Here is a 142,921-nt window from a genome sequence, read left to right as displayed (position 1 = left end):
CTTCCCCCACACCTGCAAAACAGGAAAGCTGGCGATGGCATTGGTGGGGTGGTATTGAGCATTAAGGGGCTCTTGGATGGGTAAGTGACCCGATACAAGCACTCTTCCCTGCCGGCACAGGCTCTTCTCTCTCAGCCCCGAAGACCTCGCCAGCCCCACCCCGGCAACCACCCCCACAACTCCTCTCACGGCAGGTCTCAGCTTACACATCAGCAGGCCTCCCCCAACGCCATCAGGACCCCCGCTGCTCTCCTTCAGGGGATTCACCACATTTTCTAAGCACACATTCAGCTCCTCGTGGCCTGTCCGGCTGCCCCCCACTGTGAGCTCATGGTAACACGCAGGGACCATGTCTGCCTGGACTAGTGATGCTCTGTGACAGCTCAGCACACAGCAGAGGTCAGGGTGAAGTCCCAGAACTGTGCCAGGCACTGGAGACGTATCACCAACGGTGGCTTTTACAGCATTAATGGAACGGTCCTGTTTTCGGTCCAGGAATCTGTCCCTTTGCCCCTCTGCTGTACGGGACTCCCGCTTCTCAACCTCGAAACATGCTCTCTGGCTCAGCTCTCACCAGCTCCACAACGCGCGCTGCTCTTTCCTGCCTCCCGCCCTCCTCAGGCCCTAGGGAGGCTACTCTTTCCTGCCTCCCGCCCTCCTCAGGGCCACGGGCATCTCCTTATCACCCGCCACCAGCCTCCCACAGCTGCCTCTGCTGGCGACAAGTGGTTTATTGCTAAACTCAGCCTTCACGGCATATGGATAAGGTGCATTTAGACTTCAGTGGTAGGGATGGGCCACCCCACTCTAGTCACCCCCCCCAATAACACACACACACACACACACACACACACACACACACACACACACACACACGCCACGCGGTGGGAAGGCACCCAGCACGCTCCACACTGGCTCAGAGTCCAGGCAGATCCAATGCGGTCCCGCTCTTGGCAGGCTGAGGGGAACACAAGGGAGCTAGAGGGTTCACCACCTCCCTCCCTCCCTGCTGCTTCTATTCCTGATCAACCTGCTTGATAAATAACCTTTTAAAAGAAATCCTTAGAGTGTATCTTATGTGAAAAAGGAAGACACAAGATGACTTATATCAGTATTTCCTAAATGCACCTCATCCCAAGAATAAACCAGAAATGTTAAGTAGTTCTGCTACAACTCTTGGGTTGAAAATGCAAAATGTTCCAACACAGTTGATATATTAGAGTGTGACTTGAGAATAATGCAAATTTCGCCCATGAGAAACAGAAGGGCGAAAGTGAATGCAGAAACCTCTTAGCTGAGCAGACCCACTGCGGAATCCAGAAAGCCCACGCCTTGCAAGTCTACCAGCCAGCCAGCGCAGTTCACCAGCGTGCTGCCCGCACCTGGCTTCCCACTTCCTGACTTCAGGTAATTCCCTTAACCCCTCCCACAGTGCGAGCCGCCACCCCCCTGACACCTACTTCCCCAAGCGCTCCGCTCCAGGTCTTTTCAAGGCAGAGTGCCGTACTTACGCATTTCTCAACCACTGAACCTGTGCAAAACTGTGGTCCCACTGTTATTAGTTTTCTATCTTTTTATTTTTGGGGTGTCATTAATGAAGTTTTTTTGGGCATTGTGTCCCTAACCCTTTTTTCCCGATCAGCTCTGGGGTTTTTAATCGTGCAAGTTTACATAGCATGACGGTTTTTAGGAACACACACATCAGAGCCCTCCCAAGGCCTAGAGACCTGCAGGATCAGAATCTCTACGGAGGGATCTGAGGACAAGGATCCAAGATCATTAATAAGGATTTAGGTGTTTCCTATGCTCGAGGACGTTTGGGAATTCCTGGCATGTCAGTGTGGTCCCAACACTAATTTTTTTCAAAACAATGAAAAGCTAACATTAAAAACAAAACAAAACAAAACATTTAACACCTGAACGTGACAGCACTGTGGGCCTTACAAATTTTAAGCAGACACATAGTGCTCTTATAACAGAAAAGAAGCTGTTTCGCCTCTTACAGATGGTGCAGCCTTTCCATAAACACTATCACGTGGGACACCCCAGCACCCCTTCCACGCATGTAGGGGAGGATTTCTATTCACCCTTTTCTATGGAGAGGAAACCCACTGTTTGGAGAAGTTAAGTAACTTCCCAAAGGTCTCTGGCTTCTAGTGGCTAAGTGTGGACTCAGACCTGGGGCTGCTCTTCCCAGCCCATCACACTGACCCCAAGCCCCCAGCCCTGCCCTCACCTCCTTCTGGGCCACCTGGAAGGGGATGGCCTTGCGCATGTGCTTCCTGGTGATGCCGCTCCAGCGGGTGCGGTAGTCCGCGACGGGCATCTCTGGCTGGATGTACTTGTCGTAGAGGACCTCGCCGTGGTAGCTCACCACGGAGCAGCGGGCCAACTCACTCACCCGCCCTTGGGGTCCCGTGCCCACCATCTCACAGTCGATAGCCACGCACTTGCTGGGCAAGGGCCCAGCAGATGCTCTGGGGGTGGGCTTTCTGCTGCATGGGGCACCTCCAGATTCAGCCCTTGGATGCTGCCTCACACTGCTGGCGTCTTCGGTGCCTGGGGAGGATCCTGGCTCCGGGGGTGTGCTTCGCAACCCATGCTCCTGCAGCAAGGCCTTCCGGGCCATGAACCGCTGGTGCTGTCGGCTCTTCCTCTTGTGTTTCCTCCGAAGCACATCCTTGGCATTCAGGCTGGCCAGGGAAGGGCACTGGCACTGGGCAGACTCAGGAGCTTCCCGGGCCACCATCCCAATCAGCTCACCACTCAGGGCAAGGGAGGTCTGGGAGGTAATCTGTCTACGGGGCAGCAGCCTGGGGAGAGAACACATAGGGCAGAGGGCCTGGGTGAGGAGTGTCCCAGGCCAGCCCTGCCCCTCCATCTCTCTTCCTCCCTCCCTGCAGTGCTCTACTTCCAGGCTGTCCCAGAGCCCTACACTTTGTCTCAGCAACCCAGATGGAGTCAAGGACCTATTTTAATAATAATTGCACTCATACAATTGATTCCACCTGCAAAACCACTGTTTTAAGTACTTTACATGGAATCACTCAATCTTCCCAACAATTTGAACAAAGTATTATTATCCTCATATTACAGGTACAAAAACTGAGGCATAGAGGTTAAGTAACTTGCCCGATTAATACATAGACAAAGGCTGATGTGAACCCAGAATCCATGATCTCAACCTCCAAGCCATAGCTTACCTCCAATACCATTAGCATTAAGACATTTTAGAGTTATGGCTATGAGAAAATAAAGGTTACAGAAACGGCATATATACGATATCCTATTTTAAAAAAACAAAAACAAAAACTTTATGAAATGTGAACACAAGACCCACAGCAAAACCTGGAGAAAATATTTCACAGGAAGCCCACAATAGTTGTATTTTTGGTATGTGTTAACTAAAATGATGTACTCTATTAAATGACTTTCTTCTAATTCACTCATCACAACACTGTCTACATTTAAATACAGTTGGAGATTTAGTTTAATCACTGAAGCCTACAGGCACTGGTGTGCTGGTAAACCAGCTCAACTCTAAAAGAGAAACAGAAAAAGCCCTCCTATATTGCTGCAGATTCCTGTGATAACTCCCACAAGCTCTCCATCCCTGAAAGCTGGGTTGTAAAGAGATGCTGTCACACACCACTGCCACAGGAAATATTTGTTGTTCACATGGGTTTGCAAATCCCATGCAATAAGGCTGGCATCTTCCCAATAGTGAAGGATGTAGCCTGGAAATCCTCATCTTGTTTGCTGTGCTAAGTCAGCCAGTATGTTTTGAACACACTAGAAAACCAGCGCTTTGCAGTAGACAGAGCAGGGGCTAACTCAGCTCTGTATAAGTTACCTAACCACTGAGCTTCAGGTTCTTTGCATGTAAAATGGCCCTACTACCCTTCCCGTGTGAAGAGGAAAAGGCAGAATCCATGTGTGCTAGGATCTGCATATATTTTTTTAAATTATTATGCTTTATTTTTTTTAATTCCATTGAAGTATAGTTTATTTACAATGTTGTTAATTTCTGCTATATAGCAAAGGGACTCAGTTACACGTATATATACATTCTTTTTCACAGTCTTTTCCATTATGGTTTATCACAGGATATTGAATATAGTTCCCTGTGCTATATACACTAGGACCTTGTTTATCCATCCTATACAAAATAGTCTGCATCTACTAATCCCAAACTCCCAATCCTTCCCTCCCCCACCCTATTATTATTAAGAATACTAATTATTACAGTCATATGGTTCATTAATCTGTCTTTAGTCAAGACTATATACCTTGATGTAGCCTTTAAAAATCTTTATAGGTGACCAATTTTAGTTACATCTGTATTCATGAAAATGCTATTTCCTAGTACATCTGGATAAAATTTAGCTGCTCATCCTTCACTTCTGAATCAAGTATTCTTAATACGAACAAAGGGATTTTCTGTGGAGTCAGCAGTGTCATGTCCCAAGTTTCCCTTGGTTAGTGTATGTTTGGATTGTGGCCAAATCCCCATTAAACTGCATATCTGCATATATTATATGCTCCCTGCATATATATATATATATATATTTTTTTTTTTAAAGGACTTTGTCTTTTTATTGTTTGCCTTTTATTTATTTATTTATTTTGGCTGAGCAGCATGTGGGATCTCAGTTCCCCAACCAGCGATCAAACCCGTACACCCTGCATTGGAAGCACAGAGTCTTAACCACTGGACTGCCAGGCAAGTCCCTTTTGCCTTTTTAATAATTTGCTTTTTTATTTTATTCATTCATTCATTCACTAATTTTTGGTCACACGGCTTGCGGGACCTTGGTTCCCCAACCAGGGATTGAAACCGGGCCACCCATCCATCCATTCATTCATTTATGGCCACCCGGCTTGAGGGATCTTAGTTCCCCAACCAGGGATTGAACCCAGGCCACGGCAGTAAAAGCGCCGAGTCCTAACCAACAGACCACTGCGGAAGTCCCTCCTGGCATGTATTATATGCTCCCTTTCCCCCACAGGTGAAGACTCCTGCTCATGGTTGGTAACCAGTTCTTCCCAGGCCAGAGCTGCCTCAGCCTGGACTCCCAACCCACAGGCCTTCTTCTTGCCTCCCTTCCCACTACATACCCCCTACCCTTTCCTACATCCTCCAGGAAGCCCTTCTGGAACAATCCTCCAGGTTGCACAAGCCAATGTCACACTGAGGCCTCTGGGGTCCCAACTGTGGCAAGAGCTGGGCAGAGAGTTACAAAGAAAGATCCTGGACTCTGAGAGTTGAGTCTCACTGCAGAGGCAGAAACGGAGAAGGCATGTGAAGGGCTGCGTGAGAAGTGCCAGGGAAGCGAGACAGGCTGAAGAGGTTAAGTCTGCGTGAGCGTGGAGCAGTAGCCCTCCAGGTAGAAGAAGGGAGAGGAATCAGTGGCCATGTTAGGGGCAAGGCCTGAAAAAAGTACCCCAGGGCTGAGGAAGAGGGGCCCATCGTCAGCCTGATACCATTTGGGCGTAAGGCACAAGGTAGGCCTGGCTGGAGGAACTGCCCCCGTCTGCTTTTTACCACTCCACCTTCTGCCTGCACTCTGGGAAGCCCATTACCCTCTGGTGGCTTTTCCTACCCCGAGGTGGTGTCCCTATACTGGTCTCGGCAGGTCAAGCGAGGGAGCCCCAAAGGCACCTAGGGAGGCCACTGAAATATGGCACAGTAGCCCTGACCCCAGACAATTACAGTCTAACTGGGGAGCAAAGAAGTTCACCCCTCTCTGCTCTGGCAGCACAGTCAGAATTTACTGCACTCTTCAAAGTCAATAGTTACATACAGCCTACCTCAGAGCACTCTGAAGGCAGGTAGAGAGCTTTGTTTGTCTCTGTCCCTTCCCCTACAGCCAGCCCGGGACCTGGCATGGAGCGGATCCTCTCCAGAAGCTGACACCAGGCCTGCTATCTGCCAGACTGTGGGGACTACAGAGCTGGAAGTGACCACATCCTCAGGGAACTCTGGTTTGGTCGGAAGAGAGATAGTCAGAAACTTACAAAAGCGTGCTCAGGATGGGAGCAATGGACAAAGGACCCATGCCTGAGTCACTGGGCCAGGTATTTAAAAAGCAGAAGTGCTAGGTTAGAAAAGCCCTGGCAGTGCAGGGGGCACTTTGAAGGGTTTCAGAAAGGTCTACCAGGGAGCCAGGGAAGGGAAGGGCATCCAGACAGAAAAAAACACAAAGTCCAGGAGGCAAAGCGCATCCATTGTGGGAAAGCAGGGAGTTTGGTGCAGCAATTGGAAAGCAAGGAGGTAAGGGGAGAGGAGATGGGTGCAGTGTGGACAGTGAGAAAGAACTGTTCCTGGAGAGTGGTAAAAGTTTGGGCTTAATCCAGAGGTGGATGGGAACCAATCTCCCTAGAGTTTTAGCGCGAGGGGATCACAACTGCCATATAGGAAGAGACCTGGAGAACATACGAATCTGAACAATAGCAGCAGAGGCTAAGAGAAATGGGAGGGGAGATGAACTGCCATTTGGTGATGGCTGGGCCAGGGGGAGGCACAGTGACCCACCCTGACTCATCCTCCCTCTGCTTGCTTATCCCTTCCCCAAGAGGTCTTCTCCTTTTTAAAAGGGCTCTTAACTGTAATCAACTTCCTCATATTGACAAGTCACATTATTAAGGCTGACAAATACAGAACCTCAATTTGTCTCAGCCCAGTAATGGGGAGGCCTAAGAAGACAGAGACCCACTAATAACTGACTTTTGTAGGGGAGGAAGGCCCTTTCCCTTCTCTGAGACGGCTAAGGACCCTACAGGTCAGGACCTGAGGCCAGGACAAGGGTCAGTGGCCTCCCTAACACTGTTGGCAAGGTTTCAAAGAAGCCAGAAAATAGGATCCCTGAGAAAAAAGGTCTCTGTGGCCCTGGCCCTGTGTTGCAAGAGATGAAAGAAGTTCTCTACATGCCCTGACCTAGCTGACACGTCAGAACCAACAATTAATCATCAAGGGGACACCTTCCTCACCTGGGCTCTCACATGGAGCTCAGGAGAAGTTTTGCTCAAATAAAAGTATTTCAGTGAGGCAAACAAATCTCTCTCCAGCCCGGAACCAGCACTTTGAATCAGCAGCCACCAGGCCTTTGGGCAAAGGCCCAAAGGAACCTCAAAGTCAGAATTCCCAGTGGCCTCAAGGCCACCAACCTGCTGGCTGACCAGGAATGTGGGCAGTTCTAGACCCTGCTCTGGCCCTAAAGAGCTAGATCAACTGGACCAAGGCACTGTCTCCTAACTTAAAACGAGGGTTTATGAAATCCAGCACTGAACTAGGTTAGGGGCTTCCCCAACCTAGTCTGTTTAAACGGCTGATTTCCAGGCCTACTCCCCACACCTTCGTAACTGCCATTTGGGGAAACAGGGCCTGGAATCTGTATTTCAAAGAGTGCGCGGCCCCACCCCCTTGCCATGATACTTATAATCGCCCGAATTTGAGGAAAGCTGGCTCGATAAGATCCTCTGTGCTACTAAAAAGTTCAGGAGACGAGAACAGTCAGAGGAAAGCCCTGCACGATCTCCTCCGGCGCCGGCGTTCCAAGGAGTGACGTGTGGGAGGCCCGGCCTCACCCAGGGAAGGACTGAGGCATTGGTCACTGGTCGCGGCGGCCGGGCAGACGCCCACCAGGCCAAGCCCCATCGCCCAGCGCCGCCCACTCAGGCCCGAGACCCCCGAGCAGGGCGGGATGGGGGGCCAGGCGGCGCCCGTGGCCAGGCCTGCACTTCGGGGAGCCCAGGAGCCGGGTCGGCCCGGCCGGGCGTCCCCCGCCACAAGCCTGGGGCGGACACACCGCGCGGGGCCCTACGTCCGGGGACACGTCGCGCCAGCCTACCCGACCCCGCGATCCCCAGCATGGTCCCCGAGATCACCTGAAAGCCCAGCGCGTCTTCTCACGCCAGCACTTGGCGTCCAAGGAACCTGCAGCTCCAACAAGCCCGAGCAAGCCCTGCTCCGGCCGCCATCCTGTTGGCTTGCTGAACCGCAGCGCCCGCCTAAGACCTCTTCTGATTGGCCGGGAGTCTGGCTCGCTGCGGTTGGCGCTTAGGAGCGTAAGGGGCGGGGACTCCTAGAGGAGTGTGGTTTGTGCCCAAGGCTGGCCCAGCCCGCGGGAAATTTTAAAGCGGTTGGAGGGGAAGGTGGCCTCCTATCGCCCGCTTCTGCTCCCACTTTTGTCCAATCCATCCCGCTCCCTGGGTCGGGATGTGGGCTCCTATGAACTCCGTGCCGCTAACGGCAGGCTGACTTACAGAGTACACACCCACATTTGCAGAATAGGAATAACCCCTACCTCCTCGGGTGTCGAGGGTTTCGGTGAAATAATATACACGATGGCCACTAACAATAAGATTTTTAAACGTCAGGTTTGCTCCTTCGGCGCTACTTTTTCATTTATCCTTTTGCGATACTTCACTCATAAGTAATAAGTTCCTACTATGGGCTCGGCATTGGGATACACAGTATAAGAACAATCGCTGGGGACTCTACTTGCTCATGGTTTGGCGCAGTAACAGAGGTTAACAGATAACAGTGCAACGTGAATAATAAAAACAATAACAATGAGTTTGCATTTATTGTGTGATCATTAACAGTGTGCCAGGCAATACACCCCTTTAATCTGACGAACACTTTGAGATGTGTACTATTATTTCTGTTTTACGATTAAGGAAATTGACATTTCAAGAAATTAAGGGAAAACAGCGAGGGTCCAAACAAAGACCAACGTAGTCAGATTCCTTCTAGCTCCATTGTGCAAGCAGCAATGGCATCGCAAATGTACCCAGAAGGCCAGGGGTACATGTTCCAAAAATTGGCTATTTCTGACCAGGCTACAGATTTGAGGGAAGCAGGACAAAGGAGAGGGCCACTAGAGGGATAAGGCTTTCTACTCAGATTCCTGAAGGCTTGGGGGAGCTGGAAGGAATCCAATCCAGAGCTGGTTCACCAGCGGATTTGCGTTTGGGGAAGCTCACTCTGGGTGCAGAAGGAAAGGAATGGACTCGGCCTGGAGAAAGAGGCGTGGGTGTTGGGGTGATTGTGGACATTCAGGTGAGATAAGATTCTGGTGGCCAGAGTGGTAGGTAGAGAGGATAAAGAACTTGGGACAGATTCCAGAGCTCTTTCGGAGGCAACATTGAGAGGACAGAGAGCAGAAGGGAAGGGGATGCAGAGTAGCTGTTTTCAGACATGGAGACTCTGTCAGAGGCAACTTTCGGGGCAAGGAGGATATTAAGAGAGTCAGTAACCAGATCCTCAACTCCCATGGGACTAGACCTGGGAATGGACCTGGAGTCCTTGGAGTCCAGCTTCCCTCCCCCTTTTTATAATCAGCTGTCTCCCACTTTACAAAGGAAAGTCACACACACACATTCTAAATCTTGCTCTGTGGCATTACCCTGGGAAATAAAAGTAGTCTTGGGGAAGATGAAAAATAATGATAGGGATTGAGTAGGATAATCAAATAGTCAGCATAGAAACCCCATTAGGGGATTGTAGACAGGGAACTTTAGGAGGCTTTGGGAGACCACAATAAGATTAATGATCACTCCAGAAAGCAGGTTTACTTAACCGCAAAACCAAGCAGGCTTGCCTAGCCACAAAACCATGTGACAGAAGCATGAGACATTCCCTAAAACAATAAAACAATGATGGCATGAGACCCACATCCTGCCCAGTGAGCTCAGTATGGAAAGGTGCTCATTGTACAGAGACCTGAAATATTTTTTAAAGTCCTGGCTTGACCATGTAGGGACAAAAAACTCACCTGCCCAACCTGGACGAGGAGTTGATGATGGAAGCATGACGTCTACTCAAGAATGAAGAAGAAAGTGGTCTTTTCCCCCTCCCCATTATTCCTTTGATTATAAAGCTAAGTTCCCACTAAGTTCTTAGGCATGGCACCCTCTTGCCTGCCCACTTGTAAGCCTCACAAGCATCCCATTCTAATAAATCACTTCTTATCTATCACTTTGCCTCTGCCTCTCGCTGAATTCTTTCTGTGCTGAGACATAAAGGACCAGGCTTTTTGGAGCTCGCCCGAAATGACACCTATCAGTTTCAATAAGACTGTTCTAAATATGGGTTATTATTAAGGACTGGGCAAGAAACACTTCTACAAGTCTGGTGGGTTTCTGATTCCTTGCTTTCACTATGATCCAAGGAGGATTTAATCATGTTGCCAGCTAATGGGTCGTTAAAAAAATTTTTTTGAGGCTAGATAATTAACAGGAATGAAAAGAACTGACATTGCCAGAAAAAGTCCTTCCACTTCTATCTTCTTTTTATGTGAACAATGTTTTTATCAGTGTTTACATCCATAAAAACAGAACAGAAGGTCCAACTCTTTCCCATTCTTGCAAAAAGTGATATTCATCCCCAGATTTATAAACTTAATGAAAAATAACTGGCTCCATCTATCTCCTAAAGAGACATGTTTTCAATGGCATTTCTAATTAAAACTCACTTTTTATGTGTAAAGATTATTGCTCATATAATGAAATGCTGTATATTTATCATTTGCTCACATGTAATAGAAATAATAGCAACAATGTCTCAATCCAGAAAGAAAAAAAATAACACGTAGAACCTCATGGGTCACATGGCATTTTTCTAGAGTTAACAAGTTCAAATTGATATACATACTTTTGTGACATTGAAGTATGATCAGGTTCTCCAGAAAATATTGCCAAGCATGAAAATAGATTATGCTAGGATAAATCTCCATAGTGGAAGTTGAATGGAAGTGTAAGTTGAAGAAGAAAAAAGAATGTTGCATGTAATAAAAAGGAAATCCAGATTTAGTAAGGAGAGGCTTTATTTGAAAGGATTAGGGGTGTGGGTGTTTGGGAGGAGATATTTAATGCAATAGAGAAAATGCTCTGCTAGTTCTGAAGGGTAGGCAAAAAGGGTTTTCCTTTATAGGGAGGAGTAAAGGGGGCTAGAAAGAACAGGATATGGAGGTGGCATTGACCAGATCCCAGATCCTATTAGGTTAGTAGATTGATATTAGATATTAGATATGGAGATTGTTTTACCCTGAGGCCAGTCTATTCCCCGGAGGGGTCATTAAGCAGGGATTGTAAACTGGCTCTGGCTGAGGGTGGGCCATAGTTCAGGGACCTAGGGGAAGAAAAGAAGCTTAACCAAAGTTTGGTTAATGAGCGTTTTATTCCAATTGATCCATGGGTCCAGCAGTTCAGCTAATCATCAATGAGGCAAAGAATGGGAATTTGGAGTGTCCGAGCCAGGACTCGTCATAGGTAAACAATGAGGGAATCCTGGAGTCTTATCACAGTCATATGGGGCAGGGTGTTTCTTTGCAGTAACTAGTTTCTGGAACGCAAAAGGATGGGAAAAATTTCTTCACCATTGCTGCTTTCCAGGAGCATAGGACTCAGATAAAATTTAACATTGACGGTACGAGTTTTTTCATGTATTTTAAAAATGGTTAATGTTAGTATCAAATTGCTCTGATAGATATATATGTGTCCACTACATTCATTTACAGACACATTTTTTAAAAAGATGTCAATATTTATGATACATCATTTGTAACTACCAAAACTTACAATAGAAAATATTATCCAAGCAAAAAAGTTGAAGGTCCACAAGTATACAATATGGATGGACTAATACTGGCATCTTGACGGTGAACAGCAGTACCTCCAACCCCAACCTTTAGGAACTTCACCTTCCCATTCCTGAAATGAAACTATCTCCTCCTTCCACAAAGACTGGGGCTTCTCTATAACAGACCCTTTTGAGTTAGGGCGTGGTGGGGGAAAGTCCATGATCCAAGCCCTGCCCCCAGGGACCACACCCTATCCCCCCCCCCAACCTTGTCAATCCAGAAGCACTTGAGATAAGAAACAAACAACGGCAACAATAACAACAAATCTTTCCAAACAAAACTGAGCCAGATAAGAATCTGGGCTGAGATCTTGTTCTCAAGTTTCCAAGAATGCAAGGGCAGATGTGGCTTCAAAACGCAAGGTTTTATGCCACACTCGAAGCACCATTCTGCCTTCCTTGCATGCCTGTTTTGAGGACCATTTGGGATGCTACAGGGATTCCCATGTTGCTGGACCAGGTGCAGACCTGAAGGCGGGTGTCGATCTGGCCATTTTTTGTAGCAGCGATTCTCTAAGTGTGGTCCTAAACCAGCAGCCTAGGCATCACTTGGAAATTTGTTGGACCCACTGACTCAGAAATTCAGGGGTGGGTGGGGCCCAGCAATCTGTGTTTTAACAAGCAGATTAACAGTTTCCTCATGCATGCTCAAGTTTAAAATCCGATGTGTTAGAGGGTAAGAAGCGGACACAACCTGGGAGCCAATGTAAATAACTTATTTTATTCAAGCACATTCCCGCTCTACTAGCACTCTTGATCCAACAGTGACTTTGAACCTACCTGGACACAGCCTGTCATCAAGACAGTTATGGTATTTTATACCTTCTCCCAACTCCTGAGGTTTTCCAGGATTTTCAGAACCATGTCAAGTCTCACATGACTGCCTTTTTGTGGAAAACTAGCAAGATTTGATCCAGGGCAATTTTATTCTCCACCGTTAACTTTTTCCATTCTACACTACAATTTCATCACATATACAATTAACCTGTAATTATTTCTCAATCTTGGCTGAACATTAGAATTGCCTGCGGAGCTTTAAAAAATATTGACACTTGGATGACAACCCAAGATTCTGATGTAACAGGTCTGCAATGTGACCTGAATATGGTGATTTTGAAAGCTTATCAGGTGATGCTAGCTCGCAGCCAAGATCAAGACTGGGCGCTAAGGCGCAGCTACCTACAAGATCCATCAGAGGGCGCTGCCTCCCCGCTCATCCCTGGAAACGCGCGCGCAGATCTGGCTGCTGGCTGCATAAACCCAGGCGATGCAGTTAAAGTAAGGGGAATCCAGATGCTTGACCCTTGGATCACCAACCATTTTGAGTTCTGAGACTCCTAGAAAGTTACCTTAAGAAGTAGTAAGTTGTCTATTTTGCCGAGTGACTTAGAGGTAAATCATACAACCTAAGTCTTGGTTTCTGCATTTTTAAAACGGAGAAGTGCGGGGAAAGGAAGAGAAGGAGAGGGGTGGGGGTGGGGACACTAGGTCTATAATCATTCTTTAAATATATATTGAGCCTCCTGAAGTGGACAAGATACTGATCTGGGGAGGGGAAGGATAAACGTTTAAATGGGATAAAACTTCTATGCGATGTGGGAGACTAATAGAGAGATGGTGGTTCTCATTTGTTGCTACTTCAGGGAAGGGGACTTGTGGGTACCCCAGATCCTGGAAAAGAAAAACTATGAAAGAGGAGGCAAAAGAGACTACTCTTGAGTCTTTACATATGCCGTTATATATTATTGGCACTTCTCTTGATTAATTAACATATAACCTAGCAAGATGTGATCAATTCCATTTTACAATTAAAGAATCTGAGGCTCAGAGATGTTAAGTGACTGCCTCAAAGTCACACAGCTAGGAAGTGGTGCAGCCAGGATTGGAACTGGGGTGTGTCTGACTTTGAAGCCAGGACTCCCTCCCCACCCCCCAGGGAGTGCCTTGCTCCCTCTATTTTGCACCTTGCTACATATCAACAGGGGCACTCTTGTCCATCTCTCAAATCAGGAGTGCACCCCACTACCCTCTCCAGATGCTTGTTTCACTGAGGCAGGATCTCTCTCCCTTATGTCTCCATAGAAGCCCTGGATACTGAGGACTGCCTGGGAGAGATTTGACTCCCCTCCTCCCCTGTTCCCCACCTCTGCCCCCTTCTGTCCAATCCAGGCTCCTTTCTTCCAGTGAAGGGCAGGCACCTGCTGAGTGACACCAATTTGCAGCCTTCTCAAGTGTGAATGAGATTTCTAATAGGACTGGCTGCCCACTGGTTTCAGGCAGGATTGGAGTAAAGAGAATTTAAGAGGCAGGAAATGGAGAAGGAGAGAGCCAGTTTGGAGGAGCTGAGACACTGACAGCAGCAGCCTCTGGGTGGAAGTGAAGGGCTGATTGGTTCAGAGAGGTTAAGTGTCTTGCCAAAGGTCACACAGCTGGCAAGTGGCAGAGGCAGGGTGAGCTCAACAATGGTTGCATTTTTAGGGTTCCCTAAAGGAGTACAACTCCCAACCCAATTTAAATTGGTAAGATGTGTTAGTGTTCTAAAACAAACAAACAAACACTTTCCCAGTCTTTTTTTTTTTTTTGCCTCCCGAGGCTGCTGATCAACACTTCCGTTCTCTGGCCCAAGGGCCCCAGGAGTGCCTTCTTCTCCAGGGTGGAGGAGGAGGGTGGGAATATACTTAGAAAGGACTGGGGAGGGCACTTGAGTTTGCTGCTTGAAAAATTTGTCCCACTGAGAGTCTCACCACTGGAACTTGGTGACCATCTGAGGGTAAGGTGCCCCCAACACGGAGGCATGGACAAAGGATGGGAAATGGTTTGTATGATCACTGCTTCTGCGATAGTGGGGGACTGGTTTCCAGGCTCAGTTGGGGGACTGGGCTTTCTCACCTCAGTTTTCCCTTGGTGACACCTCTGGGCCCAACAGCACGGAGGCAGATTCTGGGGCCAAGAAGAAGTTCTATATGCACAAGTCCACTCTCTCCTCCCTGGGGTAGGCAAGGTGAGGTGCGGGCCGGCCAGGGTCAGGCATGTCCTCCAGGTGGCTGCCAGGACACCAACATCGCAGGCACCCTGGTCATAAGTACATGCCCCTTTGTGCCTGCACACGCCCTGGCTCTCTCCTGCCAGAGCCAACCAGACGCCTGGGCCCCTGCTGCGGGGGGGATTCTCTCTCCCTGCCCTTGTCAGTGGTGTGGAAGCAGCTCGCCGCTCCTGGAGGACTGAGACCCTGTCCATCCCTCCCACCCTCATGCTTCCCCGCAGCCCACCACACACACACACACACACACACACACACACTCTCTCTCTCTCTCTCTCTCTCTCTCTCTCTCTCTCTCTCTCTCTCTCTCTCTCTCTCTCACACACACACACACACACACACACACTCACACACACACACACACACTGTAGTCTGTCCTTGTTTCTGGAAGAGTCCGCCTGAGGTGTGCTGCCCAAGGGGTTGCTCAGGGTAGTTTCCAGAGGTGCTTTCTAGGAGACAGAGAAGGCATAGAAAGAACACACAAAGGGCGCGGCCCGCCCCCAGCCCCAGCGCCCCCCCCGCCCCCCCGCCACTGCCCCGCTGCGGCGGCCGGCACCATGCGGCAGACTGGGACTTGTTGTTGAGCGCAGGGAGACAACAACAAAATCACTAGTCTTCCAGATGGGGCTGGCTGGTCCACGGCCGCACCCGCCGCTCCGGTCAGGCGTTGGGTGACTTCGGACCCACCACGCGGTCAGCCAGCCCGACACTCCCGCCGGGCCAGCTTGTGTCCCCGCCCCCACCCACAAGGTCACCTCCTCCCACCAGCCCCCCACCCCTCCCCCACCCCAGAATTCTCCGGAGCCTCTGATGGGGATGGGGGGATGGGGGGTGGGGGGGGAGGGGATTGTATTCTTATTTTCTTTTTCTTTGGAGTGTACCATTTTCTCTAATGAACGTATTTCCTTTAATAATAGGGGGATCTTATTTTTAAAGGGAGATAGCGCGGCTCATTTCTCTACCTTTTTCGGGAATCACAAAGCGCCGTACTATCACGGAGAAGGGAAAAGCGAAGAGCTCCTGGTCAAGGTGACCCCTCTCTACCAGCCTCCCCTTCCCATCTCCGCCCTAGTCCACGGTGAAGGCCCAGGGTGACAATCCACCCAGTGCTTACGGAGCCACGGCTCCGAGTGAAGTGAGGATGAGGGCTGGGCCTAGCAGAATAGGCAGGTGAGGAAAAGGGACACCGGTTGTGGGCCGGGGGAGGGTGGAGTCCTGGTCCTGCGCCCCCGCCTCCACCCAGCCAGTCCTGGCACTGGGCTCCGGGCTGAATTTCCCCAGGCCTGGGCACTGATGGAGGAGAGGCCAGGCCCCCGGTGCCTGGCCGGCCTCTAATTGTGCTGCCAGGGCATATCCGCTTCATAATTAGCAAAAGCCACAATATCCTGGCGGCTCAGAGAGCACGGCCCTAATTGTATTTCTGCAGCAGCTGAAGGGTAATTACCCTTCCCTTTTGGTGCTGCTTTTAATTCTTTCTCTTTTTAATTACAACTCTTCCTCTGTAGCCCAGCCCGCCATCCTTGGGCTTGTTCTGTGCACCCGGAGTGGGGAAGGGCTGGCCCGGAGAAACTGAAGGTTAGAGGGGGGACATGGAGAAGACTGGCAGGACCGAGCTCGGAGGCCCAGCCCCCCAGCTCTCAGCTGGATGTAAGAGAGGGGTATCCCTCCCCAGGAGGTTAAGACCCCCCCATCTCTCCACTCCCCAGCGAGGTGCTAACTCTCCAACTCCAAGCTGCAGGGAGCTGAGGACTCCCACCCCGCAGCTAACCCATCAAGGAAGAAAGAGGGACTTGTTGCCTTTAATTTTTTGTAAAATGGTAATAATAATAATAATAGGGACTTCCCTGGCGGTTCGGTGGTTAAGGCTCCGCATTTCCATTGCAGGGGGTGTGGGTTCAATCCCTGGTCAGGCAACTAAGGTCCTGCACACTGCGTGGTGAACACAAAAAATTTTTTTTAAAAAAATTAACAACCCCGCGTCTCTTTGGCACTGTTGAGAGAGGACTAGTTCATCATCCTTGGTGTATAGTTTCAGAGACAAGGGCCTGAATGCTAATATCAGAGGGCAAGCCTAACCAAAGTGCAAGGTGTTCACTGGAGGGGTTAGAGCCGTAGGTATTCCCAGGAAAAACAGGCCTTTCTCAGTTAGCTCTCAGGTAAACTTCAGGTGATAATAGATAAGCTAATAGGCATTACAAAAAGAGTTTGGAGAGACTTCTGACAGCCCTCTGGACACTGCCATGCAGGACTGTCCAGTCCAGCCCATGTGAGCAACCCTGGCCCTAGAGCCACCAAGTGGCTGTCCAGCTATCAGCTCACCATGAGAGCAGGGACTGTTCTGCTGATGATTATTTTCCAGTGCCTGGCACAGCGCCTGGCTCATGTATACAAAACTGATTGGCAAAGAGGCAAAGTTCAGAAATGAGTATAATCATGAGGTGTGAACACAATAACTCCATTTTCATTGGCTTTTCCCTTGCAGGACCAATAAAGATGGACTTGAGCCTGACAGTGGCCCCAGTTTTCTAAAATTTTTTAACTCTGGGCTCTGTCTGGGTTAGGGGAAGATGCAAGAAGTGAAAGAGGCTGCTCTAGCCTCAGAGAACTGTATCTTGAAAAATAACCTGCCCTTGAGCCCACCAACTCCCTCTCCCCACTTCTAGTTTCTTTCCTCTGAATTTAGAGCCATCCCCTTAGCAACACTTGTTTCCATGGTTTCCTCCGTGACAAAGATCCCCAAACCCCTCCTCTCTTTTTCCTTCAGACAGTAAGGGGTGATAGGGATCCTCAGTGTGGCCACTTCCATGTAACCATGGAAACAATTAACTGAGCCTTCATTTATCTTTTGTGAAGACAGCTAGGGAATACGAAGCTTTTGGAAGAGATGGGTGGGGGAGGGTGCAGGGCTAGAGCTGCCACTGTCATAAAAAGGAAATTGAGGGACTTGTCCTAACACTAGCCTGTAGGATTCAGTTCAAATATTTGCTGGGTCCCTACTTTAAGCATGACTAAGCTCCAGGGAATCAAAGGTGTACATGACATAGCCCCTAATATTGAAGGGCTTATACTCTGGTCATGGTCCCACTCAAACCCTGGCACAGATTGGGTCACTAAAGGACGTGGCTCTTGATAGCACCATCATGGTCAAGCATCTGTCCATTCCCAGCATCCCCTCCAGCCAAGAACAAGAAAAGATCGACCAAGGGGGTCTGTACTTACGTTAAGATTTCTCAGGCTGTTGTCAGACGGTTTCTGTCTTGGAAGGGAAGGAACTTTGATGTCTCCTTCCTCTTAGAGAACTGGAGACTAATGCCAGCATCCCTAAATAGGGCTGTTTGGTGGCAGGAGAAAGAAAAAAATAGACCTGCCCAACTCCAGTGCCATGACAGACTGGGGTAATCTCCAGTTCCAGGGATCTCCACCACCTACCTGCCACAGCCTTCCTGGGAAGTTATGTCTTCTCTTACACCTAATTAGAGGGTCATTGTCTCCATCCATCCAGCTTTTCTATTTGTCACTGAAAGTGCAGGCCAGAAGGGCAGCTGTGAAGAATTAAAATAGAAAAACAAAAAATAAAACTACCAGGGACACCAAAGTTGGACAGAATGGATCCAAAAGCTGAGATATCTGTTCATCATAAGTAACAAAGCTCTTCTCTCTTCTGACTTCCCATCCTCATCCTCCCAGATTTTCACCAAATCCCTAAGGGTAGGAACCAGTTCTACACTTCTAAGGGAAATCAGAAAGATCCCTGGACCACTGGTGTGCTGATACCAATAATCTGCACTGACTTGGAAAGATGATCATAATATATTTTAAAATGAAAACAAAGAATCATAGAATAACATGTAATCCAACTGTGTTCAAGTAAGCTACAAATAACTAGGTAGTGAATCATCATTGCAAGTCAAATGCAATCTGGATTAGTCAAAGCAAATAGCAGATCCTGGGTCTCAGAACTCTGAGTTCCAACCTTTGCTACTGGATGGTACTAAGGCAGATTCAATCATTCTGGGTACTCTGCTCACTTAGCTAGTCAGAGAAGGATAAATGGCATCCTCTGATTGGTTGACAAGGCAATACACACCAACCAATGAAAGGATGCTTCTTCCTTTCTGGCCAATAAGATCTCAGTTCTCTTCTTGAAAGGAAAGTAAAACCTTTGTCCATAAAGAAAATGAACAGAAAGGGAATAATAATTTTTAAAAAAGAAAAAAGAAACCACTGTTGCTATGGGACATTATTGATGTGATCAATGATAGCTGCCCCAGAGAATTCATAAAGGAAGGCACTTCTTTGGGAAGAAAAGTACAAAAAGGAGACCAGCTGTCCAGTCTGGACTAAAAAGAAGTTTCTATAGTAACATGTGAAGGAGAAGCATTTTAATGCAAATGTCCCCAAAACTATATCTAGCCAGCCTATGGAGGATAATTTTGGCCTTCAACTTAGTCTGAAATTATAATGATTTTTTAAAATTTTACATTAACAATGAGTGAAGAAAAAGTGAAAAGGAAAGATATGTGTGTTTGTGATGCAGGGCAACAAAGATAAAAATAAGATAGTTACTGCCTGGAATAGAGATTTCCTCCATTCCTGGGTTGTCAAATGATAGCTCAGCTTAAAACAAGGTTTTGTTGTGAAAAGAGAAAGTTCACGGCTCTTAAGAAGTGTTCTAGATGAAGTAGTGCACAGAACACAGGTTGTTCTATTAACTTACTAGTGATTTCCCCTTAAATCATTCTGAGAATGTTACAGCTGCCTTGGGAAAATTATGGGTAAAATGATTTCCTACCCAGATACTACAAATGAATGCAGGCAAACAAGTCTGACAGGTGAAAAGTGGAATCAATGTTTGTCAATCCAGGGAAATGAAAAAGATCAGAGTATTAGAAGCTTTAAGTGCTGCATTCCCTAATTATGAAGGCAGAGCTGAAGAGGAAGAAAAGAGAATTTTGAGGAATCTGAGGCTGGTGATGCTAGTGGCTTTTGCTAAGGGAGTCCCGTTTCTACCTATCTGTGCTTTCTGTGTGGTCTTCGGGAAGAGGTGAAAAGAGGTGATGATCTAGTTCACCCCTTCCAGCATGAGAGAGGTGCTGAGGGAGGGAGGAACCACTGCCAAACCCAGGAGAAAGCCACTCTCCCTCCAGTTCATCCATGAAGAGCAAATGTGTCTTTCTCATTTAAAGGGGGAAAAGCAAAGCGTGCGGGGTGGGGGTCGGGGTGCGGGAAGCCCTTGAGTCTAAAGGACCCCATGAAAAAAATAAAAGCCCTAATTGTAAATCCCAGAGAAAGAACAGAGTAGGATATGCTCACCTCTCTGAAGGGGGCAAGGGAGAGGGTGGGAAGGACTGCGGTGGTGGAAAGGTAGCTACTTAGCCAGGCACCTAGACTTCAAAGGAAAAATTTGCCTTCCAGGATTTCCTCTTAATACCCAGGGATTTTGCGGGGGCGGTTGTTGACTCACATCCACACGGGGGAAAACAGGGGCTCCCCAGCAGATATTTTTAAGAATAAAGGTGCTCACGGATAATCAATGGCCAAAGCCCCTTCACTCACTGTAACCAAGGCAACAGGAGGCTGGGGCTGGTTGCCTGGTAACCACACTCTAGTGCCGGGGTCCTGTCCCCTTCTCCTCCTCCCCCACCTCTGTTAGCCCTTTTGTGATAACGTCTTCCCCTCTGCGGCTTTTTTCCTTCCTGGCAGAACAGTCATTCATCTCCTCATACAAAGGGCACATTGGGCGCCTTTGGCTAAAAATGCAGACCTTGATGTTCAATTAGGACAGATTTCGTCTACACCGAGCTATGGCAACCCTGACAAAATGTGCTTTTTACCTCGACCTCAATATCTTCTCCCACCATCCCACGCTTTTCCCTTCATTCACCTGCGTTAAGGCATATAGAGATTGTGGGGAGAGAGGCAGGGCGGGGGTCGGGGTGGGGGGAAGCGGTAGAGAGAACATGACTTGAATGTGGCGACCTTTCACAGTACACCAGTGCCTGGGGTTCCCGGTAGAACCACTCTCCCTCTTGTGCGTAACTAAGCTCACCTCTTTACAGGCGCGCCTCTTTTCTCTTCGGCATCCTGCCTGCACTTCGCACCAAGTTATTCCAGCTGCTCTTAGCGGAGGGGAGATAGAATGCCCTCCTAGAATCCGATACCTAAGCTCCTGGGGAAACGGGGAAGATGAGTATCCTCCCGCCCCATCCCTTTCTCGGTGAACCCTGTCTCACCTCCTTGCCTCCTCCGAGTGGGATCTGAGAGACTGCGAGCGGTGACGAGCTAGGAAGCGGAGCAGCCCGCAGGAACCCGCCCTTGGGCGCAATTCGGCGGGGCGCTGTCCAGCGTCTAGTGCTGAAGCTGGAGCTTCGGACTCGCCGTGGAGGGACTCTGGGGACCTTGAGCAGCTCGATTCTAACCCCGAGGCAGGGAGCTGACGTGCAGGCGCTCCGTCCGCCGGGGTCAAAGGCGAGACTCGGACGTGTCTGCACCAAATGGGCTTTTTCAGTGGACCCGACTCCCTCCCGGGCTCAATCCCCCGCGCCTCTCCGTTTCCCTCCCCGGGTTAGTGGGATTATTTGCCGCAATCGCAGCGGGTACGAAGAGCCATTTGCAGTGGGATGGCTACCCAGTTGCCTCCCGGCAGTTCTCCCATTTTCTCTTTCAGCACTGGGCTCTCTGGGAGTCTGCAGGCAAAGTCCCGGGATTCCCGGCGCTCAGGTCTTGTGGCGGGCCGTGGCGGGCAAGGCAGGGAGGAGAGGCCTGGAACACCTCACCCCGCCGCTTTTCTGCACGCAACAGGTCCGCTGCATCCGGAATCTGAAGGGCGAGCAGCGCTGGAGACCAGGCGGCGGCGGTGGGCTTGGGGAGGCTGGGGCCGGAGAGCGCCCACTCCAGAGGCTGCGGTGCTGGCCATCTCCGACGGGGTGCCGGACCGAGCCAGACAAACGGCAAGCCGGGTTTCGGCGTCGCCCCGAGAGTCCGAGAACTAGATGTCCCCACAACTCGAGCTGGTCGAGCACCCCGTCAGGAGCGCTCGGGTGCCGGGCTTAGGAGCCGCTTCCCGCTTTCCAGGCGCCCTCACCGTCTTCCCTCCTCTTCGTGAATTAGGCGTCAGGCTCGGCACCTTTAGCAGATGCCAAGCCCGACTGGCCCCTCCTCCGGCCTTCCGAAGCAGCCCCAGACTCAGCCTCGCGAACCTCCCTCAGTTCCAGTCGGGTGGTCTTCCAATCCCGAGCCCTCGACCTGGGACAGAGAATCGGACGGGGGACCCTGGTCGGGACTTTACCTGGCATGGGTCTCCACGGCCAGGGAGAAAGACCGCTGTTCTCCACTCCTTTCTGTAAGAAAGGCCCTCAGCCACCACACCACCGCTGGCTCGTCCCTTCACCCCCAAGAGCTGCAGATCAGGGGCAAGGGGGAGGGGCGGAGAGGCGGTTAGGCTTTGAGGAAGATAATTTGTGAAGCATCCCTTGAATACTTGCCTCTCTCGGGTAATCAGTGCTGTCCGGAGCAGTGGCCGCTCCGCCAGGGCGAGAGGCAGGTCCAGAGTCCCGGCATGGTCCTCTCGGTGATGACACAAGTCGCTGCGGCTGCGGGGGCCGGTGGAGAACAGCTGCTTTAAAGCGAGACCAACCCACAGGTGGCCTGTCAGGGCCGCGGACGTCCATGACGTCACCCAGAAGGCAGGCAGAGAAGGGAAGAGGAGGGGGGTCACCGCACTTCACATCAAAAGTCCCCTGTGGCCATAGCAACAGCTCGTGGAGGGCGGCGGGCCAGGAGCTCACCGCCTTTCCTGTCTCCTCCGGGGCGTTTGGGCTCCGGGATCCCGAGCCCCTCCGGGGTCGAATGCTGGAGTAGAGTCCCGCATAAGTGCCCAAGCCAGCTTTACCCTCACGGGACAGGCACTAGAGCTAGACCCGGGTCCACCTGTCTGTCCTGGTCCTTGTCCTACTGCCCCAGCTGAGCAGGGCAGGAGAGGGGCCCTCGAACTCCAAGGATACTCGCAAAGGGCGATCCTGCAGAAAGCTTCATTTCCACAGGGACAATTCCTGTAGCCCCACTTCCCCCAAATCGCCGCGCCTTGTCAGATCAGACCCAGATCGCCTGACCACATGCAGACTAGTTCTCTCCGAATTCAAGTATGCAAACGCTCACCCTTCTCACCAACTCTTCAGGCACGCGCATCCCTGCACGAGCGCACCCAGGCAGCGCCGGCACAGAACCACCTGCCCCAATCCTCGCCTGTACACGCGGGTAAACCGAGACTCCAACCTTACCCTTTTGCTTCAGAAAACAGCCAAACCAATGGAGAAAAACCCATGGATCTAGGGTTCGCGAACTGGTGGCCGAGAGTGCCAAATGGGGACAAAAGTGTTTACTGGGCTCTTACAGAATTTAAAAAATTTGAAGTACTTGTCTTCAAGATCGAAAATGTTTGCACAGAAATCTGGGATTTCTGTGTCTCTTGAACACGGGAGCTGGCATTGTGCACGCCAAAAAGCACTGACCTTATAGGAAGGGCTGGGGTCCCGTCCAACCTAGGCCCACCTCTCCTTTTTGTCACTGTCACCAAGGCCATTTATCACCAACCTTATCTTTTTTTTTTTAGTAGTAGAGAGGAAAGTGAAATATTTTTGTCCCCACCTCACCTGCTCACTTCATTACTGTCATCTGTCAGGCCCTGCAGTCAAGTGAGTTTTCTGCCCCCCTGTGTTTGACAGGAACTGATAATGGCTTCACTCAAGCTGAAATTTTTGCTTCACTACTGGCTGGCTGGTGCCCTGCAGGTCCAGACCTTTGACTGACACACAGACATCTGTGCTACCCACAACCAGACCACACAGAGCAGCACATTTCCTGCTAATAAAGCTGTTTCCCCACACTTCCATTTTCACATTTCAAAATATGCAGGTATCTGGAAACATTTAAAAAAATCATGTTTTTCATTGCTCACCCAGATATTTGCTCACACAGAACATTCTTTACATTTCTAAATCTAAGGACTAAAATATCTCATTAATAAAAATACAGAAAAATAGGGAGAAGAAAAAACTAATCACTCACCATCTAAACATAGCAATGTTTTACATTTTCTGACTGGCAGTTTAAATGTAGCTGTAAAAAAAAAATTATCGTGAACATGATCAACATACAAACAAGCCAGCAAAACCCACCACCATCAACAACGGAGCCATATATCAATAGCTGTGCCTCAGGTATTCACACTTATACAGCCACACTTACTGGGACAGTCATTAAATGTGCATTTTGAATGTATGTAACAGTTGGGAAGGGCAATTATCTTTTCTCCCCCTTAGCAGTAGAATTGCCCCTAAGGAGAAAGAGGTTTCTATTTATATGTACTTGCTCTCCTACCCAAGTGTCTGGAAATTTTAGTTGAAAGCCAAGGTAACTTTGTACTAGATCAACTCCAAATCTTGCCCAATATGGATTACTTTTAGCCTATTCAGGAAAACTAGTCTGGGGAAAAGATTCTGCATCTGTCTCTTGGTGGGAACCTGTTAGTTTTCTAGGTAGTACATGGTGTCCTCAAACATCTCGTCATTTGGCCTGATTTTGCCCCTTCACCCAGCATATTTTTCTTAGAGCCATACTCTTTGTGAATCTTAGAACTCTAGGCTGTCAATGAATTGAGAGTAATCATATTAATTCTCTATTCATTACCTTTCTAAAATGCTTGATAGTTCACCAAGCATTTCACATGAAGTATCTCTCTTGATTCTAGAAACTGCCCGTTTTATAGATGAAGAAGCAGAGGTCAAACTGCTTAATTCACCTTGGGTTATCAGTGCTCTTTCTGCTGGAAAGACCCAATTGTCTCCCTTATATGGATCATCAAAATTATTTATTCAGTGGTTAAGAGGATTAAACAGACAATTTACAAAAGTGGAAAAACAACAAATATACCAATATTTGGAAAAAATTTCTGCTTTATTTAATATAGAAATGTAATTTTTTTTCTTTGACTCCAAATTTATTCAATTTATTTGCACCTAAAATAGTACCGTTTCAGTGTTGTGTGTGTATGTGTGCACACACACATGCTCTCAAGTGGCTAGTACACATGTATAACTATGTCCTGCTACTCCCTTCTGGTTTGCACAGTTTCTGCTGAAAGATCACCTGTTAACCTTATGGGAATTCCCTCGTTGTTATTTGTCATTTTTCCCTTGCTGCTTTTAATATTTTTTTCTTTGTATTTAATTTTTGATAGTTTGATTAATATGTGTCTTGCCGTGTTTCTCCTTGTTTATCCTGTATGGGACTCTCTGTGCTTCCTGGACTTGATTAACTATTTCCTTTCCCATATTAGGGAAGTTTTCAACTATAATCTCTTCAAATATTTTCTCAATCCCTTTCTTTTTCTCTTCATCTTCTGGGACTCCTATAATTCGAATGTTGGTGCATTTAATGTTGTCCCAGAGGTCTCTGAGACTGTCGTCAATTCTTTTCATTCTTTTTTTCTTTATTCTGCTCTGCGGTAGTTATTTCCACTATTTTATCTTCCAGGTTACTTATCCATTCTTCTGCCTCAGTTATTCTGCTATTGATTCCTTCTAGAGAATTTTTAATTTCACTTATTGTGTTGTTCATCATTGTTTGTTTGCTCTTTAGTTCTTCTAGGTCCTTGTTAAATGTTTCCTGTATTTTCTCCATTCTATTTCCAAGAGTTTGGATCATCTCTACTATCATTATTCTGAATTCTTTTTCAGATAAACTGCATATTTCCTCTTCATTTGTTTGGTCTGGTGGGTTTTTACCTTGCTCCATCATCTGCTGTGTGTTTCTCTGTCTTCTCATTTTTCTTAGCTTACTGTGTTTGGGTCTCCTTTTCGCAGGCTGCAGGTTTGTAGTTCCCGTTGTTTTTGGTGTCTGCCCCCAGTGGTTAAGGTTGGTTCAGTGGGTTGTGTAGGTTTCCTGGTGGAGGGGACTGGTGCCTGTGTTCTGGTGGATGAGACTGGATCTTTTCTTTCTGCTGGGCAGTACCGCATCCAGTGGTGTGTTTTGGGGTTTCTGTGACCTTATTATGATTTTAGGCAGCCTCTCTGCTAATGGGTGGGGTTGTGTTCCTGTCTTGCTAGTTGTTTGGCATAGGGTTTCCAGCACTGGAGCTTGCTGGTCGTTAAGTGGAGCTGGATCTTAGCATTGAGATGGAGATCTCTGGGAGAGCTTTTGTCGTTTGATATTACGTGGAGCTGTAGGGTCTCTGGTGGACCAGTGTCCTGAACTCGGCTCTTCCACCTCAGAGGTACAGGCCTGACACCCGGCTGGAGCACCAAGACCTTGTCAGCCACACGGCTGGTTAGTGGTCCTTGGGCAGCGGGGCCCTCCAGGCCTGTGGAGCTAGGTTCAGGCTCCAAACACCAGCAGAGCCTCCATGGTGTAGGCCACCAACACCCCGAAAATCATTCTGAGGCTGCAGCTGCAAACTGACAACTGACAGTCCTCATTTAGACCTGCTGCCGGATCAGTGCTGGGGCTTCTAGAAATGTAAATTTTGAAAATGTGGGATACCATTTTTCACATATGATGTTAACAAAAAATTAAAATGTTTACTTCCCAATGCTGGAGAGAGTACGGCAAAATGAGCAGTAATAACTTGTGGAGATTTTAAGTTGGTTAAATTCATGGGAATGTAATTTTGCAACTTGTATCAAGATCCATAAACATATTCACTCCCTTAGGGCCAGGAATTTTTCTGTGGATCTATTCTAACAAAATAATCTTAATTACAGGAAAATCTAAATGCATAAAATTGTCCATTATAGCATTACATACTTTTTTATAAATGGAGGTGACATAGATATCCAACAATGGGAGACTGGCACGTTGTCTATTGAATGGGTGGAATGTTCTACCAACTCTAAAAACCTATGTTAATGTTGAAACATAAGCAAAGAAAACACTCATGGTATAGTTTTAAGGAGGAAAATGAGTAGAATGTAGAATTGCCTTTACTGTTACGATTAAACTCATGGCTTCATGCATTCAGAAAATACATGACAGAGTACATCAAAGTGTGATAAAGTTTCTGATAAAGTGAAGAGATTGTAGGTGGCTTTTTTTCTTTTTTATCTAATTTTATTTATTTATTAAATTATTAGTTTTTAATTTTTTTCTTTTATCATGTTTTCCAAATTATCTGAAATGTGACTATGCAGTTTCTATAATTAACATGTAATATGATACAAATATAAGAGTAGGTGAAATTTATTAGGGATCTATTACTTATCTAGCACTCTTCCAGACGGGCTTAACTGGGACAAATGTGGAGACTGTGTCTTAGACTCTATGTAGGTTACTTCAGACCTTGCCTGGGGTATTCAGTGACCATGAGATGGTTTGACCTTATCAGTAAAGAGCTGATACTAGACATTTGGTTGTTAGTAGACTCAGATGCATCATCAGCTGAGCTGGTTGGCCTCATCCTCCTTCCCAATAAGCTTGGTTCTATTCCTAATAAATACTTCCTGACCATGTGTCCTTCCAAACCTGAAGTAACAATAATGATGATGATGATAATTACATTTTCCTTACATTTTTAATAATACTTCACATATTTTAGTGCTCTCACATCCAGTATTTTACATAAATTTATAACAGTTACTAATAAATAAACACTTAAATATTGCCATATTTAATTATCACAACAACCCTATTAGATTGGGTATTCTTTTCTCTAGCTTTGTTTAACAACTGTTTAAGTAACTTGCTAGAAACCACACAGCTGATAAGTGATGGCTGCTTCCGGAATTTGACTTTTAGACACTCCCTCTTCACAGGAAATAGACATCTTCTCTATGGATAAAAATTCTTCTTTAGATTAAAATTTAACGGGAGGGCAGATTGGCAGCTTAGCTGACTTTAACTTCCATCACCACTAGCCAAATAAAGATAACCCCGGGTACTGCTAGATTCCTCAATATCCTCATCCATTTATTTCTTAGAATTTGGAAAACTTAGACCAGATGTCAAAAGATTATGTGAGGACTTCCCTGGCGGCCCAGGGGTTAAGACTCTGCACTTACACTGCAGGGGGCTCGGGTTCCATCCCTGGTCTGGGAAGTTCTGCATGCTGCACAGTGAGGCAAAAAAAAAAAAAAAAAAAAAAGATTATGAGAAGGTCAGGCATTCTGAAGCTCTTACTGAGTTTCCAGGTTCCAGGTGGGTTACCATTTCAGAATGAAGATTTTCAATCTTGTAATCTAATGAAATTAGATTACAGCTGCTGAGAGACTCACTTGCTATGGGTGGCTAAGAAGGCACCTGTCCCATGACAGCAACTACACATCTCAAATATGGAATTAGAGAACAAGTACAGCAAACAGTTATCTCACCTGCTACACACACGGTGGGTATCACAGCAAACTAAGGATCTCTCAGCTTTCATCCCAAATGAGTTGCATTTCTCAACCCTTTCTAGATTACCAAAAGAGTTTTAAATTTTAATTTCAAGGATTAGTCCAATACCTGGTGGGATGACATCATATCTAAAGATGAGAGATGACTGTTCTTTAAAGATAAAGTATAATTTGGACAATGAACAATTGTTCTTTGAAAGGCAGTTCTAAAATTTAGACTATACTTATCTCGGGAAATTAAAATCCAGTAATGAAGAATTATAAATATATAAAAGGTATAAATTATATAAATAAATATATGTTATAAATTTGATGGTTCAGCTAATCTGGGCAATTCTAAAAGTGACACAGGGTTATTATTGGATAATACAATACAAATACATTGTAAGGAATAGAAAATTCATAATTTTCCCTAAGTGTGGAAAACTGTGCAAGTCCAGGAGATTTTTTTTTAAGTTGAAAAGGAGGTGATTATATATTTATACACCCATGTTTATAGCAGCATTATTCATAAAAGCCAAGAGGTGGAAGCAACCCAAGTATCCATCAATAGATGAATGGATAAACAAAATGTGGCATATACATCAATGGAATATTATTCAGCCTTAAAAAGGAAGAAAATTCTGACATACACTACAATATGGATAAACCTTGAGAACATTATCCTAAGAGTAATAAGCCAGTCATCAAATTCAAAGATAGTGGGACAATCGGTAAAGCCTAAAAATTAATATACTTAAAAATTTTAAGGTCTTGGGACTTCCCTGGTGGTCCAGTGGGTGAAACTCCATGCTCCCAATGCAGGTGGCCCAGGTTCACTCTCTGGTCGGGGAACTAGGTCCCACACGCGTATGCCACAACTAAGAAGACCACATACCACAACTAAAGATCCCGCATGATGCAACTAAGACCTGTCACAGCCTTAATAAATAAATAAATATCTATTAAAAAATAAAAAAGATCTTAAAAAGGAGGAATAGAAATCATGATGAAAGAGTGGGCAATCTGTTTTTTTTGGGGGGGGGCAATCATTTTTAAAATGAACAAGTACATTAGAGAGAAACAGAGAATTTGAAGAAATGGAACTTAGTGGGTGGGTTAAACAGCAGATTACTTTGAGCTGGGGAGAGAATTAGTGAACTGAATGATAGTGCTAAGAAATTATCTTGAATTTAGCAGAGAAATAAATTGATAGAAAGTAGGAAAGAAATATTAAGGAGCAAGAATGAATAAATGAGACGGCCTAAGGTATTTCTATTAGCTATTCCAGGAGGAGAAAATGGAGAGGGAGGGAGAGGCAATATTAGAAGGGATAATAGCTAAGAATGCTCCAGAACTGATTAAAAAAACAAAAAAGATGACTCTTCAAATTAAAGAAATCCACAAGTTCTGAGAAGAATAAATAAAAATAAATTCATACCCAGACACCTACTTGTGAAACTACAGAACATCAAACACAAAAATAAAATCATATGGGTAATTAGAGATGAAAGACATTATTAATAAACAATATATGAATTTTAAAAATAAATTTATTTATTTATTTATTTTTGGTTGCGTTGGGTCTTCACTGCTGTGCATGAGCTTTCTCTAGTTGTGGCAAGTGGGCTGCAGTGCACGGGCTTCTCACTGTGGTGGTTTCTCTTGTTGTGGAGCATGGGCTCTAGGAGTTCAGGCTTCAGTAGTTGTGGCACAGGGGTTCAGTAGTGGCTCGTGGGCTCTAGAGTGCAGGCTCAGTAGTTGTGGCTCACGGGCTTGGTTGCTCCATGGCACGTGGGGTATTCCTGGACCAGGGCTTGAAGCTGTGTCCCCTGCATTGGCAGGCAGATTCTTAACCACTGCACCACCAGGGAAGTCCCAACAATTTCTGAATTATTATTATTTTTAACTAGCTATAATTAAGGTCAAAAATGACATTTTCAAAGTGCTGCAGAAAAATAAATGTCATCCAGAATTCAGTACCCAACTAAACAACTATTCAAAAGTAAATTTGAAATAAAGACTATTTTAAAGAACATAAAACTATAGTGTTTAAGTTGTTTTCATTGCAAGAGCCACAAAAGGACGGGCTTTGATAATGAAATTTTTTTTTTTTTTTTTTGCGGTACGCGGGCCTCTCACTGTTATGGCCTCTCCCGATGCGCAGGCTCAGCGGCCATGGCTCACAGACCCAGCCGCTCCGCGACATGTGGGATCTTCCCGGACTGGGGCACGAACCCACGTCCCCTGCATAGGCAGGCGAACTCTCAAGCACTGCGCCACCAGGGAAGCCCGATAATGAAAATATTGAGTGTCAAAAGAAGGAACGAGATGAAAGTAGTAATAATTGAAATAGAAATTAGAAAGTATGTTGGTAAATCCAACATTATAACTGGCTATAAAAATACAAGAATAATAATTTCTAATTTGGAAGGGCTGGAGCAAAAATATGAGAATAATTCTCAAGAAATTCTGAAGAATGAGTATCATACAGACCACACGAAAAATGGGAGGGTGGCTATAGAGTTTAAGAGTTCAAATTTCTTGTTTTATTTCAGTACATTTTATATTTATTAACTTCATATTGTACTACATCAGGTATAGATGTTAATATATTAAGAAAACACCTTAAATTATAGAAATTATAAGTAACTTCCAAACTAGTAGAGGGAAAAGAAGGAATGAAGAAAACTAGATTGATCAAGTGGAAAGTTAGAAAGAAAAAGAAAAGAAGAAAAAAAACCAAGGTGAATAGAAAACCATAAATAAGATGGTAGAAATAATTTTAATATTTCTAATCACAGTAAGTCTGTGTACTATATCTTCCAGTTAAGAGACAGAAATTTTCAGGGCCTCCCTGGTGGCGCAGTGGTTGAGAGTCTGCCTGCCGATGCAGCGTAAACGGGTTCGTGCCCCGGTCCGGGAAGGAAGATCCCACATGCAGCGGAGCGGCTGGGCCCGTGAGCCATGGCCGCTGAGCCTGCGCATCCGGAGCCTGTGCCCCGCAACGGGAGAGGCCACAACAGTGAGAGGCCCGCATACTGCAAAAAAAAAAAAAAAAAAGTTTTCAGATAGCTTTAAAATATCCAGCTATAACCAAATTTTAAGAGACATACATAATCACATGGATATAGAAACTTTGAATGTCAAGACTTAGGAAAAAGTATATTTGGACAATACTAACCAAAACAAACCTGGTGTAACAACTAACAAATCTGGTGTAACAACTAACGTAGGATTTATTTATTTATTTTTGAAATTCCATTTTATTTTATTTTTTATACAGCAGGTTCTTATTAGTTATCTATTTTATACGTATTAGTGTATACATGTCAATCCCAATCTCCCAATTCATACCACCACCACCACCACCCCTGCCGCCCCACCCTGCCCCCACTCCCCTCCACTTAACATAGATAAAGAAGAAAGCATTAAATGGGGCATGACAATGCTTTCAATGATTAAGTAAGTGGCCAGGAAGATATCATTGAATTGATGAATCTTTAACAAAAATCCACCAGGCTCCGCCCTAAAACACACAAACCATCAGGTTCAGATGGTTTTATATGCAAATTCTACCATAGCGTTGAGGAACAGAATAACTCTGTATTACATAACCACACTTACCAGAAAAAGAAGGAAGGAAGGAAGGAAGGGAGGGAGGGAGGGAAGAAAAACAACAACAAGAAGCCACAAGAAATATGAGAAATAAATGTATAGGCCCATCTTATTTATATACATAGGTGTAGAAAACCCAAAATAAATTTTTAGTAAGCCAAATTCATATAATAAGCAAGTAAAGTTTATTCAAAGAGTGTAAGAATTTTAATTAATTAATTAATTAATTAATTAATTTATTTTTGGCTGCATTGGGTCTTCATTGCTGTGCACAGGCTTTCTGTAGTTGCGGCGAGCGGGGGCTACTCTTTGTTGCGGTGCACGGGCTTCTCATTGCGTTGACCTCTCTTGCTGCGGAGCACGGGCTCCAGGTGCACAGAATTCAGTAGTTGTGGCACGCAGGCTCCAGTAGTTGTGGCTTGCGGGCTCTAGAGCACAGGCTCAGTAGTTGTGGCACATGGGCTCAGTTCTCCACAGCATGTGGGATCCTCCTGGACCAGGGATGGAACCTGTGTCCCCTGCATTGGCAGGAGGATTCTTAACCACTGCACCACCAGGGAAATCCGAGCGTTTTTAACATTTGGAAAAATCTATGTAAATTAATTAATTTTTAATAGATTAAAAGAAAAAATCTTATAAGTAACTGAATAAATCTAGAAGCATTTGATAAAATGCAATATTGATTTAAGATGAAACCTTTTAGCCAACCTGGAATGAAAGGAAATTGCTACTCCTTAATAAAGGGTATCTACTCACAGCTAACATCACATTTAATATTGAAATATAAGAACCATACTCTTTGAAGTCAGAAATGTGACAGCTTGTAATCAACATGGTACTGGATTGGACCATGAAGGTATCCAATTGTCCTCATTTCAAAATATAGGATCGTCTATGTAGAAAATGTAAGAGAGTCTACAGACAAATGCTATGAACTAATAAGATTATTTGATAAAATATCAGTATCAAAAATCAATACCATAATTGAGAAAAAACAATGAAACTGAATGTGGTTATTTTAAAAGATCATAGAAATTAACGATTTTCTACGTAGCTTGACCAAGAAAATGAGAGAGAATATTCAAATTACTAAAATCAGGAGTGAAAGAGGAAACATTACTGCTAACCTTACAGAAAGAAAAAATATTGTAAGAGAATACTATGAACAATGTATGCCAACAAATTAGGTAACATAAGTGATATGGGCAAATTCCTAGGGATACACAAATTATTAAAATTGTCTCAAGAAGAAATAGAAAATCTGAACAGACCCTAACAAGTGAAGAGATCAAATCGGTAATCAAAAAACTTCTCTCAAAGAAAAGCCCAGGACCAGGTGGCTTCACTGTTGAATTCTACCAAATGTTTCAAGAAGAATTAACACCAATCCTTTGCAAACTCTTCCAAAAAATAGAAGAGGAGGGAACATTTCCAGACTCATTCTCTGAGGCCAGTATTACCCCCGTATCAAACCAGATAGAGACATCATAAGAAAAGAAAACTACATATAAACAGTCCTTATGAGTACAGATGTAAAAATCCTCAAGAAAATACTAGAAAACCAAATCCAGAAGCATATTAAAAGAATTATACACCATGACCAAGAGGGATTTATTCCAGGAATGCAAGATTGATTTGAAATCTAGAAATCAATCACTGTAACACCCCATATCAATAGAATAATGGGGAAAACACCCACAAGATCAATTCAATAGACAAGAAAAAGCTTTTGACAAAATTCTACACCCTTTCATGATAGAAACTCCCAACATGCTAGGAGTGGAAAGGAACTTCCTCAAACTAATAAAAGGTGTCTTAAAACAAAACAAAAAAAAACAAAAAACCTCATAGCTAACATCACACTTAATGGTGAAAGACAGTTTTCCTCCTTAGATCAGGAACAAGAAGAAGATGTAAGGTCTCACCACTTATATTCTATATTGCACTGGAAGTTCTATTCAGGGCTATTCAGCAAGACAAATAAATAAAAGGATTAGAAAGGGAGAAATAAACTTCTCTATTTGCAAATAACATGGTCGTTTATATGAAAAATTATTAAGGAATCCACAAAAATCAATTAAAACGAATAAACAAACTCGACAAGTTTGCAGGCTAGCAATATACAAAAATCAGTTCTATTTCTCGCAATGAACAATCCAAAGGTGAAATTAAGGAAACAGTTCCACTTGCAATAGCATCAAAAGTAATAGAATGCGAGGAATAACTTTAATGAAAGATGTGTGAGACTTGTACCTCAAAAACTAGAAATCATTGCTGCAAGAAATTTAAACATCTGAATCAGTGGGAAAATATCCCATATTCATGTATTGGAAGACTTAATATTGTTAAAATGACAATATACGTAAATTGATCTACAGATGCAACACAATTTGTATCAAAATTCCAGCTGCTTGGGCTTCCCTGGTGGCGCAGTGTTTGAGAGTCCGCCTGCCGATGCAGGGGACATGGGTTCGTGCCCCGGTCTGGGAAGATCCCACATGCAGCGGAGCGGCTAGGCCCGTGAGCCATGGCCTGCGCGTCCGGAGCCTGGGCTCCGCAACGGGAGAGGGAGAGGCCGCAACAGTGAGAGGACCGCATACCGCAAAAAAAAAAAAAAAAAAAAAAAAAAAAAAATTCCAACTGCTCTTTTTTGTTGCTGTGTTTGCAGAAATTGACATGCTGTTCCTAAAATTCACATTGGAATTCAAGGGACCCAGAATAACCAAAACACTCTTGAAAAAGAAGAACAAAGTTGGAGGACTCACACTTCACAATTTCAAAACTTACTGTAAAACTACCCTAATTAAGACTACATGGTACTGGCATAAGGATAAACATAGATCAGTGGAATAAAGTTGAGGTCCAGAAATAAATCCATACGTCTATGGTCAATTGATTTTCAACAACAGTGCCAAGATAATTCAATGGTGAAAAGAAGAGCCTCTTTAATAAATGGTAGTGGGACAACTGGATATCTATATGTAAAAGTGTGATTTTGAACTTGTAACCTCACACAGTATACAAAAATTTACTCAAAATGTATTAAAGATGAAAATGTAAGAGCTAAAACTACAAAACATTGGTATACGTCTGTGAACTTATACCCATGTGGCTTAGACAAAAGTTTCTAAAATATGACACTTAAAGCTCAAGCAACCAAAGGAAAAATAGATAAATTGAACCTAATCAAAATTAAAAACGTTTGTGTTGCAAAGGACACTACCAAGAAATGGAAAGATAACCCACAGAATGGAGGAAAATATTTGCAGATCATATATGTGATAAGGGTCTAGGATCCTTAAAGAACTTTTACAACTCAATAATAAAAACACAACTCAATTAAAACATGGGTGGAAGATCTGAATACACAGCTCTCCAAAGAAGATATATAAATGTCCAACAAGCACGCAAAAAGATATGCAACATCATTAGCCATTAGGGAAATGCAAATCAAAGCCACAATGAGATATACCCACTAGGATGGCTATAATTTTAAAAGTGTTTGAGAACAAGAGCGGGCAAGGATGTGGAGATTTTGGAACCCTCATACATTGTTAGTGGGAGTGTAAAATGGTGCAGCTGCTTTGGAAAACAGTTTGGCAGTTCTTCAAAATGTTAACTCGATTTTCCATATGACCCAACATTTCCATGTTTAGGTACATACACAAGGTAATTGAAAACATGTTCACATAAAAACTTGTAAACAAAATGTTCATAGCAGCATTATTCATAACAGTGAAAAAGTGGAAGCAACCCAAATGTCCATCAACTGCTAAATGAATAAACAAATGTGGTCTATCCAAATAGTGGAATATTATTTAAAGTCCTGATACATGCTACAGCATGGACGGATCTGGAAAACACTATGCTAAGTGAAAGAAGCCAGATGCAAAAGGCCACATACTGTATGATTATATTAATATGAACTTATTTCCAGAGGAGGTAAGTCTATGGACTTAAAAAAACAAAAAACAGATTAGTGGCTGCCAGGGACTAAGGGGAGTGGGAAATGGGGAGTGACTGCTAATGGTGCAGTGTTTCTTTTTGTGGTGACGAAAATATTCTGGAATTGCAAAACCTTGTGAATATGCTAAAAACTGCTGAACTGTACCTCCTAAAAGGGTGAATTTTATGGTGTGCGAACTATTTCTCAATTTAAAAAAATCAATAGCATTCCTGAGCAACACCTTACTCAAAACCATAATTTAATAAATGAAGTTATTCAGAATAACAAGAAAAATTCTTAGGTACCTAGGAATAAATCTAATAATGATGTGTTACTTATTGAGGATATTCTAAAATTTTATTATATCTTATTTTTTAATCGTTTGGCCATGCTGCACAGCATGCAGGATCTTAATTCCCTGACCAGGGATCAAACCCTTGCCCCCTACAGTGGAAGCGTGGAGTCCCAACCAGTGGACCGCCAGGGAAGTCCCTATTCTAAAATTTTATTGAAAGTCATAAAAGAAGACCTAAATAAATGGAGAGACATGGCATATTTGTGGATTATGACAATAACATTACAATGTTAATTTTCCTTAGTTTATAAATTTACGACAGTTCTAATAAAAAGGGGATTTCTTGTGTGAACTTAACAAACTGATCTTAAAATTTATATGAAGACAAAAAGCCAAGAATACTGAAGAGAATTATGAGGATTAGGAGGGAGACTTCCCTATGAAATATCAAAGTTTATCATAAAGCTATTCCATCCAGTAATTAGTACTGGATGGAATAGCCATAGAGAAGTTAAAATATGCTGACAGACTTGACTAGAGAGCCCAGAAACAGACCCATGGATAATACAGAAAACTGTTCTATGGGTGTTTGACAATTGAAACATTTATATGAAAACATTTATAAGGAAAATAAAATAAAATTAGTTTCTAACCTCATATCATATCCCCAAATAATTTACATTTAGGATTAAAAACAAAAATGTGAGGGCTTCCCCCTGGTGGCGCAGTGGTTGAGAGTCCGCCTGCCGATGCAGGGGACGCGGGTTCGTGCCCCGGCCCGGGAAGATCCCACATGCCGCGGAGCGGCTGGGCCCGTGAGCCATGGTCATTGAGCCTGCGTGTCTGGAGCCTGTGCTCCGCAACGGGAGAGGCCACAACAGTGAGAGGCCCGCGTACCGAAAAAAAAAAAAAAAAAAATGTGAAAAACTTGTAGAAAAAAAAGGAAAATATACAGGAGAATGACCTTAGAACAGTGAATGATTTCTTAAACAAGATACAAAAAGCACAAATAAAAAGATAAATTCAGTAACATTAAACTTTAAAACTTCAGTGGAGGCAAATGATATAAACTAAGCTAAAATCAAGCTAGAAACTGGGAAAAGATATTTGGAAAGCATATCATCAACAAAGAATTAATATCTAGAATCCCTGAAGAACTTGTATACATCAGTTCAAAAAGACAAAAATATCGAAAATTGAGTAAAGGGTATAACGAGGCAATTCACAGAAAAGGACTCTCAGATGGCCAATAAACTTAGGATAGATGCCCAAATTGACTAGCCCTGAAGACAATGAAGTTAAAACAATTATAACAATCAACCACACCCATCAATTTGGAAAACTAACCAGACTAATAATAGTCTGGTTAATAGTATTCTGGTTATAATAGTCTGTCTAAGAATTCCTGTTTCCCCATATCTTTACCAACAGTTTAGGACAGCAATGACTTCTAGCAAGAAAGAGAGGAAGTGGGGAAGTGGGGAGGTGATAACTGTATCTGTATCATTTTATTTCTTCTTTAAAAGGATCTGAAGGAAATACGTTAACAGCTGTTAAAACTGGGAGATAGATAACATGGCTTTTATATTTTCTATATTTTACATATCTTTGAAATATTTAATAATTTATTTTTACAAGTAGACATAATCCTATCCTTGCACAAGGTTGTTTGATGGTAGAAATTGATATTTGACCTTGGGGAGCCCTTTAACCTCTGTGTCACAGGTTCTCTTTACTCAAATAGAACTGGTGACCCTTCTTTTTCTCTCTAATAGCATTTTAGTGAGCATCAAATACACTTACACACAAGAGAGCACTTTGAAAACTATAAATTCTGCTTAATGCTGATACTAGTGTTATCACATAAAATGAAATGGCAAAAACATAATGAGCTAAGAACAGTTTAATCTGAGATTTACAACTAGAGCACACACTAATTTTGAATTAGGTTATAGATGAAGAGATGGTACTCAATTTCCCCTTCATGTTTCCCCAGGGTGTTCTAAGTAGTGCAGATAAAGGCGTTTTGCCCATGGAGGGGGTGAGAAGGTCCTGGGTTTAACGTGAGCGTAAATCACTCTTTTGGCATTCTGCTGGGCTATCCATCAGGGGACCCTGTTAGTGGAAAATGCCAGAGGCGGCAACTGAAAGCAGCGTGTAGAAGTGATCAGTTAGCTCGTCTAGGAGGCAAATCATTTGAGAGAGGATACCAGTGAGTTCTTAGCATTCTTGAGATAGGAAGGTCTGCAAGACTTGCCTCTGAGCCGCTCATCTTCTCCTGCCCTTGGGAAGGAAATGTGATGAGTTAACTAACATGCACAGGAGATGCCAGAACTGGCTGACTGACTGCTGCTGGTTCTAACGATTATTACTAAAATGATCTCAGCCTTTCAGCTAGATGGGGAGAAACCAGTTTCCTGGGGAAATCTCAATAAAGTCATTGTTTTCCTATCATCAGGTAGAAATCCTGTTAAGTTCTCCAAGGACCTTGGTTTTATCGGTTTGTGTTCCATAGCCCCTGGCAGCCTTGGCTAGGATTTCATTCCAAAATAACATTTCCTCTTGGTGAAAAATGTCTCGTTACTCCAGGCTTGGTGGTTCAATGACCTTTGTGAGTTTTTTACTCCAGGAGAGGCAGGGGTGAACTTAAGGTTTGCAATTTATGTCAAACATACACACACTCTCATAGTTGGCCTACAAAAAGAAGTGAGGACTCCTTCTGTGACTATCAAGACAGGAAAGATACTGTGTTCTTCTCAGTGTGTCATATCAGGAGGTACAATATGGTGTTATCTTATTACTGGAGATGTTAACCTTGATCACTTCATTAAAGTGATGTCTGCCAGGTCTCTCCACTATCCAGTTATTTTTCCCTTTGTAATTGATAAATATCTTTAGAGCGATCCTTTGAGATGATGCTAATATCTGTTTCTCCTCAAACTTTTGTCCCCTGATTTTAGCCTCTATCTTGTCTGCAACAAATATTACTGCAGGCACATTATTTCTTAAAACAACCTTTTAAAAATTATACTTTTAGTGCATGAATATATTCAGTTTACAGAGTATAACTTTAAAAGTTCCCCTTTATCGTTGCCACTCAGTACCACTTCCAACCCAGAGAGATTGTCTGTTCAATGGTGTTTGTCCAGGCCTTTTTCTATGTATATCAAGAAAAATCTCCATCCTGTTCCTGTTCCTCAGCCATCAAACGCTCTCTGAAGGCAACAAATGTTATCAGTTCCTTGACTATCCGTCCAGCCAGGGATATCTATGTATATATGAGCACTGTTTATATCCTTCCCTCATTTTTTATTCAAATGGTAGTATACCTTCCATACAGTTCTGCACCTTAATTTATATTTTTACTTAATATACACCTCAGAGATCATTCCATCTTAGTATATAAGATGTCTCCTCATTAGAGCTAATGGTGGCAGAGCATTTCATTGTAAGTTTTCCATTATAAGGACTATTTAATTAATCCCCTAATGATGGATGTTTAGGTAGCTTTCGATCTTTTGATCTCTCAATGACATGGCAATGCATTGTATCTTCATATAGGTGCAAGTATTATTTGTAAGGTAAATTTCTGGAGGTGGAAATGCTAGGTAGAGGGCATGTGCATTAATAATTTCCACAGATACTAATAATAAGTCATCTCCCTATCAAGGTACTATCAATTTGCACTACCATTAGAAATATATGAGGGAGTTCCCTTTTCTACACTCTTATTAACACAGAGCTCAAATGATTTGATCTTTGCCAACCTCACAGGTGAAAAATTATATCAATGTGGTCTTTTAAAATAAATTTTAGTGACATTTAACATACATGCAGAAATGTGTACAAATCAGTTCCACCAATTTTCACAAAGTGAATTCATCTGCAAAATAGCACCCAGATCAACAAGTAGAATTTCACGAGCCCTTTCAAATCCCTGGCTCCATACTCCTCAAGATAACCACTACCTTAATCTTTAACATCTTTGATTAGTTTTGCCTGATTTTGAATTTTATATAAATGTAATTATCCAGTATGTCTTCTTCTTTAACTCAATATCTTGAAGTAGTCTGATTTTGCAATTAATTTTATTGTAAGTAGAATGAAATACCACATCACATGGTTAAAGTCATTTCTTTTTTAAAAAATTTTTATTTATTTATTTTTGGCTGTGTTGGATCTTCGTTGCTGTGCGTGGGCTTTCTCTAGTTGTGGCCAGGAGGGGCTACTCTTCAATGAGGTGCACGGGCTTCTCATGGCAGTGGCTTCTCTTGTTGCAGAGCATGGGCTCTAGGTGTGCGGGCTCCAGTAGTTGTGGTGCACGGGCTTAGTGGCTCCGCAGCATGTGGGATCTTCCCAGGCCAGGGCTCAAACACGTGTCCCCTGCATTGGCAGGCAGATTCTTAACCACTGTGCCACCAGGGAAGTCCCTAAGAGTCATTTCTTAAATTCCCTTTTCTATGAATTCTTAGTACATATCTTTTGGCTATTTTTCTCTTGGGCTGTTAGTCTTCATTCTTTTTTTTTTTTTAATTGAGGTATACTTGATTTATGTTAGTTTTTATTCTTAACAGTTTATAGGAAAACTTTACAAATAAGGTAACTATTCCTTTGTCTGTGATATAGGTAGCAAATATTTTTTCCTAGTTTATCATTTGCTTTTGCCTATGGTGGCTTTTGCCACATAGAATTTTTTTTAATTTTACAGTGGCTGAATATATTAGTCTTTTAGGGTATCTGAAGTTTGTGTCATGTTTAGAAAGACCTTTCCTATGCCAAGATTATTGTTTTAATTACCCATAGTTTATCTAGTTTTTGTTTACATTTAAATCTTCAAACCAATTGGTTGCCTTTCATTTCTAAATAAATTATAATTTGATTTTTTTAACCTAAGAATTATTTAGGAGAATATTTAAATTCTAGGCAGATTGATATTTTGGTTATCCCTTTAGAATTCTTAAGCTTGAATATTATTTTATTGTGTTCAGAGATTGTGTACTCTTTATGATTTTTGATTTTTAGAATTTGTCCAGTTTTCCTTTGTAGCCTAAGATAGAGTCAAATTTTTGAGACTGTTCCCTATATGCTGTGTATTGTGTGTTTTTTTATTGAATTTTGTGTGTACCTATGTATATACATACAGGTATAATACATTTATATATGATCAAATTTAATTATGTTATCAAATCTCTTATTTTTACCTAGTATCTGATAAATAAGTCAAAACCTTCCACCATGTGGATTTATTGATTTCACTTTATTTTTCTATCCATTTTTGCTCTATGTATTTCAAAGCCATGCCTGTAAGTGCATAAGGAATCATGATTTTTATTTACTTTAATTTTACACACAACTTAGTACACGAATGCATCCTTGTTGTTAAAATGAAAACAATACAGAAATAGAAGTGAAAGATCACTACTCAGTGTTAACATATATTAAAGATTGGGATTGACATACATACACTAATATGTATAAAATGGATAACTAATAAGAACCTGCTATATAAAAAAAATAAAATTCAAAAAAATAATAAAAAAACCAACCAACCAAACAAACAAAAAACAACAACAATGAGATGCCATTTTCCCAGTAATAGGTTGGCAAATAGATTGGCAAAACTTTTAAAGATTAGTAATGTTCTCTGATGGTAAGTGTGTGGGACACATACATAGTCTCATGTATTGCTGGTGAGAGTGTAACTAAGAGAGTCCTAGGGCATTGCCTGGCATGTCTTAAAGGTACAATGAATGTGGCCTCTTATTACAAGTGAAATTACTGGGTGTGATACCACCAAGTTGCCCATCTAAAAAGCTTTAATTGCTCTACATCAAACCTACTCTGCTGAGTCCCCATCTGGCCTCAGTGTGAGGGAAATGCAATCTAAGTCATTGTTTCCTCTCCCACCATCAGGGTTGTGCAAAGGTTCTGGGTCATTGGAGATGCTAAGGCATTGAAGTGGCCGCTCTGTGCCTCTCCAGCTCACACGGGGTTTCCCTGAAGCTATGCATTGCCGGCTGCCCATGTGGTTACTTCTCATCAAGAGGTTCTGAGCTACACGTGAGTTAAGGAACCCTTTGGTGAGGTTGGGAGCTCAGGTGCCTGGACTCACCTGAAATTGAAACTAAACAGGACCCTGCTGGGCCTTCCCAGGGACAGACACTACCACCCGCCCCCCGCCCCTTCTGAGAGTCCTCACATTATCCCTTGTTCTGTGGGTTAATATTTTACCAGAGGGGAAAAGCCTTTGCCTATTGGCTGTTTCTGTCCTATTATGATTAAGTAATTACAAGTCCTGCTCAGTTACTAGAATTGAGGAGGCAGGAAGGAAAATTAAAGTGTACACAGATAAAGTGTGATATTTCATAAATTATCCTGCCATGGTATCCTTTATTGTGATTCCATCTTAAAGACTAACACTTCTTTATTCTTTCCCAGCTCCCTTTGCATATACACCAGCAACACACACACACACACACACACACACACACACACACACACACACACTCCATATAAAAAGACAGCTGGAGCAATGGGAGCCGATGCCAGCCAGGCCTTTCTTGCACCTCTCAGTGGAGAAGAGGCTCATGTTCAATAGCTGCTAACTAGGCTCTCTGGCCCTGTCGCTCTCTCGAGTTTGTCTTTCGGTAGGAGCATCAAGGTTGCCTGGCAACCACAGCCGGTTGGCTTATCACATGGTTTCCTTAAAGAAAATGGCAAAGCACTCGTTCTTGTCACAGTCCGAGCAAGGCCTAATTAGTGTGAACCGGGAATCAATCATAGAGGAAGCTGTGGGGGGCCGATGCAGGATGGTAAAAAGGGTGTAAAGAGCACACAGGAGGGTCTGTGATGGGCACTTGGAAGCTGGAGTGAAAATAGGCATCATTTCTTAATTTTACCCCTTACTGCCTCCATGATGGAACCTGGGCAGGGCATAGCAAGGGGGTTCATAGCAAGGCTCATGTCTGAGCTACTGTTGAAGGAATAGGGCATGTTTAATCTGGAGATTCCTTTCGAGAATTGGAGACATGGTTGTCTTTAAATATCTGGAATCTGAGAGTGCAAAAAAGGGATTAGTCTGGTTCTAGGTGGCATGAAAGGGAAACAAATGTGGGTCCATTATGGGGGAGTGGTTTTGAAAATCACGTGGTTTGTAGAGGAAGAGGTTAGTCTTGGGGAGGCAGTGACTTCCCTGCAGCATAAGCATGCTTGCTGGGAACGGATGTGCACAGATGGACAGTGATGCCCTCGATGTGTCCATGCACATCCACGACACCTCACCTTGGAGAGGTCTGCACTCCTGAGTGGCTACAAGTAGCTCAGTGTGTGGGCACTGATTCTGTCCCACCCACACCCTGGGTCCTAAGAACAGGACACCCTCTGGTCTCCATTGGCAAGTGCTGGGTATGCTGTTGACCTCCTCTTCATCCACCACGGGAATCCCAGCCCAAGGTCTCTTGAACCCACAGGTAGGGTTGGAGCCACAGCTGATGTGGCCAGGGCTGCTGCTGGGGACACTGAGCACAGTAGTGGGGTTTGGGTGGTCTCTCGGATGGACAGTAGAAAAGATTAACCCACTCTTGCTGGAGCAGGTGGCAGTATGAGCAGGGGATGGGTCAAGGGTTATAAGCAGGACTTCTACAGTTGGAATAGGGACTGGAAAGTCATGGAGTGCATGAGAGGAGGTGGAGATAGAGAAGTTGGTGCCATCTGACATCAAAGTTCCTTTCAGGACTTCCCTGGTGGTGCAGTGGTTAAGAATCCGCCTATCAGTGCAGGGGACATGGATTTGAGCCCTGGTCTGGGAAGATCCCACATGCTGTGTAGCGACTAAGCCCTCGAGTCACAACTACTGAGCCCATGTGCCACAACTACCGAGCCCACGTGCCTAGAACCCGTGCTCTGCAACAAGATAAGCCACCGCAATGAGAAGCCCGTGCACCGCAACAAGAGTAGCCCCACTCACCGCAACTAGAGAAAGCCCGCGCACAGCTATGAAGACCCAACACAGCCAAAAAAAAAAAATTCCTTTCAGCTGTTGGGTGTGTCAACATAAGAACAGGTAAGCGGGAGAAGCAGGCTCCTGAGGGACCAACTATTACACTGTGACTAGCGCTACCATTGAGCGCGCATCTGCCGTGTGCCAGGTGCTTTCCATTTAATGGTCTTTGAACATCACAACAGCTGGTAATGCAGGCAATGTTATCCCCACTTTACAGGTGAGGAAACTGAGGCACAGAGGGGCCAAGTGACTTGTCCAGAGTGACTTATGAAACAGTGGAGTCAAGATGCAAATATGGATAAGCCCCCTCCAAATTTCACCTCTTTCCACCCTGCTGCTGACCACCCTGCCCCCCACTGCCCACCCCTCACCATCAGGCAGAGATCCAAGCACTGAGGCTCCAGTTGCGCACGCACAGCCTGGGCTTCTTGGCTGTGGGGTGGGGGTGTTAAACCTAAGAGTTTAGCATCATTCAGTTGTGCATCCCTTCTTTTTAAATAGATTTTTTTCTTTTAAATTTTTAAGCAGAGGGATAATATATAGAGAGTACATGAATAAAGGGCATTTAGGCATACAGCTGGATGACACTTTACATATGTATACATCTGTATAATCATCACCCAGGCAGCATACAGAATATTTCCAGCAGCTCCAATTGTGTTTTTCTTAACACATATCAGAACTCTATTGGAACAGCGAAGTATATATACATTAATGGGTCATGTGCTACTAGCTAGAGCCTAACAAGATTTGCTAACATAGGTACTGTGTTTTCTCCCCAAATGCTATGGTTTCCAGAGCCCAGGAGAGGTGGGAAGGAGGCGATTGTACAACAGATAAGATCCTGAAGCCCAGCATTTGAGATGATTAATGGTCCCTGAGCTGCAGCTCCCGTTTAGTCTGATATGGAGAGAAGGCAGCCTTGTTTAAATTCTCCCTTTTCCAGACACTATAACCACGCTGCTCTGTTATCTCAGCAAGGTCAGAATTAACCTGTGTTTAAACTACCAGGAGCCTCAGAGAGGGCGCATCATTGTTAAAAAAAACCCCATCTCTTAATGAAGTTAAAGAAGTATTCCTGAAGTGTTACCTGAGAACCCAGAACGCTGCCTTACAGCCCTTGGGGCTTTGGGGGTTTCACTCTCCCTGGCAGGTGTTCAGGACCCTTGCAGCCCACTGGCCTCGAGAAGGTGAGCAAGGTCGCCCGAGTGGCCCTGTCTGGAGGATGAAAGTGCCAGATGGCGGGCCAGGTGTTCCAGCTGACTTAACAACGTTATCAGATGCTCCAAGGGGCCCAGCCCCCAGCAGACAGTAATGTTTTGTGAAGGTGGCAGGGAAACGTGTCCCCACTCCTCCCTCCCCTCCTCTCATCTCTTCAACCTGCCCCATTTGGTCAGAAGGCCATCCAGTGGTCCTTAGCTGCTGGCTGTCATTCTGTCCCCATTGTACCAGATCCCTGCAAAGGCTGCTGGCCAGGTCCTTAGAATGACTTTGGCTGTCTCTCAAACTCACTATTTATGTGCTGGCAGGGTGATGGGCTGCAAAAATCCCTCCCTGGCTGGCTATGTGAGGAGATTCCTGTTGGAGTAGAGAGTGACTGATCTTACTCTGGTCACGCTGGTAGGCTTGGGCGTCACCAGATGTCATACTCTAACTGCTCTGCCCTCCTGAGCTGGGACTGGGCCTCCAGATTTTAGTTTTGTCGATGGGTTGGAGAGAAGAAGAGAGCAACTCTGGGTGGCCTCACCAATGGATGGGGTGACCAACTTCACATGCAACTACTGCGGTTGTTGGTTACAGATTGCAAATGTCTGTTTCCAGTTCCAAATGCACACCCCAGCATCTTGGAACAGAACCCAGCTTCTTTATGAATATACCTAAAGTGGTGTCCTTTTCCTGCATTCAACCACTGGGGACCAGGGAGGCTGGATGCCCCCGGGGCCACAATCCTTCCCAGCACGTCTGCTCCCATAAAAGACAAAAGGAGCCTCCAGGGCTTCCCTGGTGGCACAGTGGTTGAGAGCTCGTCTGCCGATGCAGGGGACGCGGGTTCAAGCCCTGGTCCGCGAAGATCCCACGTGCCGCGGAGCGGCTGGGCCCGTGAGCCATGGCTGCTGGGCCTGCGCTTCCGGAGCCTGTGCTCCGCAATGGGAGAGGTCACAGCAGTGAGAGGCCCGCGTACCGCAAAATAAATAAATAAATAAATAAATAAATAAAAAGTAGCTAAATATTCTCAATGACGCTGAAGACACAGTTGTCACTTCCCCAGAAAACCTCCAGATCCAGAGTCTGATAAAGAGAGTGGTCTGCTGCTTGGCATCTATTCCAGGAGGAGGTGGGAGAACTTGTCTGGGGACAGACACGTGAGGCTCCTGCTGTGTTGGATGATGCTCTGGAGCAGTGGCTCTCAAACTCCACTGCACTTTAAAATCCTCTGAAAACTCTGAAATATCCCCATGTCCAGGCTGCACCCTGGATCAGTTAAATCAGAATACTTGGGGATGGGACCCAGGGCTCAGCATTTCTAAAGCTCCCCAGTTGTGTTCATCGGGCAGCCATGGTTGAGAACTGCTGGTCTAGAGGACACTCTTCTTTTGGGCACTGGGGAGGGGGTGATTCAGCTTGTTACCTGCCTGCAATCCTAAAGAGAAGCCCACTGGTCAATAAGGGGGGCTCCCTGGATACACCCCTTGGCCTGGGCTCTCATCACCTGGAAGGATGGCCCAGCCTCTTCCATCACTCAGGTCCCTGGCCCCACCCTCCCTGTCTGTCCTCCCACAGCTCCCTGAATGATCTTCTTAAGGATCAATGCTAATCCTGTCACCCCCTTGCCCTTCTCTCTGCAGACCAAGTCCAGGCAGTGGAGACCCTCCAAAGACCTCCATGCTTTTCTTTCTAACCGAATTTCCTCCCCCAGCCCTATACTCTAGTCACAGTGAGGACAGGGGCTCATCTTGTTCTTCTGTTGCCTTCCCATGCCTCCCACCCTCAATGCCTAGCCAGGCACTGTACAGAAAGATGCTCATGTAAAGAGCTCATCAAGCTGAATTTTAAAAAAATTTTAATTGAAATATAGTTGATTTACAATGTTGTGTTATTTTCAGGTGTACAGCAAAGTAATTCATATATATATATATCTTTTCAGACTCTTTTTCAGTATAGGTTATTAAAAGATATTGAGTATAGTTCCCTGTACTATATATAGTAGATCCTTGTTGATTATCTATTTTATATATAGTAATGTGTATGTTTTAATCCCAAACTCCTGATTTATCCCCTCCTCCAAGCTGGATTGAGCTTAGCAGAAGGCAGTGTCTCTGGGCTGTAGAATGAAGGAAACATAATTTGTCTTCTCTGAGATGCTCTGGCCACAGATGGCATTGTTCTGAGGGTAAAAGGGGGGATTATAAGCAGCTTGAAAACCCAGCATTTTTCTCAACCTACCTTTCTTTTTTTGCTGTTATTTGTGTTTTACTTTAAATACCTTAAGTATAAACATCTGTACTAATTTTGCTGATTATTAGAACAAAACATGCTCAGTAGAAATCAAAAACAAAGATGTGTATAAAGTAGAAAGTGAATCTCTCCCCATTATGCCTCCCAGGAATAACCATTGTCAGCAGATAAGTGTATAAACTTGCTAACTTTTTATTATCCATGTAAACTTTTCCCCCTTAAATGGGGGAAAGCATCTACATACTGCTTTCCTAGCTTAACGGCAGTCACGAGTATTCTTTCTGGTTAACACTCATCCCGGACCTTTTAATCACTGCTAGATATTCCACCGTTCTTTGTTTAACCAGCCTCCTCTTGGTACGTTGTTCTCAACCTTACCTATAATGTTTTCAGTTTGTGAAAATACAGGGAAAAATGTAAATCATAAAAATAATAGAAGGTATCTCTTGCCTTGTGCTTTCTCACCTACTGTCCCCTTCTGCTGTCTTCTCCCCGACAGCCATGCACCAGACCTAGAGGTCACTTCTTTTCTAACTAAGAGACAGCGGGACTAACGACTAACTGTCGCCTGCTGTGTGTATCCTCATGGCCCCGTGCTTCCCTAACCAGCGCTTTCCGCACCCCATTTTCAGTTTTACTGTGTGAGTTACTCACCCAGATCCTCAGTGGGTGAAAGGGAGGTCAAGAGAGGGAAAGGGAGGGACGGGATGCCTGCTCCTCCCCCACCGAATGCTCCGTGGCTCCTCCCAGCCCCTCTGGTGGCCTGTGATCTACAAGCTGATGGGAGGTCAGTCCTGGCTTAGCCACCCCTGTTGGCCTTCTGCCCCAAAGCAGGTCCCAGCTCACGATTCATGGGCTCCCAGACCCCAGGCATGGAGTGGTGGCTGGCGGAGGCTCGTGCCTTGTGGGTGGCCAGGCCGCCTATGTCCTCCACCTGTCCCAGCTGCTCCCATTACAGGACAGCGCCGGTGAGGGGCCAGGAAGGACTGTTTGTTCAATCGTCACAACAGAGGGGTGATTACCGGGCGCTGGAGGGGAGGACCAGCTGTTCCATCTCCGAATCCAGTCCTGACCCCCTTACCTGCTAGCCTCCCTAGGTTTTATCGTATCTCTGTGTCTCACAATTACCTCTAATTTCATTGCCTTCATGGGAAGAAGAGTGCTTTTCCCTAGAGCTAAGATTTTTTATGTTCCCTGGGCTTTGCCTCCTCGGCCCCCCAGCCTCTTTCTTTCATTTCCAGCAAGTAACTTGAGCAATTGTTTTCCAGTAGCTCTGCCTGCACATCCCCACCCCCAAACTCACACCTCAGCCATCCTCCCCTGTCCTGACCCTGAGAAGGTGGAACAGGGTGGCCCTGAGGCACCCCAAGGGCCCCTGGTTTGAGGGCTCTGCTCTGTGGTCGAAGCAGCTGCTTCCACAGGAAAGGGAAGGGGCTGATGTGTTTCCCATTTCTCCTGTCTCTCCAGAGACCTTCCTCCAACCCCCTATCTCAGGTACATGTAGAAGGAGGCGAGAACTAGACTTTAGCTCTGGCTTAACTCACTCATTCATTCACTCATTCAGCAGATATTCATTAGGTCTCTAATATGTGCTAGGTGCTAGACAATCAAAAACGTCTTATTTAAATCAGACTTTATTCTCAGCACAGTGCCCAGGTGAGGTGTAGCCCTAGCCATGATTTTAAGACAAAGTAACCGCCTTTGGGAAGTTTCAAATCTGCTTGGCCACGGAAGCGATTGTTGATTGAATACCTAACTGGATCTAGTATTACCTGTTGGAAATAATACTGTTACCCCGGTTTTAGAGATTAGAAAAGTGAGCCTCAGGGCCTTTAGCCCTCTCTCCGATCCCGATCCCTGCCTACCTTATCCTTTCTGCTTCAGTAATGCCCAACTGCGCTTTGGTGCCCGCAGACACTATGGTATTTTGCATCTCATACCTTTGCCCCTGTGGTCCCTACTGCCTGGGGTGCCATCCCCATCTCTCCTTCAGCATCTTCTGTAGCATCTACCCTTGGAGTCCTGGGTTAGGTGTCCATCCACCTACGCTGCACAGATCTCCAACTGAGTGCTCACTATATCATATCGAAATTAGCTGTTTGTGAGTGTCTTTCCGACTAAACTGCAGGCTTCTCTGAAGCAAGAAGCATGACTTATTCACCTTGGTCCTGCCACACCCAGAACAGCACCTGGCACAGAGTCAATGTTTTAGAAAGATTAGCTGAACAAGAACAGATTGGTGAAGTCGCTTGTCTAAAGTCACACTGAGGGCATAGGGTAAAAATGAGATTTGAACCGTGGTTGCTGCTACCATAAGGGACCTTTGTGTGAATTAGGACAAGGCTCCCTCTCTGGGCAGATTGATTGCAGAAAAGGCAAGTCCTCTGGGTGGACCAGAGAGAAAAAGACACTCCTTTCCCAGCTGCTGATGCAGCCCTGTGCCGAGGTCCCTGGGTCTGAGGGTCTCAGAGCTTGGCTGAGCCAGTAAGAACTAGATTTTAGCCCCATTCTTGCTCCCCAGGGTCCCAGCCCAGACACAGTAAGGGACAGCCTATTTAAATCCAGATCAATCTATTCTGAAGCCCATACTTTTCTTCTCTGCCATGTGAATGGAGAGAGAGATTGATTTTTGGTAAGAAATGGGTAAATTAGTGAAAGCTCCAAACAGCAGCTGCCGTGTTCCTCTTGACCCAAATCTGGAAGTTATTCTTACCCCCAACCCCAAACCAAGCAGAACAAAACTCATCCAGTTTCCTGAGCACTAAGTCATAAGTGCAAGAGGCAGTGGGAAGATGCCTGAGAAAGATCGAAGGCTGCAGCTTCACTGAAGATTAAAAAAAAAAAAAAAAGCCCAAAACTATTCGTGGGTCAGGGAGCATTCAGCTGAGAGCATGGGGGGAAGGTATGTCTTCAAACAGTTGGTAAGAACTTGAAATCTGAAGGCTGAGGAACTGTAAGCAGAAACTGAGCACTTCTTGCAAATATCAATAAAGGACATATGAAGAAATGAGCCTTGTAAAGCAAGAATTGGTTGGGGTTTCAAGATGATCGAATGAAACTTAGTCTCGGTTTCTGCACCGGTAAAGTGGGGTTAATACCTAACACACAGGGTTATCCAGGGGAATAAATGAGATCACCTAAGGGAAATGACTGGTATAGGGTCTGGCGTACAGTAAATATGTACTAAATGACAATTTCTTTTTTTTTTTTTTTTTTTGTGGCCATGCCACATGGCCTGTGGGATCTCAGTTCCCCGACCAGGGATCGAACCGCGCCCCCTGCAGTGGAAGCACATTCTTAACCACTGGACCACCAGGGAAGTCCCATCGACAATTTCAATTATTTTTTATTTATTTATTTGGCTGCGTTGGGTCTTCATTGCTACGCGCAGGCTTTCTCTAGTTGCGGCGATTGGGGCTACTCTTCGCTGCAGTGCACGGGCTTCTCATTGCAGTGGCTTCTCTTGTTGCAGAGCATGGGCTCTAGGTGCGCGGGCTTCAGTAGTTGTGGCTCGCGGGCTCTAGAGCGCAGGCGTAGTTGCGGTGCACGGGCTTCGTTGCTCTGCGGCATGTGGGATCTTCCAGGACCAGGGATCAAACCCATGTCCCCTGCATTGGCAGGTGGATTCTTAACCACTGAGCCATCAAGGAAGTCCCCAATTTCAATTATTTTATTAAAGATTGATGATGATGATGATGGTGATGATGATGATGATGATGGTGTAGCGGTGGTGATGTGATACTCAGGGTAAGAAATGTCTGCCACTGAATATAGAGGTAGAAGGAGCTCACCAGCCTCTTCAAGAAGGGGAGAAAGAACAAGAGCCTCTTGTCCTGCTTTTGTGCCCATCTCCTCCTCTCATGGCTAATGCAGAAAGCGAGCAGAGTTGCTAAAAGCCTTGGCAGAAGGGCAACAGAAGGACTGGAGTGAGGGGAGTGCTCTCAAGCCCTTCAGGCCCCCTCCCTATCACTCCATCATCCCACTCCCTCAGGGACCCTGTGTGTATGGAGACTCCCAAGAGGGAAGAAAAAGGCAGGGGTCCGGGATGCAGTGGGGCTTAGGACTTAGTGTTCTTCCCAGTGTGAGAGGACAATGGGAGGGAGCAGTGGGGAATTAGAAGCTGGAACATCTGGGAGAGGCAGGCTGAAGAGCTGTGGAAATAGAAAGTGGCATCTGGTATCCTTGAAAATGGCCCCCTTGAGGCATAGACTTGCAAAATAGTAGCTGCAAAATAGAAATGATCCCTGTCCTCATGGAGCTGACTTCAAATGTAGTCCAATCCAAATATTCTATTACTTTCTGAACAAAAGCATTCAGTTACTTAGGCCAAATACCTTGGGATATTTTTGCCTCTTCTCTTTCTTTCTCTCACACCACTTATCCAATCCATTGGCAAGTGCTGTTTACTCCATCTTCATATATTGAATATATTCCAAATGTGACCACTTCTCACCACCTCCACCTCTATAACACCAGTCCAGGCTACCAACATCTCTTGCCCAGACTACTGCAGTAGCCTCCTGACTGTCTCTCTCTTTTTTTTTTTTTTTTTTTTTTTTGCGGTACGCGGGCCTCTCACTGTTGTGGCCTCCCCCATTGTGGAGCACAGGCTCCGGACACGCAGGCTCAGCGGCCATGGCTCACGGGCCTAGCCGCTCCGTGGCACGTGGGATCTTCCCGGACTGGGGCACGAACCCGTGTCCCCTGCATCGGCAGGCGGACTCTCAACCACTGTGCCACCAGGGAAGCCCCTGACTGTCTCTTAATAGCCCCGTTTCCCCGTGGAAGCCAGAGTGAACCCTCTGAAACATGATACTGCTTACATTACTCCTCTGCTGAAAGCCTTCCTGCGGCTCTTGATTTCATTCCAAATTGAAGGCAAAATCCTTGCAAAGACCCACAAACAGTCATGGTCTTGCCTCTGGATGCCTCTTTAACCCCATCATACTCTGATAGCAATAACAGCTGGAAAAATGAAACAACATCAACTTCCTAGAAAAGGCAGGGAGAAAAGACAACCTTAGGCCTCCTTTGCCACTAGCAGATTTTCCAGGAAGCACAGTGTGATGTCCTCCTCAAGTTAGACTCTGCGTTAAATTGACAAATAGCAAGAACAGTAATGGAAGGTTGGAGCATTTTCGGAGCATAAATAAAGTTAAAAATTAAAGACAAGGGCTTCCCTGGTGGCGCAGTGGTTGAGAATCCGCCTGCCGATGCAGGGGTCACGGGTTCGTGCCCTGGTCCGGGAAGATCCCACATGCCGCGGAGCAACTAAGCCCGTGAGCCATGGCCGCTAGGCCTGCGCGTCCGGAGCCTGTGCTCCGCAACGGGAGAGGCCACAGCAGTGAGAGGCCCGCATACCACAAAAAAAAAAAAAAAAAAAAAAAAAAATTAAAGACAAGCCTCAGACAGGAAGAAAATGTTTGCAGTCCTAACAAAAGATCAATATCTGGAATATATAAATAGCTCTTACATATCAATAAGAAAGAATATCCTTGTAGAAAAATGGGCAAAGGATATGCAAAGGCAACTAATAGTAAAACTGTAAGTGGCTAATAAACATCTGAAAAAATTAGTCAACCTCATTAGTAATCAGGAAAATTCAAGTTAAAACAACAAAATATCATCTTTTGCTAATGCAACTGGCAAAAACAAGAAAGATTGATGATATACAGTGTAGGCAAGGAGGTGGAGAAATAAGAGTGCAAATTGGTACAACCTTTTTGTAATTAGCATTCTCTATCAAAACTTTTTAAATGCCTAAATTTTGACCTAGTAATTTTACTGTTAAATATATGTCATATGTCTATACTTGTGTCCAAAGTTATATATAGATTATTCACTGAGGCAGCTTATAAAGGTGAAAACTGCCAGAAACCTAAATGCCAATAAATAGGAGTATAGTTAAATCATGGGACATTCATACTGTGGGATAGTGTGCATGAATTAGACATCTATGTGCTGACATAGAACAAAATCCAAAACATAATGACAAATGTGTTTACTGAAAGAGCAAGTTACAAAACAATATTAAGGCAATGTCCATTCATGTGGAAAGAAAAAAGTGAAGCAAAATCCTATATATAGATCTCTGTATCTTCATCCATTTACAACAATAATGCATAGAAAGGCCTGGAAGGATAGATATACACTTACTGCAGTGGGAGAGGTGGGATTGAAGACGTGGAGGAGTTTCACTTTTTACTCTATTGCTATATTATTTGTAGCTTTACAAGAGTAGAGTGTTCCTGTATGATTTGTGTAATTAAAAGTTTGTGTAAATGTACTCATATATTATTTACTTGATTTAAAAATTCATGTAAAAATTAGGTCTTTCACAAACACAGTGGTTTCCCGACTCCTTAACTCCCTCGTACACCCATTTCACAGATGGGAAAGCAGGCAGAGAAAAGTGACTTGACGAGGCCACATAAGCCAGTGGCAGTATCCCAGGATGGAGCTGATATTCGCAGGAAAGTTATATCTGTCGGTCTGAGGTGGGAGCATGAGGGTATGAAACAGAATCTTAATTCTCAAGGGGCTTGCTTACAGCCTCACTGTTGAGACAAACCCATAACATTCCAAAACAAGGTAGTCCAGCATGGTAAGAGCCAAATTAATGAGTTAACATTTATGGGTGCTAATTATGCGTCAGGCAGTACTAAGAGCTTTACATGCAATAACGAATTTTATTCTCCACTGACCCTATGATACAGGTACTACGATTGTTATCCCCATTTTACAGGTGGGGAAACTGGGGTACAGATAAGTAACTTGTAGGTAAGAAGTATTGGAGGCTGAACTGAACCAGTCTCACTGCAAAACTGAACCAATTTTGGACTTCCCTGGTGGCGCAGTGGTTGGGAATGCGCCTGCCAATGCAGGGGACACGGGTTCAGGCCCTGGTCTGGGAAGATCCCACATGCGCCAAGCAACTGGGCCCGTGTGCCACAACTACTGAGCCTGCGCTCTAGAGCCCGCGAGCCACAACTACTGAAGCCCACATGCCTAGAGCCCGTGCTCCGCAGCAAGAGAGGCCAACGCAATGAGAAGCCCGTGCACCGCAACAAAGAGTAGCCCCCACCCCCTGCAACTAGAGAAAGCCTGTGCGCAGCAACAAAGACCCAATGCAGCCAAAAATAAATAAATAAATAAATTTAAAAAAATAACTAAACCAGTTTTACTGCAAAACTCCTTTTTTTTTTTTTAAAGTAATAAGCTCTTGGGGAAAACGTACAGGCCAATGGTCAGCAGAGAAGGGAAGGCATGGCCCCCATTCACCTGTCATCCCTATGCAGTAGCATGCCAGGGACAGGGCAGTACAGGTCTACGTTCTAGGAGAGGGAGTTCCTTCCATTCCTCTCTCTTCTTGTAGGTCAAGCATGAGAATAAGCTAATCGGTAAGTGATAATTGAGTGTCAGGCAGGCTGCAGGGTAGCTTCAGCTTTTGCTGTTGTTGATGTCATGAAAAATTTCAACCCCATATAAAACTTGAGTAAAGTATGATGAATTCAATGCCCCAGAATGCTTTTGTCCTAAACCACTCCACTCGACAGGAAAAGTTTTCCTTGAAGAAATCAGAGGAGCTCGAGAAAGTCCTGCCTCCCCCATGGTGGGCAGGAGTGTCCAGGGAGGGCTGTGGCAGGGGGTGAGAGGGTGCTGGGCTGACCCCTTACTGGGGGCATCATCTGACAAGCTGAATGGGGAAGGGGAAGGCCGGCAGCCCACTCAGAGTTGGCGCCATGGGCCACCCCAGCCCCGAAGCTGGGGGCAACCTGAAATTTAGAGTTTCTTCTTCTTCTTTTTCTCCTTCTTCTCCTCCTCCTCTTCCTTCTCCTCTCCTTCTCCTTCTCTTTCTTCTTCTCCCTCTTCTTCTCCTTCTCCTTCTTTTTTCTCTATTTGAGATATACTCTGCATACCATATCTTCGTTTCCTAGAAGGAGAAATAGAGACTCTGAAGTCAGTACATTCAGCTTGGAAATGTCAAGACTGGACCAAGAACCCACGGTGTTTCCTTTTAACCACCCTCATCTCCAAGTCATGGATCCTCCTTGAGCCTCAGTTTCCTCATCTGTAAAAGCCAATAAACAGTCTATGATATTTTGTTATAACAACGTCAACCAAGACAGTTAAGTTAATAAAAGTGCACTTTAAAAAAAGCCAATAAACGTTCCTTCCTCATAGAGATGCTGTGAGCGCTACGGGCAGAGCCATTCATTCACGGACTGAACCTTCCTTGAGCACCAGCAAGATGCTAAATCCTGGTCTAGGTGAGGGTAGAAAAGAAAAGAGGACGAAACCCATGCTCTCACGGAATTTACATTCTAGTGGGGGCAAGGGAAACAGAAAAGAGAAGAAAACAAAACAAAACAAATGGGGTAATATCAGATAGTGATGAGTGCTAGGAAGAAATAGCACGATGGTGGTGAAATGAGAGTGGTCAGACAAGGGTTCTGAGGAAGTGACATTTGCTCTGAGACCTGAATTATCTGAAGGAGGCTGAGGCAGGGAAATTTGGGGGCAGGATGTCCAGAAATAGGACAAAGCAGAGGCTTCGTGGGAGGAACCAGGTTGTAAGAGACAATGAGATAATGTAAGTAAAAGTCAAGTAAAGGTTATAGCATTAATTTAATGCAAGAAGCTTTTACTGTAGTCCACTGTGTGCTAGTAAATGTATTAGGCACAGCGTTCAAAGATCAGTACAGTCTCGGTCTTTAAAGAGCTCACTCTCTAGGAGCAGATAACAGAAAATGGATAGTTTCTCAGCTCATGAAATGGTGCATTTAATCAAGAGGTGAAAAATTAATTTTTATTCATGTTTTTGCAAGCGTGTCCAGCGGGTGCAGAGACATGGCCATAGGAGATCACTCAGGTGCCGAGGTTACGGCGCCTGGTTCAATTTTTCCTTCGCAGCCCCTGGGCCTCTAGGGCTTCGATCCCACTCCGGGCAGCAGGGTGCGCTGTACCGTCTCTCAGGGCCGGCAGAACCGGTTCCGCGCTCTCTCCACTTTCCTTCTCGCTGCACTGCACTTCCGGTGGCTAGCGGAAGCGGGAGCCGGCAGCTGCGCGCACCAGGTCCCACAGCATGGCGGGGGCGGGGCTGGGGGAGGCGCGCGCCGAGCAGGCCGGGGAGTCCCTCGCCCCCGCCCTTTGAGCCCGGACCGGACAGGTGAGGACTTCTCCTTCCTTGCTCCAGCCTCCAAACCCGTCAGGTTCTCCCCGAGGCCTCTTCGAGTTACCGCCATGGGGCTGCCCCCTTCCCGCATGACCCCGAGGCCCTGCGGCCCCCGCCTTCCCTCAGAATTCTCTTCCCATTGAGGCCCCGCCCCGGGCTTTTCTTTCCGGGGGCGCCCCCTTGGGCGTGTGTGCCCGCCCCTGGGTATCCCCTTCCCGTTTAGGAAGCCGTCAGAAGGAATTGAGGGTTACGTGAACCTGCCTGCCCGGGGAAACAGACCTAGCAGGGATGAAGGTCTTGCTTAGTACCGCACGAGTTAGTGGACCAGTTCAGTCAGGCTTTTTTCTTTCGTTCCATAGATAACGTACGAATGCATGCAAAGGGGCAGCCCTAGTGCTAGGCTCTCTGAAAACTAAGGTGACTGAAGTAGCCATGGTAACGTCCTGCCTGGAAAGGATAGTTTACGGGGGAGTCGAACATTAAACACCTAACCATGCCGCTGAAAGTACAGATTCAAATTGTGGCAATGACTATAGAAAAGATTAATAGAAGAAGTAATAGTAAAGCAACAAAGATCTTTTTCGGCAAGGGTGGTCAGAGCAGACTTCCTGAAGGAGAGGACACTCGAGCTGCGGCTTGAGAAGTATGGCAAGGGCCAGAGGAAATACATGCTAGGCAGAGCGAACAGCCCCTGTGGATATTTGATTTGGTAAAGAACGTTCAGGAAAGGTGGCTTTCGATGGGTCAAATGCTGTGATGGGCATACAGGATATAATGTTTGTGTACCGATCAGGACTTCACCATCTAGTGCCACAGACATAAGTAAAATGCAGAGATGAAGTTGCAAGCGTGATAAGTGCTAAGAAAGAGAGGTATGGCTGGTGTATTGGTGTTTTATCTGGTGGGAAAGGTTAAGGAAGACTTCTCTCCGGAAGTGATGGTTATTAGGCCGATAACCTGAAATAGGAGTTAACTCGGCAAAGTGAAGAGAAGAGCTTTTTTTTAGATTGAGGTGAAGAGCATATACCAAGGTTCAGAGGCAGGAGGTAGGCCACTTGTTGAAGAAATGATTAGAGTAAAATGGGAAAAGATGAGGCTGGAGAGGCAGCGCTGAGCCTTTGAGGCATCTGGTTGGCAGGGCAAGGATTTTGATCCGTATCATTAAGAGCAATGGAAAGATATTTGTTGTAATCTGTAGGGGAAAGGATGTGATCAAAAACGCATTTTGAAAAGATTGCTCTGGTAAGTGGATTGGAAGTGGACAGGAGTGGATTTAGGGAGACCACTTAGGAAGCGGTTGCAATAACATAGACATGAAGTTATAAAATTTTGGGTAAGGGTGCTGGCAGGGCATGGTAGAAAGAAGGTGGAGCATTAGGGGACTGTTTGGGGGTAAAATCTTCAGAGTTTGGTGACTGATCAGGTATGGGGGCTGAGGGAAAGGTATCAAGGGAGACTCTCAGGTTTCTGGCTCCTTTTAGCAGGTGAATGGCCATGCCATTTACTGGACTAGGGTAAAACGGGTAGAGGGCTTCTGGGAAAAATATAAGTTACTCTAACGTTTTTCATAACCCACTCTGACTAGAAGGGACTTTCATGATGTACTTTTCCTATATGGTTTGAGTTTATGAGCATGTATTTTATAATTGGAATAACAAGTTGAAAAAGACTAAGAATTCCACCATCTCTCTAAAAACCATAATTGTGTGATGTAAAATATGGAGAGGGAGAGAGAGCACGCTGAGAGAAGGGTCAGGAAATTAAGTATGGATTTTCTGTCCAATTTGGAGCTGCAGCCAGCAGGCCTTCACCTCTACCCACCCCACCCCTCTACTCCCTCCACCACAGTACTGGTGGCTTTTCCCCTAAAAAGACAAATTGGAGAATTTTAGATGGGACTGTTCAAAACATATACAAATTGTTTTTAGAATTAAACATCTGCTTTGCTTAAAATGATCAATGGCTCTAAGTCGGACAGCTAGTTTACTTTATCTGATTCAGTTATATGTGGTTAGTCTACGTGGTGTCTGATGCCTACTCCTCCTTCCATTCATGGGCCTTACCTGCCTCTCTCATCCCCGTCTGATCTCCCTGTATGAGTCCAGCCCGCATCTTAAGTTCGCAGGGTGCTAGTGGCAGAGGTGTCCTGGGCAGGGATTGAGGGAGGCAGTTTTGTACAGTACTTGGTATTTTAAAATGCTTAAACCTTACCAGTATGTTTTTTGGACTGTATCAAAATGGGCACATCAACTATGTCACTTAAAAGGAGTAGCCGTGTGAAACTCAGCATTGTGTTTATTGTTCAGAAGTGGAGGGTATTGCTCACTGTATCATGCCAAGGTCCTTTGAGAAAACTCATGAGAGAGATTTCTTTTAAAATCCAGTGATGGGTATTGCTCTGCTTTTTCGAAGCAGCTATTACGTTTTTATCTTCTTGGCAGTGCAAGTTCTGTAACTGACTGTATTTTCCTCTGCCTTGTCTGCTGAGAAAGTCAGAGCCAAATTAGAAGCTTGGCAGTTCTGCAGGTCCTGACGGCATGCATTTTTGTGTACTTCAGACTTCATTTTATTGTCCTACCTTTGTTTTCCCTTCACAATGATTATTTTCTAATTAAAAAAAATTCTGAGTAAGCACAAATATTACTTTAAAAACCTACGTAATTTTAAAAGAATAACAGTACAATGAATGCTGATTGAAGGAAAAAAATATACAGTTAAAAGTGCCAATGTGTCCCTAACTCCCATCCCATTTCTTACTTCCTCAGAGGTAACCACTATTCTGAATTTTATGTTTATGATTCCTTTGCTTTTTGTAATTGTATACCATATATATTTGTATTCTTAAAGTAGAAATTGTTTGAAGCTTATATAAAGGAAATCACATTGTATGTACTCTGTAGCTTGCTTTCTTCATTCAACACTGTGTCTGAGATTCATCTGTGTTGTTATATATAACTGTAGTACATTAATTCATTACTTCATAAGGTTACACTGCTTGGGGAGTTGCCTGGCAGTCCAGTGGTTAGGACTCAGCACTTTCACTGCTGGGGCCCGGGTTCAATCCCTGGGTTCTATCACTAGTGGGGGAACTAAGATCCTGCAAGCCACGTGGCATGGCCAAAAAACAAACAAACAAAAACATTAAAAAAAAAAAAAGATTCCGCTGCATGAATATGCGTGGATGAACTTATCTAGTCTACTGTTGATGGACATTTGGAGTGTTGTCAGTTTTTGCTGTTGCTAACAGTCCTGCTACAGACATCCTTGTATATGTCTCCTGTTACATATGTGCAGACATTTCTCTACATCAGGATTTCTCCACCTTAGCACTATTGACTTTTGGGCTGGATGTGAGGGACTGTCCTGTTTACTGTAGGATGTTTGGCATCATCCCTGTCTTCTGTTTGATGGACACCCAAAGCACCCCTTCCTCCCTCCGAAGTTATGACAACCAAAAATATCTTCATATATTACAAAATTGCCCCAGTTGGGAACCAGTGCTCAAGATCAGGGGTTGACAGACTTTTTCTGAAAAGACCAGGTAGTAAATATTTCAGGCTTGTGGGCTGTGTGGTCTTTGGTCTTAATAAATAAACTGTGCCTTTGTAGGGCAAAAGCAGCCATAGGCAAGGTGTAAATGAGTGCGTATGACTGTGTTCCAATAAAACTTTATTTATAAAAATAGACAGGCAGGCTAGATTGGTCTGAGGCTAGTTGTTTGCAGTCTTTTGCTCTAGTCTAGATCAGTAGGAAATGTATTTTATATCCTCACCCAGTGCATGTAACTCACATATGTATTGAAAATATGTGATACAGTTTGGTATTTTCTGTTTTATTCTATTTTTTGAAATGTCAGTTAGCATATGCACTAAATTGATTTCAAGCCTCCATCAGTGAGTTGTGACTAGCAGTTTGAGAAACGTGATTTGCTCAATCATAAGGTATGCACATTTTTAACTTGACTAGGTAGTATATATACTTATATAAGGCATTTCAGATCTCTTTTAGGAGACAGAATGTAAACAAATTCCCCATTGTATGTTTTTATTTCTAAAATATAGATTGGATAGAGTCACACCTCTGCTTAAAACCTGTAATAACTTGCATGACGTGGCATACAAAGGATTTTCCAATCTGGCTCCAATCTACCTTTCTAGGCTTCTCTTATCACTCTGTGTTTCCTGTGTTCTAACCACTTGGTCTTGTGTTTCCCAAATGTGCCATGCTACACTCTTTTTAAGTATATTTTTAAAGCTACCTTCTTTCTGAAATGTTCCTCCTTTATTTTGCTTAGTGAGTTCTTTATCCTTTATCAAATGTTTGTCAAATGTTGTTCCATTCATTCATTTAACATATTTGTTAGCATTTACTGTGCTGCAGGCACTGTCCTAGGTGCTGGAGATTCAGCAAGGAATTAGGCAAAGCCCCTGCTGTCCTGTATGGGGGAAAAAGATACTAAAAAGGTAAACAAATGGTTTCAGAAGGTAATAAGGGCTGAAGAAAATAAAACAGTAGGTTGATGTGGATGGAAAAAGTCATGACTTTAGGTAAGGTAGTCAGGCAAAAACTCTGAAGAGTTGCTATTTTAGCTGAGATTTGAATGATGAAACAGACAGCTGTTTCAGCACTTTAAAAATGTTGCTTTGCTTCTTTTTGGTCTCCATAGTTTTTCATGAGACATCCACAGATAAGTGAATTGTTGTTCCCTTATAGGTAATGTGTCATTTACGTGGTTGTTTTCAAGATTTTTACTTTGTGTTTTAGTTTTTCACAATTTGACTATGGTATGCCTGGGCATGGATTTCTTGCTTTCTTTTTTTAAAAAAAATAAATTATTTATTATTCATTTTTGGCTGCGTTGGGTCTTCATTGCTGTGCATGGGCTTTCACTAGTTGCGGCGAGCGGGGGCTACTCATCATTGCGGTGCACAAGCTTCTCATTGTGGTGGCTTCTCTTGTTGTGGAGTACGGGCTCTAGGTGCCCGTGCTTCAGTAGTAGCTCGTGGGCTCTAGAGCGCAGGCTCAGTAGCTGTCGTGCACGGGCTTAGTTGCTCCGTGGCATGTGGGGTCTTCCTGGACAAGGGATTGAACCCGTGTCCCCCTCATTGTCAGGTGGGTTCTTAACCACTGCGCCACCAGGGAAGTCCCTGGGCATGGAATTCTTTGGGTTTATCATGTTTGGGGTTCTCTGAACTTCTAATCTCGGGTTTATATATATGAGGGTTTATTTCTCAGGTCTTAATTCTGTTCATTGGGTATATTTTTCTGTCTTATGCCAGTACCACACTTTCTTGATTACTGTGGCTTTGTAACAGCTTTTGAAATCAGGGAGTCTCAGTCTTCTAACTTTGTTCTTTTACAAAATTGTTTTGGTTCTTCACAATCCCTTGAGATTACATGTAATTTTTAGGATGAATTTTTCTATTTTTGCCAGAAATGATTTTGGGATTTTGATAGGGATTTTTGGATTTTGCATTGAGTTTGTAGATTACTTTGGGTAGTATGGACATCTTAACAGCCCAATAAATATATTTTTTCAATGAATGTACATTGAATGTGGTGTTTACACTGAACAAATTTGATGTAGTTCTAAGGTTTGTTCTGTTGAACATTCCCGACAGCTAAGCATGCTTTGAAGGTATTCCTAGGGAATTAGGTCCTTCTCTCAAACCTGTTTCTAGACTCAAAAGTGTCCTGACCACTTTCTAACTCTAACTTGGGAAGGAGAAATGCTGATCACTGTCATCTTGGGAGCTCCTAAGTCCAGGTTATATGGAAGAAAATCTCTTTGACTTGTATATACACAGTTGGCCCTTGAACAACATAGATTTGAATTGTGCAGGTCCACTTACACATGGATTTTTTTCATCAGTGAATACTGCAGTACTAGACATCCCCGGTTGGTTGAATCTGTGGATGTGGAGGAACCATGGATAGGAAGAAACCATGTATACTGAGTTGACTATAAGTTATACTTGGATATTCAGCTGCAGGGGATTGGTGTGCCTAACCCTTGCGTTGTTCAAAGGTCAAGTGTCTTTATGTTTTGGTAAATTTTGTTTTATTTTCTTGACTTCTTCTTTACTTTTCCATGTAGAGATGTGATGATGGATCATCATGTTTCCACCATCAAACCTCGAAGAATCCAAAACCAAAATGTCATTCACCGCCTGGAACGCCGGAGGATCAGTTCAGGCAAGGCAGGCACCCACTGGCACCAGGTCCGAGTGTTCCACCAGAATGTCTTCCCCAACTTCACTGTCGTCAATGTTGAAAAGCCGCCTTGTTTCTTGCGTAAATTCTCACCTGATGGACGCTACTTCATTGCTTTCTCTTCAGACCAGACATCTCTCGAAATCTATGAGTACCAGGGCTGCCAGGCAGCCGAGGACCTACTGCAGGGCTATGAGGGGGAGATCCTGTCCAATGGCAATGACCAGCGGTCAGTCAACATCCGTGGCCGGCTCTTCGAACGCTTTTTCGTCCTGCTGCACATTACCAATGTGGCGGCCAATGGCGAGCACCTGAACCGGGAGTGTAGCCTCTTCACTGATGACTGCCGCTGTGTCATCGTGGGCTCAGCTGCCTATCTCCCAGACGAGCCTCACCCTCCTTTTTATGAGGTCTATCGGAACAGTGAGTCCGTGACCCCCAACCCCCGGTCCCCCCTGGAGGACTACTCCCTCCATATCATTGACCTTCATACTGGTCGCTTATGTGATACACGTACCTTCAAGTGTGACAAAGTGGTCCTGTCACACAACCAAGGGTTGTACTTGTATAAGAACATCCTGGCCATCTTGTCAGTGCAGCAGCAGACCATCCATGTCTTCCAGGTGACTCCTGAAGGCACTTTCATTGATGTGAGGACCATTGGCCGCTTCTGCTATGAGGATGACCTGCTCACTGTGTCAGCTGTTTTTCCTGAGGTGCAGCGGGACAGTCAGACAGGCATGGCCAATCCTTTCCGGGATCCCTTCATCAACTCCCTGAAACACCGGCTGCTCGTGTACCTTTGGCACCGGGCAGAGCAGGATGGTAGTGCAATGGCCAAGAGGCGCTTCTTCCAGTATTTTGACCAACTACGGCAGCTGCGCATGTGGAAAATGCAGCTTCTGGATGAAAACCATCTGTTTATCAAGTATACTAGTGAGGATGTCGTAACCCTGCGGGTCACAGATCCATCACAGGTATAAGGTGCTCTCCTGCCCTTTACCCCTCCAGTCTCCTTGGCACAATGGGAAGGTTTCTCTCTTTGCCTATAGCCAGCCTCTTAGAAATAACACATTTTTTTTTTTTTTTTTTTTTTTTTTTTTTTTGTGGTATGCGGGCCTCTCACTGCTGTGGCCTCTCCCGTTGCGGAGCACAGGCTCCGGACGCGCAGGCCTAGCGGCCATGGGTCACGGGCTTAGTTGCTCCGCGGCATGTGGGATCTTCCCGGACCAGGGCACGAACCCGTGACCCCTGCATCGGCGGGCGGATTCTCAACCACTGCGCCACCAGGGAAGCCCAGAAATAACACATTTTATGTAATCTTGAATTTTTGCTGTCTTAGGGCTCAAACTTAAAATAGCTCGATTTTTCTAATCATTTCTCAAAATGATTTTTCTCACTTGGACAAATGGAAGCTATATTGCAAGCCATTGACATGTAGGTAGTCAACTCTGTGATTATTACCCTAATTCTTCTGCAGAGCATTTTCAGTACCCTTGAGATGGAAGACCAGATGCTACAGGGTCAAGGTTTGACTCTCTATGGATACTGCCTTGATTTTGTATAAGATTGTGCTTATTAGTCTGCTTAGTTCTGGTAATGAGAATGAACCCACCATACGAAAAAGAAAATCTAGTCTTTCTTTCCTACTTAAATGATGTCAGTATACTTCCTCACCAAATCTTCTTTAGATTGTAATAGGTAAGTTCATTTGACGGAATTAAGCTTTATGTCTGTACTCTGACCTTGCCCATGTGCTGGAACATAGGTTGTGGAGCAGTGAAAAGATCTAAAGGAAGCCCAAATTTTTGATCTACCAAGTGAATCATCAAGACTGCAGGTTCTGAGGGCTTTTCAGTTTGGGTGAAAGATGTTGGTAGGGGAGAGAGGCATTTCACAAATAGGAATAATGTGTTAAGAGCATGGAAACCTCTAAGACTTTTGGGTTGAAATACCATGCTGAAATTCAGGGTAATTTGGGCCTTTCCCTTTGAGAAGCTCCCTACTTTAGTGTTGACCAAGTGAGAGACCTACCTTTCTGTACGATTGTCCCCCCATCCTCCTATTTCCAGAGTGTCTCCTTAGATACTAGTTTGGAAATGTAGAACAGAACAAACCAGTAAACCACGAAGTCAGCTGAGTCTGGTTTCTCATTGACCTGCAGCTGATTCTGCCCGTAGCAGAGACTGTATAAGGAATTGTCTCCTAAGACCTTACCAGCCATCCATGGTAAAATGTTTTCTAATATTTTTCTTCTGAATCATACCTTGTGTATTCTAAAAAATAAGGGGAGGAGGTGAGTAAAATGGTTAGAGATCATTATTTTTCTGAATTCTTTTTCTTCTCTATTAATGATGAAGTCACCCATTGAGCCATCATGGGTGAGCCCATCGAGTTCATGTTATGAGTCATGGGAGGTTGGCCGTGAAGCCCTTGACTTCTGTACCCTCCTGTCCTGTATTTCCCAGTCTGGCCTGGTGGGAAGGCTAGTAAATGTTTGTGTAATTCTATATTCACATAATTATGATGGATCCTGGTGAAGCCCTAATATGATCAAAGCATTGTCCAGGTTTATAGAAAGGACATGAATCAATCTTGTATTTAGGTTTGAGCTATAATTACCTTTTTATTTTGGAGGGACTATGTTGTGTGACTGCTGCATTTGAGATTATCCTTTTTTCCTTTGCTAAAACATGACCTACTTATATCCGGTAGCTACAGTAGGTTGTAGCCAGAAACATTACAAGGGCTCTATGCTTTGCTTACAGAATTTGTAACTTTAAACCCAATCTCTCTGCCCTAGTTGTCCTCCCCCCTCCTTTCCCAGTTTAATTTGATAGGTTCCAATAAGGTTAATGAGTAAAAAGTGCACCTAAACACAAAGCCTTGCTAATATTATGGGTATTATTCTCAGGTTACTCTCCAGCCTCTTTAATTTACAGCCAAATTTAATTTCCAGGTGACTGCAAAAGTCATGTAATATAAGCTTTGGGAAGGACTAATTACTATTAAAACAGGTGGGCCAGATGTCTCCAGAAATTGGTAATGGAGATTTAAATTCAATCATAAGAGGCAGAATACTAATCCTGGTGTTCTGAAAACTTCTGGAGTCCTGTTGGAAGCTTGCAGATTGACTCACACTGCTACATTCACTGTGATAAAAACTAGAGGTACACAGCGCTTCCTTGTTAGGCTGAGCAGAGCACTGGAGGTTTAAAGAAGAGGGCCAGTCACCCAGGGGCTCATTCAGAGAAAGCAGCAACTCTGCCACCTATGGCATTTGAATGGTTTTCAGGTTCCCCCTCTGAAATTAATTGTTAACGAATCTCAAATATATGTTACAAATGCTCTTGGCTGGAAGAACATTTATGAAGAAAGAAATGGAAAATGCTTCTCTGATTTTTCATGTGTTCAGCAGAAGTCCCCTCCTTGGTTACAACTTGCCTAGGTGGACACAGTGTACTTAAGAATGTCTTTCTGCATGTTAGAAATATTAAGAGAGAAAAAGAAATGCCCCTAAATTGAACTTTCAACTGTACGTATACAAGAGAAAATAATTTGTCAACAGGCAGCTCCTGGCTAAAAATCACTTTTGCAGCAGGAAGGAAAATTAAATCTGGCATTTTAAAAAAGTGGGTTGGGGAGTAAGTAGGGAATAAACACTTAGAAGGCAAAATATTAAATCTGTACACAGCTTGAAATGAAAGATTGAATACCTTTTTATACATACATGCTGAACAACTCAGTAATTCCAGCAGCGTAGGTACAGTGGGAAATCAGGCAACACTGAGGCCCTTGATTGATCAAGTCCACTGAGGCTTCCTCCTTTTCCAGGACCTCTTGGCACCATGTTTCCACCATAGTGCCGGAGTGGAGATGTTTGCCTGTTTTACTTGGGCAGCTTGATTTTTCAACCAAAATGATACTTGCTAGGCAAGGCATTATACTCAGCTATTCCTTAGGTCTATCTCTTCTTTCGCAGGCATCTTTCTTTGTGGTGTACAATATGGTGACAACAGAGGTGATCGCTGTGTTTGAGAATACATCAGATGAGCTTTTGGAGCTGTTTGAGAACTTCTGTGATCTCTTCCGTAACGCTACCCTGCATAGTGAAGTCCAGTTTCCCTGCTCAGCTTCCAGCAACAATTTTGCAAGGCAGATCCAGCGCCGGTAAGCTGTTCCACTAAGCTTAACAAGCTTAATTTTTCTTCAGAAAATTTGTTGGTGTGAAGCCAACAGTCATTTACTTCAGGAAACCTCATTCTTTCTGCCCACCCGGCCTTGGGTCAGTCTGCCTGTCGTAACCCATTGTGTCATCCTAAACTTCTCTTTTCTCTTTCTTAGCACCTGAGAAATTACTTGCGTGTTGTCCATGATTCCTCCTAGACTGTATGTAAGCTGCAGAAATATAGAAACTCTGTCTTTGTTTAGTTCATTGCTATATCTTCAGTGGTGCGCTGTCAAGCACTTAAATATTTTTTGAATGAATGACTAAGGACATAATTTTATAACTTTTGGTTAAACATGTGTGTTGAACACATGCATTTATCTCTGTTCCACCCCAAACCCCACTAAAATGACAATAAAGGAAGAAGAGGGACTTCCCCAGTGGTCCAGTGGTAAAGAAACTGCCTTGCAATGCAGGGGACACAGGGTCGATCCCTGGTTGGGGAACTAAGATCCCACATGCCACAGGGCAGCTAAGCCCATGTGCTACAACTACTGAGCTCACGCGCCTCAACTAGAGCCCGCGTGCCGCAAAACTATAGAGCCCACGTGCTGTGGAACGCATGCATCACAAGTACAGAGCCTATGTGCCCTGGAGCCTGCGCTGCACAACTAGAGAAGAGAAAACCCGCATGCTACAACTAGAGAGAAGCCTGCGTGATGCAACTAAAGATCCCACACGCCTCAACGAAGATCCCATATGCTGCAGCTAAGACCCGAAGCAGCCAAAAGTAAATAAAATAAATAAATAAATAAATAAATAAATAATAAGTAAATCTTAAAAAAAAAAAAAAGAGGTATAAAGCTACAAGAACAAAGAGAATGGGGAGGAGATATCAAGAGAGTTTTAGATGCTGACGAGCCAATGGATGAGTGATAACTAGCTTGACATATCTCAGAGGACAAAAACTTGAAGACAGTAGAGCTTAGGGACTTCCCTGGTGGTCCAGTGGGTAAGACTCCATGCTCCCAATGCAGAGGGCCTAGGTTCGATCCCGGGTTGGGGAACTAGATCTTGCATACATGCCACAACTAAGAGTTCGTGTGACACGACTAAGAAGTCCATGTGCCACAACTAGGAAGCCCTCATGCCACAACTAAGAGTACACTGCTGCAACTAAACAATCCTGCCTGCTGCATCTAAGACCTGGAGCAGCCAAAATTTAAAAAAAAAAGAAAATGCAGAGCTTATCCTTCGAGAAATAAGTTGCCCTGAACCAGAGAGCTCTGAAAAGTTCAAGAAATTGGAGGCCCTACATACCTCTGAAGGATTGGATGACTTTTTTTTTTTTTTTTTTTTTTTTCTGGCCATGCCATGTGGCTTGTGGGATCTTAGTTCCCCGACCAGGGATCAAACTGGTGTCCCCTACAGTGAAAGCTCGGAGTCCTAACCCACTGGACCACCAGGGAGGTCCCTGGATGACACTCTTAAAAGGAGCAATCAGATGCTCTAGCTCCTTTCTTTAAGCCTACACTGCCAAATGACTGTTTCTTCCCCACCTCATCAAAAGGCTAGAGGTTTATTCTCTGGAGGAATTGCACCGTGCAGGCTCTGGTTTCATGTTCATGAGGCATGGCTGAGAGTAGGGATGAGATATGTCATGCTAAAAACAAGAATTAAGTGAAAATTGACATACTATTGGGGAAGATTCCTACCCCTCTTACCAGATATGGCATCCAAGCTTATACTCCCCAGGCAGGAGATTAGAGATAAATTCCCCAGGGAAACTGACCAACCCGAAGAAGAGACACTTGGAGGCCCCTCTTAAAACACCTAGGTCACCCTAAATTGATACCCACCTGTTGTGAATCAGAGCTGCTCATAATCATCTGAATACGTTATTGTGAAATGATTAGTTATTTTGGACCAAGGGCTCAATCCTACTCTAGTCAGTCAGTGCCTCGTCACATTCCACATACCTAAATTGCTTCTGCAACCTTAGCCAGTTATGGAAAATATCTGCTTTAGGTTCCAGTATAGATCAGACCAGAGTCAGTGGATGAATCAGAATAAGCGTTACTGCCACTGGGAAAAACAAGCAAAGCAGACACCTAATTCAGTGGCATTGTATTTATACAGAAGGACAGTACTTGATTAAAAATAGATGGATATTGATTTTCAGACAACTAAACATGCCTTTTCTTTTTCTCTGGTTCACACAAATTTTCTGCCTTACTAGCATCTCTATTCAGTATAGAAGGATTTTTGGAAGCAGAACATGGATCAGATCTTGCTTTTTTCATTTTGAAATGAATTGTTGTCTTTTAAAAATAACTTTAAAATTAAGCAGATTATTATTGACTAGTAACAAAAACTGGGTACACTCAGTTAAAACATCAAAGAAGTCACTAGAAGGTAAGCTCCATGAAGGCAGGGATTTTTGTCTGATATATACACTGCCATATCCACAGCACCTAGGCCAGTGTCTTTCATGTGGGAGGAGCATGTTAGGTATCTGTTGAATGAATAATGTCATCAGGAATTAGAGGAAGCTATGTTTTCTGAAAATTTATTTCACAATGTACCTATAATTAAGTGAAAATGTAGGAAGCTCTGCAAGAGAAAATAAAAGGTTAAAGAGAAAGGTGGCATTCTAGCTTTGTGATCTTCAAAATTTTGCTTCATACCAGCAAAGATTTTGAAAAACTATAGATACCCTCATGCATCAATTATTAAGTTAATCTTTAAACTTTTTACTGTTAAATTTAAATAGTTGCAAAGGATGCAATTTTCAATGTTTAAACATTGACATTTTTAAAAAAAGCATTACAAGATGTAATTGGCATATAACATTGTCTAAGTTTAAGGTGGTAACACTTTTAAATATACCCAAGGGAATCTAATACCATAGTAGTTTAGTATTCAATATTTCACATAAAAAGTACAGAGCAAGGGACTTCCCTGGTGGTCCAGTGGTTAAGACTCTGTGCTCCCACTGCAAAGGGTGGGGGTTTGATCTCTGGTCAGGGAACTAAGATCCCGCATGCCACATGGTGCAGCCAAAAGAAGAAAAAAAAAGTACAGAGCAAGTTATTCCCGTACCATTTGAAATTTTATATTTCTTTTTCTTTTCAAATTCGTATGTCTGTTCTATCTCCCCCAGAGAATTGTGTCCTAATAACATTTTATTAATAATCTTTTCATACTTTGCTGCATTGAAAATATAGTGTACATATAAATCAAAATTATTTTTTATTTCTTGTGAACACATGGATTTGAATGCTCAGTTTTACAGTTTCAATAAACTTTTGGTAAAAATAAATGAAAATGGACTCTTTTAGGTTAGAATAAATGTTTAAGAAAAAAATGGACATCAGGGATCATGAGTCACTTAAACAAAGCCTTTATCTTAAAAGATAGAGACCAAATAAAACAAACAGTATAAAACTAAAGAAACAACATGGTATTCACTGAAATAATTTAAACTATAAAAACAGGAACAGGGCTTCCCTGGTGGCACAGTGGTTGAGAGTCCGCCTGCTGATGCAGGGGACGCGGGTTCGTGCCCCGGTCCGGGAAGATCCCACATGCCGCTGAGCGGCTGGGCCCGTGAGCCATGGCCGCTGGGCCTGCGCGTCCGGAGCCTGTGCTCCGCAGCGGGAGAGGCCACAGCAGTGAGAGGCCCGCGTACCGCAAAAAAAAAACAACAAAAAACAGGAACATTCCTAGAACAGTAATTCTGCGTGAGATGCTTTAGAAATTTAAACTTTGTTAGATACAGTTTAGGAACTCTCCAAGAAAGTAGAATAAAAAGATAAGAGTAGGAAAATGGGAGAGAAGTGATAAAAATTTAGAGGATTTTCCCAGGAGGTCCAATATCTGGCTAATTTCAGAAGGAGCAGTAGAAGAATGAAGGGGAGGAAATAATGTAAACAGTTTTCTTTTTCCTTTTTTAAAAAAACCTATATATTTTTATTTTTGGCTGTGTTGGGTCTTTTCTGCTGTACGTGGGCTTTCTCTAGTTGCAGCGAGTGGGGGCTACTCTTCATTGTGGTGCGAAGGCTTCTCATTGCGGTGGCTTCTCTTGTTGCAGAGCACAGGCTCCAGTCGGGCGGGCTCAGTAATTGTGGCTTGCAGGCTCTAGAGTGCAGGCTTGGTAGCTGTGGCACACGGGCTTAGTTGGGCTCTAGGCGCACAAGCTTCAGTAGTTGCAGCATGTGGGCTCAGTAGTTGTGGCTCATGGGCTTAATTGCTCTGCAACATGTGGGATCTTCCCAGACCAGGGATTGAACCCATGTCTCCTGCATTGGCAGGCAGATTCTTAACCACTGCGCCACCAGGGAAGACCCTAAACAGTTTTCTAGTACTGAAAAATATACATTTCCATGGGCGTTCCCTGGTGGCCTAGTGGTTAGGATTCTGGGCTTTCACTGCCATGACCCAGGTTCAATCCCTAGTTGGAGAACTGAGGTCCCGCAAGATGTGCGAATACACACGCGTGCTCATGCACGCACGCATGCGCGCACACACACTCACTCACTCACTCACTCACTCACTCTCTCCCTCCCTCTCTCTCTCTCTTCCAGATTGGCAAGGACCATCCAGTGGTGTGCTGGAGCTGGCTCATTCTGGCTTGTGAGAGCCAACTGTTAAACTTTCAGGAGTTTCTGTAAGCTGTTAAACACAGCCATTATTAAAAATTAATTATTTTCTAATTATTAATTCATAATTATTTTACTGTCGTACTCTTGAGGTTACTTGTATCTATTTTATCTGGTAAAAATATTATATACTGATGTGCTACTGCTCATCTCTTGACAACTCTGCATTCAGTGATATCACTTTGGTACCTTGAAATTAACCACAGCAGGAGGATTTACACTACAGAAATAGGCAGGTGCTGCAAATCATGGCTTTTTTCCCTTCAGAGAAATAATTATTAAACTTATTAGCACATCACGGCTCCATCAAGTAACCAGTACAGTCAATAAATAAAAAACCCATACTGAGGCATATCATCATGAAATTTTAGAACACTGGGGATAAAGAGAAAATTGTAAAAACTTTCAGAAAGAACACATACATTTTATATATAAAAAGTTAAGTCATTAATGGTATTAGTCTTAATGATACTGAAAGCTTGAAGCCAATACAATTTTATATCCTCAGAATTCTGTGAAAAAAATGATTTCCAAACTACAATTCTACATCCAAATGATAGGGTGTAACGAAGACATTTTCAGACACGTAAGGTCTCAAAAAATTACCTTGCATGTTCCTTTTCTATGGAAGCCTCTGGAATATGTATTTTTCCCAGTAAACCACGAAACAGTGGTACAGGGAATAGAGTCTAACAGTGGAGAGAAGCACAGAGAATTCTGAGGATGATGGTAAAGGAAAGTTCCAAGATGACAGGCCACCACTTGGACTAGGTGGAAGCAGGAGTGGGGAAGTTTCCAAGAGGGATGTATCCAATAAAATGTTAAACTTATTAGAATATCTGATGGGTTTGAGGGTATTAGGAAGAGATTGGCAGTTCTCTTCTAGTGGGGTTGTTAGCATAGGCCTCACCGACAAGGTGATATTTGAATAAAGCTTTTGAAGGAGGTCAGGGAGCAAGCCATGTGGATATCAGGGAGAAGAATATACCAAGCAAAGGGAATATTAAATCTAAAGGTCCGGAGGTGGATCTCATGTGTTTGAAGAACACCAGGGAGGTCAGGGTGGCCGGGCTGGAGTAAGCAAGAGGCAGAGTAGTTAGAGATGTGGTCTGAGACAGGACCAGGCACATAAGGCCATTCTAAGGCTTTGGCTTTAACTGTAGATGAGATTTTGTAGTGTTTGAGCAGAGGAGTGATGTGGTCTCACATGTGTTTTAACAGGATCACTCTGGCTGCTGTTTTAAGAATAGACCATTGCAATGATCCAATAAATAAAATTGCTACCTTTTGTTTCCTGACACTAGGATTTAAGTTCTTTTGTGCTCATTTATAGTATCCTAAGCACCTAGAAGAGTGCCTTGCCCATTCTAGGCTATCAGTAATAATTTGTTGGTTGAATAATGGTGGCTTGGATCAGGGTGATTACCTTGGGGGTGGTAAGTAATTGTATTCTCAATGTATATTGAAGATAGAGCCCAAAAGATTAGCGGAGGGTGGGATATGGACTGTGAAAGAGCAGAGTCAAAGACGATTCTAACATTTTTGGCCCAGTCAACTTGTTAAGAGAGTGTTACCATTAAACTCTGATGGTGAAGCTTGTGGGTGGAGCAGGTTTAGGAGAGAAGATCAGAAGTTCTGTAAATGGAGAGGTCTAGTAGTTTCACCGAGGAAGGAGTGTCAGATCCTCCTGAGAGGTCAAGTACAGTAAGGACTGATTATCAGGGATTAGAGTCATCAACATGGAGATCACTGGAGACCTTGATGAGAGTTGTTTCAGTGAGATGGTGGGCGTGAAAGCCTATTTGGGGTGGGTTTAAGAAAGAATGGGAGGAGAAGAGACTGTAGGAAAAAGTGTTTTGAGGAGTTTTACTGTAAAGGAGAGCCGAAAAATGGTGCGTTAGCTGGAGGAGCAAGTGGTGTTAAGTTTCTGCTTTTATTGATACTATTTTTTAAATAGGAGGGGAAAATGGCACGTTTGTTTGCAGATGGGACTGATCTGTACGTAGGAGGAAACTGATGGGTTAGGAAAAGTTGGGGTGGGGGCAGAATTGGTTAAGTATATGAGGTCAGAGGATAGAACCTAGTGCCCAAGTAGATGGATTAGCCTTCTAGGGCAGCACATACAGTTAAATAGGTACAGATGTGCTGATGGGAGCTTTAAAAGGTTTTCTTCTCATTTCTTCTATTTGTCAGTTACAAAGAAGGCAGTGCCATTACGTGAGGATGAACATGGAGGAGGGGGATGAAATAGTCATCTAAGAGAGTAGGAGACTCGCTGGACTGTGGGAATGCAGCATGAGTGTCCTGCAGCATTAAGGGCCCACGTGAGTTCATGGATATAAATTTTGTGATTTTAATGATTGTGAAATTTAATCTGGCGAAGGAAGGAAAAGAGGTCATGATGAAGGCGTAGGATGGCAAAAAGTTGGTAGAGTCAATGGAATTTAGGTCCCATTGGGGCTGAAGGATGTTGAAGCTGGGATGAGTAGAGGGAGTTAGCTGGAAAAGTAGGAGAGAAGATAGTTGGAGTCTGTGGTGCTGCACCCTATTGCAGGGGGGAGCAGTCATTGGTAACAGTGAGATTGAGGATATGACCATTGGAATGAGTGGCTGAGGCAGAAAGGAAGTCCAGGAACTAGGAAGCTGTGGTGTTGGAATGATCATATCTGAGAATTTTGAAATCGCGAGTTAAGAGAGGCGTAGTTAGGCAGAGTGACCATGAGCTAGGAGTTAATCAGGTGAAGACATCAGAGGGATGACTGCTTCATCTTTTAGTCATTGGGGAGCCTGGAGAGTAGAGGTGGTGGGTGCTGCTGGGAAATAGGAGCTGCTTCAGCCCGTGGATTGTCACGGAGGCTTTGATTTGTGGTCATCATGAAGCTGTGGGCAGCTGCATCATTCGAAGCCACCTTTTGAAGCCAGTGAGTCAGGCAGGGTTGGAGTACTAGATCTTCGCTGACAAAGGGCTGAAAACCAAAGAGCCCAGGATCTTTGATATCAGTTCAAATGAAAGGGAAAGAAATAAGTTCTGTGTGGCCCAGGGTTTAATTTTATGATTTACACTGAGGCTGTGAAAATTACCATCAAGAGAAATAACGGAAGAGCAGTGTTGACACTAGGCTTTCTTTTGAGGGAACTGAGAAGTGTTAATGTCCATCTAGCACTGTAGACTAGCAGTGAAAACAAAAATCAAAATCCATCTAATCAATCTTTCTGGTCTCATCAAAGTTACGAACATTCAAGTTTGTTTGTTTATTTATTTACCTATTGCTGTGTTGGGTCTTCATTGCTGCGTTGGGTCTTTGTTGCTGCGCGTGGGCTTTCTCTAGTTGTGGCAAACGGGCTACTCTTTGTTGCAGTGCATGGGCTTCTCATTGCAGTGGCTTCTCTTGTTGCGGAGTACGGGCTCTAGGCACACGGGCTTCAGTAGTTGTGGCATGTGGGTTCAGTAGTTGTGGCTCATGGGCTCTAGAGCGCAGGCTCAGTAGTTGTGGTGCATGGGCTTAGTTGCTCTGCGGCATGTGGGATCTTCCCGGACCAGGGCTCGAACTCGTGTCCCCTGAATTGGCAGGCGGATTCTTAACCACTGCGCCACCAGGGAAGTCCTGAACATTCAAGTTTTTTATTTCATTAGTTTCAGGGATGAGATGTTATATCGTATTTTCTCCCCTGGACTAAAAAAATTATTTTCCCCTTGATTGTTAAACTATATGCTTCAATATAGAGAATAAAAAAAATCAAGCTGATAAACAGTTGACATATTTTCTAAAGAACTATAGGAAAGTGCAAAAGAAGATTAAAAAAAATCTAAAATGTCATCACGCAAACACAACTATTACCATTTTGATGTATTTCCACCAGTTTTTTTTTTTAAGGCATACATTTGTGTGTGTGTGTTTTTGATCATACTATATATACAGATTTTAGCCTACTTCTTTTTTTTTTTTTTTTTTTTTTTGTGGTACCCGGGCCTCTCACTGTTGTGGCCTCTCCCATTGCGGAGCGCAGGCTCCGGACGCACAGGCTCAGCGGCCATGGCTCACGGGCCCAGCCGCTCTGCGGCATGTGGGATCTTCCCAGACCGGGGCACGAACCCGTGTCCCCTGCATCGGCAGGCGGACTCTCAACCACTGCGCCACCAGGGAAGCCCTAGCCTACTTCTTTTACTTACCATTGTGATAAACATTTCCTCTTTTACCATATAATCTTTGAAAATTATGGTTTTCTATTAGGTTTAAAATTTTTCTCTCAATTTTTCAGTCTACATTGAATGTGCACAGGGATTTTTCTTCCTTAGGGCAAATTTCCAGAAGAATAGAAATACTTGGTCAAAGGGTATTAAATTTAGTATTCTTTATAGTTGTGAGAAATAACTACTCATAAGTCAGATAGGTGATTCTGTATCTATGTTGCTGTTCTTCTAGATACTGGTATTTCGGCAGAAGTATAAGTAGCTAGCTCCCAAACTTTATTTAAACAAAGAATGAGTAATTTGTCAAAAGGTTTGATGTAAGTTGGCTTATAACTGATCCCAAGAAGAGTCAGAGGCTGTGTCTGTTCAGGATTCTCTGCTCTGTGTAACTCCTTTTTAATGCAGTCTAAGGCTGCTGTTTGGGGGAAATAAGTTTGAGTAGAAATATTTGTCATAGATTAGTCATATACTGTTTTTAACTTTCGTAGAATATTTGCTAACTTTTCTAAAATAACTTAATGTTCCCAATTTCTCATTCTGTTTTTTGCTTTTTGTAGAATATTTGTAGCTAGGCAGATTTGTGATGTGTCAGAATTCAATATCTAGATTTTGTTTTCAGAATGAGTTGTTTTTAGACATATGTTTGTCAATTTAAAACCCAGTGCAGTTTGTATGCCGCTAACACAGCCTTCCTCACTGGTGCTTTATTTTAGGTTTAAAGACACTATTGTAAATGCCAAGTATGGAGGGCACACGGAGGCAGTACGCCGGCTGCTGGGTCAGCTCCCCATCAGCGCCCAGTCTTACAGTGGTAGCCCTTACCTTGATTTGTCTCTCTTCAGCTACGATGACAAGTGGGTGTCAGTCATGGAGCGGCCCAAGACTTGTGGAGATCACCCTATCAGGTACACCATCCCTGCTTCAGCTGCACACTGCCTGAGGAGGTGGCCAGCTTTCTCTTCTTCTTAAACATCATTTCACTGTGACTATGTCCACTTGTACTCATGGGTTGAATTCAGAGGGTAAGCTATTTCTATAATGTGGTGGGTACTTTGATCATTCAGACACTAATCTCATAAATTAATTAGTTCTGCTCTTTGCTTCTCATCAAAACATCCAATTCAGATAAGTGTTGTTCCCTTTTCAGGGTATCCAGAGAAGGAAACCATACTTTTCAATTTAATACTATTTCTTAATAGTGTTTATAATTGAGACTTAAATTTTACCCAGCTCAAATTATTTTATCCTCTCATGTTACCTAATAGAAACGATAGCAGAGACGATTTGGGGAACCAGGCAGGTTTTGGAGAAACTCATGCTCCCTCACTTGGAAGAATTTTGGAATGCAGATCCCTGTATTATTGCTAGAACCTTGAAACTAACCTCCTGTAAGCAGTGCCTTCCTCACGTATGTCCAATTCACAGACCCGCTTGTCTGTGCCGGGAACTTGGGTGGTTCTGTGTGCTGTAATAGGTACTAGGGAGAGGAACTGGTGCCACTGCCACTAGTGGGGATATTTCAAGGGAGGTGTGTTTGTGGAGCCCTGAGCTGGATTGTGGAAGGTCTTTTTCACATAGAAGTAGTGGTAGAGGGCTTCCCTGGTGGCACAGTGGTTGAGAATCTGCCTGCCGATGCAGGGGATACGGGTTCGTGCCCCGGTCCGGGAAGATCCCACATGCCGTGGAGCGGCTGGGCCCGTGAGCCATGGCCGCCGAGCCTGTGCGTCCGGAGCCTGTGCTCCGCAATGGGAGAGGCCACAACAGTGAGAGGCCCGCGTACCACCAAAAAAAAAAAAACAAAAAAAACAAAAACAAAAAAACAAAAAACATACAACCTTAATACCATTATTTCATCTTATGAAAATTAACAGAAATATATTAAGATCACCGCTATCTGGTGAGTTTTCACATTTCCCTATTGTCTTGTGCGTAGTCTTTTTACAGTTTGTTCCAGTCAGGATCTAAACAAGGTGTATATGTTGTATTTGGTTGCTATCCTCTTAAGTCTTTTTTATTCTATGGGCTCTGCTTCCCTCTTACTTTCTTTGCAGTGAAATTGTTGAAGAAACCAGGTTGTTCGTCCATTAGTATTCACCACATTCTAGATTTTGCTCATTGCATCCCTGGTGTATTTACTGTCTTTTTCATTCCCCCATATTTCCTGTAAACTGGTAGTTAGATTTAGGAGCTCAAACAACTCACTTTAAATTATAAGTCCTTTGTGTGCTGGGGACTATGTGGGTAAGGTGAATGTGTTTTTCACACATAAAAGCAGATAATTGGCCTCATTTGATATTGTCACGAAACACGAGATATATTTCTCTCCTTTTTTACTTCCCTGCCTTTCTGATTTGAAAAGATTAAACAAATCTGGAAATGCCGTTGACCCTGACTTAAAAGATTTTTCTTGTAATTCTTTATTTTTAATTTAAAATGAGAAATGTAAGGATATAAAAGCCATTTGAAGAGGTAATGCCATTACGCTAACACTTATTGTATATTCCATTCTAGTCTTTGCCAGTATGCATGTTTACGTTTACACAGTTGTAATCATGGTTGGCATAATACTTCGTAGCCTGCTTTTATTTAATAAACACTTTTCCATATTGTTACATAGTCCTCACAGTTACAGTCCTAATGGTGGCATGTTATTCCATCAAGTAGGTGTACCATAATTGATTTAACTCTTCCCCTATTACTGAGCATTATTCTCTCTGCATTTTTACATTAGAGCTAATGCTGTAGTAGGCATCTGTATTCATGTCACTATTTACTGCATTTAAATTAAATTCTGAGGATATAAGTTCTTAGAAATGGGATTGTTGAGTCAAGGGGTATGAATATCTTTACGTCTAGTATATATTTGCTTCCCCAAAGGGAAATTATAGAGCTCTTTATTTCAGAGCTCTTTATTTTCTAGAACTTCCCCCAATTCAGCCCCAACCCTGCTGATCATCTCTAGTTCCCAAGTTCACAGGGCACTTATTTTGCATGTGGGAAAAAGGCATTTAAGTATTGGGATGGATGGAAGCATCTTTATTCTTACTGTGTTAGATGAAAAAGTGAAAACTACTTAGTATTTTGTATTTGTGTGTGAAAAAGAAGAACCTTCTAAAGGAATTTATTCTTAAAAGTGAAAAACTCAAATATAGGCCTAGATCTGCATTGTTTTATAGTAGCTACTAGCCTCATGTAGCTGTTGAGCACTGACATCACTAACATGTGACTAGTCCAAGTTGAGATGTGCTCAAGTGTCAACACACATCAGATTTCAAAGGCTTAGTACAAAAAAAATTTTTTTTAATATCTTTTATATTGATTATAGGTTAAAATGATAATATTTTAGATACCAATATTGGGTTAAATAAAATATTATTAAAATTAATTTCACCTTTCACCTTTTACTTTGTTTAATGTGGCTACCTGAAAATTTAAAATTACGTACGTGGCTCACATTTCATTTCCAGTCCTGACCTAGGCAATCTTGGGCAGGTAGCTACTGGAAAAGGGGAGGCTGTAGTTAAGGCTGTAACTAAGGGTCATCTTGGGAAAGGGAAATGACCCAGTGACTCAGGACAGCATAGGGAAGTTCATAATCACCCTGCCTGTAAAATGAGCTGATCAGACAAAGGTGATTTTGCAGTTCCAATAACCTGGGGCTGCTGTTAGAGGAGATGTCATCAGTGAGGTTAAATAACGAGTTGGCATATTTTCCTGCTGTTCAGTTTTAAGACGGTGGTCAGTATCTGTCCCATCCTCTCCTTCTCTCTTGTTCTGTTTAGGTTCTATGCCCGGGACTCTGGTCTGCTCAAGTTTGAGATTCAGGCAGGCTTACTGGGCCGCCCCATCAACCACACGGTGCGACGCCTTGTTGCCTTCACCTTCCACCCTTTCGAGCCTTTTGCTATCTCTGTGCAGAGGACTAACGCTGAGTATGTTGTCAACTTCCATATGCGACACTGCTGCACGTAGGTGCCTCACCAGAGCGGGTCATCTGGTCTTCCAAGACTCTGCCCCCTTCATATCTCAGTGGACTGTAAAGCAGAAGCTCCTGACTCTCAGCCTTGTTGGTTCCAGACCGTATACCTCAGACGGGGAGAGCCAAGTGGCTCAGCCTGATGGAATTTTTTTGTCGTACACAGTACAACTACCGATCGACTTAAAGTCCTCTTGCCTTTTCCCTGTGGGAATGCCCAGCATTAATTAAGTCCATTTAAGTTTCGTTTTATTTTCCATTTTATTGCTATGAAGATGAGAGCATTACACCTCTGCCTCCTTCATGTCACTTCTTTGGCATTATGGTATGCAGCCTGAAGCAGGTAAATCTTGTTTACTCATGAGAAGTGTGTACATCTTTCCACTTAGCCAATAGCAGGGCTGTCTTTATAAGAAAAAAAAAAATAAAGCCTTGGTATTTTCTTACTTAAATATATCCTGTTTAATGACTGCCTTATGTTCTGTACTCAGCAAATGTTTTTCAAATACATGGGTTCCAGGAAGGACTGTGAAAGGGACTAGAGGCCATAGATCCAGCAGCTGCTCTAGGGAGGACTAAGTGGTGTGTGCCAGTGTGGAAGACAGCTATCTGCCAGGATTGTTTCCTTCCCTCGGGTGTTCTCCTGGTAACTCTTACAGCTGGAGAAACTGGGCATAATTGCACATCCTCGTGTGGAAGCACGCTCCCATCTGCACCATCTGCGTTGTGCAGGTGGAAGAGTGAGCAGTTCTCACTGCCACAGCAGAAACAAACACTGTGCAGCACTTACTGTAATTTGGGTAGTGGGAGCTGGCAAGCTCCAGGTGTCCCTAAAGAGATCAGCCAGGTTGTTCCTGGACGGCTGAGCCATCACTGCTCTCCTACAAACACCTGCCAGCCACCAGTCAGCATCCTTCTGTCACTTTCTCAGCTAGCCTCTTCCACAGGACTTGTCAGGATGTTTATGTGTCATCTTCATACTGTGCCCACCATTTATGTAGTAAGCTTGTTTAGTAGCGTCTGACTTTGAAGGTAGCTTTGAAATGTTGGGTTTCAGAGCAGGCTGGGAAAGGAGCCTTGGATGCAGACAGCTGGATCCTATATCCCTCTACTGTCTAGGTACTGACTTCCCTTGGGAACATAATAAATGTGATATGAGATGCTGAGCCCCACCAAAAACAGTTCAGCTTATTTCATCATCTTCAACTTCGAACAGCTAAATTAATTCTCATTCAGCATTCAACATAAGATTTGAGCACCTACTGTGTGTCAGGTAGATGCTGTGCCAAGATGCTGAGGGTGAGGAGAGAAATAGGCAAATAGAATTATAATGCAAAATGGTAAAAGCCCCAAAGTGTATATCTGGGAACAGTGGAGGGGGCTGAAGGAGAGGCAGAGAAGGAAGGCTATACTGGGGAAGGGACACTGAAACTGGGTAAATGGGAATCTGTCATGTGAACCAGGGCAGAGGACACTTCAAGGAGAGATCCAGCGTGTGCAATAGCATGGAAGCATCAGTAGGGCTGTCACGGTTGTGAAACGGTGAATAATCTAATGGCTACAGCACAAGATGTCGGGGGGGCCCAGGGCAACAGGACTGAGTCACGAAGAGAAGCCTTGTGCTAGGGTGTTTTGCAGTGGAAGGCGTAGTATGAATTTCACAAAGATAATTTTCAGCGGTCTGGAAGGTGGCCTGGAGGGAGTAGAGATAGGCCAGACAAGTCAGTGGTAATCCAAAGGGAGAGCTTGAACACTATCACTGGCATCAGGATGGATGAAATACTGAAGCATTCTCCCAGATTCTGTGTAGGTCATGAGGAAATCAGGGTCCCAAAGTTGTCACATGTTTGTGGAGCTGAGTGAACCTTTCTTGGTAGAAGCCCTTTACCTGTAGCTTTTTCTTTTTACCAGGTTGTGTGATTGAACCTGAAGACTTGGCAGAGCTGAAAGAGCAGAGTGTAGAGTTACTTGGGTCTCACTGTGAATCCTGGCTCTTCTGCTCATTAGCTGTGTGACCAGTGGGCCAATTTCCTAGCCTTTCTGAGGCTTAATTTACGCTTCCCTCCACCTTAGTCATGCGTTCCCTTGGTCATATCTTAGATCTTTTCATCACCTCTAACTGCTGAGCAATCCTCATATACTTTTCTTGTCTAATTTCCCACTCCCTGAAATGGCTGTTTTCATTTCTTTGTTTCACGTCTTCATTTCTCTTTAAAGCCCCTCCCTTGATTTCTCACTGATCGCCTTGCCACCTACTTCATGGCAGAAATAGAAACGATCAGGTGGGGATTCCTTATCTTTCCTTTACCACGTCTACCAAGTGACTTGCCTCTATGCCCACTCTCTGCCTTTCCTCCTGAGTGAAATAACCCTGCTGCTATAAAAGGCCAACCCCTCCATCTGTTCACTGAATCCTGTCTCCTTTTGACTTCTCAAGGTCTTTGCTCTTGCAATTACTTTGTTTCCTCCATCTTTCTCTTGTTAGGTCATTCCCATTAACATAAAGATATGTTCGAGGATCTTTCTTCTTTAAAAACTCCTGCTTTGGCCCCATTTCCCCCTTTAGTTACCGCTCATTTCTCTGGTACCGTCACAGAAAAACTTCTCAAAAGAGTTGTACAGGGCTTCCCTGGTGGCGCAGTGGTTGAGAATCTGCCTGCCGATGCAGGAGACACGGGTTCGTGCCCTGGTCCGGGAAGATCCCACATGCCGCGGAGCAACTAAGCCCGTGAGCCATGGCCGCTAGGCCTGCGCGTCCGGAGCCTGTGCAAGAGTTGTACATGTTTTCACTTCCCCACTTTTTTCCTCAACCCACTCTGATAGATTTCTGTCCCCATCACTCCCCTGAAGCTGTACTTCTCTGAGTCATCAGTGATTCCATGCTGCTAACACAGTGCTCACCTCTTGTCCCTCTCTTAGGAAGCCTCCCGACATTAGGCATAATTGATTTCTCTGTATATCAAGAAACACTTGGTTTCTAGTATTTTTGGTTTTCTTCCTGTCTTACTAATTGTTGCTTTTTTTTTAATTTTTAAATTTTTATTTATTTATTTTTGGTTACTTTGGGTCTTTGTTGCTATGCGTGGGCTTTCTCTAGTTGCGGTGAGCAGGGGCTACTCTTTGTTGTGGTGTGGCAGGTTTCTCATCACCGTGGCTTCTCTTGTTGCAGAACACGGGCTCTAGGCACGCGGGCTTCAGTAGTTGTGGCTTGCGGGCTCAGTAGTTGTGGTGCACGGGCTTAGTTGTTCCGCGGCATGTAGGATCTTCCTGGACCAGGGCTCGAACCCGTGTCCCTTGCACTGGCAGGTGGATTCTTAACCACTGCGCCACCAGGGAAGTCCTTAATTGTTGCTTCTTGGTCCTGCTTGCTGACTGCTTCTCTGCTCTATCTTTAGATGTTGGAGTGCCCAGCCCTTGGCTTTGGATCCTCACCTCTTTTTCTCTATATATTCTTTCTTAAGTTGATTTCATCCATTCCATGGTTTTAAATTCTAGGTATAAGCTGATGATTCTCGAAATGATAATTCTGGCCCTGACCCCTTCCTTGAACACCAAATTCATATATCCCATGGCTTACGTGGCCTCTTCATTTGGAGATCTAACAGGCATTTCAGAACTAGTATATTCAGAGCAATGCTCTTGATTCTCACCTCCACCTCCAACCTGTTTTTCCTCCAAGATTTCCCAAATGACTTCAGTGTCTACCCATTTACTAGAGGCAAAAACTTAGGAATTATTCTCAGTTTTTCTTTTTTCCATCCCCCACATATCTGACTTCACTCTAGGGGGGTGTGCCCTGAGCAATCTAAACCAATCATGGTAGTCCCATACTCCTTGCTAGTGACTAGAACTAGACTACCAGTCAGCATAAGGGGTTAGTTTAGGAATGTCATGTGACTTAGTTCAGGTCAATGATACCATGAGATAAAGGTTTCTGGGGCTTCTGGGGAAACATTTCGCTTTAGAATATGTTAGTGAGGAAACATGTAGCCCATATTCCCACCATGCAACACCCTATGATCATATTCAGTAAGAATCAGCCTTAGGATGAAGCTGGCCTTCTGTATGGGAAAATGAAGAGAAAAGAACCTGAATCATAGATGACACAGTTGGCTGATTCAGACCCAACCCTGAAACCCACCCTACATCTGGATTTCCAGTTGGGTGAGGCAGTAAATTTCCTTACTATTTAGGCCACTTTGAATTGGATTTTCTGTTTCTTGCAGTTGAAAGCAAATTAATAGATGCAAAGAGAAAGGCAGGTCGCCTGTGGAAAGAGTCATGAAATTCCTGCTGTCTGGGGACCTTCTTAGGTTCAGTTCCAGTGTCCATGAGGCCCAATTATGATTCCTAGTCTTGGATTTCTGTAAGATTTCTGGCTCTCCTGTGCAGGTATCCCTGAGCTGGCCTGGCTGTTTCTTGTACCTAAAAGGGTTATAGTTAAAATGGGAGGTAAAGCACTCAGCCCATTGAGTACTTGACCCATAATTAGTTCTCAACCCCTATGTGTTTACATTAACTTTGTTTCTAAAGGATTTAAAGCCGCTTTAAGTAAATCCTAGTGTCTTCTCTCCACAAGTGTTCATCCAGTATATCTCGAGAATCTTTGGAGAAACAAGTTCTTTGAAACCAAAATGTTTAAGAAAAGCAGAGACTTGAGGGGATATACCTTTCAGATTTAAATACCTCTGTCCTCTCAGCCCTACTCGGCAGGGAGCTGGCCTGTCAACAATCAGTTTGAAGCTGCTCTGGACCTTTGAGAGAAGACTTCCATTTAAATTTAGCAGAACCTCTTTCATTTAGAGTCCTTACAGAGAAGCACATAAATCAGTGAAAAGCCTAAATTAGATAATTTTTAAAAGAACGGTAGCTTCATTATTTTCAAGTACACAGAGTAACTCCATGTCAGCCATGAAGTGTTCCTTTGTAGAAGCCCTTAGGGACTTGCCTTAATGAGTAGATTATAATTATTGGTAATCAGCATAATGGTTCTCTGCAGTGTGTGCTTCCAAAGCAATGGAGCGTATTAAGTGGTTTTGATGTTCTGGGGGTAATTTTGTTTACAACATTAATCTGCTCAGTGTATACGCTTTATAGCTATAACTGTCGTTTAAAAAAAAAATTCTGAAGGCTCTCCATTGTACAGCATTTGATTATCAGAGGCAGAAACAATGTAGGAAGCAGAGAGATGCATAGTAGGACTCAGATTCTTTTTTTTTTTTTTAAGATTTTTTTGATGTGGACCATTTTTAAAGTCTTTATTGAATTTGTTACAGTATTGCCTCTGTTTTATGTTTTGGTTTTTTGGCCATGGGGCATGTGGGAATCTTAGTTCCCAGACCAGGGATCGAACCTGCACCCCCTGCATTGGAAGGTGAAGTCTTAACCACTAGACTGCCAGGGAAGTCCTGGATTCAGATTCTTTACAGAGCATGCTCTGATAGAATTAAGAGAACAGCTCGGGCTTGCAAATGAGGTCTGTGCTACTGGCTTTGTAGCCCCCTAGGGTTGATAATAAGAATTTGACTGAAGTCTCAGTTTATCCTCCTCTAAAATGGGGATAATTTCTCATTTGCAGGTTGACGCAAGCACTAAATGAACATTAACTAAACTCCTCCTTTCCTTGGTGACCAAGCAACATGAGCTTGCCCTTCTCCAGGTCCAGCCCTGGTCACCCACAGGAGACTGGTGGCATCACCTCTGTCCCCACTTACCTAGGTCTGAGAAGATCAGAACATCCCTAACCCTCTTAGCAGCCAGACACATTGGACAGAGGGAGCTTCATTTGCCACGAGTTTGTTGTTGTTTTTGATCGTTCGCATTTAGTAAGGGCTTACCGTGGACCAGAAGCTCTGCTAAGCACCTTACATGGGCAGGTATTTACCTCACTGCATCAGTTCTGGGATGCATTTTTCAAAATTGGAGTGTATCTGATTGGCATCTTGTGAATGTCAGCCAGGCAGCAGTTGTGACTTCAGTGCTGTCACCACCTGTGCATGTGCACGTTGAGCATGCTCTTCATATTGTCATCATTTCTGTCAAGTAATATGCATTGTTGATGCCACATACGTTAAATGTATGTGCTGTGTAAGATGTCTTCCAAAAGACTGCACTGTGATTTGATATTACAGTGAAAGGTAATTTTGTACTTGGAAATGTACAGAAACAGAGCAGTGGGGTTCATTTCGGTATTAGTGAAGCAAAGGTTTGCCATTGGAGGAATGAACATGAGGCCATATTTTTTGCAAAGCAGCAACTAAGTGCTGCTTAGAACTAAAGAAAGAAAGATACACACTGGTAACTGAAATTTTACTGACATGCTGAGATTGGTGTGAAACGTTTGCCTGTCAAACACCAAGCAAGGTAAATGAACGAAGGGGAAACTGTTCCATCCTTTGGAATAAATGGAAGAATTCCTTAATGTAGTGAGAGGTCTAGTGTGACCATTTCATGCAGATCACAGGACTAATCATTAAGGTGTGAACCAGTTTGTCAGAAACTTCGTGCTGACTTTGAGGAGAAGCTGATAGCTTCTAGGGATATGTGATTCAATATAGGAAGAAAATGAAATTAGAGTTGAAGTCAAATAGGAAACGCTGATGAAGCTAGGTATTCTTCATCATGGCTCGGATGCCCCCAATCTAAAAAAGGGCTAAAATGCTCTTTGAATAGGTGTACATTTTAAGAGTATCGAGAATTGTTTTAATCAGTTATGGTAAGACACACAGATGTGGAGATGACTGTCGTGAGGGAAGTTTGTTATACTCAGAGGTCTCTAGAAATAGGAAGCATGGCATAGGGAAGCACCCGGGTCAATCAGGAGTCAGAGAGAGCATGGGGAAAATGTGTGCAAGAGCCTCTAGGGTGGTTTTTACAAGAAGGAACAGGCACGTCAGAGTGAATAGGCTTGGGATTGGCTAATTTGAATAATTTTGGTGGGCTCCAGGACAAAGGGCTGTCACTAGTTGTCTCATATCAGGCCCTGGGTAATTAGGGCAGCTGGCTAGTGCCATAAAGGAGCTGGTTAGGTCCTGACTCTGGATTGGTGTGTAATGAAAGGGACACTCCCAGGCAGATTGTTTGCTAACCCTAGGAATTAGCTAACACTGGGAGGGGCATTCCCTACAGGGTCAGCAAGGCCCCAAGATGTCAAAACATCAGAAAATAAAAGGCATGGTTAATACTGTACAAAATAGTAATTGCAAGTAATAAAAAGCATTGCTATGGTTGAATTATCTGGGTTCTTTTTGTTAGTGATACATTGTGGTAACCAGCCTCCAAGATGGCCCACAGTGATCTCACCTCCTAGATTCATGCTCGTGTGTAGTCCCCTCCCAACATTGTATTTGGGTTGGTCTGTGTGAGCAGTAAACATAGCAGAAGTGGTGGTGTGTCACTTTCAAGGCTCTGTTATAAAAGACATTTCAAGCCTTGGCTTTTGCATCCACCTCGCCCCTCTTGAATCACTCGCTCTGGGGGAACCAGTTGCCATATCATGAGGACACGCAGGTAACCTCCTGGAGAGGCCCACTTGGCAAGGAAATGAGGCTTCTTCCTCACTCAAAATGTGCGTGTGACTTTTTAGAAGCAGATCCTCCAACCCCAGTCAAGCCTACAGGTGACTGCAGCCTCATGAAAAACCCTGGTTGGCTTATTTCATTCATTTATTAAACACTTATGGAGGACCTACTAAATGCCAGGAACTAGGAATATAAGATTGTGTAAGTCATAGTCCCACCCTTTGAGTTTCTAGTCTGGTAATGTCTCCAGATACCGATCTCCTTCTCTTTGAAAGAAAGAGGAGTCTTGCCCTCTCCCTGGCTCACCCATCCCACCATCAGTAAAGTGACCAAGTAACCAGTCTTTGAGTGTGTGGAGTTAGGATGGAAAAGCTGAGTGGTGGACTGCTTTTTTGTGGGAGTCCACTGTTTCTCCTTGCTTCATTAACTCTCTGATGATGAATTTCTGTCCCCTGCAGGCAGTGTTACAGTGCCACAGCAGAGCTGTTTGAAACTGCTGCCTGGCAGTAAGTAGTACATGGTAACTCTCATAGCAGAAGCAGGTTTCCTGGCTGGTCCCATTCGGCTTCCTGAGACTGGAGATTGCCTGGTCTTCAACTACCCTTTCTCTTCCAAGCTTAGTACTTAACTTTCCAAGATTAGAAGAAGAGGCTGTCTCTTATCCTTAGTAAATTGTTGAAAGAATGGAGAGGGGTCTGTATTTCTACTAAAAGAAAAGAAAAGAAAAAAAGGACGGAAGGATGGAAATATTCTGAACAGAGGAACAAAGAAGTAAAAGGTAATTTTCAGGCTTCCCCCAACAGCTTTTGTTGGGCGTTATGAGGTTTGAAATATGTCCTTATGGAGGAATGTGTTGCTCAAAATAAATTGCTTCTAGATTGTTTTTCCAAGTCAATTTTTTAAACTTTAAATGTCATTCTGTTTGTGTTTTTAAAAAAATAAAGTTGATCTGAAAAGTGGTTCTCAACTCAGTGTAAGTTAGGGTTAAGATTGAAGTAGTGGGTATGCTAGAATCTTGATGGAGATTCCTTTTGAAAAAACAAGTCTGTATCATTTTTATTGAGAAAATGAAAAAATGCATACGTTTTCACATTACAAACTGCAGAGACATTGAAAAACAAAACCTTATCTGATGAGGTTAAGCAGAAGACACAGGGATTCATAACCAGAATACATCCACTCAGAATCCTAGAGGGAGAGGGGATTTTCCTGGTTATCAAGTAGGGAGATGACTTTTGGAAGACTGGAAGACATTTTGTTAGAAAGATGGCGAGTTTCATAAAAAAGACTGAATGGAGAAAGTTGGAGAAGGAACATTTCTATGAGTCTCCTGAAGAGAAGATTCAGGGAGGGGCAGGAAGCAAGTGCCAAGGTTGGAGAAAGATAAGGGACACAAAATGGGTCTATAATTGCTGAGGTGCCATTGTCTTCTAGATTTCTGTTTAATTTTGCAGTGAGTAAGCCCCTTTTAAGAAGGGGGAAAAAAACCCTCCATAAAATTGAATACATACAAATGAAAACTTGGCAAAAAATATCAAAACAAAATCAAATGGCAAATGACAACCCATTTATCAAAGGATTAATTTCCTTAGCTTAAAACATTTTAAAAATATATAATAAAAAGATGAACAATCCCCCCGAAAAGATGGGCACAGAATATTATTATCAGGATGTTCACAGAAAAAATAAATACACATGGTCAACAACTGTATGAAAAATGCTTATAATATTTATTTTTCACCCATCAGATTAGCAAAGGTTAAAAATGTTTGATGACCCAGTATTGTCAAGAAGGTAGGGTGCTCTCACCCACTGTTAGTGGGAGAGAAAGTTGATTCAGATTTCTTGAAAGACAAAGCATAGTGTCGTGCATATCTTTTAGCCCAGTTAAATTCTGTGTTACTAAGCCAAAACATGTGCATATGTGACCAAGGTATATGCATAAGGCTTGTCATTGCAACTTTTTTATTATGAAAAAGTGGAAACTACTAAATGTGCATCAGTAGAGATAGACTAAATAAATTATGAAATGTCCCTAAAATGGGGTCTGATACACCTGTCAGAAATAATGAAACAGATCCATACCTATTGATTTGGAAAGCTCTCTGAGACATATTAATTGAACAAGTGTGTTTACTGTGATGCTATGTTTAATGAAAAAGAAAAATGACTAAAATCTGAAATGAAATTGAAATCAATAAAGACATAAATATGTATATGCTCTTAGAGTCATAAAACATTTTTGAAGGCCCACAGAAGATGCTATTAATGATGGTTCCCTGTGGAGAGTGGGCCTGGGGGTGAGGGAAGGTGGATGTTTAATTTTTAGCTTATCCCCTTTATCTTTGTGATTCTTTTACTGTAAACATGTATTACTTAAAATTTTTTAATGATTTTTTTCCTAATTTGTAACTGGTAAAAAACACGCAACATGAAATTTACCATCTTAACTATTTCTGAGTGTACAGTCGAGTAGTGTTAAGTACATTCTCATTGTTGTACAGCTTATCTCTACAACATTTTAAAAAATTTATTTATTTATTATTCATTTTTGGCTGCACTGGGTCTTTGTTGCTGTGCACAGGATTTCTCTAGTTGTGGCAAGCAGGGACTAATCTTTGTTGTGGTGTGCGGGCTTCTCTTGTGGAGCACGGGCTCTAGGCACACAGGCTTCAGAAGTTGTGGCACGTGGGCTCAGTAGTTGTGGTTCGCGGACTCTAGAGCGCAGGCTCTGTAGTTGTGGTGCACGGACTTAGTTGCTCCGCGGCATGTGGCATCTCCCCGGACCAGGGCTCAAACCTGTGTCCCCTGCATTGGCAGGCAGATTCTTAACCACTGAGCCACCAGGGAAGCCCACAACACATTTTCATTTTGCAAAACTGAAACTCTACAACTTTTTCAACTTGCAAAACGGAAACTTCTATACCCATTAAACAATAATTCCCTATTTCCCCCTCACCCCAGCTCCTGGTAACCACCATTCTTCCTTCTGTCTCCTTTAGTTACCTCATATAAGTAGAATTATACAGTATTTGTCTTTTTGTGTCTGGCTTATTTCACTTAGCACAATGTCCTCAAGGTTCATCCATGCTGTAGCATGTGTCAGAATTTCCTTCCTTTATAAAGGCTGGATAATATTCCATTATATGTATATAGTATTATACATTTTGTTTATCCATTCATCCATCATTGCTGGACACTTGGGTTGCTCCCACCTCTCGGCTATTGTGAATCATGCTTCTATAAATGTAAGTGCGCAAATATCTCTTTGAGATCTTGCTTTCAATTCTTCTGGATATATACCCAGAAGTAGGATTTAATGAGCTTTTAAAAAAGTGTTTAACCAATGAATTCACCTGTAACAGCAGAAGTGGTATTAGGTAGCCACTCTGTGGGCTTAGTTGAGCTGAGTAGTCTGAGGCCAGGATTTTCTTCACCAACCTCCTGGAGGTTTAGCAATTTCACTCCTGTCCCCTGAGCCTTTCCTCTGCACAGAGGGGAGGGGCCTTAAGAGGCTTGTGAACCTGCTGCTCCCTGCCTGCTCCTGCCTGCATTGATTCGGCACATTTCTATAGCTCCCTGAAGGAAGAGACGCTGCAGTAGCATTTAATTAGAGGCCAAGAACATGCTTTCCGAGGGACATGACTTATTTCTCAGCCAGCTGTTACCAGTTGCTCCCTAGCAACATACAGCACTCATATCTGATTGCTTCTCTCCAGACAAGGTGGGTGGCCTGCCCACCTGCTGTCGCAGCCTGGAGCGGGGGTGGTGGGGGTTGTCCCTGGGTCTAGGGCTGGCTCTCCAGGGGGAGTGAGTGATCTGAACCTGTTATTCCTACAAAGCCAGATATGGTGCTAAAGCTCCTGACCTGCCTACTCTACCCTGCTCCTTCAAGTTCATGATTAGAGCAGAAAGAATGTCACCAGCTATAATACAGACAGAGCAACATGGTCCAAAAGTCTGCTGGGGGCTTCCCTGGTGGCGCAGTGGTTGAGAGTCCGCCTGCTGATGCAGGGGACGCGGGTTCGTGCCCCAGTTCGGGAAGATCCTAAATGCCGCGGAGCGGCTGGGACCGTGAGCCATGGCCGCTGAGCCTGTGCATCCGGAGCCTGTGCTCCGCAAGGGGAGAGGCCACAGCACTGAGAAGCCCACGTACCGCGAAAAAAAAAAAAAAAAAAAAAAAAAAATCCCAAAACAAACAAACAAACAAACAAAGTCTGCTGGGATTGTGAAGTGCAGCTGGGAGACTTTGGGGGAAGAGAGAGATCTTGCCCCACAGTAGGCAGAGCCTACCTTTCAGGAAGGACTTGGTGGGTGTTGGAGGCCCTGGGGGCACCCTGTCCCAGGCAAGGGGAAAAGGAGAGCCTTGTTCCTGGTGGCTCCAACTGCTCTGGGTTTCCAGGGGCTTTGGAAAGGGGCATGGGGATGGAGATGTCAGCAGCAGCCACAGCCCTGAATCTGAACTTGCCACTCCTTAAGGAGTGTGAGAGACGGCTGCTCAGGAACCAGACTCTGGGCCCCAGTTCTTCCCAAATGCTTCTGCAGAGGCTGCAAACTGGACTCTTTGAGATAAGATGCTGCTCAGTGACATGCTTTTTTCGTGTATGTGGTGTTTTTGCAGATTTGAAAGTGTATAAAATATCCTGCATTTTCACATTGCCGTCAGGAGGCCCGCAGTCCCATGGTTGGGGCCATCTTAGACTGGGCGTGTGTGCCTCCGGCTTGCATAACCCACCTCACCGATCCATTGGCCAGTTTGCTGTGTGACCCCTGCACCCTTCTGTATCCTCAGAAGTGTGAGGGAGGCTGCTTCTGCAGGGGTCCTCTTGTATTTACTCATTAATTCTTTTCACAAACTTCTTGAGCTTCCGAGCATCGCAGCCTGAGCTAGGCACTGGGCTGAAAGGACAGTAAGCCATGGTCTTTGCAGACCTGATGGGGAGGCAGAGAAAGAAGCTCTTAGAGCAGGTGAGGATTCACTGAGAACAGGTGAGAGATGGGTGCATAGGAGCCAGGGGAGCAGGCACCTGGGCACCTGACCTAGGCTGGTGGGGTCCAGGAAGGCTTCTGGCAGAGCTGTGGCCTGAGCTGAATTCTGAAGGATGAGAGCGGTTAGCCTGGTGAGAAGAGGGGAGAGGAGGGGAAATGGAAGAGAAGCGGACCCCAGCCAGAGGCATTGACCACTCCCTGCGTGAGGGAGTCCAGTGAGTGGCTGGGACTTTGGCCCCTAGAATTCTCATTCCACACCTTCTCAGTCTCTGACGCCACAGCGTCGCCTCTCTGAGCCCGTTTTCTCACATATAAAAAGGCATGATAATACTGACTTTCGAGGGTTGTTGTGAGGATGAAATTAGAGACTGCACATCTGGGCCCCCTTTGCTGTGTAGTTGGTGCCCAGTACCCATGGCAGAAAGCGCTTGTCAAGTGCCAGGCTAGGCAGCCCCTCTCCCGGGGAGCACACCCCCTCTCCCCAGGTTTGGGTGGTCGCAAGTGAGTGTTTGAAGGGTTAATCTGGCATTTTCAAGTCATTCTACCTATGGTGAGGAAGGACTAGCTTTTCTGTTTCTAGAGAGGCCGTGGGGGATGGCAACCCTTGGTTCTGGCTTCCCTTCCAGCTGCTGCTTATGGAGGAAGTGAAAATAGGAAGCCACCCCCTCCCAGTTCCCCCATTGCGCAGGCAAAGTCCAGCTTGTCTCAGCCTGCAGACACCTACCAGGTATGTGTTTTCTTTTGTGTGAGGCACAACAGAACGGGACGCCTGCTCAGGGGTGGGTGTGGAGGTAGGCCGGGGAAGAGCATGTCCTCTGCACACCTTCTCTAGAAAATAGAACAGAGAGACTGGGCCCGGGCCACCCGGTGCTGCAAGGATCCCAGGACGAAAGGCAGTCGTGTGCTGCAGCATCACCACGGTGAGCCATCACCGAGTCAGAGGCCATGCAATTCAGAAACACCCAACAGTTTCAGGTTCGAGGCCTCCATTCACCCTTACATTGCCTTTAGTGGGCTCTCCCCCCGCAGTTCTGCGTCTCAGACCATTGAGTGCCATTGTCATTTGTTTGCTTCCCCCAGCATTGGAACCTCTTTCTGGGTTTGTGGGATTCTATATTTTCTGAGTTCTAATAGGGAGCAAAGACCAGCTCCCCATACAGGGGCCTCACAGCTGAGGCTCTCTGCCAGTCAGCCCACCCGTGGCAGACTTCCTACTCCGCTGAACAGGAGGGGTACATGGGGAGCCCCTTTCCTAGGGCAGTGGCCCCCAAATACTGATATTTTAGTATAAAATTGTGTTTTCTAAATCCAGTTCACATCTGGAAACAGCATACAATTAGTGGCATTCTGCTGCTGGAGTAATGAGGATTAGGCAGCATGATTCCCAGGTTATGGACTAGGAAACCAACTAGAGAACAAGAATAAGGGAGTCACTGACAGAGCCAAAATTAGCGTGCAGGCCTTTCCACTAGATTCTGAAGGTCCTCATAGATTTCAGGACCCTTTCCGAAGAGGGTTATAAAGTGCTTCTTTAGCTTTCCTTATCGAGTGCAGACAGATGGAGTTGAAGGCTCTGTTTGAGTTAAAGGAGAGGTCTGCTGTCGGGGTGCCTTCTGGAGGGTCCGAGGGAACACAGGGGTCTAAAAAGAGCTAGTTGGGACTTTCCTCGTGGTGCAGTGATTTAGACTTCGAGCTCCCAATGCAAGGGGCCTGGGTTTGATCCCTGGTCAGGGAACTAGATCCCACATGCATGCTGCAACTAAGACCCAGCACAACCAAATAAATAAGTAAATATAAAAAATTTAAAAAATAAAAAGAGCTAGCATTTCTCGGGCACCTGAGTCAGGCACTGTGTAAAATTCTTTATGTATGTTGACTTACTGACTCAGCTCACCTCTCTGAAATGCTTTGTCCCCATCTTATAGATAAGAATTCAGGCACAGAGAGACTAAGTAACTTGCCAAAGGTCACAAAGCTGGAGCCAGAATTCAAATGGACTTCAGAGTCTGCAGCTCAGCCCCCTGCACCCCCCGCATGTGGTAAGGGGCCCTGGGGAAGGGTGTGGGATAGTTGAGGGCAGATGGCATATCTGGGACTCACTGCTGGCAGCCGGCCTCATGGGAAGGGTGGAAAATCCCCATCCAAGCCACAGAACCAAGCCAGGGGGATGGGAGGGGTAGTGCTGTGAGTGATAAGGGCCGTCTTGAGGACACCTGAGCATCTCTGGCCAGGGAGGGCGGGTGGCAGATGGGCAGCCGTGGAGCCCAGCCCCGACCAGCTGTTGTTTGCAGAGGAGGGCAAGTGCGTGGTGACAGCTGGATTAGGTGTGCCCAGCAACCTCAGTGACCACTGGGTGGAGATGCTCAGTGGGCCCTTCTGGCTGCCCCTTCTAGCACCTCCGAGCCTGGGGAGCTTAGTGCTTGCTAATCTCTGTCCCCATGGCAGCAGGAGGTGACAGGGCCATTGCTAAGGCCGTGGAATCTTCCACCTCTGGATGGCCAGGGAGCTTTTCCAGAGGATCAGAGAACCTCCTCCCTTCTAGAAAGTGAGATCTAAAACTAAGATGATGGGCCCATTGTCTGTCTGTAACTGGTGAATGGTATCTCTCCTGTCCTACTCAGTCCCCCTCTTGTCCACGTCCTCTGTATCTGCTTTGATTTGGGGCTGCTGGTTTCATTGGTTTTGTCTGCCCTTCTGTCTGTTTCTTGCCTCATTTCAGAAAGGATTTGAAGCAGCTCTCAAAAATACATAGAAAGTAATAGGACAATGAAATATATATTTGTTTTGTTTTGTTTTTTGGGTTTTTTGGCGTTACGCGGGCCTCTGACTGTTGTGGCCTCTCCCGTTGCGAAGCACAGGCTCCGGACGCGCAGGCTCAGCGGCCATGGCTCACGGGCCTAGCCGCTCCGCGGCATGTGGGATCTTCCCGGACCGGGGCACGAACCCGTGTCCCCTGCATCGGCAGGCGGATTCTTAACCACTGCGCCACCAGGGAAGCCCCTGAAATATATATTTGAGTAGCTTGGGGCCAGAAGACTATATGGGTAAGCCACTGGAGGAGTGTATGGAATGCTGCGATTCCTTAGTGACCCCTTTCCAGAATATTTGTTCTGGAACCATTCCAATCTATCTCATACTTTAAAACTTAGAATGGTATTTTGGGAATATTTTCTTTTTCATATTACATAAGCAGTTGATTCATTCAATAAATATTTATTAAGTACCTATTTTAAAAAAAGAAGAAGAAAAACATCCCCACTGTTTTCATTTCTAAATTCTTTTGTCACATTTTGGGGACATCAGTATGGTGTCCTTTCAGAATCAGACACTGGCTAATGTTTTGAATTCTAGATAACACGCCAGAATCCACTCCTATATATAATTTTAGTTTTTCGTCTTGTTGGTAATCCAGAGTCTTCTCCGTATCATTTTGGACCATTTCTCCAGGAATGTTCTAGAAAACCATTTTTAAAAAATCACATTTTCTAATGCTGAGAATTAGAAAATTCATGTTGACAATCTCATGTTGACATGAGAATGTCAGCATTCTCATGGCATTATTTGGAACATGGCTGAGTTTGCAGCTCGGTATTGGCTTCCCTGCAGTATGGGCTAGTCAGGGCAGCCTGGGTGACTGATGTTGGAGATAAGGCCCTCACTGCTAAGCCACTGGCTTAGGCTCCTTCATTCGGTGAGATTTACAGGTGTTTACTGAGCACTTTCTTAGGCCCTGGGCACTGCAAATCCGCAAGTCCTTGCCTTCATGGAGTTCCATTCTAGCAGACAAGATAGAACATAAACTAGGAAACTGATAAACAAGTGACATCATCCGGTTTATGTTTTTAAAAGATCCCTCTGGTTGCTGCATGGAAAATGGGTTGTGCTCAGGGGAAGGGGTGGTAGGAAACAGGGAGGTCACTTAGGAGGCCAAGGAAACAGGCCAGACAAGACAGTAGACATGTGTAGCAGTAGACATGGTGAGAAGTGGTCAGACGGGGACATATTTTGGAGGTAGGGCCAGCTGGACCAGCTAATGAGTTCCCCATAGAGGTAAGACAAAGGAATCCAGGACGCATCCAAAGTTTTTTGGCCGGAACTGGGTGAGTGGTTTCATTAGCTACCTTATTTTAGACTGGGAGAGGGAAAGGCTTTCTGGGGAGGGGATGAGAATCAAGAGTTTTATTTTGGCCATACTAAGTCAAGATGTCATGTCAGTAAAGAGATCTGTAAACTTCTAGTGATCAGTCAGCACTTCAGTGAATCTGGACCGGGTGTGCCAGAGCAGAGGGATGGTCCCAAGAAACAGGCCGCCCAGTGCCGCACTGCCTGTGATCAGGGCAGCCCTGGACTCCCCTGGAACCCCCCGCCCCCGCCCAAGGCAGCTTGCTCTAGGCTTATACATTCATTCATGCATTTGACACATTCAACACATATTTATTGAGTGCTCTACTGGCTATTTTCCATTTGCCCCTCAAAAACACATGCTTTTGGTGTGATCTAAATGGACAACATGTTCTTTTCTGGTGTTCCATTTAGTGTTCTGCTTTTGAAGAAACATGAAAGCCAGCTGAGTGAATGGGTCTGTTTATAAAAGATAGTTAATAAGGCCCACGGAGCTGGGCTCCTATAATCCGGGGCTGGTGGGAGGACATGTGAACTTGGAACCCTTTTATCCTGCTCCTCGGGCCACCACCTCCATCTCCTCCCGATGCCGTCATGCCTCTGATTAGAGCCCTGCTCAGGATCCTTAGGGGAACCCCAAATTCCCTTGCAGGGCCTTCCCAGTCTGGCCTCAGCCCCTTGTCAGTCCTTTCCCTCAGCATTCCAAGCCTGACCCTGCCCCCACTCTGCCCATCCTGACCCCTGCATGGCTCAGGAGGGCTGTTTACAGAGCATGCCACCCAGCCTGGCCTTCCAGCAGTGGTTCCGCTGTTCCTCGCCCACCCGTGATGCCCTCACCCTGGCACTGGGGCAGAGGCCCAGCTTGGCAGCTGCGGCCCCCTGTGCCTTCCTTCCTTAGTCCACTTCTGGGATGAGCGCCTTGCCCCACTGTGCTGCTAAAGTGCTCGTCCGCTGAGGAACGGAAACCCTTGTCCAACCAGGAAGCACCACTGGCTTGTGCCTGGGGAGCAGGACAAATCCTTTAGTCACCAGGCATGGAGAAGGCAGGAGGCTGTGTCCCCATGGCCCACCGGGCTCTGTGCCCAGTAGGAGATGGCTCACTGATCCTGGAGGCCCTGAGTGTGTCTGACTCCTCTTTGCGCCTCCCAACCACCTGGCCCAGGCCCCGCTTATGCAGGTTGGTAAAGGGGCTTCTTCCTGCTGCCTTGGAACTTCCGCTAACGGCCCACCTGAGGAGCACAGGTGCTCAGTACTCTCACAAACTAAAGCTGTGCTCTTTAGCACGTCTGGGGTGGGAATACTGCAAAGGCACTACCTGGAACTTGTCAGAAATGCAGACTCTCAGGCCTCACCCAAGACCCACCGAATCAGAACCTGTATTTTAACAAGGGTCCCCAAGGATTTCACGTGCTCAGTCAAGGATGAGAAGGGCTGATAAAGAGAAGTGCTAGTCATATCCATGTGGGACTTAAAAGATGGCAAGCCGAATCCAACAATAGCCACCCCATCCAGGCGAGGAAAGAGATTCGGAATTCGAAAAGGTGTCCGGTGCCAGTCAGGTTCACAGTTGCAGGAAACAGAAACCACTTTGGCTGTTTTAGGTAGAAGAGGATATGTTACTGGAAATTCAGTGTTTACAACACTGTTGGAAGGGCCCAGAACATCCCTGCAGACCCTCTAGAGAGCTGCTGCCTCTGCCCTATCAGGAAGGCAGGGCTTCAGGAGTGATTGAGGGCGTGGGTGACCCCAGACCACTGCCTCTCTCTTTTTTTTTTTTTTTTTTTTTTTTTTGCGGTATGCGGGCCTCTCACTGTTGTGGCCTCTCCCGTTGCGGAGCACAGGCTCCGGACGCGCAGGCCCAGCGGCCATGGCTCACGGGCTCAGTTGCTCCGCGGCACGTGGGATCTTCCCGGACCAGGGCACGAACCCGTGTCTCCTGCATCGGCAGGCGGATTCTCAACCACTGCGCCACCAGGGAAGCCCCACTGCCTCTCTTTGACGCAGAGATGGGGACGCCGCCGCGGCCACTGCCGCCACTGCCTCTCCACACTGACGAAAAACCCAACATCTCCCCAGCCAAAGCAGCGGGGAGGCCATGGTCTCTGCCTTTCTTCTTCCTTCCAAATCTAGTGCAAGCACAATAAATTCGCAGGACTGCTTTATACAGCCAGGACTGCTTTCCCCTGCTTTGAAGTCAAGCGATGGGAGAAGAGCTTGCAGAGTTTGGGGCACCTACCAGAAGGGGAGGGTGGTGTCTCATGCCCTGGCTGGGGGCATACTGAGCTGCAGAAAACCAGAACCTGCTCCATGCCACCTCTAAGGCAGGGTTCAAGAGAGTTCTTGGGAGCAAAACATGGATGGTATCTCACAGGTAGTGGGGAGGGCATATACATGAAGACGGAGGGTGGTGCCTGCTTCCAGCTGGGAGAAGCCTGGAGCGGGGAGGCTGGCAGGACAAGGCAAAGGGGGATGGGGCAGCAGCTGGGTAGGCCATGCTGCTGGCGTTTGGTGGGGCAGGGATAAGTGGGGCGTCCCCAAGGTCCCTGTGGCTCAGTGGGGACTGTGCGCGGAGCTGGGCTTGAGCCAGCATTGCCGGTACCCCACTCACCTAACGGGGCTCAGGGCTCCCCGTAGCAGCACCCTGGGTGGGGTGTGCCACAGGGCCGGGAGCTGAGATGGGTGGGGAGGGGTCAGCCCAAGTGCATGTGCTTCTTGCTAAAGCGGTCACGTGCGGGTTCTCCGGGGAGCAGACTTGAGACACTTGTGTGGGGGTGTTTATTAGGCAGTGGCGCAGGCGCGGCCCTGTGGAAGGGAGGGGAGGAGGCGGGTGGCTACAGGGAAGCCGAGCTGTGCTGCGGACCTAACCGACCCGAAGGTGCCTGTCAGAGCTGGCCAGGCCCTGTGCCTGTGCCGCCGTCAGCCATCGGTGGACGTGTTGTTGGAAGGGTGACAGCTCTCTGTGACTGTCCCCGGGGGCGGACAGCAGCTGGGCAACAGGCCCTTCCTTCGGGGGGATGTCTGGGCAGCCATCTCCATGTCCACCACAGAAGGCCCAGGGCAGAGGTCTCTGCGTGGGTGCTGGGCTGGGGACTGGTTCCAGAGAACCCACCATGGGCTCACACGAGAGCCAGCCTGTCAAGACGAAGGTGTGATGGCTGGTGTTGGCCAAGAGAGCCCCACGGAGAGCAGGACGACTTTGCACTTCCCCCCTCATTCCATCCTCCCTCATCCCGTTCCTGGAGGAGTGAAGACGGGGTCTACAGAGGGGCGAGGGGAGGAGCTGTGAAAGGTCCGAGATCAGAGTTTTCTAATAGGTTGGACTGGACTTTTAGATCCCTGGAAGGGAGTTGAACTATCAAAATGGGACTTATTGTTAAAACTAAAAGAAGGCCATGGACTCTTCCTGAGATGGCGGTTCAGGGGTACAGAAAAGGAGCTCTGACATAGTTAATGCGAGGCAGAGATGGGAGAAAAATAAAGTTGTACCCTGATAGTCCAAATTCAGCCTGTTTGCTGAATTTGGCCATCACTGAGGGGCTGCACAGAGCTGGCGATGTCCTTGGTGGGGCACAGGAAGGGGGTGGGCCTGCACTCTTTGCTTATTGCATCCGAGAGGCTCTGAAGCCTGTGTGGTGACCCAGTTTTCTGCCTTGTCTGAGCGACATGTGCTCTGATTATAGGGGTGTGAGGGCCCTAAATGACTGCAAAGTACTTTTCAATCAGACAGAAAATAGGTAAGAAATGCATTTCCATTAATGCCCCAGTTATCCTGGTCCCAACAGGACAAAAACCTTTGCTATGCCGGCTCCCAGGGATGTGTCGTCAGGATCCCAACTGTCCTCTCCCAGAGGCAGCTTGCGCTCCGCTCGCACAGCTGAGGGGCTAGAGAGGGGTCCTAACGATGGCTGAGGCTCCCTTCAGAGGCCCGGGTGCAAGGTCCAGGAAGGGAGCCCTGGCGGTCCCTCAGAGGCAGGGCCACCGGCCCAGGGTGTCCGTGTGAAGTGGGAACTGCCGCAGCCCTACCAGTCCCCTTTGTTAGACACGGCCTGTGGCAGCTCTGGTGCTTCTCAGCCCACTGCAACCCAGAGAGCAATTTTGCCTCGTAAACCGCTCTTGAATGGGTCCTGCGCAGCAGCCCTGACTGTCTGTTCTCTGTCAGACTCTCATCTCCCATCTCATCTCCAGGGGAGAACCTGTTCCTTGCCTCTACCAGCTTCTGGTGGCTCTGGTAGGTCCTTGGCTTGTGGTTGCATCACTCATCTCTGCCGACGTGGTCACATGGTCTTCTCCTCTGTGCAGTTACATCTCCTGCTGTCTCCATTTCTTAAGGGTACATGTGATCTCATTTAGGGTCCACCCAGGTAATCCAGGATAATCTCCCCATTTTTATATCCTTAACTTGATCACATCTGCAAAGACCCCCGTTTCCAAATAAAGTGACACATACAGATTCCAGGGTTAGGATCTGTTATCTCTGGGGGCCGTTATTCAGCCTGCTACAGCTTCCCTTCCTCCCTCATATTATGTTCTAAACTGCTGGTAGTTTACGGCACAGACCCCGTAAACTACCCTGCCCTTTGTCCATGCATGCATCCTCTCTGCTGGAAACTACCTCCCCCACCCCTCACCCCCCGCATTTGCCTCCTAATGCTTACTCTTATTTTGACCTCAGGTCACCTCCAGCTCAGGTCACCTCCTCCAGGAAGTGTTCCTTGATACCTCTTCTCATCACACACACCCCTGTTCCGTGGTAGCACCTGCGGGATTACAATGGATTTTTTCTGAATTTGTCTCCCCCACCAGCCTCGAAGCTGCTGAGGGCAGCTACCAGGTTCTAGACATATTTTATCTGAGTACGGACAGATTTTTGAGGAAGGAGGGATGGAAGAAAGGCTCTTGAAGGATAGATTCTGGAATCATTTGGCTTTTAAATTAAATTTAATTTTTGGCTGCAAATTTGTAACAATCTGGCTTAATCTACAATTGAGTGGGTTTAAGGGAGTAGGAGGATGGGTGGTTGGCTCCATCAGAACCTTCTCTGATTAAAATCACAGGAAAGAAAGCTTTGGGAATAGTAATAATAATAATAATGGCAGCAAGATGGGCTTGCATCTGCATCCACCACCATTCTCAGCCAGAACCCCACAGACTGGAGCCCGAGGGAGCAGTGTGGGGAGAGCGCAGAGGCATCCTTCATGAACACCAGCTGTGTACAAGCGGGTACACAGCTGTCTGGGCGAATGCTCCTAGTGGTCCCGTGGAGGTGGAGTAGCTGAGCGTCAGACTGATGCCGAGCTGGGGTCCCAGCCTGGGCTGGGTGTCTCCAAAGCCCCGGCCCTCCCCACTGCAAGCAGGCAGGGGGAATGGACCCCTGGGGAGAGCACCTGGGGAGAAGAGCGGAAGGGCATTTCCACGGCATCTAGTCGGGCCTGTGCCGCAGCCCTGAGGGTCTCCCCCAGTGTGGGCTAGTACATCCAATCCCGGGCTGTCCTCCCAGCCACAAAGGAGCTGTGGGTTCCTGGGTGCCAGAGCTACAGCCCACTCAACCGCCTCTTGGTCCTGAGGGGGAAACTGAGGTCCATTTGGGGAAGGGGTGTGTGGCTGACAGCCTGCTGAGTCTGTGCTCAAGCTGGGTTGAGACAACAGCCAGGGACCCCTGTGACACCACACTGCCCCTCAGTTGACATTTCCTTTCCGTTCAAGGGGATTATGCAAATCCAAGGTGGTTAAGCTGCCACAGGGCACTATGGAAACGGGGCGCTGTGCTCTGTCTGCCCCCTCCTTCCAGCCAAGCAACAATGACACTGAGGCCAACTTTTCTGGCCAGACTTGTTAGGCTGAATCGCAGAGCATGTGTACACTTTAATTTGAACCCGGGCGGGCAGAGGGGAGAATACAGATTGATTACCAGAACAAATTTCAGAGCCAAGTCAGAAGTCCTCCCCCAAATACTGGGTCAGCTGCAGGGTGGGGGGGTATTACAGATCTGTGTGTGTCAAAATGTCTATTGAAAAAATGTGATCTGCCCACTTGAGATAATTTACATAGTGCCTGACTCTGCAGCTTCTACGCATTTCTTATAAACCCGTTTTTTATTTTATTTTAATTGATTCATTAAATAACCTGAATAAAAAACAACATGGACAACTGACCCTTGAACAACACAGGCTTGATTTGCGAGGGTCCACTTCTATGTGGATTTTTTTCACTAAATCCGTTCAGTACTACGACACCCAAGGTTGCCTGGTACTGAGCGGCCCACATTTACATCTTAATCCTTCCATTGAGGGTCTCACCTCAATTCACAATCTCGTTTTCAGGAGGATGTGGGGGGTTACTGTTTGCAAAGCTGGAAGCAAAAAACCCCACAAATTACTATAGATGGTGGAGATACTTTTATTTTTTCAGAGCAGCTGCAGCATTTACTGGTTGGAGTCTGGGCCACAGCTGCCCCTGTAGCTCCCTTCCTGTCCAAGAGAGGCACTTCTGGGCATACTGGTCTCCAGTCGAAGGAACAAGCAAAGGCCATCCCATAAGGAGGCAGAGCTCTCCCTTACTGCCTGAAGGGTGTCTAACAAGCCCTCCCTGGAGAGAGCTCTGACAGTGTGCTTTCCATGATGTCCAGCTGGAGGCAGGACTTGAGGTCAGGTTCAGGTGCAGGCTTCCTGCCCATCACAGCCTCCGAGCCTTCCTGGGGCGGCAGCCGTTGTGCGGGATGGGGGTGTTGTCTGTGACTGAGATCACTTCCAGGCCCCCCATGGTCAGTCCCTTGATGGCAGTCTGGAAGGAGAAGGAATAGCAGGATGGCATGGTCCCAGAAACGATGCCCCAGTGTGTCCAGACAGGGCTCGGAGAGGAACTGGTCAAGGGGGGTGGGGGTGGGGGGTGGGCGCGGCATAGGGATGAGAAAGCTGACTGGCTCTGATATCTACAGTCCCAACGTGATGCTCTCACAGAGCTCTCACTACCAACCCCTTCACCAAGCCCTCAACGCCACCCATATCTTCAATCCCACCTGCCACGTCCCACCTTGCACTTTACAGTCTAAGAACAAAGACTGCTGTAAATCTCAACACATCTTAAGCATTATGCTTTTGTAGTTTCCTCTGCCTGGAATGATCCCCTCACCCCCAATCCCATACACATACCTGGTTAGGCCATCGTCATTCTCAAAAAATCAGTAGAGATGTCACCTCTTTGGGGACACTTTCCTGATCACACCCAACAGGCTCCCAGCACCCTGGGCACAAGCTTTATCACTGCAATCACTAGTCTGTACTGAGGGACCCATTTGTGACAGTCCCCCAGGGGCCACCTTTCTGTTCCCAGTGCCTGGCACACAGCAGGCACTCTGTAAGTGTCTGATGAATTGAAACTAAGTGATCAGGGCTTGCTTTGAGAAGCTTAGTAGATTAGAGGCAGTGGAAAGAAACTTCAAGCCGTTAGGGGAATCCACTACAGGGTACACTCTCCCTCCTCTGCTCTCACCCGTTTCTCTCACTAACTGAAGAAGCAAACACACATGCTGGGCTGTGAAGAAGCGAGGTCACTTACCAAGCGCCCTGGCCCCAGGCCTTTCACCACAACTCGGACGTGGGTCACACCCTTCCCCATAGCTTTCTGGAGAGGAGCAGCAAGTGGTTAGTGCCCTGAGAGAGAAGTGCGACATCCAAACCCCTTGCTACTGCCACCTGGAGCAACAGGGCTATGAGCTCCATGGAACAAGCACCCACACATGTAAACAGGCAGAAGACAGGGAAGGAAGCCAAGGTGCAGGGCAGACACCAGCAGTCAGCTGGGATCTCTTTCCGCCCGGAACAGCACTGCCACCTAGTGGAGACTTCTAAATATCGCTCAGATTTTTCCCAGGTGGATAAATGCAGAATTTCAGACCATAAGGTGCCCTGGACTCCAAGGCTAAGCCTCAGTACCCTCTTAGAAAGTGTTATCTTATCATTTTAATCTTTAGTTATAGTTAAAATTTTCTTTCTTGTTTATAAAGGCAGTTTATTGCAGAAAGTCTGGAAAACACACAGGTCACTCAACCCACCATGCAGAAGCCACCATTAACACTGACATATTTCTTTTTTAAGTGTATAAACCTGCCCATTGGTGGCCATTTAGTGTGTTTTGATGATCGCTGATACATAGCAATCAGTATTTTGGGGCATGGAGCTTTGTCTGAAGGTCAAGGTTTTCCTTCCAGAGATATTCCCGGTTTGGCAGTGTGAACCTTTGTGTGGCCTGTGTTGTAGCAGACAGTGCCCAGGCTCTGGCCCAGACCTGGCAGGGTCAGTTCAGAGAACTGGAATGGCTGCATGGCTCTGAGCAAGCCACACACTCTGAATCCCAAATGACTCTTAAAAATGTGGGCGATGCCGAGGGTCTTCTGAGGATTCAAGATAATGAACGTAAAGTGTCTGGCGTATAGTAGATACTGAATAAATACACCAACTGCAGCTCACTGCCACACTGCTTCTAGAAAGGTCCGCAACAGTTCACACTCCCTCTGGTACTGCAGGAGAGTCCTCACATGCCACACCTTCTCCAGATGGACTATTACCACAACCACACTCCACCCACCGCACTGGTCTTTAAATCCAGGAGGCTTTGGTGAGCCTTCAGCACTTGGCTCCTGCCTCTTCTAGAATGAACCAAGTGTTTCACTTCTACTGAACCTGAGAGAAGGTGAAAAGAGAAGCCTTTTCACACACACCTCTTCAAACCACCCCTATGTTAGGGTAGCCAACAAGAGCTGGCCAATACGCTTGCTTCTGAAGAGCTGCCTCAAGGACAATTTTCCTGCCAGTGATCAGCCATGCAAAAAGTGGAGCCCAGCACAGAGGGAGCCGGAAGGAACACACACTTACCACCGCGGCAGCTATGCCTGCTGTTTGCGCTGCAATGCCCGTGCCCTTCTTGGCATTCTGAAACCCCTCCGTGCCACAGGAAGCGCGGGCAAGGGGCTGGTGAGCGGCAGAGACTACCTGGATCTGTGTGCTGGGAAAGGAGGTGTATAGAATATAATCTTAGACCCATCATTTCATCTGTAAATATTTCAGTATATATCTCTAAAAGATAAGGACTCTTTAACAAGTTAAATTAAAATTAAGAATAACTTCAAGAAATCCTTAGACATGCTTTCCATTTCCCTCTTGATCACTGCCCAGTCTCCTGGTCTGAAGAGCTCCCTGAGAACTCACCACAGAGGGAAGTGGAGAGTGGTTATGGGGAGACCTGCTGGAGCTGGCCCTGGGCTCAGGCCACCTGCTGTTGCCCTGGCTATGGCTGCCATTTCCCTACCAGGGCTTCTTGGGTTTTCTACACTGAACAGAGTAGAAGTAGACAAGAGAATGGCTTGTCCCTGAGACAACCTCAATAGAGATCTACAGAGTGGGACACAGACCCTTAAAAAAGCAAACGAACAGAGAGCTTACCTATGTCCTTAGCAACCTGAGAAGAGAGGAAAATCCAGGGGCTCTCATTCTGAGCTTACCAGATGAAAGCTGGAATGCATCCTATGGCACCTCGCCTGTGCCCACCCTCTAGCCCTGACTACCAACAGTCTCTTGCATCGTTCTCTAAATTGCTTCATAGGCGACTGTTGACCAAACACCAATCCCATCTCCAAGTGGGGGCTGGTGTGCAAAGATGTTACTGATGTCAGCAAGGTTTCTGTTGCCAACACACAGTTGGGAACTTACCCAGAACTGTCTGAAAGCCATACAGAATGCTAGTCTTCCAACCTTGTGCAGCCCTACAAAGGCAGAGGTTGGTACACGGTGGCCCAAAGCGAGTACTTTAAAGCAACCCTTATTTGGAGGTTTCCATTTGCTTAGTTAGTAAATGATATATTCTGAGATAATCTCTCCCATTTATTAATCACCCATTCCCAGTACTAACACTTAACAAATACTTTCACAGAGGGACTTTCTGGCCCTAAATATACTCTTCTCCAACTCTTGAGCAGAACCAGGAAATACAATTCCCAAGGACAGCAATGAAATCTTATGAACATGATATGCCTAACCTAGTTCACATTTTCATGAAATCTGAATAAACTATGTAAAGAGAGAGGTGGTCTCCCCAAACCAGGAGGGAGCCCGGGGGAACCTCTGCATCAGCATCTGTGTGCAGAACGTGGCAGCCTGACTTGCCCACCCCCTCTGAAGGGGAAAGAAGCCCACTCTAGCCCTACCAGGTGCTCCCTTCCCTGCTTACTTGTTGTATGATGCTTTGATGTGTGCGATTGGGATCTCCTCAAATTTCTTTCCTGCCCACCTCAGAGAGCTCTCTTGTCCTGGAATTGGAGGGTAAATGCTGCAATTAGAAGAAAAATTTTAGGTAAAGTTGTCCTGATTTTTTTTAATTAAAAAAAAATTACAAGGTTTAAAAAAAGCCAACAGTACAGACAAACTCATAATAAAAACCAGCAGCTCTCTGCCTCAACCTGCTCCTGAGGTCATTGCCCCCAACCCTTCTGGCACTGCTGCCACATCTGTGAACACGGTGCTTCAGCAGCCATTTCCTGAGTTGTTGACTCTAGACACAGCTAGAGACTTTCTGCTGGGAGGAAAGAGAATTTAACCCATGCTCCCCATCTTCCCCTGTCCCTTCTAGTGTAATCAGATCACTCTCCAGTCCTCTATAAGCTACTCTTTCTGCATTAAAAAAAATAAAGTCGAACCTCTATTTCTTGTTTTATCAACCACAGATATCTTGACTATATTATTGTTCGTTTGTACAAACAATATGATTTTTCATATCATATTGATAAGACAAAATTATCTTAATAAAAAAGACAAAATTATCTTAATAATACTTATAAAAATCATTATTATTAAAAAAAATTCCTGGGCTTCCCTGGTGGCGCAGTGGTTGAGAATCCGCCTGCCGATGCAGGAGACACGGGTTCGTGCCCTGGTCCGGGAAGATCCCACATGCCGCGGAGCAACTAAGCCCGTGAGCCATGGCCGCTGAGCCTGTGCGTCCGGAGCCTGTGCTCCGCAACGGGAGAGGCCACAACAGTGAGAGGCCCGCATACCGCAAAAAGAAAAATAAATAAATAAATAAATAAAATTCCTGGAATAGAGGTCAGCAAACTTTTTCTGTAGAGGGCCAGATAGTAAATATTTTAAGTAAACTTTGCTGGCTGTAATGTTTCTGTTGAAACTACTCAACTTTGCCACTGTGGTACAAAAACAGCTACAGACAACAGTAAGTTAATAGGTGTGACTACTGTCCAGTAAAAAATAGGAAACTGGCCAGATCTGGGTAGGGGCCAACTTGCCAACCCCTATCCTAGACCAGCAGTTGTCCATGCTGGCTGAACAACAGGATCACATGATTCTGATGCTTACACTCCACCCCAGACTTCTGGACGGGGCCTGAGAATCCATTTCTGAAGTAGCCCAAGTGAGTCAGAATGTGAACTCAGGGTTTAGCACACTGGCCTAGACATCATGTTGAGTTCAAGACCCCTCTCTATCTCATTCCGATCTGTCCTCTGGCTGTCTCTCGGTCAGGACTCTTCATTTTCAGATGGAGAAACTGAGTACAAATAGGGGAACAGGGTTAACAAGGGAAGCCAGGACTTGGGTTGAGGGGTTCTACCTTGGTTCAGAGCTCTGCTCACCACCTGCGCTTTTTTTTATTCTAGACTTGAGCAAACCTGCTGCTGCACCCCGCCTACATGTACAGATCAGTTCAGTGTTTGTAACCCCTCAGCCACCTGAACTACAATGGGTTCTGATTTAGAGAATACACTATTAGCTGAGCATTATCCTCCTGACTGGCTTTCCTAGAGAGATTTTAAAAAAACAAAACAGTAACACAGTGGTACTCAAAAGTTACAAGTGTATTCTTTCCTGCTTGGCCTGATCTTAGAGATGATTTAGCATCTCAGCAGGTTGCCAGCTTATCAGCCTACACTGAGGTGGAATGTGGACGAGGCTCTGAGATTACATTAATATTTAAAACATTATCATTTCCCCATTGATAACTTCCCCTATTGACTTGTGGGTCAAAAACTTAAGCCTTCTAAAGTCTGAACATACCAGCATAATGCCTTTTATATAGGGCAAGATTTTTGAACTAGGAAGGATTTGGAGCTTGAACCATTTAACTGAAGGCGAAGACAAGATCAAGCTTTTAAGCCTCCCACGTCCAATGTACAAACGAACAAGTGGTTCACCCCAAGGCAGCCCAGAAACAGGAAAGACAAAACTTGCTGGCGCTGGTCTGCTGCCTCTTCATACCCATCCTCAAACCAGGCCCCCACACACGGCATCTCTTGCAAATGGCTGACGAGGACTGAAAATAGCCTGCACAGCTGGGTAGAGAAAAATACACAGTAGTGCAGTAGTACCTACTGTCTCTCTCTCTCTCTCCCTCTCTCTCTCTCTCTCTCTCTCTCTCACAGTTTCTTGACCTCAGTAATACTGACATTTTTGCCAAGAGAATTCTCTGAAGGGGGGCTGTCCTGCACACTGTGGGGTGTTTAGCAACATCCCTGGCCTCTACCCAACTAGACATTGTCCCTCAAGTTGTGACAACCAAAAATGTCTTCAAACATCGCTAAAAGTCCCCTTGGAGGCACAGCCGCCCCAGGCTGAGAACTGCTGCTTTACTTTAATGACTTCTAACATCCAGTGGGCCCTCATTGCTGGCAATCATACAGCGCACCTACAGTTCAATTACCCTTTCACTGTCCTGGATGACTATTTTGTACCTTCTTTTGTCCCCTCAGACCTCCAACTCCTTCCTGCTTCCTCACTGCCCACTGATGACCTTCACAGAGAAATAGAAGCAATCAGAAGTCCTTCCAGCTCCCACTACCAAACATCTGTGCCCACAATCTCTGCCTTCTCTCCTGTTATGATGCTCCACTTGTGTGTTAGGCCCTCAAGGACAGCAGTCCGGCATCCTCATTCTTTCCCCTCTCTACTGCATCATTCCCATCAGCAAAACATGTGGTCACTTCCCCAACCTAGAAACAAACAAAAACCTCTTGATCCTAAAGCCTCCTTTAGCACCTGCCCATTTCTATACTCCCGCTCAAAGAAATGACCATACCTGCTGTTTCTTCCTGTCTTCTATTCTCCTTGAACCCTTCCTGTCTTCTATTCTCCTTGAACCCATGCCACTCAGACCTTAGCCCCTCATACCTCCACCAAAAATGCTCTAGTCAAGGTCACCAACCAACTCGCAATGTTAAGTCCAATGAGCAATTCTGTCATCAGTCTATGGACCTATCATATCAGTAGCATTTGATATAGCTAATCTCTCTGCCCTTGAACCACATTAAAAAACAAAACAAAACCCTCCAGGTTTTCTTAGTACTTCTTTGGAGGTTTCTTCTTTCTATTTGCTGATTTTTCCTCATCTCCCAAATCTCTAAATGCCAGAGGCTCCAGGGTTCTGTCCTTGGACCTCTTCTTCTCTTTGTTTACCCTTTCTCTCTTGATGATCTTGTATCTTATGGTTTTAAATATCATCTAGGGACTTCCCTGGTGGTCCAGTGGTTAGGACTCGGTGCTCTCACTGCCAGGGGGCCCTGGGTTTGATCCCTGGTCGGGGAACTAAAATCCCATAAGCCTCGTGGCAAAAAAACCCCTAAACAAACAAAAAATCATCTATATGATGAGTCTTCCAAATGTATACTTCTAGCCCAGATCTGTCCCCTGAACTCTATTTCTAATAGTCAATATTGTATCTCCACTTGGATGTTAATGAAGCATCTCAAACTTAACCACCCAAATCCAAGCTCCTGCAGTCTCCCCCGTCTTAATGACAACTCTACCTTTCCAGTTGCTTAGGCCAAAAATTTTAGAGTGCTCCTTCAGTCCTCTCCTTTTCTCACATCTTACATTAACAAATCCTGTTGGTCATCTTCTTATGTATCAGTCTGACCATTTATACTACCTCCACAGCTGCTACTCTGGTCCAGGCCAGCATCATTTCTCACCTAGATTACTTCAGTAGTTTTTTGGCTGCTTAGGAGACTTCTCCCATCTTCCATCCTCGCTTCCCTAAAGTTCAATATCAACACAGCGGCCAAAGGGACCCTTTAAGATGTAAGCAGGATCATGTCAATCCTCTGTTCAGAATTCTCCAGTGACTTCCCACTTCACTCAGAGAATAAGCTGAAGTCCTCACGACGGCCCACAAGGCCGACAGGATGCAGCCCTGCGTGCCTGCTGCACCCCTTTGCCCTCTTGCCCCCACCTCCTGTTTTTACTCATCACTCCACGTTGGCCTTCTTGCTGCTGCTCTCAAACACTAGACACGCTCCTACAGTCTGTCGTATTTGTTTTTCTTATTTTCTATATATTGTCCTCTATCCACTTGAATTTAAGTTCTGCGGGGGCAGAGACTTTTGTGTGTTTGGTCACCGATGCACCCCCAACACGTTGAACAGTGCCTGACATTGCTGAGTGACAGAATCTTGGCCTAAATTTATTCGGCAGCTCCCCACTGCCTACAGTGGGGACTGTGTAAAAGCCCCAGTGTTACAGATAAGACCCTCAGCATTCGGATTCCTTCTCACCCTGCTGGCCTCATCTGCCATCACACATACACTTGAATACACTGCGTTTTTTCACAGTGCATGCCTTACACAGACTGTTAGTTTGCCTAAAATGACCTTTCATCTTTTCCAGCTGAACTCCCATTCAATTCAGTTCTTAGCTTCACATTATTTTCTTGGCACTCTTGCCTGATTTCCTCCGGAGTCAGACACTCACTCTTTCATACTTCAAAACAACCATCTCTTACCTCCAATATACCACTGGTCAGATTATGGTGAAAACATTTGTATGTCTGTCTTCCCTGGTAGACTGTGAACTACTTGTGGGGAGGAATGATCTTCTGCATTTGTATCCCCAGCACCTAGCACGGTGCCTGGCACCAAGCAGGTTCTTAGAAAAGGTTTGTTAAATACAGTGAAGTACAAGTAGCACAAAGAGGCAGTGGCACTGTGGAAAGCAAGTTGCCAGTCTCTGGGGCTGAGCACAGAAACCACCCTGGACCTTAGACCAACTCAAAAAAGTGTATAACATACACCCTAGTGTAGCCACCCATCCCCGCCCCCTTTTGTGTCCGAGACCCAGGGAAGGTTGTTAGTCTGACGTGATCCCAGAGGGAAACAAAGGTGATATTTACTATACAACTTCGACGTTCACTCATTCATTCATCAAATGTTCATGAGCATTCATTTTGTGCCAAAGCTCATCTCATTTGATCCTTACAACCTCTTCCGGCGTTATTTCCACTTTCAGACGAAAAAGCTGAGGCTCAAAGATTAATCTGCATAAGGTCCCGCAGATGGCAAGTGACAAGAGTTGGGAATTCACTGGTTCTCTGACTCTGGAGGGTGGTGCCAGTCTCCCGAGGGCTGGACCTAAGTGGCCCTCACCTGAAGCTGCTGCGGCTCGAAGCCGGCGCCGGAGCCTTCGTCTTCTCAACTTCCGGCTTGGCCGCTGCGTCTTGCATCTGCTGGGCGCTAGTGTGGATGGTGGGGGCCGGCACTCCGGCCACGGCAACCCTGTGGAGAAGGAAAGCTCGGTGAGGTCCAGGCCTAACCGAGTCCTAACTGGAGTCCAGGTGTCTCGTGGGACACGGGCAGGAGCGAATTCCCGCGGCTGGCCGTAGGCTCGGAGGGGACAATCATTCTTACCTGGTCGTCGGTGGCCAAGCCCATAACCGCAAGAGCCAAGACCCCGCGTTTCTTACAACCTTCATGACTTGAATTGACCCCAGTCAGCTCCCGTCCGCGGCGACCGCGGAGCTTGGCGGGGCTGGAGCGGAGCCAGCACCACGAGCGCTTGTGGGGGAGGGTGCAGAGGAAAAGTCACCTGATTCCTTTTTATAACGTACAATTAAAGATTTCTCTTCCAATTTAAATGCTCTATAATAACTATCGTTGATAGTGGCAACTGGGAATCCTCCCCCCTTTCCCTAGTTTTCGAACATGAGATCTTCGTTCACCCCTCCATATTGGAATGGTTCGTTCTACTAGTTCCGGGGACCATAGCTCTTCCCGTCATGCTGTGCCCGCACTGCCTTGTGGGAATATAGGATTGGCTCAGGACCTCGCTGGGAGCCGCGGTACATTGTGGGAAGGTTGACAGATGGCGGGGCCCGTAAGGCTGACTGTATTAGGGGTGGCGAGGGGCTGGCGGCGGTTCGAGGGCCCCTGGACCCGTAGCCTGGGTTCTCGCAGCTTGGCCCTTGCGGCCGCACCCTCGAGCAGCGCGTCTCCATGGCGCTTGCTGGGCGCGTTGTGCCTGCAGCGGCCACCGCTGGTCTCGAAGCCGCTGACCCCATTGCAGGAAGAGATGGAGGCTCTACTACAGCAGGTGGGATTGAGGTGTGGGTCGTCGCTTCTGGGTGCAGTTGGGGAAGCAGTAGAGGCACGCTGACTTGCGTTTGATCCTGATTCCGCCAAAGATTAGTTTGTGTGACTTTGGGCAATTTACTTCACTTCTCTGAGCTTTAGTATACTTACCTGCAAAATGGTGCCTACCTTACTGGGTTGGTGTGGTACGCAGTACGCGTTCAATAAAAGGTACTTCGTTTTCATTGATCTTTTCCGTTGTTATCGTCGGCAACTCTTTGGAGATGCTCTCCTTTTTCAGTCAACATACTGGGTATGCGATGGTGAACAAGACGGATTCATCCCTTATAGGTAGTTGACAGTTTAGAAAAGAGAAAGTCTTTGTTATGTGATGAGCGTAAGGAAAAGGCAACGGGCACATGCGTAAGATGTCTGTGATAAAGTCTGTTTGTGTGAGGGGCAAGTGAAGAGACATGGGCAAAAACGGTGTAGTGGCTATGAGGGTCCTAAATCCCCATAGATAATGATTAAAGGATATTACGTTTCCCCAGAACCTGAGACGTTTTTGTCTTGGCTACTGAGAGATAAAAACTTCACTTATGTCTTGTTTACTTGGCTTATTAATTTACTCTGCAAACATTTTATTAATCGCTTTATAGATAATCATTTAGGACCCACTTTGTACAGACACTGCTAAGTACTAGGGGTGCAGTGGTGAATGAGGCAGACATAGCTGTGGTTCTCAGGGCACTTCAGTTTGGTAGGGGGGCATCAGTCAATAACCAAATAACCACATGATGATGGAATTGAAGTTTTTGGTAAGTGTCGTAAAGGAAAACACAGGATACTGTAATAGTGTTTAACAAGGACACTAATTTGATTTTAATGGGAGGTGTCATAGAGTATCTTTCTTAAGAAGGTAGTTTTTTTTTTTTAAAAAAGTGATATTTAAATTGAGATCTGAAGGATGAGTAGGGATCTTCCAGGAGAGCATGAGGGAAAACATTCTAGGAAGAAGGAATAGCATCTGTAAACTCCCTGAAGCAGGAACGTTTATGGTGAGTAAGATTCTGATCAAAGACTGGCCTGACTGGAGGGAGGTAAGTGGGCAGGCAATGCCTGTCCTAGTCCTCTGTTCTTTGTGGCAGTCTTGACCTCCAAACACATTCTAATGTTTTAGCAAATATAACTCAAGCCCAAAGTGCAGGTGATCTTTTTTTCTTTGTTTTTGCTGTGGTGTTTTGGTTGTATGTCTGTTGGGTGGTAAGCTTCTGAGTCTGTCAAGTGCACAGTAGCTCTGTTTTATTTATTTTTTTTGTCCTTTTAATTTTCCCAGTTTGGGGTAGATTTTTGCTCTTTTAATTTTCCCAGATCGAGATAGAGAGAAGCCTGTATTCAGACCATGAGCTTCGTGCTTTGGATGAAGCCCAGCAACTGGCAAAGAAGAAAAGCGACCTTTATGGTGAAGAAGAAGATGAGCAGAATATATTGCTGTTACAGGATTTGGAAGACATGTGGGAGCAGAAATTCCTACAGTTCAAACCTGGAGCTCGAATAACAGGTTTGTGGTCTTTTCAGGCCAGTTAGAGGTAGAAAAGGGGGGAATTCTGGTTCTCAAACAAAGGATTCTTGCTTAACCCCTGCTTGTGTTTTAAGTAACAAATAATTTCATATGATAGAACTTCTTTCATGTGGGAGAAAAAGAAATTCTTTTCCCTGTTCCTCACATCCACCCTAATATAATTTTTTCAAGGTCTGTGTTATTTTTGAGTGGGATGTAAGGGTATTGGGATAGCCTTATCTGTTTCAGTTAAGCCTCAGGAATGTTATCTGGGTTTAACTCCTAGTTTGGGACTAAGAGTGGTGGAAATTAAGTGTTTCCCATTAGTTTCCTGTATTTTATCTGAAATCCCTCCCAAAGCAGGGGGTTGAGTTCTTTTATTCTTATTTCACGATGAAGACTAAAGAACAGAGAAAGTAGGGGCTGGTTAAGTCGGTAACAGTGTCAGGACCAATGAAATAGTAGTGTCCGGGTATTGCTTCTTTTCCAGAGGCTCCAAGTACTTTGTGTTTGGCTCTTCAAAGGAGGAGTTCAGCTTTTGGTTTCATCTTGTTAAATTTTAGTTTCCTCAAGATTGTGAGACTCTGTCCTGAGAGAGGTCCGAGTTAGAGAGACGGGTCAGGGTTCTAATTTGATTATAAGTTCTTTGAGGGCAGAGGTTGTGGCTCTACATTAAAGGAGGGCTCTAAAACTCTAATCTTCTTGGTTATGGCAGAACACAGTCCTCTTGTCTCCTGTGACCCCCTCTTTTCTTCACAGAAGCCGATGTAAAGAATGACCGAACTTCACTGCACCGGAAGCTAGACAGGAACCTCATTCTGTTGATCAAAGAGAAGCTTGGAGACCAGGATGTTTGGATGCTGCCCCAGGCAGAGTGGCAGCCCGGAGAGACCCTCCGCCGAACAGCTGAACGAACCCTGACCACACTCTCAGGTGAGTTGTCTGCCTCCCTCTAAACCCCACAAGACACACTTCAGACTCAGCCTGAGGATTTGCAGGCTGACTGTGGGCCTGGCTTTAAGGGTAGGAGGTTGGAAGGTTAATGGAAACTTTGACATTTATAAAATTTCAGCTAGAAAAAAATCTTAGATCAAGTGTGCCAGTGAGATTTTTTTTTTTTTTTTAATATTTATTTATTTTGGCTGCGCTGGGTCTCAGTTGTGGCATGCAGGATCTTTAGTTGTGGCATGAGGGCTTCTTAGTTGCGGCATGCAGACTTCTTAGTTGCAGCACGCATGTGGGACCTAGCTCCCTGACCAGGGATCAAACCCAGGCCCCCTGCGTTGGGAGCGGGGAGTCTTACCCACTGGACCACCAGCGAAGTCCCAGCACTGAGATTTTTAAATTTTATTTTTATTTTATTTCTTTTAATCTATTTTCTTTTCTTTTCTTTTTTTTTTTTTAAATAACACATTGGTTTTATTGATGGCAGAAGAAAAAATTCTTTCACTTGTGAAAGGTAGTTGCTTTATCTGACTCCATATTTTTTCCCATTCTTTGTGTGGGTTGATTTTTTTTTTTCCCTAAAATCTGTTGTTTCATTCTCCAAATAATAATATCCACAGTAGCTGCATTTTATTCTAAAGAGAAAGTAGGAGGTCTAGTCACTGGCTTGTTTCTTCACAAAGACTCTTGTCATACTTGTTCTGAGCCCGGGGAGGTTGGTAAAGCTGCTGGGTTGGCTGAGTGGATCGTCCTGGCTGGCCATCAACTCCTCTACGAGGCTCAAGAGTTTGGCTGTAGATGCTGTCTTCCTCCTATCCCCCTATTTGAATGGACCTGATGTTGTTTAGTAGCGGCTTCTTCATAGTTCCTGTACTCAATGAATTAACAACTGCTGTCATACCTGAAGGATGGAGAGTTTCCGCTTCTGATCACTCAAACTTGTCTTCCCAACAGAGTGCAAAACATTCACCTCCTGGTTTCTACAGTTTTGTATTCTCCATAGGAATAGGTGATTCTAGTACTTTTTTGGGGTTTGGCCCAGATCTTCTTTGGGGCCCAGTATTGTAAAATATTTTATCATTATAGGGTGCAGCTATGAGGGGTCCTGTTGGTTTAATAGGTCCTACTCGCCTTCCCTTCAGGCATTTCTGTCTCTCCACTCAACACCAGTGATACTATTCGTTCCAGTGGGATTTTGGTAATCAATACTTACATTAAAATGTGCTTTAGTTTTTATGACACTGAAAGCTTCATTATTTATTGTTCGTGGTTTCTTGTCATAAAAGTGATCAGGATTAGCTGTTTGGTTATCTCTCTTTTTAAAAAAAATTAATGTTTTGGCTGCATTGGGTCTTCGTTGCTGTCTGTGGGCTTTCTCTAGTTGCGGTGAGCGGGGGCTACTCTTCGTTGTGGTGTGTGGGCTTCTAATTGCGGTGGCTTCTCTTGTTGTGGAGCACGGGCTCTCGGCACGCGGGCTCAGTAGTTGTGGCACACGGGCTTAGTTGCTCTGCGGCATGTGGGATCTTCCCGGACCAGGGCTTGAACCCATGTCCTCTGCATTGGCAGGCGGATTCTTAACCACTATGCCACCAGGGAAGTCCCTGGTTTTCTCTTTTCCTACATTTTTGATTCTAATAATTTATGGATTCTTCAGGAAGTGGATTTTTTTTTGTGCCTCTGCATAGTATGAATCTTTTGCTTTGCACAGTTACTCCCCCTCCCTTTTAAAAACATTTTTTTTATTTTTTAAGTAGCATTGTTGTGCTAAGAACTTAGAGGATATGGAATTTCTTTAGTTCTGTCGCATATAGAATGTGGTCTTTCCACACTTGATTTTCTCCTCAGCTCATACTTCAGATCCTGAAGAAGTACTCAGTTTTGCAGCACCTGTTTCTAGGTAACCCACTGCCTTCTAAAATTGACTTTGAGGGCTTCCCTGGTGGCTCAGTGGTTCAGAGTCCACCTACCGATGCAGGGGACGTGGGTTCATGCCCCGGTCCGGGAAGATCCCACATGCCACGGAGCAGCTAGGCCCGTGAGCCATGGCCGCTGAGCCTGCGTGTCCGGAGCCTGTGCTCCACAACGGGGGAGGCCACAACAGTGAGAGGCCCGCGTACCACTAAATAAATAAATAAATAAATAAAATTGACTTTGAATTTTGGGTCTCTTTGACAATGAGATTTTTCATTTCCTGGCCATCTGGTATCATCTTGAGGAAGATACCTTGGTTGGTTATCATCTTTTGCTCCATTTTGTTCAGTATTTGACAATCTTTGTTATCCCTGACAGACCTGTGATTTAGGTTCTACCCCAGAGCGCAGTGCAGAGGCAGCCAACTGAAAGACACCCAGACTTTCTGTGAAAGAGGCTTGTTTGTTTAACATAAAGCATCAGCCTGGGGGAACAGGCATCCACTTCAGCACACATTTGGGGGCCTGTGGAAATATCCTGCAGGGACAGAGGCTGGCAGATGCCGTGCCTGTGCTCTCCCTCACCCCCACAGAGATTTAAAAATTTATTACATTCAAAACTGGTGCTCCTGCCAATCTCTCAGCCTACTTCTCTTTTTGTTCTTGCAGACTTGCTTATTGGCATCACCACTTACCCATTCACCCAACTAGAAACCTCAGAGTTATCCTTGACCTCATTCCAACATCCATAAGTTCTTGAGTCCTATCTGCTCTGTTCTAAATAGTCCCCTCTTTATTCCTGCAGCTTTTCTGGGAGCCTTTTCACTTCTCACTAGTCCAGATTTTCTCAGCCTTGGCATTATTGAAATTTGAAGTGGGATAATTCTTTGTCGGGGCTTCTGTGCCTTGTAGGATGTTTAGCAACATCTCTGGCCTCTACCTGCTAGATACCAGTAGCACTAACCCATCCGCACTCCCACTAGTGTGAAACCAAAAAATGTCTCTTGACACTGCCAGACACTACGTGGGGAGTGGACTCACAGTGGTTGAGAACCGCTACACTGGACTATTGAGCTAGATGCCAAGTGAGTTCCCCCTTGCTTTTGTGTTGTCCTCTTCAGTGCTTCCAGAATGAGCATTCTAAAACACAAATTCCTTTTCACTTCTCTGCCTCAAATTCTTTTTTTTTTTTTTTTTTTTTTCTGTACGCTGGCCTCTCACTGTTGTGGCCTCTCCCGTTGCGGAGCACAGGCTCCGGATGTGCAGGTTCAGCGGCCATGGCTCACGGGCCCAGCCGCTCCGCCGCATGTGGGATTTTCCCGGACCGGGGCACGAACCCGTGTCTCCTGCATCAGCAGGCGGACTCTCAACCACTGCGCCACCAGGAAAGCCCTCTGCCTCAAATTCTTGAAAGATTCCCCATAAAAGCAGACTTTCAAGCAGGGCCTACAGATCCTTTTTGCTCTGGTCCCAAGCTCATCAGTCTTCCATCTTGCCACTCATTAAGGTATATTCCAAGTTCTAACCTAGCAAACCTTTTGCATCCCATGAATAATGTGGTTTTTCATACGTCCCTGTTTTGGGACCTGCTGGTCCCTGACTGGAATGCTTTACTCCTCCCTAGTCTGACTGCTCAGTACATTCTACCTTCTGTGGTGGAACCTTCTGGGTAGAGAGAGCTACTCCTCCCTCTAGGCTCCCATAGCACTTGTGTGTGCCCTTACTCAGTTTATGCAGCAAACATTTACTCTCTGCCTACCATTTGCTGGACACTCTCCAGGCAGTGGGGTCAAGGTGATGAACAGAACACTACCCATGCTTCCTGGGAGCTTATGTCCTAGTGGAGAAGATGCTCTTCACATATTCCATTGCCGTTTAATTGTTTATTAACATGTTGTCCCTCCCCAGCCAGAATTCTTACTCCCTTGAAAATATGGATACTATCTATCCCTCTCAGTCATCCCAACTCTCAGCAAAGTATCTGGCACATAGTAGGTACTTGCTGAATGTTTATTGAGTAAATGATCTGGTTGTATAAGTGCACAGCTACTTTTCTGTCTCTGCCACCAGCGTAAGGACCTGCTAATGAAACGTTAGCAGCCAGTGTACACCCCCTTGATCCTTTCCTGAGAGCGACCTGTGTGGCCTGCAGGAGATGGAGCAAGACAGAATGGAATGGGAGGGGCTTTTGCTGCGTTCTTGGTTTCCTTAGCCGTCACGCAAGAGTTGGCAGCTGGGTTTCTTGCCAGGATCATTGGACTCAGATGCTTAGCTTCCCTCAGTCAGTCGTTCATGTTCACAACTGGTGCTCAGCTCCACCTGCTGTGCACCACGTAGAAAGGGGCTCCCCTTGGCACCACACTTTCCTCCTTTGAACATTCCTGTTGCCATAAATAAGTGTGAAAGGATATGTTAGTATTTTATAGGTGCATATAAAGTATGTTGATTTATTTCAAATTCATTAAAATAATTAAAATGTCAAAGAAAAGTTCAAGCAGTATAAAAGTATAAATATAATACAGTCAAAGTCTATTCCTTTCCTCCCCTTTGGTGCACTTCCTGCGTAGTTCTGCAAGATGGAATTCCTAGAGGTGGAATTAATGGTCAAGGATGGACACATTTATGTTTTTGATAGGTGCCACCCAAGTGTCCTTCAGAATGTACATAGCATGTGACATTTTCAGGAGTGGGGTATAGGAGTGTCTGTTTGTCTAGACCTCACCAACATGTGAAATAGTCTGTCTTTAAAATTTGTGCCTATCCAATCAGTAAAAAAAAAAAAGATCTCTTTTGGATTAGCAGTTTCCTGATTGCTAATTGATCATCTTTTCATATGGCTATTTGTGTTTCTTCTTCTGTGAACCGCCTGTTCAGATTCTTTGCTCACGTTTGTAATGAACTTTTTTTTTTGATTTAATTACATTTAATCCATTTCCCCAGATTATAGAAAAGTAATATGTATTCATTGAATTAAGTGGAAAATACAGAAGAGTATAAAGAAACATGCCAGTATAATTCCACCACCCGCAGATCCCCACTGCTGACATTTTGTATCATAGGTGATTTCACATCATACATGAATTCCTCATCTAATGCTGATGCTGTTGTTATTGTTTGTAATATTGAGGAAAGCAATTCATTGTATATGGTGAAAAAATATCAGTGTCTGGTAAATGTAGTACTTTAAGAAGTAATAAGTAATTTTCCCATCTTAGAGGCAATCACCATGAACACCTTGTGTATCGTTTTAGAAACTGCAAGCACATACATATTTTATTTGTTCCTTTTTTCCACACAGTGGGATATACATGGTTACATACCTTCCTTTCTCTTCTTATACACAGCTTTTAAGCATATCTCTATATCAGCAGGTGAAGACATATCTTACACTTTCAGCGCCAGTGTAATATTTCATATATGTATGTACTGCAGTTTGTTTAACCAGTGTATTGCTTTTACAAGCAAAGCTTCAGTGAACATCTGTGTACACTCCTCTGTGCTCACACGGGCAAATAACTATATCCAGGAGGATGAATTCTAGAAGCAGAGTTGCTAAATCAAAGGGTTTGTATAATTAAAATTGGTATCTCTCGCCAAATATAGCACTTGTACTAGTTACACTCCCACAGTATTTTTGAGAAGATCCCAGTTTTCCCTTATCCTTGACAAGCAGTATACAGCTCAAAGGTTTTTTTTAAATTAAATTAAATTAATTTACTTATTTTTTTATTGGGGTATAGTTGTTTTACAATGTTGTGTAAGTTTCTGCTGTACAGTGAAGTGAAGTTCCCTGTGCTACACAGCAGATTCTCATTAGTTGTCTGTTTTATATGTATTAATGTAAATATATGTCAGTCCCAATCTCCCAATTCATCACACTCCCCCTTTCTCCCCTTGGTGTCCATACGTCTGTTTTCTACATCTGTTTCTCTATCTCTACCTTGCAGACTGGTTCATCTGTACCATTTTTCTAGATTCCACATATATGTGTTAATATATGATATTTGTTTTTCTCTTTCTGGCTTATTTCACTCTGTATGACAGTCTCTAGGTCCATCCACATCTCTACAAATGACCCAGTTTTGTTCCTTTTAATGGCTGAGTAATATTCCATTGTATATTTGTACCACATCTTTATCCATTCGCCTGTCACTGCACATTTAGGTTGCTTCCGTGATCTGGCTATTGTAAATAGTGCTGCAATGAACATTGGGGTGCATGTGTCTTTTTGAATTGTGGTTTTCTCTGTGTATATGCCCAGTAGTGGGATTGCTGGGTCATATGGTAATTCTATTTTTAGTTTTTTAAGGAACCTCCACACTGTTCTCCATAGTGGCTGTATCAATTTACATTCCCACCAACAGTGCAAGAGGCTTCCCTTTTCTCCACACCCTCTCCAGCATTTATTGTTTGTAGATTTTTTCATGATGGGCATTCTAACCTGTGTGAGGTGATGCCTCATTGTAATTTTGATTTGCATTTCTCTAATTATTAGTGATGTTGCAGCTCAAAGTTTTTGAACTTCGGTAATAATGATGTGTTTTACACATCAAATAGAAAATAAATTTGTACAAATAGATATAAATTTTATTTCTACAAATAGAAATAGATTTGTATTTCTTGAATTATTAATGAGATTGAGCATCTTTTTATGAATTTATAGTTCATTGATAATTATTTTCATGTGAACTTCTTGTTCATATGCATGGTTCATTTTTCTTTTAGAGTTGTTTTTTTCCTCATTGATTTCTAAGTACTACTTATACCTTAAGATATTCCTTTCTTGAATGTGTTGAAAATATTTTTCCTAGTTTGTCATTTTGTCTGTGACTTTTGTATGCTTCGTTTTTCCTTGCAGAAAGATTTTAATTTTTATGTAGATAAATGTTTTTTTCTGTTTTGGAGTTTTGAATTTTGTGTCTTGGTTAGGAATTCCCCTCTCAAAAATGATACAGAAAACATCCCACATTTTTTTTATGGTACTCTTATGGTTTCTTTTTTCTTTGTGAAAAAATTTTAAATACAGAAAAATTCAGAAAATATTAAACATCCATGAAACCGTCAATCCAGAATGAACAAACCATTTATGAAAATTTTAACTTACTGTTAAATCTTTGACCTATATGGTGTCGATTTTGATGTGAGGAGTGAGGTTGGGATCCAGCTTTATTTTTCCTTTTAGCCAGCGCGTTCTCCCAATGCCGTTTAGTAATTAATCCATCATTTTCCCATCCTTTGAAATACTGGCTTGGGGTTATTAACCCATTGTTGTAGATTGCAGATGTTGTCTGTCCATCTGTCTTTGCCTTTTAACTTTGGTTTTCACCCTGCAGCCGTCAAATTGGGTCCTTTTTGTACTTTCCATATGACATTGCGTTTAAAAGCCTGACGAACTTTGCTTTACAGATACCAAGTGTCTTGGTCCTTCATCAGCAGATGGTGACAGGGCTGAGTCTAGAAGCTCGGTGCTCTGACTCCCAGGTAGTGATATTTGGGCTGCATTGCTGACTTCAGTCTGAGAGCAGTAGCTTGGCACGAGGAATGGACCCAGTGGATCTGGAGCCTATGGGCCAGGAGCCTTTGGATTGAGAGGAGACAAGCGTCTTCAGGAGTGACCCTAGTTCTCACTCTCAGGGATTGCTTTTACCTCAGGCTGGAAGTGGCTCTCACAGAGACCCCCAGTGATTTCGGGAGCCATAGTAAACAGATGGGTATATCCTCATCTTCCGATTCTGTTCCCCCCTTCTCAGAGAACAACATGGAAGCCAAGTTCCTGGGAAATGCACCCTGTGGCCACTACAAGTTCAAGTTCCCCCAGGCAATGCGGACAGAGAGCAGCCTCGGGGCCAAAATATTCTTCTTCAAAGCACTGCTGCTAACTGGAGACTTTTTCGAGGCTGGGAAGAAGGGCCATCATGTGTGGGTCAGTAAGGAGGAGCTGGGTGACTATTTGAAACCAAAATACCTGGCCCAGGTTAGGAGGTTTCTCTTGGACCTCTGATGGACAGTGCTCAGACAGGCCCTCAGTTGGGCCTCAAGGACATTGGGTTGCCTCTTCTCTGCAGGGAAGATCAAGCAGCAAACTAAATTCTGAGAAATAAAGAAGTTTATCATTGTGTGGGTCTCTGTTGATTTGTTCTTTGAGGACTACTGGCTTCTTTCTGTCAAGAGAGAACTGTCTCTTAGGGTGCCTTTCCCTTTTTTTCCCATGCTCATAATTTAGTAGTATTGTATTACTTTGTAGTGAATCAGCTGGCTTCATGGACCCAGGAAGAAAGGACGGAAGGAAGTGAATCAACCTTCTAAAAGCCTTGAGTTCTCTGAAAGCTTCTAGGCCCCTGAAAAAAAAAACCTACTGCTATGTAGTTTCTTAGTCATTTTCTGTTTAGTATTTCTCTCCTTTTCTACTTGATATGAGAATGTATCAATCTAGCCTAGGAAATGATTCCTTCCTTGTTTGCTTTGCTTTGCTTTCCTTCCTTGTTTTCTTTGCTTTGCTTTCCCTTCCTTCCCTTCCCTTCCCTTTCCTTTCCCTTTCCCTTCCTCCCTCATCTCTCCCTTCCTATTTTCATTTATTCTTTTTTTTAAAGCATTTTATATTTAAACAGGATATAATCACTTCTTACATGTTTTGAAACAGTCATGTGAAATAAGCAGGGTCAGCCTGTTATCTCCCATTTTAGAAAAGTTGGGTGGGTGTCGTGGCCAGGTGTGATTAATTGAGAGTCTTACTGCAGGTCACTGATGGTGCAGGAGGAGACTGCTGATCTCTTGCCTCCAGGTTGGGGCTCTAGACCCCTCACCAGGTTGCTTGGGTCACTGCTGGGCCCGGTGCCTGGCACAATGGAGGGTACTCAGTGAGCATTTGCTAAAATGAGGGGAAGGGAGGGAGGGTCTCAGGCATGCTTCTTTCTGCCCAGAATAGTGGTTCCAGTAGCAAGACTGCAGTCCTGGATCCTATCAAACTTCCTGGTTTCCTCTCAGAAGGCCTTCTGGGTTAAACAGTCTGGCCTCTAGCAAATTAAATGCACACAAGAGGGAGTCCTTGGAACCTCTGATTTATAACCAGTTGGTCAGAAGCACAAGCGACCACTTGGACTTGTGGTTGACACCTGAGGGGGGAGAGGAGGAGTATGGTAGGATGGAACCCTTAACCTGTGGGAGCCGATGCTTTCTTCAGGTAGATAGTGTCAAAATTGAGTTGGATTGTAGGACATCTAGCTGGTGTCACAGAATTGCTTGGTGTGCAGTTGATACCAGAATCTTAATGGCCATTCATAAGATGGTCTGTTTTGTTGCAGGGTTGTTTCTTTAAAGGGAAATAGCATATATAAAATTGGTAAGTAGAGAAACGGTGTCAGGATAACCTGGAATTAGGTTGCTTCCTGTGAGGTCTTCCCCAGCCTTTAATATTTTGAAGAGATCAGGGAAAGGATAGAATACCTTAAGAGAAAAGCCGAAAATTGTGTAGAAGTGAATTTCTTTATTGCAAGTAGTGGCTAGTTTAGTAGCTTCAAGACTCACCACTAGCTTTTCCACTATGTTAGGCTGTCTGGGGAAACTGAGTGGAAAGGAAGACCACTCCCCACCCCCGCAGTCGTGCTTTGTTTTACAAAACTGATGAAGAAGGCCCTGTCCTGGATCACGTTTTTGATTTTGATGGAGCTAATCTGTGCTAGGACCTGCATCTCAAAGACCCTACATCTCAGGAAGAAAAGAACCCTAGGATTTCAGGCTGTAAGGGACCAGTGTACATGCCAGTGGAGGTTTAACTGTGTTAGCATCATATGGGGCTGGATTCTGTTTTGTTAGTGCCCTGGCTACAAAATTCTGTAGGTTTTGAGTGGTGTGCCCCAATCCCCTTTCCCCAGAAGCCCTGTTATTTGGGGAGTATGATTTTGCAGAATACAAGTGTTTTTTGGCATTATAGTAGAAATGACCGCATATGCTGAGTGCCAACCTTAATTGTCCATTGGCTGCCAAGCATAACCAAAAAACTTTCTAGTGTGTCCTTGGGGGAAAGATTGCCATGGAACAAAGTAAAAGGTGATGATCTCTGTATTTTAAGGGATGTCCTTAAAACAGAGGAGGAAGGAATATTGTATGTGATGTGGGTGTTAGGAGTTGCAATTTGAGGTGTGTTTGTGTACTCTTAAGAAGAGAAATGCTGCTGCTGCTCTGTGTGTGTGTGTGTGTGTGTGTGTGTGTGTGTGTGTGTGTGTGTGTGTGTGTGTGTGTGTAACCTGAAAAACAGACCACCTCACTAGAAGTCTCCTCCCGAAGTTTAGCACCTCACCTGGTCATGTTCTTCCCCAATGATTTCCAGTCACTTGTTTTTCCCCTTTGCGGGGACTATGGAGAAAATATCACTTTTATAAACTTGTTTTCCTGATAATGTATCCTCAAGAGTCACCTCCTGCTGGGCCGTTTCTGCACCTTGAACATGTCTCTACACGTAGCACTTGATAGGACAATGGTCTGGCTCCCACACCTAACTGAACTTCCAAATCCTGGGTCAGGGCCTGCCTCACAGCCATACTAAGACATATTCAAGTGAATCAGCTTCTTTCCCTGTGAGCGCCGAACTTGGAAATCAGAAAACCTGGGTTTGAATTTGTTTTATGACCTTAGGCAAATTGCACCTACTGTCACTATTTACAACAGTGGAATGACCCCTGAGTGCCAGGTACTGGGCTGGAGCCTGTACCTACAATGTACATTTCTATTTAAAACAGCAGGGCAAGCATTGTTATTCCTATTTTATAGATGAGAAAATAAGCTCAAAGAGGTTAAACTTGCTTAAGGTTACTCTCTAGTAATTTGAACCCAGATCTGTGTACAAAACTAGCTCTTAACCTTTCTTAATTTTTGTCATCTGTAAGATGAAGATGATACTGTTTCTCAGGTAATGTGATAATTTATGTAAGAGTACTTAGCACCATGCATGGCTTATTATAAACACTCAGTAAATGTTTCCCTCCTTCCGATATATTTAGGCTGCTAAATTCTCCGGAGTTCAGCTGTATCATCTTTAGCTTTTGCAACTCCCATTCTCACCTTTTCCAGGTTATGCATGTGACAGCCAAGCATTTCTGACCCATTTGGAGAGGAACATGGGTAATTTGGACATTGATGGATTCCATCAGCCCATCTCAGAGTGAGTGGATGGCAGGTCAGTCCCATAACCACATCCATCTGGCTGGGCATGATTTCCACCCTGGGCCAGGAAATCCAGAGCTACTGTTAGGCACAGGCTTGGGGGCACTAAAACCAGAATGGACTGGCTGACCCATTCCGTTACCCCAGCAGGGGGAAAAGGAGCACAGTGGAAGGGTCAGCAACCCAATTATTAAGAGCTCACAGGTCGCTAAGCTGCAAGCACACGCAGCAAGTTAAAGCCTGTTTGCCTGGAATCTTCGGGCAGCCTCGGCTCCCCGCCCTTCTCTGCTTTATTTCCTAGAAGCCTGGATTATAGCCAGTCACTTCAGGCCATCAGTCACTTCCCTCCTGCCTTGGAATGTCAGTGCTTAAACCACAGGACATGAAGGAGGAAACTGTTCTTGTCCTTGCTTCCAGAAGTATCTAGAATATGTGCCTCTGTAAAGACTCAGGGATGGGTCCAGACAGTGAGTCACTGCTGCAGCTGAGGGGCTGTGGCACTGGGAGGGGAGGCCATTAGTCGCCCACAGCAAGGAACACACACAGCCTCTCTCTCTCTCTCTCTCTCTCTCTCTCTCTCTCTCTCTCTCTTTCTCTTTTTTTCTCTCTCTCATTCTCTCTCCTCTCCCCTGCCCCAAGCCATCCTCAAATGTGCCAGGGGAGCCAGCAACATGTTTTGTTCAGAGGATTTGGCAGTACGGGCACACCATTGGTCATTGAAAAAATCAGATACCCAGGCCTCAGGTAGCTGCTGAGTGGCTGAAGAAGAGATGGAGATGGGGGCGGGAAAAGAGCCCCAGGTTCTCTTTGGGCCCAGGAGGGAGAAAATGGCCCTAATACAGTTACATGAGGATCATTGAGAGTAGGGCTCTTTGAGGATGACAGGACTGGTAGTTAAAGTTGAGAACACCCCGGGACTAAGGGCCTTGGGAGGACAGGTAAGGAAGCCTTGGGGTGGCAGAGCTGAGAAGAGGGGAGGGGACGCGGAGGGGGTGAGGCGGGGCTTCAGGACGGGTAGGATGGTCTCTTATGCATGGACACCATGAGGTGGCAGGATTTGCCTGACTACCACTTTGTCCCCTGCAGCCTCACCAGGCCTGGCCTTAGGCCGTTGCCCTGGAGAAGCTTCTTTTCCCAGGCTCCGCAGAGCCTTTGGTGCCTGGTCCTCTGGGGTGAGACATGCACTGGCCAGGACAGATGCCGGGGGTGTTCGCATACTCTGCTTCTCTTGATTCTTGTGTTAGCCCTGTGTGGCAGCTTTTACTTTGGCCGTGTTTTGATCAGCAGACAAGCTTGGGGAGGTGAGGGGACTCTGTGAAGGTCCCATAGCCAGCGTGCAGTGGAGCCAGGATTTGAACCCAGAGCTGTGTGATTCTAAAGCCACCACTGCCCCGTGCTACCTGGACGATTACCTTTGTGTCAGAATTCCCACACCTGTTATCAAGGGGCAACCTATTGCAGGCCCATGGACCCCTGGAAAGGCCTGAACGGGGGCAATTTGGGAGAACATGAAGAGGATTTGGAGTGGAGAACAATTGAGACTAAAGAGATTGAAGATGTTGAACTTGGAGAAGAGAAGGATGAGAGTCATGGTCTTCAAGTGTATTTTACTTATACAGGGCACTAAGCTTGAAATGCAGCACGTGGAATTTTGGGAAATTACAACATGGGAAGAATTCCTTGACATTTAAGATTATTAAACATTAAAGTGAGTTCCTGAGACATTCCAGTCACCATTCAACAAATGTTTGTGGAGGAGGTGCTTTGATTGCCAAGCGCTGGGGATAAAATGGTGATCGAAGTTCTCCCTGCCGATGTCCTCCTGACAGTTTAGTGCTGAGGATGGGGGCAGGGGACAGACTCGTTGACCAGCAGATAGAGCTGTGCCATGGGAGGACATGTGCTGTGCGCCTAGCGCGGTCAGTCGGGGGCTCAGAGAACACCTTCCGGACAGACAAGTCTAGGACAGACAAGTCTAAGCCGAGACCAGAAGGATGAGAAGGAGTGAGCCGGGGAGGAGGGAGCGCCTGCCCGAAGAGCTCTGAAAGAAGTTCTGTGGGGCTGGAGTGTGGCACATGTGGGAGTTACTTTACAGTGTTTTACATTCTTAACTGTCCAGTACAGCTCAAGAGTTGTTTTGTCCAAAGGCAAATGAGTCCCATGATCTCTTATTACAGTGGAGCCATATCTTACCTGGGGGCTGAATTCTAAAGTCAGTGCATAGGGAATTCCCTGGCAGTCCAGTGGTTAGGACTCAGTGCTTTCATTGCTGTGGCCCCAGGTTCAATCCCTGGTCAGGGAACTAAGATCTCGCAAGCTGCAAGGCGCGGCCAGCGAAACAAAACAACAAAGTCAGTGCATAAATCACAAATCATGTACAGTTAAAGCTACAATTGAACTGTCCTTAGAAAGGTGTCACATATATGACTGACACAGGTCTGTTGGGGGAATCCAACATGGCCAGTGTTTCACCCAGCGATGCAACCAATCATGGTTTATTTGGTTGAGCACAAGATTAACCAGTTGGCTTGTGTTTAGGGGCTATATTGTTTAAGATACTACGGTTTCCGTACCTGTCACTGAGGAGCAATTGATTGCAGATCTATGTCCTCCCTGGGAAAGGCCCGTATTGCGGCAATTTGGGAGAATATGAAGGAGATTCAGAATCACACTCAGCATTATGAGATGCTCACACAAAGATAGGCATTCGGGACACAGTGGAGTTGCCTCACCCATCTCAGGCTCGTTCCAGAGCAGGAGCCCTGGGAGCAGTAAGCTCATCAATAGTGGATGGAAATGCCTGCAGTATTGGCAGATTATTGGTCTCCCCTTTAAAAGTCACAGTATAATAGTTTGTGTTCTTAAGAGTATGATGTGATTCTATGGATTCATTTGGTTCCCAGTTGTTTCTGTAGCTCCCAGTACACTCCCATTGGCAGGAGCTAATTATCAAACAATGAAGCTTATACCCAAATAACCAATATACCCAAAGGAGGCTTGGCCTCAAAGGTGACAAATTAACATTCTTTTAAGGTGAGAGATTTGCATTTTAGGAAAGTTCTAAGTCAAGCCAGTGATGAGAGTGATTAAGTGATTAAAATTGGGTAAGTCTAGCCTCAGCCAATAAGAATAAGTGATGATTGTAGTAGTGAGTGTAGATTTTATGTATGGCATACAAACCAACTGAAGGCAGGTCCCGAAACTTCATTGCACTGTGGCTGCGTCAATAAAATAAGAATTTAACTTTTTTTCTTTTCTTTTTTTTAGATAATTTTATTTTTTAAGATGACTGCTTTGAAGCAGGTGACACTCATTTGGATGGAAAAGTATGTTTGCTAAAGAAGTACATTTCTTTTAGTCACACCTCATATACAGCCTTCTCCGAACATCATCCTCATAGCCATTTTGTGTCCGTAGGCGGGAATGAAAAGTTTTGATTACATATCTGTCCCCAATGAAGACACATGGCCCCATCTTCTCCCATGTCCATAGAGAACATCTCTGTACACTTCCGTTCTCCTAACCCACTTCTCACCAGTCTCTCACACACACCCTTACACATCACCTCACACACCTGTGAACATTCACATCACACAGCTTTGAGCATGCACAGCACACATCCACCTCCTTGAACATTCACAGCATACACACACACCCCCCCAAGAGCTTTAAATATTTTCATCACATATACACATACCCTTGAATGTTCACATCACACACAAACCCTTGGATGCTTGCTCCCATCACACTCTTATACAAACCCCTGAAATCCATATGATACATATGTACCCTAGAACAGTCACACCGAAACACACACTGCACATTCTGCAAGCACATGCCTTTGAAACTGATAGCAGAATACACATGCAAATTCTTGCACGTTCACATCACACACAGACTCTTGAAGATTCACCTCACGTGCTGTTCGCTGTGCAGGTCATTTGCCTGTTGCTCTCAGATTTATCCCCTGCCCTTCCCCTGCTCTGCAATATGTGTGTGTGTGTGTGTGTGTGTGTGTGTGTGTGTCTGTGTGTGTGTGTCTGTGTGTTGAGGGGGGTGCTGACCCCTGAAAATTACATTTTCCAAGCTTTCTTGCCACTGGATTCCAGTTGGGTTTGGCCAATAAGAGTTACCAGTGAGAGGTGGGAAGGTGAAGGGAGAAGCCAGGTATTTCTCCTCCTTCTTTGCTTGGGTGGCCTTCCCAGCATCCCTCTGTGGTCCCATCTCCCGTTAGCAGACTTATTCATGATTCCAGTTCCTTCAGGATGGCAAGGGGCCAGGCAGCACCACCTCTTTGCTCTGTCCCTCCAGCTCTAGGGGTGGTGGTGGCTTCTACTCTTGCTAATCTCTGCGTTGCTTCATCATCCTCTGTTTTTGTTTTCCATACTTTCCAACACTTCTGTAACTGGTTTTCTGTATTAAATTCCCTCTTCTGTACTACCTGGAATGGGTGACTTTTCCCTAACTGGACCCTGACTTCTGCTTCTCTAACACCCACCCTTTAAAATATTCTCATCCCTGACCGATACTTTCCTCCAACTGTGCTGAGGTCTTTGTTGGATGGAATCCTGGTACAGAGTAGGTGTTCAGTATTTGTTGAATGCATGAGTACAGTGCCTCCTTCCCTGTTCCAGGATTTTTCTGGGACAGAGCTTTCTGGACCCCGGGACTAGATGGCTCAGGGGCACATTCAACCCTTTCTAGATGGACCACAAATGATGACAGTGAGCGCAGCCTTATGAGGGTCCAGGCCATCTCAGACGGAGCCCATTTGGAGAGCGGAGGGTAAATGGCGTTCAGCTGAGCCATGGGAGCTTTTGTGGAGCCTCACGATTTTGCATCACGGGGCCAGACATGGTTTCAGAAGCAAGGAGACTCTCAATGCCTGAGATAAATAGGGAAGAATGGGAGTGTCTATCCCTCACCACTTGGGTGCACCTGTGGCCTGAGCAATGCCCCCAAATCTAAATTCCTAGTTGTGAAACTGACTTGAGCAAGCTGTTCCTTATCTCAGCATTCTTGCTTATAGAATCATGAGGGATCATGACCCATCACTTATTCATGTTTATAAAATGTCTAAGGAACTATCTGGTCTTGAACAAGTAATATGACCCCATGTGGGCCTCGGTTTTCTCATCTGCAGCCTTAGGAAGTTGGCTTCTCAATGCCGGTGGGCGTTGCCTTGGGTTGGTAATAGGTGGTCAGGGTGGGTCCCAAGCAGTACATAAGTTGTCCACAGGGTGGCGCCACACACAAAGACATACACAGCCCCAGACACTCCAGGCCAAAAGCTGTGCGGCCCACGGAGTCAGAAAGCCCACGTTCCTCTTCCCCCGAGCCTCCCTGCATGCCAGTGCCTCTGAGTGGCCCTCTGCCTGTTACAAACTGAGTTAAAGCATTGGAGATCACTGCAAATATGAAAGATAGGGTGAGGCAGAAGTCACCAAGTCATTAACACATTAGAATTACTATAGCTCATAGGATTAAACAGAAGCATGAAGAGGGTGTGGGCACTCAGGACAGGTAAAATTTGAAAGGGAAGACAGAGCCAGGAGAGGAAAAGTAGTAACACCAACATCCAAGCACCAAGCATTTTCACACGTATTTGACTCAATTTAATGTAGCTTTACTTCGAGCTGACTGATATGCTATATTCTCCCTGTAGTCCAGTGTCCTAAATTTATGTGATTTTTATAGTGTGCTCGAGGAAAGCAGGGTTGTGTAGGTATCCCTAATTGACAGGTGCATGGAACCAGGAGCTGGGGAAGTGGAGTGGCATGGCCCTTGCCACACACCTAGTAAGCGGCAGAGCTGGGACTTAGACCAGGGTCCTCATGAGCCATGAAGGATACCCCTGGGTACTGGAAACAGTCAGTAGGGTGGGCACCCACCTCAGGGTGGTTTGGGTGATTCTGTCAGCTGCGACAGGGAGACAGTGCTGGCCAGGTCACACATGGCAGCAGTTGAAGTGGGTGAGCTCCTCAAATCACCTGTGCTTCTACTTCCTCTCTTTACATTTGGGGCAACGAGGCCTAGAGATGGAGGGTCTCTTATCTCAGGCCTTATACAGAGCTGGAGGCAAAGGCAGGAGACCCAGGGAGTCCTGACTCCCACCCCCAGGCTTTTGCCCAGATGTCCTGTGCAGGCTGCCTGGCTCCAGTGTGAGAGCTGGTATCTTCTGGAAGCCTCAGGAACTCCCCTCCAGCTCACAAACGCCAGGCTCTGAGGAGCCAGCATGGCCCTGGGGAGAGCCTCTCCTCGGGCCCCTGGCAAGACTCCTTGGTTCTCATAACCCCCACCCAGTAGAGCAGGGATTACTCAGCATACCAGGGTCTGTGGAGGTAGGGAGAGCTGGGCTCTTCGCACAACTTTCCCTGGGATTACAGGATAATGCATGTGAAGGAACATTCGCTCATCCGAGTTATGGGTTATGTGGAAATCAAATTGTAGTAATCTCCCCTGCCATCTGGTCTTGGCACTGCTAGCCAGGACCTCCCAGAGGTCTTCTCAGACCCCTGAGCAGGGCTGGGGCCAGGGCTAGATATGCTTGTTGTGCCTGGGGCCAGGCCAGGATTTTTCAAGGGTCCTGGAAGGGTTTCTACCCCCAGTACAAGAGAGAGGAAGGCAGGGCAGGGCAGCTGTAGTTCAAGCAGGGATGTGTAAACCCATTCATTACCAATGCTACTACACATGGATGGTCCACCTGCTCTTGTAATGAAAACTCAAACTTGTATTTTACAAGGTCTCATTAGGCACATTTCTGGGGTTGGGATGGTGGGAGGAGAATTTTTCTCAAGATTAGATGCAAAGATCTCCCATCCTCCATAAGAAGTCTAGCCTAAGAGGTAGAGTGTGCTTTTGAAGCCCAAGCCTTTCCTGCCTCCAAAGAATGGGAAGTCAGGTTTTCTGTAGCTAGTAATTTGGGCTCTGCTTTCATGGTTGACAGAAAGCCCATAGCCCACTGAAACGTTTGAGGGAGGAAGACAAGAGGCAGGGCAGTGGCATGTAGGGGAGAAGCATGTGGACTCTGGCTCCAAATGGCCAAGTTTGAACTCAGCTCTGCCCCCTGGTAGCTGTGTGATCTTGGGCAAGTCATTTGACCTCTCTGTGCCTCATCTGAAAAATGGGAATACACATGGAACATACCTTGTGGGGTAGCTGTGAGGATCAAATGAGTGTGTATATTAAAGCACTTAGAAGATTGCCTGGCACCAGGGTCCCAAGTCCAGAGACTGTCCTGTATGTGGGGTTGTGGCTGATATGTAGTTGGTGCCAGTGGTGAACAGGTTCTTGGAGGTGGTGCGCAATGGGGAGAGAGTGCTGTTTTGTAGCATTTGCCAATTTCCATGGTGTTAATACTCCCACCATGGCTGGTTTTGAGCCACTACTGTGGTGCCATTAAATGAGGGATAGGGAAGAGGTGCTCATAGTTGGCTCTCAGGAGTTGGTGTGATCTGGTTCCAGCACAGTTCTGGTCCAGTACTACTGGTGTGATAAGGCTGCTTAATAAATATTAAAATTTTTCATACTGGTTGGTAAATAGCCACTGCCTCAAGAGTTCTACTGTTCTGTTGACCCTGGCCCTCCCCTCATGATCCTCCCAGAGCTCCCCCTGGTCCATTAACTAAAAGTTGTGAGGACCCTGCTCCTGTGATTTGGCCAGTATCAGTTCTGATGGGTCAAGGATGTGTCAGACCAGTAGATAAATTATTTGGGTATCACAGGTCTATAGACTAGAAGTGTCAGGCCAGTAAGCTGAGTGACCATGGCTTGTGGGCATGATGCCTGGCCCACCACTGTTGGCTACCTTGGGAGGCCCCATCCCCAGAGTGTTCCCCAGCACAGCCATAAGACAAAGATGGAGCCCTGCATCTATCTGGAGGTTGAACAGGGGCAATAGTGTACATCTCTGTTAATGTAGAGTTTGCACATGATTTGCTTCAATGATTTCAAAAATGTAATCAATATGACCTGCTTCGCCAGCTTGGAATGCAAATACCATCACATTTCTTTTATTCCTTCAGTTGATTGCTTGAACAATCTTTATTATTCAGAAGATCAGGGTCTCTCTTTTGAGGCTTCCTGCCCCTTGAATCGTTGGCTAAGTATGAAGGAGAAGACCTACTTCCAAATACCAGGCAGAAAGACAACTAGAGTCTGACTAGTCCACTCCCTGGCTCTCTTGGTGGGTGGCTGCTGTGGTGCCCCCACTCAGGACTCCCAGCTTGACCCATGTACCAAGGTGGTTGGATCTGGTTGGAGCCAGGCAGGTAGCAGAAATGAGTGTGATGAGTTGTAGGTGACAATAGAGAGTGGTGGCATCTGTGGTGAAGTGGCACGTGCAATCCCCCAGCCAAATATGGCCAAATGTGGGCCCTGTGTTGCCAGATTTTCTCATTTTTTCAAAAGAAAGAGGATATAGGGCTTCCCTGGTGGCGCAGTGGTTGAGGGTCCGCCTGCCAATGCAGGAGACGCGGGTTCGTGCCCCGGTCCGGGAAGATCCCACATGCCGTGGAGCGGCTGGGCCCGTGAGCCACGGCCGCTGAGCCAAAAAAAAAAAAAAAAAAAAAAAAAAAAGAGGATATATGTGGGGTTTTATTTTTGAGGCATAATTTAAATACAATAAAATATATAAATCCTAATGACTTTTTACATATGTATACATTTTACATATGTAACCACCATCCATATAAAGATACGGAACATTTCCATCTCTTAGAAAGTTCCGTTGTGCTTCTTTCTAAGTCAATAGCTACCCCTCCCTCCCTAAAGGTAACCACTGACCTCTATATCCATAAGTGAGCTATGTCTGATCTTAAACTTCTTATGATTAACATCTTACAGTATGTATTCTTTTGAGTCTGGCTTCTTTTGTTCAGTACAGTACTCTTGAGATTTTCCATCTAGCATGTTATCAGTAGTTCATTCCTTTTTATTGCTGAGTACTACCAAATACCACAGTTTGTTTACCCATGCTCCCTTTGAGGATATTTGGATTGTTTTCACTTCTTGGCTATTGTGAGTACAGGTGTTATGAGCCTTCATGTGTAAGTCTTTTTTCCTGGACATATGCACTCATTTATCTTGGGCATATATATATAGTATATATACTATATACTATATACTAACATTGGAGTAATATTGCTGGGCCATGGTATAAGTCTTTGAAACTTTATTAGACATGGACAGTTTTCCATAGAGGTTATGTCAGTTTACATTCTCACCAGCAATGTGTGAGAGTTCTAGTGCCTCTATATCCTCACCAGCACTTTCAACCATTCTAGTGGGTGTGTAGTGGTATCTCATGTGGTTTCAATTTGTATATCCCAATGAATAATGATACTGAGCACCTTTACATATATCTATTGCCCATTCAATATTTTCTTTCGTGGTGTTCCTTTTCAATTCCTTGCCCTCTTTAAAAAATTGGGGTGCCTTATTTATGTAATACATATGATATATATATATAATACATATAATATATATATACATATATATATTCTCTATTCTTTATGTATTCTGAACACAAGTCCTTTATCAGATATGTGTGCTGTGAATATTTTCTCCCAGTCTGTGGCTTGCCTGTTCACTTTCTTGGTGGTGCTGTTGTTTTTTTCCTTAAATGTTTGGTAGAATCCATCAGTGAAGCCATCTGGGTCTGAAGTTTAATTTATATAAGGTTTTTAACTACAGATTAAATTAACAAAAATAGTATTTCCTTTTTCTTCTTGTTTCAGTTTCAGTGGTGTTTTCAAGGGATATTTTTCATTTCCTCTAAGTTGTTTATTAACATAAAGTACTTCATAATATCCCCTATTGTCTTTTTAATGTCTATATGATCTATAATAATGTTCTCCTTCTTAGTCTTAATATTAGTATTATGTCTAATCTCCTTTGTCTTGATTATTCTTACTAGACATTAGCCAATTTTATTAATCTTAAATAACACAATTTTCACTTTTTAGATTTCTCTGTTACTTTTATCTATTTCATTGAATTTTTTGCTCTTATATTTTAATTTTCTTTCTTCTACTTTGGGTTAAATTTGTTCTTTTTTTAGCTTCTTGAGGTAGAATCTTTGGCCATTGATTTTATACCTTAATTCTTTTCTAATAGTACCATCTATAAATTTATAAATTTATAATTTATAATACCCTCTATACATTTATAAATTTATAATTTATAAATTTCCCTCTAAGCATTGCTTTAGCTGCATCCCACAGATTTTACTATGCTCTTTGTTCACTTCAAAATATTTTCTCATTTCCTTGGGATTTCTTCCTTGATGCTTGGAGTTATTATTATTTTTTTAAGGGTGCTACTTAATTCCTACATATTTAGAGACTTTTAGATTTTGTTTTGTTGATGATTTCTATTTTAATCCATTGTGGTCAGAGAACATACTCTATATGATTTTAACCCTTTGAGATTTATCAAGACTTGCTTTATGTCTCAGCATATGGATTATTTTGGGGACTGTTCCAAGTAGATTTAACAAAAGTTATATTCTGCAGTAGTTGAATATTGTTTTCTATGAATATTAGTTAAATCTAGGTGATTGATAATGTTGTTCAGATCTTCTGTATACCTCTTGATTTTTTGACTAATTGTTCTATTAATTAAAAATATTTGGGGCTTCCCTGGTGGCTCAGTGGTTGAGAGTCCGCCTGCCGATGCAGGGGACATGGGTTCATGCCCCGGCCCGGGAAGATCCCACATGCCACAGAGCAGCTGGGCCCGTGAGCCATGGCCGCTGAGCCTGCGCGTCCGGAGCCTGTGCTCCACAACGGGAGAGGCCACAACAGTGAGAGGCCCGCGTACCGCAAATAAAAAATAAAATTCATCTATGGTTGTAGATTTGTTTGTTTCTCCCTTTAGTTATGTTTTTGCTTCATGTATTTTGAAGCTCTGTTATTAGGTGTATATGCATTTATGATTGTTGGGTCTTCCTGATGAACTGACTAATCATTATAACATGTTCCCTTTATTTCTAGTAATATTCCTTGTCTAGCAATGTATTTGTCTGATATAAATATAGCTAAACCAACTTTTACATCAACTTTCTTCTGATTAACATTTATATGGTATATCTTTTTTCACCCTTTACTTTCAAACCATGTCTTTATATTTGAAGTGTCTCTTGAAAATAGCATAATTTGAGCTCAGTTCTTTATCCAGACAATCTTTTATTTTTTTTAAATTGAAGTGTCTGGTGTATTTATATTTAGTATAATTATGGCTGGCTTTAAGTTTGCCCTTTTACTCTGTATCCAGTCTCAATCCCTATCTTATATATTTGTTTCTTATTTTCAGCCTTGTTTTGAATTAATCAAGTATTTTAAATTATTCCTGTTTATTCCTCTGTTGGCTTTTAAACTGTACTTTCTTATATTATTTTAAATGTCTATTACAGAAATTATAATATGTATGCTTAATTTTTTCACTTTTAACAAATTGTGTAATTAGTACATTTAATAATGTAAGAATCTTAGAAAGTATGATCTCTTTTACTTCCTCTCCCACCATTTGTGTTATTTTTTCAGATAAACATACACCAATATTTACCCTTTCCTTTTTTTTTTTTTTTTTTTTTTTGTGGTACGCGGGCCTCTCACTGCTGTGGCCTCGCCCGCTGCGGAGCACAGGCTCCGGACGTGCAGGCTCAGCGGCCCAGCCGCTCCACTGCATGTGGGATCTTCCCGGACTGGGGCACGAACCCGTGACCCCTGCATCGGCAGGCGGACTCTCAACCACTGCGCCACCAGGGAAGCCCTCCTTTTACTCTTCATTCCTTCCTGAAGATCTGGATCTCCATCTGTTCCTCAGCCAGAAGAACTTCTTATAGTATTTCTTTTTTGTTGTTGTTTTTTTGGCGGTACGCAGGCCTCTCACTGTTGTGGCCTCTCCCGTTGTGGAGCACAGGCTCCGGACGCGCAGGCTCAGCGGCCATGGCTCACGGGCCCAGCCGCTCCGTGACATGTGGGATCTTCCCGGACCAGGGCACGAACCCATGTCCTCTGCATCGGCAGGCGGACTCTCAACCACTGTGCCACCAGGTAAGCCCTGCTTTCATTTTTTAATAATGTTTTCACAGCATATAAAATTGTAGGTTGTCTATTTTTTCTTGCAGCACCTAAACAATGTCATCTGGGGCTTCCCTGGTGGCGCAGTGGTTGAGAATCCGCCTGCCGATGCAGGGTACACGGGTTCGTGCCCTGGTCTGGCACCAGTTTTTTTTCCTCTTTGTGCTTCAGTTTTGTTATTTTCTTGTTGATCTTTTTTTTTTTTCATTTACTGGTCCTTTCTTCTGCTTTATTCAGTCCATTATTGAGTTACTTCTTTATTTCAGATATTTTTTAGGTCTGAAATTTCCATTTGATTCTTCTTTAGAGTTTCTGTCTCTGATGAAATTCTCCATCATTTTACCCATCATGTTTATACTTTCTAGTAATTTCTTAAAATATTTATAATTGTCATTTCAAAGTTCTTGTCTGTTAATTCATTATCTAGGTTATCTGTAGGTCTGCTTCTATTGACCATTTTTTTCTTGATTAGAGTTGTCATCCTTCTTTGCATTTGTTGTCATTTTGGATCCAAAGCTAGATGTTTTGTAGAAAAGAACAGCAGAAACTGAAGTAGGTCATATTTATCCCCAGAAAGGTGATGTCCTTTTGTCTCTCAGCAGTAAAAGAGTGGTTTCATCGTCATTGGTTTCAAATGTCTTGAGGATGGGATCAGGCCTCTTCTCTGGGATCTAAATATTAAATGATTTTAATATCTCTCTCTGATTTCCTTTCCTGCTGTCACATTTTCATTCTATGGGAGACTTCTTGCTCTCTTTCCAACCCAAGTCCACATGCTGCTGCACAGTTGATAAACATCCTGTGGGGGAGGATTGGCGGGTAGTGACTGCCATCTCTACCTGAGGGCTCAGTCAGAACCCAATTCATTATGCCAGCCCTTATGGTCATTATGAGTTAATCTGGTTTCCTTTTAGTTCAGCAAAATACCCCTATCTATTACGAGTTTGCTTCTCTGCCTGCCTATGTTCCCAAGAATTAAAACAGCCACTGGTCTCTATTCATTTATGAAAGGCTTGTCTCTGTCTAAAATTTAGTTCATTTAGATCTCTCTCCATCCTTAACTCTTTATTGGGTTTACAAAATATGATTTCATGGTTTATCTGATGTTTTCTCACTGTTATGGTAAGAGTGACTGTCTGTTATGACCTGCTCTATTAATTGGAAACCCAGATGATTGTTCTTTTAGTGTGAAATCATCTCATTTTCAGAGGAGCAAAAAATTCCAATATTTAAAAAATGTTATGTAGGATGAAGGAAATGCTTTTGCGGGCTAGATTGCTTTAGGCCATAGGCCATATGTTTGCATCTCCTGATCTAAAATAATTCACCCTCCAAAATTTACAAGCAGCTCATGCAGCTCAATATCAAAAAAACAAACAACCCAATCCAAAAATGGGCAGAAGACCTAAATAGGCATTTCTCCAAAGAAGATATACAGATTGCCAACAAACCCATGAAAGAATGCTCAACATCACTAATCATTAGAGAAATGCAAATCAAAACTACAATGAGGTATCACCTCACACCGGTCAGAATGGCCATCATCAAAAAATCTACAAACAGGGGCTTCCCTGGTGGCACAGTGGTTGAGAGTCTGCCTGTCGATGCAGGGGACACGGGTTCGTGCCCCGGTCCGGGAGGATCCCACATGCCGCAGAGTGGCTGGGCCTGTGAGCCATGGCCGCTGAGCCTGTGTGTCCGGAGCCTGTGCTCCGCAGTGGGAGAGGCCCGCATACCGCAAAAAAAACCCAGCAAAAACCTACAAACAATAAATGCTGGAGAGGGTGTGGAGAAAAGGGAACCCTCTTGCACTGTTGGTGGGAATGTAAACTGATACAGCCACTATGGAGAGCAGTATGGAGGTTCCTTAAAAAAACTAAAAATAGAACTACCATATGACCCAGCAATCCCACTACTGGGCATATACCCTGAGAAAACCATAATTCAAGAAGAGTCATGTACCAAAATGTTCATTGCAGCTTTATTTATGATAGCCAGGACATGGAAGCAACCTAAGTGTCCATCGACAGATGAATGGATAAAGAAGATGTGGCACATATATACAATGGAATATTACTCAGCCATAAAAAAGAAACAAAATTGAGTTATTTGTAGTGAGGTGGATGAACCTAGAGTCTGTCCTACAGAGTGAAGTAAGTCAGAAAGAGAAAAACATACTGTATGCTAACACATATATACGGAATCTAAAAAAAAATGGTCATGAAGAACTTAGGGTCAAGATGGGAATAAAGACACAGACCTACTAGAGAATGGACTTGAAGATATGGGGAGGGGGAAGGGTAAGCTGGGACAAAGTGAGAGAGTGGCATGGAAATACATACACTACCAGACGTAAAATAAATAGCTAGTGGGAAGCAGCCGCATAGCACAGGGAGATCAGCTCGGTGCTTTTTGACCACCTATAGGGGTGGGATAGGGAGGGTGGGAGGGAGGGAGATGCAAGAGGGAAGAGATATGGGGACATATGTATATGTATGAATGATTCACTTTGTTATAAAGCAGAAACTAACACCATTGTAAAGCAATTATACTCCAATAAAGATGTTTAAAAAATAAATAAATGAAATAATTCACCATTACTGATGAGATAACTGTGAATTATTGTAGTATCTTACTACTCTCAAAAATGGTTTGAGATTTTTGTTAAAATCTGCCTGTACTTAGAGAGTCTATCATGCTTATGTTCTTCACATATTTCAGAAGTGTTATGATAGGGAAAATGTTAAGAATCTGCTTGTTAAAGCCATTTGTACCCATGGTCAACAGTCTTTCAACCACTTAAGTCCTTGGATCACAGCAAGCCCTACCTTGAATGCAAATAGGATGGGATCTCTTTGTGGGGGGAAGAGAAAGAACTGACATTGCTAGGGTTTTTTTTTTTTTTTTTTTTTTTTTTGTGTGTGTGTGTGTGTGTGTACGTGCGCAGCGTTGCAGGGTGGGGAGCACTTAGGGAAAATAATTAGCTGCATAGGGCTAACTGGTAGTCCAAATTGTCAAGTCCAGTATAGTGTATAATCTTAAAGACCTGGACAGAATGCAAGGCTGCTCTTTTAAGTCCAGTGAGAGCCTGAGGCATGGATCAGGAATTCTGTCAGAAGGATCCAAAAGATAGAGAACAGCCTCAGGGGCAGAGGCCAGGAAATGAGCCATATCCAGTGTAACACACTTCATTTCAGCAGATCTCATTGTGATATTAATAAAATCATATATATATATATTTTATCTATCTCATTGTGAAAAGTTAACCTGACTCTTCACAAATATAACCCTTAATGAGCTCTATGATAAAACTCTTGACAGAGCATATCCTTCTCCAGTATTTGAAGTTCTGCCAAAAGTTTTTACCTGGGGGCTTATAGGTAGGTGATCACTGAAAAATCAGTAACCTGTTCTTTTGAATATGGAGGGGAACAGCAGGAGTGAGAGGTGAATAGTGTCTGAGTTCACTGTGATGCTCAGATTTGGTACATATTTCCTATCTTGGGCCCCAACCATGTTGATCATAGCTCAGGTTGCTATAACAAAATACCAAAGACTGGGTGGCTACAGCAGATATATATTTCTCATGGTTCTGGAACCTAGGAAATCCAAGATCAAGGTGCTGGCAGATTCAGTTCTTGGTGAGGGCTCTCTTCCTGGCTTGCAGATGGCTGCCTTCTCACTTTGTCCTCATAAGGTGGACCGAAGAAACTCTGGTGTCTCTTCCTTTTCTAATAAGGGCACTAAGCCCATCATGGGGGCTCCATCCTTAATATCTCATCTAAACCTAATTACCTCCCAAAAGCCCCATCTCCTAACACCATCACGTTGGGGGTTAGGGCTCTAACACATGAATTTTGGGAGACATAAACATGCAGTCCATGGTACTTATTGATAATTTATATCACACCATCTCTTCCTCTAGTCAGTTCTGCAACATTTCTTTCTTCCAATTTGTAGTCTTTCCTGCACATCTTCGTTGTGACTGTTTCATTTCAGCATGACAGTTTATTTCATTGCTTCTCTAAAGTTGTATAAGTAGTTCCTTTGTAGTTTCTCGGAGTTCTTATATTTGGTTGGGCATCTTTGCCCTTCTTGAACATTAAAAACCTTTAATTAATTAAATAAATGCACAAACACATACAGATTAATCTGCTTTTGATTAAGCAGATAAATGATCAAAACAATGCAATTTTTGTGAATATTTTTATGTACTGCATTAAGAGAAAAATAAGTGACATGCTTAACATGGCACTTTGTAGAAATTCAAAGGTTAATTTAGAAGATTAAGTAAATACTTGGAAATGTATATCGTGCTTTAAACACTTTTATATACAGTTCAAGATAGGTGACACATTTAATATCAGTATGTAAATATTCTAAATTTCATTTGGAAATAATAGGTAAACAAATGCTCAGAAGCATATCAATTCTTTCAAAGGCAGTCACCAAATGGATAGGCATGTTTTCAATGGCTGTAGTTATTATTTTAAAAATGCATGATCAGTGGAATCTTGGGGAAATAAGCCTTTGGATTTTATACGTC

At 44.7% G+C, this 142,921-nt stretch overlaps 4 protein-coding genes and 1 pseudogene across 13 annotated transcripts in view; 2 read left to right on the top strand and 3 right to left on the bottom strand.

Moving 5' to 3' along the window:
• AEN (apoptosis enhancing nuclease) overlaps positions 1-8,010 on the bottom strand; it is an 11,726-nt gene extending 3,716 nt beyond the window's left edge. Inside the window, exons 1-2 of the mRNA XM_067029598.1 lie at positions 7,888-8,010; positions 2,237-2,813 (exon numbers count right to left, since the gene is read on the bottom strand). Of these exons, the coding sequence (XP_066885699.1) occupies positions 2,237-2,749 (513 nt within the window). The 5' untranslated portion in view covers positions 2,750-2,813; positions 7,888-8,010. The remainder of the gene's footprint in view (positions 1-2,236; positions 2,814-7,887) is intronic.
• Positions 8,011-56,402: 48,392 nt separating this feature from the next.
• On the top strand, positions 56,403-95,028 carry DET1 (DET1 partner of COP1 E3 ubiquitin ligase). 7 transcript variants are annotated; one of them, XR_010839772.1, is made up of 7 exons: positions 56,403-56,534; positions 62,638-63,730; positions 66,736-66,923; positions 71,508-71,590; positions 76,488-76,679; positions 92,886-92,986; positions 94,185-94,298. XR_010839772.1 is itself a non-coding variant. In XM_067029597.1 (5 exons), exons 2-5 carry the CDS (start codon positions 62,645-62,647, stop codon positions 79,744-79,746), a joined length of 1,527 nt encoding a protein of 508 aa, XP_066885698.1. In that variant the 5' UTR covers positions 56,403-56,534; positions 62,638-62,644; the 3' UTR covers positions 79,747-80,206. The 7 variants fall into 7 exon arrangements, 3 of the variants coding, with proteins under 3 accessions (XP_066885698.1, XP_058912529.1, XP_058912528.1); XR_010839771.1 differs by lacking the exons at positions 92,886-92,986; positions 94,185-94,298 and adding exons at positions 73,776-73,906; positions 79,557-80,206; XR_010839769.1 differs by lacking the exon at positions 71,508-71,590 and having other exon boundaries at positions 94,185-95,028.
• A 7,731-nt stretch (positions 95,029-102,759) lies between these two features.
• On the bottom strand, positions 102,760-112,427 carry MRPS11 (mitochondrial ribosomal protein S11). Its single transcript, XM_059056953.2, has 6 exons — positions 112,058-112,427; positions 111,797-111,925; positions 106,603-106,701; positions 105,252-105,381; positions 103,936-104,001; positions 102,760-103,161 (listed from the first exon to the last, which is right to left on the bottom strand). The coding sequence occupies exons 1-6, from the start codon at positions 112,120-112,122 to the stop codon at positions 103,054-103,056; spliced, it is 597 nt and encodes a 198-aa protein (XP_058912936.1). The 5' UTR covers positions 112,123-112,427; the 3' UTR covers positions 102,760-103,053.
• A 21-nt stretch (positions 112,428-112,448) lies between these two features.
• MRPL46 (mitochondrial ribosomal protein L46) lies at positions 112,449-129,618 on the top strand. 4 transcript variants are annotated; one of them, XM_067029595.1, is made up of 5 exons: positions 112,451-112,739; positions 114,089-114,278; positions 115,038-115,211; positions 126,200-126,305; positions 127,580-129,540. In XM_067029595.1, the coding sequence occupies exons 1-4, from the start codon at positions 112,512-112,514 to the stop codon at positions 126,292-126,294; spliced, it is 687 nt and encodes a 228-aa protein (XP_066885696.1). In that variant the 5' UTR covers positions 112,451-112,511; the 3' UTR covers positions 126,295-126,305; positions 127,580-129,540. The 4 variants fall into 4 exon arrangements, with proteins under 4 accessions (XP_058912931.1, XP_066885696.1, XP_066885695.1 ...); XM_067029594.1 differs by lacking the exon at positions 127,580-129,540 and adding an exon at positions 129,560-129,618 and having other exon boundaries at positions 112,479-112,739; XM_067029593.1 differs by having other exon boundaries at positions 112,479-112,739; positions 127,379-129,540.
• LOC131752525 (tudor domain-containing protein 3-like) lies at positions 115,883-122,831 on the bottom strand (annotated as a pseudogene).
• Positions 129,619-142,921: the final 13,303 nt, after the last annotated feature.

Source organism: Kogia breviceps, chromosome 3, assembly GCF_026419965.1.
Source record: "Kogia breviceps isolate mKogBre1 chromosome 3, mKogBre1 haplotype 1, whole genome shotgun sequence".
In the NCBI taxonomy this organism is placed as follows: domain Eukaryota; kingdom Metazoa; phylum Chordata; class Mammalia; order Artiodactyla; family Physeteridae; genus Kogia; species Kogia breviceps.
The sequence above is the reverse complement of the archived record's forward strand: the minus strand, read 5'-3'. Positions and strand labels throughout refer to the sequence as shown.

Coding starts and splice junctions, on each gene's coding strand:
- MRPL46 (XM_059056948.2), top strand. CDS start 112,512: ATGGCGGGGCCCGTAAGGCTGACTGTATTAGGGGTGGCGAGGGGCTGG. Junction 114,279..115,037: donor ACCTGGAGCTCGAATAACAG/GTTTGTGGTCTT, acceptor TTTTCTTCACAG/AAGCCGATGTAAAGAATGAC. Junction 115,212..122,883: donor AACCCTGACCACACTCTCAG/GTGAGTTGTCTG, acceptor CCCCCTTCTCAG/AGAACAACATGGAAGCCAAG.
- MRPS11 (XM_059056953.2), bottom strand. CDS start 112,122: ATGAAGGTTGTAAGAAACGCGGGGTCTTGGCTCTTGCGGTTATGGGCT. Junction 111,926..112,057: donor GCTTGGCCACCGACGACCAG/GTAAGAATGATT, acceptor CCTTCTCCACAG/GGTTGCCGTGGCCGGAGTGC. Junction 105,382..106,602: donor ATCAAAGCATCATACAACAA/GTAAGCAGGGAA, acceptor CTCCTTTCCCAG/CACACAGATCCAGGTAGTCT.
- DET1 (XM_059056546.2), top strand. CDS start 62,645: ATGATGGATCATCATGTTTCCACCATCAAACCTCGAAGAATCCAAAAC. Junction 63,731..66,735: donor GGGTCACAGATCCATCACAG/GTATAAGGTGCT, acceptor CTTCTTTCGCAG/GCATCTTTCTTTGTGGTGTA. Junction 66,924..76,487: donor GCAAGGCAGATCCAGCGCCG/GTAAGCTGTTCC, acceptor GCTTTATTTTAG/GTTTAAAGACACTATTGTAA.